Source organism: Xenopus laevis, chromosome 4L, assembly GCF_017654675.1.
Source record: "Xenopus laevis strain J_2021 chromosome 4L, Xenopus_laevis_v10.1, whole genome shotgun sequence".
In the NCBI taxonomy this organism is placed as follows: domain Eukaryota; kingdom Metazoa; phylum Chordata; class Amphibia; order Anura; family Pipidae; genus Xenopus; species Xenopus laevis.
In genome coordinates, this window is record NC_054377.1 from 77,951,114 (window position 1) to 78,095,292 (window position 144,179).

General features: G+C 38.5%; 5 protein-coding genes across 13 annotated transcripts; 4 read left to right on the forward strand and 1 right to left on the reverse strand.

The window, feature by feature from the left end:
* Positions 1-3,080: 3,080 nt before the first annotated feature.
* Positions 3,081-17,567, forward strand: depdc1.L (DEP domain containing 1 L homeolog). 3 transcript variants are annotated; one of them, NM_001091944.1, is given in 12 exon segments: positions 3,189-3,239; positions 6,642-6,907; positions 7,608-7,764; positions 7,941-8,050; positions 8,392-8,522; positions 8,644-8,691; positions 9,457-9,597; positions 9,782-10,639; positions 11,387-11,559; positions 12,504-12,680; positions 13,662-13,829; positions 14,911-15,247. In NM_001091944.1, coding segments are annotated over 12 exon segments (2,418 nt in total). In that variant the 5' UTR covers positions 3,189-3,191; the 3' UTR covers positions 15,052-15,247.
* Positions 17,568-22,717: 5,150 nt separating this feature from the next.
* rpe65.L (retinal pigment epithelium-specific protein 65kDa L homeolog) lies at positions 22,718-34,711 on the forward strand. 2 transcript variants are annotated; one of them, NM_001094320.1, is given in 15 exon segments: positions 22,973-23,018; positions 24,683-24,765; positions 26,407-26,557; positions 27,025-27,132; positions 27,319-27,460; positions 28,274-28,421; positions 28,604-28,685; positions 29,265-29,397; positions 29,613-29,752; positions 30,008-30,137; positions 32,152-32,266; positions 32,342-32,436; positions 32,902-33,013; positions 34,153-34,270; positions 34,273-34,707. In NM_001094320.1, coding segments are annotated over 15 exon segments (1,614 nt in total). In that variant the 5' UTR covers positions 22,973-23,007; the 3' UTR covers positions 34,319-34,707.
* A 4,224-nt stretch (positions 34,712-38,935) lies between these two features.
* LOC108714206 (methylcrotonoyl-CoA carboxylase beta chain, mitochondrial) lies at positions 38,936-51,604 on the reverse strand. 4 transcript variants are annotated; one of them, XM_018258201.2, is made up of 12 exons: positions 51,287-51,604; positions 48,835-49,031; positions 47,980-48,158; positions 47,809-47,889; positions 46,882-47,060; positions 46,156-46,348; positions 45,072-45,163; positions 41,224-41,380; positions 40,852-40,974; positions 40,376-40,521; positions 39,417-39,498; positions 38,936-39,088 (listed from the first exon to the last, which is right to left on the reverse strand). In XM_018258201.2, exons 1-12 carry the CDS (start codon positions 51,466-51,468, stop codon positions 39,005-39,007), a joined length of 1,695 nt encoding a protein of 564 aa, XP_018113690.1. In that variant the 5' UTR covers positions 51,469-51,604; the 3' UTR covers positions 38,936-39,004. The 4 variants fall into 4 exon arrangements, 3 of the variants coding, with proteins under 3 accessions (XP_018113690.1, XP_041446293.1, XP_041446294.1); XM_041590359.1 differs by having other exon boundaries at positions 39,417-39,522; XR_005967000.1 differs by having other exon boundaries at positions 39,029-39,088; positions 40,376-40,471.
* A 20,656-nt stretch (positions 51,605-72,260) lies between these two features.
* wls.L (wntless Wnt ligand secretion mediator L homeolog) lies at positions 72,261-100,260 on the forward strand. The gene is given in 12 exon segments (NM_001096484.1): positions 72,261-72,519; positions 84,133-84,405; positions 89,295-89,419; positions 89,751-89,912; positions 91,437-91,573; positions 91,878-92,046; positions 92,143-92,240; positions 93,385-93,448; positions 96,431-96,574; positions 97,896-97,979; positions 98,273-98,426; positions 99,477-100,260. Coding segments are annotated over 12 exon segments (1,626 nt in total). The 5' UTR covers positions 72,261-72,413; the 3' UTR covers positions 99,587-100,260.
* A 9,589-nt stretch (positions 100,261-109,849) lies between these two features.
* Positions 109,850-118,185, forward strand: diras3.L (DIRAS family GTP binding RAS like 3 L homeolog). 3 transcript variants are annotated; one of them, XM_018258203.2, is made up of 2 exons: positions 109,850-110,120; positions 116,909-118,185. In XM_018258203.2, exon 2 carries the CDS (start codon positions 117,004-117,006, stop codon positions 117,598-117,600), a length of 597 nt encoding a protein of 198 aa, XP_018113692.1. In that variant the 5' UTR covers positions 109,850-110,120; positions 116,909-117,003; the 3' UTR covers positions 117,601-118,185. The 3 variants fall into 3 exon arrangements, with proteins under 3 accessions (XP_018113692.1, XP_018113693.1, XP_041446296.1); XM_018258204.2 differs by lacking the exon at positions 109,850-110,120 and adding an exon at positions 116,483-116,734; XM_041590362.1 differs by lacking the exon at positions 109,850-110,120 and adding an exon at positions 116,483-116,679.
* The last annotated feature ends 25,994 nt before the right edge of the window (positions 118,186-144,179 follow it).

The window sequence follows — 144,179 nt, forward strand, 5'->3', positions numbered from 1 at the left end:
CAATGTATATTATTATGAAAATGGTTTGCAGGATTTTACATATGAGCTGTTTTATGCAATATCTTTTTATAGAGACCTACATTGTTTGGGGGTATAGTTTTCCTTGAACATAAACTTATGCCACGTTTCTTCTCAAATCAGGAAAAAGTACCAATTCAATTATTGATAACTCCCTAAAAGTCAGACCTTTGCTCTCCTGCCCAAGTTCACAGCCAAGGGCAGCAGAAAGGATCCAGGGACAGGAAACAAGACGGTTATTCTTTGAAAGTCTGCTCTGGGCTTTGATAATGTGTATATGAATTTAGATTTTCTTGAAATCCTGTGAGTATTCACTTGGCATAAAACAGGAATACAGGAAGTGATAACCATTACTTATGACATATGACGTGTTACTGTGAGCCATAATTAATGATGTTGGCACATCTCTCTCCTGATCACCAGCCTCAAGCCATATGGTTGTTATCACATGGTCAAATAATCCAATATCTAGAGGTCCGAGGTATTAACGTTCACATTTTTTTTCACGATTCACACTTTTTAGCCCTAAAAATCTTGCATGGGAAGAATATTTATTAACCATACAAATCACAAAAAACTTGAATGTGAATCTACATCATCTAAAAGCTGCCAAGGTCATATAGAAGTAAAATATTTCGTTTTAGGTTTCAGAGTTTTTGAAAGTTTTTTTTCAATTGCGAATGCACAGAAATCTTTATTCTGATTTGTTCTACATTTTCATGCTCTTCATCAGTGGCAGAACTACCGGGGGTGCAGGGGGTGCCAAACATAAAAAGCTGTATAATAAAAATGCATTTCAAATTAAATATGAAGCCCAAATCATTTTTTTTTTTAATTAAAGCATAAATACCTGTTAAAAACTTGTTTAAAAATCTCAGCTGTCAATCATATATTGCCTGCCCCTCCTCTATGCCTTAGCTCATAGAGGCAGGGCAGACAATTACTTTCACTTTCCATTCTGCACTTCCTAGATGTCACTGCTCTCCCCACATTCCCCCTCCCTCATCACCATCTAATTGTGTAGTGCATGGACATCCAGTCTCCCATTCTGGTACATAAACAATATTTTGGCATGATGCAAAGCTTGCCTTAATAACAATGCCCACAAAATGACACCTGTCTGCTTGCTGTGATTGTGAATTCCAAATAGGGATGTAGCGAACTGCAAAAAAATGCGAACGTTCGCGAACAGTTCGCGAACTTCGAACACCCGCTAAAATCGTTCGAATTGAACGATCGAAGGATTTTAATCGTTCGATCGAACGATTTTCATTCGAATCGAACGATCGAAGCATTCAATCGAATGCTTTTCATTCATTCGAATGCTTACAATCGTTCGAACGAATGGAAATCGTTCGATTTTTAGTGGTCGAAGGAATTCGAATGGTCGAACGATTTGTATTCGAATTGAACGCGAACTCAAAATGTGAACGTCGCGCGACGTTCGCGAACATTCGGCGGACGCGAACGGTCGAAGTTCGCGCGAACAAGTTCGCCGGCGAACAGTTCGCTACATCCCTAATTCCAAAACAAAACAATTTTTTTTAAAATCGTTTTTATAGTGCAAGTGAAGTTTATTTTGCTTGACTAACATCATAAAATATCATTTTGAATTATGTTCAGGGTGACAGGTCCCCTTTAAGTAGGCCTCTCTGGGGCAAATTGATCAAATTTGATTAAAGTCCACCAAAGAAAAACTCAACCCACTTTCTATTGATTCCTGTGAGATTTCAGAAGCATATTTATCAATGGTGAACTCTTTTACCCACCGATAAAAAAAACTTCTAAAAATCAATAGAAAGTGGGTCAGACTTTCTGTGCTGAGCTCTAATCCCGCAATTTGTTTAGTCTTCCCCTAAATGTCTGCAAACAATGTTTTTGCTTTATAATTTTCCCAATCTCTGGTTTTCTCATGTCTAAAGCTGGCCATAGATGCAACAATCCGATCATACGAATCGTGGAGATGAGAAAGTCCGATCGTACGTTGATTCGTACGATCGGATCTTTGCGTCTATGGCCAGCTTAAGGCTTATCGTTTTTTGTATTTTCCTATATAGGGTTTGACCCAGTCTTTTAATAATATGCCCTTTTGAGCCAACCTGCTTTCATATAATCTTGGGACAATGCTTTCTAAAACAATTCTTCATGTTTTACATCAACCTTCTTCTCTAGCAGTACATTAGCTTTTTCTTTTCACTCAGGTGGCCAATAAATGCAGCTTGGTTGCTATGGGTTACTAGATCTTGGCCAAATTTATTACATAACCGCAAAAGTATTATATACAAAATGACTTATTAAATCATGTGCTATATTAGGCAGCTGTTAGATTTGATACAATAGTTGCTAATATCTCACAGATGCTGCCGAGAAATGGATCAAGTAATGTAGCAAATAGTAACAGTTTAGAATCTGCACCTGAATTACCGAGTTGCCAGACTGAAACACCAGACACAGGAACATTACACGTTAGTTCTGGAATAACAGTCAAAAATAAAACATGTAAACATAAAAAATCTTCATTTTAGGTAAATTATCTGATAACTGAATTGAAAACTGTGTTGAAAGGTCAAAAACCTCTGTAAATGGCATTTTCTGCCACAAGAAAAAACGAGAATTGCTTTGTTACTGAAATATTGAATTGTTGCAGTGCAGCTAGTCTGTTTTCAAAAAAATCCTGCCCATTTCCACACACAGACCTTTCCTTCGAGCAGAATTTGTATTTGCGACTCATATAAACCAATAAATAGTATAGAGAACATATCGGATCGACCTGTTAGACACGTGCATTTTTCCCGAGCAGAACGCAAAATGTCTTTTTTTTTTTTTTCAGTTAAAACCATTTTTCACGCCTTTTCGAAATGAAGCCGCCATTTCACTACACATCTCGCACACAGCGCTACTAACCACAGACACAGCCCAGCCCTCCCCACTAAGCATTATCTACCTTGCTGTCTACACGTCTAACCACAGTTTCCCTTTTGCGTCACAACGACGACGCCTGTTGGTTGGTTTAGTACTTCACGTGACAAAAACTTTTTCACCAATCAGTGAGATGCATGCCACGGCTCGCTTTTCAAACAGATCACAAACGGTTGCGAGTTCTGTGTTCGGTGGTCACGTGGGCCAAGGGTTAAAGGGCCGCAGGCGGCTCGCTTGTCTTAGTTGGTCCAGTTATGGACAGTCGTATCATTACCCCGGGGCCGTACCGGGCTACTAAACTGGTGAGTGGCGAAGGAGCTGTCGCATTAGTTGTGGGGGCAGCGTATGATTTGTCCTATTGGTTTCCTACGTTCTTGCTTGCAGCTCGACTTGAGATGATGGGGATAGTAAGGAGGCATGGCTCTATAGAAACCAGTCCTGTGTGTTGTCATTTCTTCTCACTGAATAGGTCTCCTTCCAATAATAAGGCCTTTGGCATGTGGTTTTTAGTGTTTTAAGCTCCTGTAAATGATAATAGGACCTCTATCTCATTGCAATATATTAATATAAAAATAACAAATAGGTTTATGTACAGTAATGTGCGTATTCCTGTGTTTCTCCTCTGTTTGGTATTTAATACACCCGAAATTAATTTGTTTTATGTGTTATTGCCAAGTTTTCTTGTATTGGCTGACTCTAAACTAATCATTTTTGTTTTCTTTGGAGCAAACCTGCTGTAATAAACTGTCTGGACGTCTCTAAACTGCACAATAATTCTTTAAGCCAATGTATGTTGCAAGTATATGGAGACTTTCCTTTCCATACAACCAAACTCCAATAAATAAGGCTTATATTAGAAACGCTTTGTGTTTAAATCAAGTTTTGCTGCAATAAAACGTACACAATGTTACAATAACATTATTTCATTATTTTTATTTCACCCTAGGCCCCCCACTTCATTAGTTTAGTAGAATTGATTCTCCCTCCCAGTTAAACTGTCCCTATAATAATCACTAAGTATCTATGCAAGTGGCCCACAAACTGCAATTTGAACTTTAAAATAGTTCAAATACCTGTTTGTATAATAAATGCCTTCAGACATCCCATAACTTTATTCAGTTATTTTGTATCAAATACCTGTTCGTATGATCGGGCAGTAAGTCAAAGTTAGAATAAATTTCATATGTGGATCAATCAAAATTACTTCAGGTTATCTTTTATTAAAAATGTCAATGCTTTTGTATTGTTTTTTTAGACCTTACTTAGCAGAGCCATGAAAGGGCAATCTAACTTTGACAAACCAATACACATGATTTGAGAATTGCCAACAGGGCCACTTATGCTCAGATTCTTAGAAATAATATTCACTCTTTACTAAGGTTTCTGATTATGATCTATACCTTTGCAACTAATTTATAACGTTTTTCAAAAAAAACTAGTTGAACCTAGGGACAGCTTACTTGGCAAAGGGAAATTTCTTCTTTATCTTGACAGTGATTTAGAGAGGCTTTTTCTCCAGTGTAACAGTATTACAGTAACTGGACCGTTTAAAATAAATAAATAAAGCAGACCATAATTAGGGTCTGCTGTAGGTATGTATAGTTTTTGGGCAAACAAATCTCCTGCTGACATGGTGATGACTGATCCCTTTAGTTCTACAATAGGAGATATATTAAACTACAATGCCTGTAATACTGTCGCCTTGCTGGAATGTAAACTTTACAAGCACAATGAATAGAGTAAACATTAACTCTGAGGGAATGTAGGAATTTATTTTAGCTTTAAATTAAGTAATAGATTAAAGTATAGCTAAACCCTTTAAAGGAACTGTAAACCCTATACAGTTTAAACCCTCAAAACAAATGTAAAATTGCTGGGAGTATGCTCTCCTAAGCATTTTAATATTTTTCTCTTCAAGATTGTTTCAGCCAACTGGCTACATTTGAAACTATCTAAAAAAAAAAAATTAATATAAGTCATCTTACTGAAATTACTCTAAATATAATTTTTATTTTGCTTGACTGATCTATTCTTTGGGGGGGGCTCCCTTTCCTAGCAGATAAATTGAAGTAATGTCAAATCAATTCTAGCACAAACAAAAGCTAAAAAAACTGACTGTCAGACGTTTTGGTGATTTTTGAAACCATAAGATCTAATACATCTAAGCAAAAAGAGCCCCGTCCCCCAAGGCTCTACTAAACCTGTTGATTAAAGTCGAGACTCCTACATGTAAAGAGAATTAAGAAAAGGGAAATTATTAATATTATTATTTCAGAAACTGGTGAAGGATTTTGAATTGATTATATTTAGAAAGCTTCTCATTTCAGCATGATGCTTGTATTACATTTTTATTTTCACAATAGTTCCCAGTTAAGTTTGTAAGAGAAGGAACATCTTGTGAAGTTGCAAAATGAAATTAATAAGCAGAGGTGATGTGATGCTGCCTAGAACTGACCATGAAGAGTGGGGAAGATTATATTGAGGGGAGACTGTTCCTGACTTGTTTGGGGCCAAATTCAATATAGTTTTGATGCAAATAATGAAAAATGTAGGTTTAGTTTATTCTTGCATATTTCCCATTAGGGCATGATCAGACTGCAGCTAAAGTTGGCCAGTTCTTGAACTGATATTGATTCCAGTATCAATTGGCTTTAAGATGAGCGCTACTCTTGATTTCAGCATTACAATGCTCTCTCCAGAATATCTTTTTAGAATGCATCAATCCATAACATGAGTATTGCATCTGCAAGGATTGGTCTTGTCAAATATAAGCTACTGTGTGAGTGCCATATGCTATTAACTCCGGAAATGCAGCTGTATATATTCAGACATCTTACTTGCTTACTGCATGTATGTTGAATTACACATTAAGGCACTTTTCCTTCTGATTATGGTACAATCAGAATATTGAATACAAACTGTCATTTTCATTTACGATACAATTCTCCTACTCAACATTTACTTGGTCCATGCCTCCTCTTTATAAAATTTGCTTTGGTTCAATAGAATTTATCACATTTTTGCAAATATTGGATCCCATTTTGCCAATAATGCTCGTGTAGTTCGGATTAGAAACATTTTGTTGTAATTAAGACCGAAAATGTGTATGGAGGTAGAAAGGCATTACATTTCCCTATGAGGCTTAAGTGTAACTTTTATTAGCTGTTCTCTTGACAAAGTTGTAGAAGGCTCATTTGCCATCAGTGTTCTTCTGCTCTACATTTAATAGTTGGATACTGGGCCACGGTTTAAAAAATATCTGTGGGAATATGTTCTAGTGTTGAAACCTTAGACCATCTTGAGGAACCAATGTTTGCCTTCTAGGAAATACTTAGTTGCCTAAAGTAACTGTATTCTTGCCCATAATACTATGGAAGGAATTTGTCTTGAGAAACCAAAATTGACCAGGTCCACCTACCATTGGGAATAGGCTTTGTGGGGCGATGTTTAAAATTAAAGGTGTTTGTTTAAACCACACTTCACAGTTCTTTAACTATATGCTAATCCAGGTTATCCATCCAAGTCAATTAGAAGTATGTTGTCGACTTCAAAAGGACTGGTGCCATAGCACTTTCACTTTACCCAAGACTTTATTATTGGGCTTTAATTGGTAATTAACTGGCAGACCTATTACTTGCATTTGTGGTGGTGGGTGAGTTTTGTTTTACTGGTGTATTCATGTCTGTTTCCTAATGGTCTTCCAGTGGAATGAAGTAACAAAACATTTTCGGGCAGCGATGCCTTTGAGGAAACACAGGCAACACTTCAAAGCCTATGGAAATTGCTTTACAGCTTCTGAAGCAATAGATTGGCTCCATCAATTGCTAAAAACCAATAGCAATTTTGGTTCTGAGGTGACCCGGCAGCAGACCATCCAGCTATTGAGAAAGTTCTTGAAAAACCATGTCATAGAAGATCTAAAAGGCAGATGGGGAACAGAGGAACTGGAGGACAACAACAGCCTTTACAGGTATTTAGGACAGTGACACATGATGGTCCTATCACAGCAACAAAACGTGCAAAAATACATTGTCTAGTAGATTTTGGGGAATCTTCTCTGGTGACACACTTAAAGATTTATGAAGGTCTTTTTGTGCAATTTGAGCCAATACTCTTTGCAACAGGAAAGTATTGGGGGTTCAAGGGATCTTCTTTCGTGTTGGGAGTCCAATGCATTCAGCATATATCTAAATTTGTGGTTAGGCATGCAGTAGGAGGTTTTTATGTGAAATGTTTTGAATGTAATGGGAGTTGTAATGGTTTTTTTTTTTTTTTTTGCATGATGGGTCAGCCTTCTTTAAACGATATTTTATCATGCTGTGTAAAAAGTGGAGCGAAGCTTTACTGGAGATATTGCCCAAAGCAACCAATCGCCAATTCGATTTCAACAGTAAAGATCAAAGATCTGATTGGTTGCTATGAGCAACATCATCGGTAATTGTTCACATTTTAGACCACATAATAAATAAGACCCTTAAAATAGCTACATCATACTTTGATTGTATCAGAGACCGTTTGCATTTGGTGTTTTTCAGCTGCTCTCTGGTTTGGAATTATAGCAGCTATCTGGTTGCTACTGTATGTACCTTACTACTTCTCAGATTGTGGTCCATGCTTGCTGAATGCATAACAGATGTGTGGTGTATTAAAATCATTTAAATCTCCCACAGATTCCCTTCCACATCCCCAGTCAAGACCATTCCAAGTCGTCCTCCATTGTGGAAAAGAAGCAGCTTGGAAAATGTATTTAAAGAAAAAGAACACTTGTTCAAGATGCCTCAATTCTCTAAGAAAACGCCTAAAAGGCGTGCGTCCGTTGATTCTAAGGTGACTCATTTTAATTTTTGTTTCTATATTTTGTTTCTATATAATGTTTGAAAGAAAATCCAGGTAGTGCTGTGGGCCCCAAAATGACATCAGTGCTGATATTTAGAGTGACTGATCCAACCCAACATGGGAGTGTTTGAGGTAGCTCTTTAACCATTACCGATTTTTGTTTGTAGGAAGAGCAAGAAAATGAGGACCTGATGGAAGACCAAAGGAATGATGACTTTCCTAAGCAGCTGAGTAGCAAGGATATTGAGGACATATGGGGAAACATAACCATGATACAGTAAGACTTGGTTCATATCCTGCCCTCTCAAACTGGGGATGGTATGCAATTCATATAGTTTAATTTAGTGCTCCTTTACTATGGTAAGCTTTAAGTGCTCCTTGTAGTTGTATAAGTTGTGCCCAGCACCTTACTGTATGCCAGATTTTAAATCCTGCCAAAAAGCCCCTGTCTATTGTGACTTAGTGCTCCAGCACTTGCTCCAATATCATAGGTAAATTAGTCCCTATATCATAGGTAAATTAGTCCCTATAGTATTTGGTAACTATTATTGCCAATCTTGATCTAATGTACCTAGTGTTAATAAGCCTTTTTATATGATGGTTTTTTGGTTTTTTCAGCCTTCAAAAAATACTAGGTTTGCCATCCTTGGAAGAAGTCTTAAATCCTGCTCAGATAAAGCCTAATTATATAAGGTATAATATGACAAATACCAGTAAGCATGGAGTTGTTGTCCTTCAAGATAAAACAGGTAAAAATATTTTTGTAATTATAGACTTGTAGTACTACACCACTGCTTTTAGTTGGTGTTTAACTCCTCAACCTGGCAGTGGTGTATGTTATGTTTACTCTTCTCCCATTGCCTTCCACAGATGACCTTCCTCATTGGGTCCTGTCTGCTATGAAATGCCTTGCCAACTGTGAGTTGTAAAAAATGTGCCCTTTTTGCACAAAAATTTAATCTATATAATATAGCTTTTTTCCCCCCTCTTGTTGCCTATAGTAGTCCTATAGGCAGAAAGAAATGCTTTCTTGGCTAAATAAGCTACATAGCCCAAGATTTGAATACCTTTTTATTGTGGCATATTAACACAGGGGTTACACTATAAGAACCAAATTAGCCACGTATGCAGATGGGTTATTCTACTGTCCAATGTCCCAATTTTGTGGATGCCATTTTGGGGAGGTAAAACCTCCCTCCCCCCCCCCCCCCCCCCCAATATTCAATAAGTTTGCCCAAGTGAAGTAACTCATAGCAGCCAATAAGATGTTGCTTTTAAATTGGTGTATGTTCCCTGTTCCCTGTGGAATTGTGGTGGGGGTTGTGGGGTGTTTTTTTTTTTTTTTTTTTTGATTTAATGTTACACCAGCCTGGTGGTTTGAACTTGAAAAAGCTATGGGCTGGTGTGAACACTATTTGCAATTGTCTTTGTAATGGGCAAAAATGTGGTGCATAAATATAGTACAGGTATGGGACCTGTTTTCCAAAATGCTTGGGACCTGGGGTTTTCAGTTTTATTATTATTGAAATCATTTTTAATTTTGGATAAAATGAAGTCTATTGGATATGGCTTTTCCATAATTCTGAACTTTCTGGATAACTTTTTTCCGTATAACTGGTCACACCTGTAATGCATTGCAAAATTAAAATAAAATGTATTTATTTTTTTCCTTGTCTTTTGTAGGGCCTAAGAATAATGATATGAGTCAGGCAACCTATATTGGCTTTGAACGTGATGTTTTTAGGACCGTTGCGGACTATTTCTTAAATCTTCCAGAGCCTCTGCTCACATTTGAATTTTATGAGCTTTTTGTAAATATCTTGGGTATGTATATGCCTTAAGTTTCTGTATTTGAGAATGCACATGAATGCTTGTTTTTAATGCATGCTTACTTGCAACCTATAAGGCTCTGCTGCAGTTTTACTAAATGCAAACTAACCTTTATATATTTGCTTAATATTTTTTCAGCTCATATTTTTTTTTTAATCTTTATTTCATTTCCTGATAGTGGTCTGTGGCTACATAACGGTTCCCAACAGTCATAATGGAAAGCATAGATTTCATAATAAAACCCGTGATCCAGCACCAGCTAAAAAACAGCACTTAAATGATGAACAATTTTTCAAGTCAACAGAATGCCTTCTTTTAAGTTTGGTACGGAAGGTTCCTAATGAAGAGGAAGATGATGTTGAACATAGTTTTGGGGAGATTGCCAGAGACCACAAAGACCATATCCCTCGAGATGTATTTGCTAAAAAGAATCATTTGTATGGTTCCTTCAGTAGAAGAGCCAGTAGGGGAACTATTGGGGGGAGTTGTCAAAATCTTTCCACTTCCAGGAAGGAAACTGGTGTGACCCGCAAAGTAAGGGTACGTAGCTGCTCCCTGGAAGGAATAGCTGATAGTGTGTCCACAGACGTCAGAGACTGTCAGAGCAACATTTTGCAACCTTCTTCGCAGAAGCCAGAATTCAGTGTGGTGAAAGAAAGGCCAATAACATTTGGAAACCAAGCTGAATCTGTGACTGGCCTTAATGCTTCTGAACATAAACTACACTATAGGACTAGTGATGGGGGCTACTCCCAGACCAGTGAAAAGCTTGCTAGATCAGTGAGCGTGGGGGACTGTCTTGAGTCTCGTACAAGTAAAAATGCACCAGTTGCTGAGATCACTATTAAACCTTTAAAATCTAAACAAACGAGAATGCAAAAGCGGTTTTCTCCTACGGACAACGAACCTACAGATCTGGATTTCACCATAACAAAGAGATTATGTCAGAGTACCATGGAACTCTCACATTCTTCTTTTCCTTCAACTTCTTCTTTACTGCCACCTACTACTTCCCCCAACAGCACTGGCTCAGAAAGTAAGGTTCATGCTGTTCCTTGCATGTCTAAATGTACTGCTTGCACTCTTCACTCATTTACTCATTCCCTGCATGCTTTGCAATACACATGGCTGCTTATGCTTAATGCTGGAACGCTTGTCACATGTGCATCCTTTTTAAAGTAACTTGTTCATTGTGTTTAATTGTACCTGAAAACAGTGGGGCAAATTTGCCCATGGGCAGTTACCTATAGCAACCAATCAGTGATTAGCTTTTTGATGCAAGTAGGACAATGAATGCAGCAATCTGGTTGCCATGGGTTACTGCCCATGGGCAAATTTCCCCAGTGTTGATAAATGACCCTCTGTGTGTGTGTAATAGACTAGAGCAATATAGTTCCGCAAAAAATTCTCTCGATCCACTTTGAAAGTATATCAGGAATCCTATATTTTCATGCTGCCTGCTTTGTTTTTTGTTTTTTTACCTTTCCCATTTAAGCTATGCATTGCAAGCAAACTAAATTACATACCAATTGATTCAATCCAAAATAATATCTTTGGGCCATGTGGGTGATTAAATGGGAGTAGTCTTTCCTCTGGTCTTAATCTTTTGGCAATCTTTCTCAGTAGACTGCTTTTTCACTGGATTCTACAGTTTACTGTAATTTGACATCCGCAGTTTTGCCACCTTTTCATATTTGCTGCAAATTCTTTTAGAAATAACACTCTGGTACATCTTTTCTGGTTACCTAATTCACTAAACCTTTTTCTACATTCAATAATGCAGGTTTGTTGCAGCCACACTTGGAGAGAGTTGCAATTGAGGCGCTACAACTTTGCTGTCTGCTGCTTCCCCCTGCCAACAGACGAAAGCTCCAGCTGTTAATGCGCATGATCTCTCGCATGAGTCAGAATGTGGATATGCCACGGCTTCATGATGCCATGGGAACTAGATCCTTGGTAACTTCTTTTTCTGTGTTTATTTATTTTTTATTTTTTTTCCACCTGTGTAAATTCAAATGTGCTTTGCTATGAGTTATGATGGATAATCTTGATAAGAGCTAGGTCTCGGCCTTGTCTTTAAATGATTCTTGTTCGTCAGCCTTTGCTTGTGTCAGAATCTTCCTACCCAATATCTCCATAAACAAAGACTCTTAAAGGGGTTGTTCACCTTTGAGACCTTTTAGTATGATATAGAGAGTGATATTCTGAGACAATTTGCAATTGGTTTTCATTTTTATTATGGTTTTTGAGTTCTTTAGCTTTTTATTCTGTGACTCTCCAGTTTGCGTTTTAAGCATTCTGGTAGCTAGGGTCCAAATTACCCTAACAACCATACACTGATTTGCATAAGAGACTGTAATATGACGGAATGGGCTTGAATTGAAAGATCAGCAATAACTAAATATGTAGCCTTAAAGAGCATTTGCTTTTTAGTAGGGGTCAGACGCCCATTTAAAAGCCGCTTAGAATTGGCCGTTCTATAATATACTAAGTTACCTTAAGGGCTCTTACAGACGAGCGTTTTTTTTTACCTGCGTTCCAATTTTCTGCGTTCAGCCGCAGGGGAGCGCAGGGATAGACACATTACATTTTTTCCAATGGGGCTGTACTCACACAGGCACGTGTAGGCGCCGAACGCAGGAAAAATGCAGCATGTTGCATCTCAACCTGCGTTCGGCGCCTACACGCGCCTGTGTGAGTACAGCCCCATTGGGAAAAAATGTAATGTGTCTATCCCTGCGCTCCCCTGCGGCTGAACACAGAAAAACAGAGCGCAGGTAAAATTGTAGTCTGTAAGAGCCCTAAAGGTGAAACCCCCCCCCCCCCCCCGTTAAATGTAGTGTTTATAAGAAGCCTAAATGTTTTCCTTGTGTGGGGCACTGCACATTTGTATGTTACAGATGATTCAGACATTTTCCCGATGTGTTTTATGCTGCGCTGAAGAAGTGGATCTGGATGAATTGCTTGCTTCAAGACTAGTTTCCTTCCTCATGGATCATCACCAAGATATCCTACAAGTGCCTTGTTATTTGCAAACTGCTGTCCAGGATCATATACAGTACCTTCAAAGACCCCGTGTATGCTAAAAACGTTAAGCTGTGTGTTGTTGCTGCTTTGGTTTAAATATGTGTGATATATTTATGGAGGATGTACCTTGTAACTGTATGACTTCTCTGGGTATCTGGTTATTCACCGTCTCCTTTTTTCTGTATCCATTAAATAAAAGATAAATCCTAGTAGCCTAGCTGTGGCACTTGTGCAGATTGTTCATCTTGTACTGGGTATAGGGAAGACCTATGTCAATATAATATGCACATTTTCAAATGTCTCTTAATAGAGGGGACCTATAATTGACCACTTGCCTGCATAGTTTATATAGTCTATAGTACTGCTTTTGGACCTGACTGAAGAAACTGTTAGTGAAAATGGTGTGCCACGTACATCAAAGAACCCCTATGGGAAGAGGTTAAAGGGGAAACAATGCTAAACAGTTTTGCAGAAAATATTCCTAGGAGCACTTATGTTTAGTTTTTATACTGATTTTGAGAGGCTTTTAATCTCCATGATGATAAGTTTAGTATCTGTATGGTTTATTAGGCATTCTGTACAGAAATATTGTGCAGATTGAAACTGCAAACTTCTGAAATTACAACTTGCAGATTTAACGCATAGGACTGCTGAACCTGAGCATTGGTGCAACTGTTTCGATTCAACAGACTTCCATGATCTCAATGTAGTTTCTGGCCCACTAGGGGACTACATGCAGATTCCTTAATAGTGAATGTGCAGTGGGAATTTGCATCATGTGGCTGCTCAATTGGAAGGTAGTTTACACTAGGGCAGTGGAGCAGATGAGCAGATTGTGTCCATTAGCTGGACCTGGAAGCTACATACAGGGAGAGATCTGCAGAGAGCATATGCAAAACAAGGGCACAGCAATCTATGCATATTAAAGTACAGTTTTTGCAATGTTGTCCTGGGATTTATTTTGCTAGAATATTATAAGTTTGTTCAGTAAACATACACAGGTGGTAACATTTATTTATTTTTTTTCACAGGTGAAGCAAGGAACTGTGCCAGAATACTATTTTTGTAAGCAGATAAGTGCACAAGAGTTTGAAGAGCAGAGATTGGCCACCTCTCAGGCAGCTATAATGGAACTTTTAGAAAACATTGTAAGAGACAAAGCTTTAGCAGTTAAAGACAAGAAGAAGAAGCTAAAGCAGGTGAGACAAATTATCTAAATGTTTTAATGGTGTTTCCAGCTGCATTTAATTTGAGTTACTGCACTTTTATTAAGGTGTTGATGGCACTGCCTGCATTGTAAGATGCTAAATCGGCAAAGCTACCTTTTTTTTTTATATACTGTTTTATTATCTGTTATCTTCAAAAAGCACAATATCCTGAAGCAACCTGTCCTGTTAGTGTATATAGCTGAGGTTTAAGCGTGGACACTGCTGGAGGCCAGACAAATGAAAACCTCTGTAGCTTTTCCATCCCAGTATGTTTATCAGTAACTTAACAAAAATGTGTATCTTTCTAATAATGTAGTGCAGAGGAAAACCTGCTTGCTACTCCGTTGACTATATAAGGCAATCTTTTAAATAGATTTACAAATGACTTGTCATTCTGATTAGTGTGCTAGTTGCCAACCCACAGCTTCTGCGTGTGCTAATCCTTTTTGTAAAGATCCTTGTCCCCTACCTAATTACTGTAGCTGTTGCGGAGGGACCTCTAATTCTCTACACAGGAAAATGTATAATCCAATGAAATGTTCAGAAATAAAGATTAGCATAAACCCTCTTGTAAGCTTGCCTTGTTACACGTCTGTATACTTCCAAGATGGGTTAACATGGGAACTACAAAACCCAAGCCCGAGAGAGAGGCACTAGCTGTGTTATGCAGTTTTTATTCTACTTATCGTTACATTTTGATGAGCATTAAATTCATTCAAATAGTTCCCTCCCCTGCATGGCTTCTCTAACTTTATTATAGGTGTCCATGTTACATATACAAACATCCGACCAACATGCAGTCCACTTTCTCCTTACAGTTCTGCAAAGACTTAATTACTATTCAATAGCAGTAGTATAAAGGGTACATTTTTTTTTTTTTCCAAAATGAAATCCCAAAAGAAGGGGGGGGCAAACTGCTAATGTGGCAGTTTCCTTATATGTTTTAGGTCTGACCAATGTGGTTTTTTATTTTTTTTTTAATTTTATTTTTTTTTTTCTCTCTGCATAACTGTTGACCAATACAGCGGGATTGAAATGGGGAAGTGGTTCTAAATTAATTTTTTTTTTTCAGTTTCAGAAACAATACCCGGATATCTACCAAAGCCGATTTCCAACTACAGAAAGTGAAGCCAAATTGTTTGGCGATAAACCTACAATCAAACAACCAATGTTGATGCTGAAGAAGCCAAAATTCAAAAGCTTACGCTATTGATTAGAAAATACACACATTTAAAGAATAACTGCCTATGCAAATCCAGTACCTCCCTTTTCTGTACTATGAACTGTATATCTGTCCCACTGTAATCTTCCTCTATTGTAAATCATGGGTACATATGAGTTGCTGCTTGTAAATACCTGCCTATAGTAGTTATATGCCACTGCCTAGTGCCTTTGAACAGGTGATATCTTGCTGGACAATCATGGCCATGTGCTTATGTCAATTCAAACTAAGGCATTCGACTTACATCCAGCACTTATGCATAAAATATCTAAAAGGGATTCTGTCATGGTAGACTTTTTTTTTTTTTTTTTTTTTACACAAATTGCATCATTTAATAGCACTCCTCCTGCAGAGCTCTGAAATTCATTTTTCAACATGAGCAAATAGACTTTAATTTTAAAATTTGTGGCGGTAGATATGTTGTTAGGTTCCTGGGTACCCTCAGGTATGTGAATTGGGCACTGAGAAAAACTTCAGTCATTCTTTACTGCAAGCTGGAGTGTTCTAACTTCCCCCGACAGCCTTATCAGCAGAACAATGGAAAGGAACAAGATAACAGCTCACTGACCCATGCACTGATAAAAATGCTCCTAGTCTCCCCCCCACCTAATGTTAAATGAAAATAGAACAACACCCAAGCCTGACCATGATTCCTCCTGTAAGAGTAAAGCCCGGATTTGTGGTGAGACCACAAAGGCCCTGCGGAGGAGCACTGGGCACTCTCAGCTCCCCAGTGCTCTGGCTTGTGGGTAGGGTTGCCACCTTTTTCTGGAAAAAAATAAGTAAATACCAGCCTTCCTAAATCTTTTTTCCCTATTAATAACATTGAGATCAACCATCATTTTTACTGGGCACACTGGTAAATACTGGCCAGGTGGCAACCCTACGCGCAGGGGTGTGGGCGCTAGGATTGTGCAGCCTAGGGGCAGCTGCGATCCAAATCAAATCCAGCCCTGAAGAGAAATCATAATTTGAGTTTAGAGCTTACTAAATATAAACTCACCCACATTCTATCCATTTCCATGAGATTTTTAGAACCGTGTTTATTATATGGTGAGTTCTAACTTTGACCCACTGATAAATACAATTCTAAAAATCCCAGAGGAATGAATAGAACATGGGTGAGTATTTATTTATTAAGCTTTGAAATCACATTTTGATAAATCTGCCCCCAATCTTAAAGCAATTCCATTGTTAAAGGAGCAATAACACCAAAAACTGAAAGTGTTGTAAAGGAATGAAAATATAATACTGTTGCCCTGCACTGGTAAAACTGGTGTGTTTTTTTCAGAAATGCTACTATAGTTTATATAAAAAAAGCTGCTGTGTGGCCATGGGGTGAGCCATTCAAACACAGGATACTCTGTAGATAACTGATAAGTTATGAAAAATCCCAATAATACAGAGTTTAGCGATTATCCTTTGTGTATCCTGTGCCCCCCCTTTTTTTTTTTTTTCTCTCTCTCCATCTTTCAGCTTTGAAGGGCTGCCCCCATGGCTATGCAGGGCTTGTTTATATAACCTATAGTAGGAGTTTCCTCAATAAAACGCACACAACATTTACAAATGCTGCAAAACAGTACATTATATTTTCATTACTTTAATACACTTTAATTTTTTGGTGTTACTGTTCCTTTTAGTGCTGGCTGTTTCTGAAAGCATAGGATCGAGTGTAATAAGCCTGAGATGACTAGCTACACATCAACACCAGCATTATGTGCAGGATGATGGAGCAAATATGGTGCTCAACCAAAAAGTATGGTGTTTTGAGCAAGAGCCAAAATCTGATAGGGGCTAGGGTGGGCTGCTGTTTATCAGAGACTGAAGTTTTGGGTCTTTCCTTGTGCTTAAATGTAAACAAAAAAACAACTGCAATCCCACATGTTTTATTGTGCTAGCTTTCAATCCTTTAATAGAAGAATGTCCTATCCCTTTTGAATGTGCTTGTGCATTTAGGGCAGAGACGCACATGGGGAGATTTAGTCGCCTGCAGACAGATCGCCTCTCCTTCTGACGACTAATCTCCCCAAAAAGCCTTCCCGCCGGCTAGAATCTAAATCGGCGGTGGGATGGCACTCGAAGCGAATTTTCCGAAGTTTCCTCGTGAGGCAGTATCCAGTTTTGTGTAAAAGTGCACCAAAGAATGTCTCTGAAGGCCAGAAAGTAGATGGTGAAGCCTTTAGTTTATTAGAGCAAATGCCTGCAAGACATCTACGTTGCTATTCACTTGTATTGGACCTGAAACAGTGTGAAAGTTGCAAGGATACACTTGTCTGACTATTTCCATAGAGCAGACCCTCTATTTGCCATACCACAGCTGAAATCTGGGTTCTACAATTACCCCTGTAGTTTCTTTTTTTTCTTTCAGATTTGTGGAATGTGTTTAACAATTTTCTTAGAATCACATTCTAATATTTGGTAGATTATAGCTCCTATTTGTTACTTTAAAAAAAAAAAATCCAGTTTATGTAATGCCTTGTGGCTTGTGCTAATTCCTTCTTAAATAATTATGGCCTTTATTTTAGTTTTTTTTCTCCTTTTCTGTACCTCATACTAAATAAAGGAAACACAATTCTACTCAAAATAGTTTGCCAAAGATGGCCATTACAACAGGCTTTTGTTCGTCTGTAAATATTTAGCTTACTGTGATTTGCACATTTTGTTTGTAACCTGTTCAGTGCCTGAAGGTTTGAAACTGACATTCATTAAGACTGTGTAAGGTCTTTTCTACTGAGCTTTACACGTGTGTGTCTCTTACAGTGATTGCTCTACTTTGCACTCCATTTGTAAATGTTTTCCTGTCCTATTTATGTTTTACCATATTTTATTTTTGTATTCATTGCATGTCATTTTGTTGCAGTGAACCAAGATGAAGAAATTTGTAACTTTTTTTTTTTTTTCAATATATGCATGTACCATTCAGAAGCCATATTTGTGTCTGAAAAGTATGACAGCAAATAAAAAAAAGAATCTTAGTCAAGTGCCGGAAGACATTATTTTGCTAGTCTGTTTAAACACACCAACGTGTTTTAGTGTAGCTTAAGCTCTAAAACGCTTTCTACCCACCAAAACTGTAGTCTAGAATAATTGAGGAGAGCTATAAATGAGACTTAAAATCAATTACCCCGCTTGAAGCATGAAGTCTTGCAGCTTTACGGTATATTTGAAAGCCATATAATATATATACTCACATACTAAATGGTCACAAACTTTTAGATAACATTGCCGACATAATCTTATTACTGAATGTTCTAGGACAAGGGTCTTGGCTTGAAAAAAAAAACACTCGCATAACTGATCAAACTATTTAATCCAATTGCATAATGATTTGCACAATGACCTTAAAAATTAATGAAGCTTGCATTCCTAAAACCGAGCAGAGATAAATTTAGCTATGTTGTACTTTTTCTTATGTTTGAAACAAGATTCAGAAAGGAGGGTAACATTAAGGGGCAGATTTATAAAGGATTGAGTATTTTCTGCTCAAAAAAAATCAAGTTTTGGAGTTTAAAGAGATACTGGGTTTTTTTTCAAAATGAATCCGTTAATAGTTCTGCTCCAGCAGAATTCTGCACTGAAATCCATTTCTCAAAAGAGCAAACAGATTTTTTTATATTCAATTTTGAAATCTGACATGGGGCTAGACATATTGTCAATTTCCCAGCTGCCCCAAGTCATGTGACTTGTGCTCTGATAAACTTCAATCACTCTTTACTGCTGTACTGCAAGTTGGAGTGATATCACCCACTCCCTTTCCCCCCCCCCCCAGCAGCCAAACAAAAGAACAATGGGAAGGTAACCAGATAACAGCTCCCTAACACAAGATAACAGCTGCCTGGTAGATCTAAGAACAACACTCAATAGTAAAAACCCAGGTCTCACTGAGACACATTCAGTTACATTGAGAAGGAAAAACAGCAGCCTGCCAGAAAGCATTTTTCTCCTTAAGTGCAGGCACAAGTCACATGACCAAGGGCAGCTGGGAAATTGACAAAATGTCTAGCCCCATGTCAGATTTCAAAATTGAATATAAAAAAATCTGTTTGCTCTTTTGAGAAATGGATTTCAGTGCAGAATTCTGCTGGAGTAGTACTATTAACTGATGCGTTTTGAAAAAAACATGTTTTCCGATGACAGGATCCCTTTAAATTGTCAGAAAAACAAATGAAACAATTGGAAAAGGATTCTTCCAAATTAAATCTGCTCAGAGCTGTATTTTCATCCAGAGGTGCCCTAGGCACTGGACCTCTAATTTGCCAACTGCCCCCTTTGGCAATTGGTGCAAAGTGTACTGCACAAGTACTGATTGTGAAAGGAAATTTTATACCCCTCCCCAAAACAGCTCCACCACCAAATTTAACTGCAAATGTCATGTAGCTGGAGTTTTTAGGTGTCTTATATGTACAAACCTGAGGGGACCCTAATGCTGCTGCCATGCCCATGAGTGCCATATACAAATTAATACAGCCCTCAATCTGCCCCTAGGAGGACTGTTTATAAAGTGTAGCTATTCTTGATGGCGCATCGAATAAAAATATTTTCTTGCAGTACTGAGGTCGTAAGCTCAAACAAGAACTTTGTATATGTTCTCTGCTTCTGGTAATGCCACACGGGGGCTGATAGCCCGCAGGCCGGGAATCAGCCCCAAAGTTGACATTAGCTTTCTTTGCCTGTATCTGGAACACTGTGTGGGTTTCCTCTTGTGCCCTAAAAACACACAGGCAGTTAAAAAATCAAGTATATAAGCATAGGAGTCAGTTTGTTTTTGAAATACAATGCTTTCCTGTGTTAGGCTAATGGCACACATTGGGCCAGATTCAAGTACAGCAGAAAAACCTATGTCGTGGTTTATCACCTAAAAACTCTATTGAAGTGTATGGGAAAATCTGGATTTAAATTAGGAGATAATGCTTTTCTCTTCTAATTAAATCTGGCCCATTGTTTGTGTGTGCACACTGCATGCAGTAAGGCATTAGGCTATGGACACACATACGTTTAACCGTGGCAGTTCACACCACTGTTTTTAAAAAAGCCGACCGCTGTGTAAATATGCTAGCAAAAGTGCCATAGCCTTAACTTGAAACCAATACGCAGCAGTCGACTTTTTAAAAAAACGCAGCGCAGACTGCTGCGAAAACGCCATGGTTAAACGTATGCGTGTCCATAGCCTTAATGTTACACTACAAAGCAGCAATTGCAAAACACTTTGATGGGATCATACCTCTCAGCATTTTGTAAATAAAAAGAGGGTCAAAAAATTTGCAGCGCATAGCGCGACAACATTTTTTTGACCACGCCCATTTTTTTGCCCACACCCTAATTACCATGTCATTTTACAAAATTTGTCAGGTAATGAAAGTTTGAACATATTCCTGTGGCTTTTTTTTTTCAGTTATTACAGTTTTGCTAATGAAGGTGAATTGCCCTTTAAACTGTTAGTCTAACTTCTCCCAAGGGACTTATTGTTACAATTACTTATTTGCGTATCTCAAAATTCTTACAGAGTATCTTATCTGCACTTCGTGGCTGTTCTGGGCTCTCTGCCAAAAGCCAATTAAGTTAGAAATATTGTATTTTTTTCAGCTGTTCAGTGCAGAGAAAGTTGGGACTTTCCAGTACAAACCCGTGGGGGATTGTTTACTAAACCCTGATCGGGCTTTTTGGGGCAAAAGTTTTTTTTTATAAATAAGGAAACTTCGGGCGACTTCGGAAATCCGACCAATCTCCTCATCGGCCACCACCCTTAGGGGTATATTTATCAAAAAGTGAAGTTAGAGATCGCCACAGTCCTCTAGAGTGAAATTCCGCCACTCTCCATTCATTTCTATGGTATTTTTAAGAGAGTATTTATCAATGGGTGAAAGTTCATCCTTTGATAAATACGCCTTTCAAAATCCCATAGAAATGAATGGAGAGTGGTGGAATTTCACTCTAGAGGACTGTGGCGATCTCTAACTTCACTTTTTGATAAATATACCCCATAGTGTTTGCTTCAGAAAATCTATAGTAGCCTGCTGTGTAGCTGTGGTGGTGGTCATTTAAGTTGAATATGGGAAATAAGCAGATAACAGATAAACTGTGTAGAATACAATGTGTATTGTTCTACCCCCAATAAACAGAGGTCAAATGCCACTTCCATGGCAGTACAACAGATTGACAACCTTTCTCATATAAAACAGGACATTTGTTGCCAAGAAATAGTATATAGGTTTTGGAAGAACAGATATAAATGCTTGATTTTTTATAGGCTGAGGGCACATGAGGCACAGAACCTGCTTCTTTCTGCCAGCGTTTTCTCTTAGAGAGAAGCCAATGCACTCCCATCCTCTCAGCTGTTCCACCACACTGACAGTCACAGTGTTGGCCTGTGTGCATAGTTTTGTGTCTCCGCGTTATCTGCGCAGTGTGTCTGCAGAGCCCAATGCTGTACATGTCAGTGCAGAAAAACAACTTAGCGCATTGGCGACTAATACTCAGAACTGCCTCTGCTAAAACACATGTAGGGGGAATGTAATAAAAGTCGCAAACAATTTGCACCAATAAGAATAAAAATTCACATCTCGCAATGAAATATTCTTCCTTAAACTGTTATTGCATTGCAAATGTGAATTGCACATTGCGAATTTTAATTGCACACTCTTAAGAAGTGCTTGAAGGTGTAATCTTTTAGAGCAAACAAAACAACTTTTTCAGTAAGAAATTTTATTACATTTACTGCGCATTGGCGCAAACTATAAAATTCGCAAACTTTCTTCTTCTGTCGGTAGTGGTTGCTAAACACTTTCTGGGTTCGCAAAAGCTATATTAAGTTTGAGCAAAATTTGTTTGCGCAAAGGCATAACTTTTCGTATTGCAAATAGTTTTTCCGTTACCGACTTTTATTACATTCCCCCAGTAGTGTCTCAGCAAAGCCAATTATCACTATTGTCTATTTTGAAGCCATAACAAGTAGCTGCTGCTAGTAGCTCTGTGTGTCTTCACCCTTTTTTATGTGGGCGACAAAACTCCCAAAAATACCTCTCCATTGTCAATTGTTAAAATCATTGGCTGTATGCCCAACTTATCGCTAAATCTCCCAAGGTTTCCTCTTGAGGCAACTTTGGGCGATTAACTGATAACTTGGGCATACAGCCGGTGATTTCAATGATTGACAATGTAGAGGCATTTTCAGAAGATTTGTCGTCTGCGCCGTGCTATAAAAAAATTGCGGCCGACCAATCTTCCCCTGTGCCACTACCCTAAAACCTGTGTTAAGTAATTTACACCTAACTGGGGCTATCACACAATCCTACAATCCTGAATTTGCTACTGAAGCCCACTACAACAAAAACATGGAGCATGGAGGTAGGGTTGCCACCTTTTCTGGAAAAAAATACTGGCCTTCCTATATATTTAATTTTTCTCCCTATTAATAACTTTGGGATCAGCCATCATTTTTCCTGGCCACGCCGGTTGAAAACCAGTCAGGTGGCAACCCTACATGGAGGTGCACATGAAATGGAAAACTGAGCATTGAAACAGCAGTGAAGTTTGTTATAATTTGGAGAACACAATATTTTGGGTATAAAGGGTCTCCATTGTAAAATGAATTCAGTGTTTTACAAACAGTGGCCAATTAGTATGTCAAAAGCCTATTCATGCTATGACTGAATTCTTTCCCCCCCGATTCATTCTTTTAATCCAGTCGTGGTTTGAAAGGATTTGGAATTCAAAATCTTTCAAAGACGTTCCTTGTGCAGAATGCAAGCAGCAAAGTCTACAGAGGGACCAGCAGCAAGAGAATTCCAGCTCTGAAAGGCACTTCTGTCTTCACTCCTCGTGGGGATTGGCCAGTGCAGCTTGTTAATGCGATTATTCTCTTGAAGGAAATCAAAGTTCCTATAAATAGTGTGGGCTTCAGACTCACAAATTCACTCCTGGAGTGTTTGATTCGCCTTGAAAGACAGAATGACAAATCAGTAAGTATGACCTTGCCATTTAATATTCTGTTCTATTTATGTGGCTGACTTCTTTGAAATTTCTTAGTCTCCTGTTAGATGCCCTTTTTATGCTAAATATACGTTTTAAATATATATTGTTAAAAATATTATTCTTGCTCTCTTGCTGTGCTTATAAGAAATATGACAGAAGGCGAATATTTAAAGGGTATAAAATCGGAGAGTGCCAAATTCCTGTATAATTGGGTAGGGTTCTCTTTTGGCAAATTAGTGTCTGTACCTTTGATAGATATGCCCCAGGTTTTATTTAAGGGCCAGTAATATATATAGTCTCTCCAATATCTATAAAATATATCTTAGGAGAAGCACTTCTATTTTTGTATATCGCAGCTTACATGTGTGTTAGGAATGTTTAGCATTCTAAAACTAAATTCAAAATATATCAGTTATCTACTACACAAACGATTCCCTACAGCCCTTCATAGCTGCCTCTTCTGGGTGCAGAGAAATTTATGAATAAAATACTTTATACAATAAATAAAACATAATATATTCAAAAAGGGCACTAGTACTTTATAAATTAATGTATATGCATGCAGCCCCTTTCATCTTTTAATACATGGGTTTTCATTTGGATCACCATGCTTTACTGAAAAAAAATGTAAGCATCAAATTAACCCAATAGGAATTCTTGCCACCAATATGGATTTATGCAGCTTATTTGGCATTTTTTTTTCATTATTTACTTTTTTGTAGTTTTATAATTATTTGGCTTTTTCTTCTGACTTTTTGCAGCTTTCAAATGGGCGTCGCTGACCCCCTTAAAAAAAACAAATGCTCTGAAAGGCTACAAATGTATTGTTTTTGCTACTTTTTATTACTCATCTTTCTATTCAGGCTTCTCCTATTCATATTCCAGTCTCGTATTCAAATTCAAAATTCTAAATTGGACCCTAGCAACAAGACTGCTAAAAACTGCAAACTGGAGAGCTGCTGAATAAAAAGCTAAATAAATCAAAAACCTTAAATAAAAAAAAAGATAACCAACTGCAAATTGTCTTAACATATCACTCTCTACATCATACTAAAAGTTAATTCAAAGGTGAACAACCCCTTTAAGTCCCAGAAGTTGTGTTTACTGTACAGGAGATGCATTTCTGTGTTATGTCCCTTAGCAAACCCCGAGTCCAAGTATATAAAGCAGGGGTCCAAGTATATAGAGCATGGGTCACCAACTTTGTTTTACCTGTAAGCCAAATTAAAATGTAAAAAAAGCTGGAGAGCAACATAAGCATGCTAAATAAGGAAATAAGGACTGTGATTGGTTATTTGGTAGCCCCTATAAGAACTTGCAGCATACAGGAGGCTCTAATTGGCAAGACATGATTTTTATGCAACCAAAACTTGGCTGATAAAGTTGGGGTTTTCATCCGCTAATCTGAAAAAGTTCGAAAATTCGATAAAGTCAAGTTTTCGAGCAACAATCACACAATATGAAATGACTCTCGAATTTTGTCGCAGCATTTTGTTGCTCTGATTTTTCAAAAAATTTTTTTTGATAAATGAGTTCAATTTGTGGAAGGGAGTTTGATCAACTTTGTTTTCATAAAAAACTGAGATTAATTTGAGTTTTAGGAAATGACCACCTTAATATTTGAATATTAAAATATATCTCCTTTTTCGAGTGTGGAGCATCCTGCTGGGGGTTACAAGAAACTCTTTGAAACTGCAGAGGAGCTGGCAACCCCGATGGCCACCCATGTAACAGGTAATGACTACTTATTCTATAGCTCTCTTTTTCATGTGTTCATCAGTAATATATGCAGTTACTTTACTGGTGCTGGCCCATTATCATCAGTGTCATGAATCCACTATAATTACCCATCTTTGCAGCACATGATCACTCTTAGACTAGGGCCAGACAGGGCAGAAACAAGTGACAGAGAGACAATGGTCTATCAAGAGTCTAGACCAGTGATCCCCAACCAGTAGCTTGTGAGCAACATGTTGCTCTCCGATCCCTTGGGTGTTGCTCCCAGTGGCCTCAAAGCAGGAGCTTATTTTTGAATTCAAGGCTTGGAGGCAAGTTTTGGTTGCATAAAAACCAGATGTACTGCCAAACAGAGCTTCAATGTAGGTTGACAATCCACATAGGGGCTACAAAATGGTCAATCACAGCACTTATTTGGCACCCCAGGAACATTTTTCATGCTTGTGTTGCTCCCCAAATCCTTTTACTTCTGAATGTTGCTCACGGGTTCTAAAGGTTGGAGATCCCTGGTCTAGACAGAGAAAAATATTCTTATTAAGTACACTTTCCCTTTAATGCATACTCAGAAAAATTATTGTGTAAAGCAATTGTTGCTCAAAGGGCCATTGCTTTTCTGTTGCTTTGGTTCAATTTTGGCTTAAAACAGATTTATTAAAACGGATTAGAGTCCACGTGAAGCTTTAAACATTCCACTAGGACCAGGAATAATGGGATAGATTATTTATGAGGCTTAACACTTCCAAAATAAGATTTCCAAATTTACATTTCCTATTCATTTGCTAGCAATCTCATCCAGTCAAAGGGACACTGCATTTTGTAAGTATCTATATTCCACTTATCAGTGAAATATAACAACATCCAGAATAATTAGCTTTAAATTACTGCAGTTACTTTTAATGGAGTACTATGATATATTTACTAAAAAAAAGAAAGAAATATTGAATCTCAAATGAAATAAATTCTAGTTTTCAAGCTTTACTAGCCATGCTATTCAAAACCTGAAAATATGAGTTGCTAAATATATATGTAAATATGACCAAGGAGGAACTTTTATGCACGCAAAGGTAAGAAGAGACTAAAAATAAGACCATCAGGTTCAGCAAAACTTCTTTATATGGGAGCCAGTAAATTCTGCTTAATACTCAATGAAGGAATCCCCATCTTTAGGAATTTTTAAACAAAGTGTAAGAAATCTCCCAGCCCAACTCAAATCCAGGCAGGGGCCTCTTACAACTGCAGTATTTGTTTCTCTGCTACTTGTTTAAGTTATATAAACACCCCCCTCAATAAACTTCACTCCCCCAGATATTTTAGGCCCTCAGATATCATTGTAAATTAAATACAATGGGTAAAATAATTTATTTAACTACTGAAGGTGATATTTTAATACTATGGGTGCACTTTTACACTATCATACATCAATACTATCAATACTGCAAACCATATACTGAGGCCATAATCATCATAATCACACTGCAATGGTAGCATAACCAAAGGCCTGTCAGTGTTGTTGTATTCTTGGGAGACATTCTTGTTTTGGCTATTTTAACATTTATTTTTAGTAGTCTGTTATAGTAAAGAAGCACTATTTATTTTTGCACATCAAGCCTAATTCTCTTCTTTTTTTTTTACATTAAGGACGGGTACCCCTTTGGCTATCAGGAAGCCTCTTGCGATGTGGGCCTGGTTTATTTGAAGTTGGATCAGAACAATTTTATCACTTATTTGATGGCCAAGCTCTTCTCCATAAGTTTGATATTAGAGAGGGACATGTGTCATATCATCGGAGGTAAGTTTCATAACTTCAGTCCAGAAAAACGTTCATGAATTACATTTTACAATGACAGACTCAGACACCTTATAATCACAATATTTTTAGTTTGTCATCAAAAACTGGGCCTGTTGTTATTCAATTCAGTATAATTACTCAGAATTACAGTGATTTCAGGTTTTTCCCTCTCTCTTTGGATGGAAGACCAGAAGAGCTGTATGCATGAAAAGAACTGGCTTTTTGTCCATCTTAAAAAAAAAAAAAAAAGATACCTCGTTGTTTTAAAATTTAAGATATCCAGAGTAGTCTACACAGTAAAAAGTAAAAGTTCTACTCACAGTAAAAAGTAAAAGCTCTACTCACCAGAACAGAATCCATTTTTTTAAATGTATTGTCTAATGGAACTATTATTTGGCAGAAGTATAATAATTTTCACATATGCTTTGTAATACTTGTCCTACTATATATTTTATTTTCATTTATAGATTTATTCGTACAGATGCATATGTCAGAGCTATGACAGAAAAGAGAATAGTAATCACTGAATTTGGTACTTTTGCATATCCTGATCCATGCAAGAACATCTTTTCCAGGTAACATACAAGAGCAACATGATTTATAACTTTCTCATGCCAACTAAAGGATTTTTATCAGGAGATAAAGCCTAAAGGGGGTTGATTGTAGTCCAACTTCTACAGAGCCACCCGTTGCACCCCACTGATTTAGATTATGGCTTGGAGGCAATTCTTTTTATTCCTTATGCTCAATTTCTTTTGAAGGTTTTTCTCATACTTCAAGGGTTTGGAGGTCACTGACAATGCTCTGGTAAATGTGTATCCTGTGGGAGAAGATTATTATGCCTGCACAGAGACCAATTACATAACAAAAGTTAACCCAGAAACTTTGGAAACTATCAAAAAGGTATTTTTACTTTTAGGGGCCTATTTATGAAGCTCTATTTTTTCTGGTCGAATTTATCGAGGGGGAAAACGTGAATTGTTAGATGAAAAAAAACTTGCATTTTAAGAGACTTATTATGACACAAAGCTGCAAAAAATTAAAATCTGAAAATACACCAGCTAAAATCTGTCAAGGTTATGTAGAAGTCAAATATACAAAAACCAGCATAGATCACAGTGTCAAGAAACATCTTGACATTGTGATCTGTGCTGGTTTTCATATGATAATCTGAAATATTGCTCAGGTGACAACTGAAAAAAATCAAGCAATTCGGGCATCACCTTAGAAAAAAGTCATACAATTCTAATTTTTGTTTGGTTTTAGCTGGACTTTTCCTGTACTTTTTCGAGCTGATAATTTCATAAATTAGTTAACTTAATGGATGGGAGTTAGGTTGACTTTGTTTTAATTAAAAAAAGGGGATGCATTTAAGTTTTAGCAAATGTTTTCTTCAGTGTACTTTTATCCTAAACCACCATGTCTGTTTTATGGCTTTAGCATAATCTTTACACATAACAGTTAGTTACCATGCACAATAGAAAATGGGCAGCATAAGGATGGTTTTGCCTTCAGTGGATTTCTAGCTATGCTATATAATGACAAGGATTGCTTCCCACTGGCATAAATGAGAAGTGGGCCAGGCAATTAGTTTAATTTAATTAAAATTAAATTATTTAGTTGTGTTCATAAATTATTTGAATGGTGGGAAGGAGAAATTTCTTTCATGAAAGAACCATATCACCTGAGGAAACTGTCTGTCTCATTGTCCTTTAGGTTGATCTGTGTAATTACACATCCATTAATGGAGTTACTGCTCATCCACATATTGAACCTGATGGGACGGTTTATAATATTGGGAACTGCTTTGGAAAAAATTTCGCCATTGCCTACAATGTTATAAAGATACCCCCTCTGCAAGCAGGTGAGTTGTCCTTTGAATAAAGCATTATCACATTTATATACTGGATATGTAACCTCTTAACAGTTTGCCCTATTATCCTGCCTTTATGATACCCAGTAATACACTTCAGCAAGAGATTTGAAGTTTAGCCATCCTCAAGTGTACCTTGATGGCTCATGAATTGTATATGGATTCTGTTACAGACAAAGAAGATCCAATAACAAAGTCCAAGGTTGTTGTTCAGTTCCCCTGCAGTGACAGATTTAAGCCTTCCTATGTTCACAGGTAACTTTTGTTGTTCTGTGCATGTGTTGGTGATGACCTAGAAGCCAACGCAGAAGGTTCATGGGTTCTTAACCCAGGTTTTCAATACACTTTGTTGGAAATCTCTGCATTACTATTTACTCAATTTATAGGAAATACAAAATCCCAATGACCTATGCATAGATGAAACTTTTCCTGAAAAAGGGATTTAAAAAAATAATGCTGTATAGCAGAGATCCCCAACCTTTTTTTTTATCCGCGAGCCACATTAAAATATAAAAAAGTTGGGGAGCAACACAAGCATGAAAAAGTTTCTAGGGGATGCCCAATAAGGGCTGTGATTGGCTAATTGGTAGCCCCTAGGTGGACTGGCAGCCTACAGGAGGGTCTGTTTGTCAGTACATCTGGATTTTATGCAAATAATACTTGTCTCTAAGTCTGGAATTCAAAAATAAGCTGCTTTGAGGCCACTGGGAGCAACTTCCAAGGGGTTGGTGAGCAACATGTTGCTCCCGAGTCACTGGTTGGGGGATCACTTTTGTATAGTATTCATTAGAATTGCTTATTGCACGCTAAAGTTTTTTTTTTCTCCATTTTCAGCTTTGGAATGACTCCAAACTATTTAGTTTTTGTAGAACAACCTGTAAAAATAAACCTTTTAAAGTTCTTGTCTTCATGGACTATTTGGGGAGCCAACTACATGGATTGCTTTGAGTCAAATGAGACCATGGGGGTGAGTGTCTGGTATTAAGAGCTATAGAACATATAAGAAGATACATGTGTGTGGTGTATGTGGAATATAAAATTAAAATTTAAGAAAACAATTTGTAATGTGTATAGTTTTGCACACAATCCCTTTGCTTTAAATAAATTAAATGGGTAGATTAACACCAGTCCAAACAGTAGACGAACAACTCACATTATTTCATACTATTTTTGACTATTCAGGTATGGATGCATGTGGCAGAAAAGCATACAGGTGAATACCTCAATATAAAATACAGGACATCTGCATTCAACATTTTCCATCATATTAATACTTACGAAGACAACGGGTTCTTGATTGTGGACGTCTGTTGCTGGAAAGGGTATTACAGCTTATGCTTTGAATCATTTATTGTAACTGTATTTTTGGCTCTTACTTATTTTTATTAAGATTATAGTCAATACAGGATGAGAGAATGCAACTACTTGTTCCCCATTGCACTGGAAAAGATATTCAGACATTAATTACTGCCCATTTATTTCCTTAATAGTAACTCCCTCTTACTGGACTCATTTATTCTACCAGAGAGCTTTTCAGTATATATCCAAGAAATGTTTGTTTGTCTTCCTACATGCAGATTTGAGTTTATATATAATTATTTGTACTTGGCCAACCTACGTGAAAACTGGGAGGAGGTGAAAAAACATGCAGAAAAAGCTCCTCAGCCTGAAGCACGCAGATATGTCTTGCCTCTTGACATTAACAAGGTATATATTCTTACATGCCTGAATAAAAAAACACACATATTGCAATATTTGCCGTTATGTCAGTATGCTGTAAAACATATTGAAAGTCTTGTTTTTTTATTTATATACCTGTTTAATGAACAGATCTAGGGAGGCTATATAGAGCATTGGGATGCATTTTGCTTGGGTGTAGTTTCTTCGTTCCTGAATCATGTATAAATTACAGAAGAAAATACAAGTAACTTCTGAAATACTTAAATAAATGAAGGATACAAACTATATTGAAAGCAGGTGATTCCTGGGTTAAATAAATATAATTCTATCATCTATCATAAAAATGCAGCCCAATATTATGGATTTAAAGGGGTGATTCACTTTTAGATAACTTTTAGTATGTTGTAGAATTGCCAATTCTAAGCAACTTTTCAACTAGTCCTTATTATTATTTTTTTTATAGTCTTAATTATTCGCCTTCTTCTTCTGACTCTTTCGAGCTTTCAAATGGCGGTCACTGACCCCATCTAAAAACAAATGCGCTGTAAGCTTACAAATGTATTGTTATTGCTACTTTTTATTAGCCATCTTTCTTTTCAAACCCTCTCCTATTTATATTCCAGTATCTAATTCAAATCTATGCAATGGTTGCTAGGGTAATTTGGACCATAGCAACCAGATTGCTGAAACTGAAAAACTTTGGAATAAAAAGCTAAATAAATCACTAATAATAAAAAATAAACATCAGTCTCTATACCATGCTAAAAGTTAAATTGAAAATGAACAACCTCTTAAAGGAAGCAATCTCAGTGAAATTTAGAGGGGTAAATAGTTGGAGTATTTATTTGATATAGGTCCCTAAGGCAACAATTTTATTGTCTAAGGACAGCTGTAGATTAGGGTGCATGCTCCTCAACAGTGAAGTCTAGGTTTAATACCCACAGCAATTGCAATGGTAAAATATAATTTGTTTAGGAATAGCTGCTATTATAAATGTATTTAATCAGATAGCATGGCATTGTGAAAACTGAACTGATGAGTGCTATTGCCAGCCAGGGAGTCAGTGTTGGACAAGAATGTAAGAATGCCACAGAAGTTGCAAGGGAGGTATGTTTTTCTGTCAACTCCTGTGTGGGAAGCATTCTGATTAAAAATAAAAGTAGGCAAAGTTCTTTAAAAACAACACAAATCTCATGGCAGAAATATATATATATATATATATATATATACACATATATATATATATACACATATATATATATACACATATATATACACATATATATATATATATATATATATATATATATATATATATATATATATATATATATATATATATATATATATATATATACACATATATATATATATATATACACAGTCGGTTCAGTGAACGCACTCCTTCCGGATATAATTCAGTTGATGGTGGTGCGTTGGTCAAAGTTTGATTATGCAATCCAGTAAATGGACCCGCACTCGTTCATATTAAGTGAAATAATTGTGTCTTTATTCACAGGTTCATTTCCAAAGTTTCGGTCCTTGAAAAAGGTCCCAGAGAGGACCAAAACGTTGGAAATGAACCTGTGAATAAAGACACATTTATTTCACTTAATATGAACGAGTGCGGGTCCATTTACTGGATTATATATATATATATATATATATATATATATATATATATATATATATATATATATATATATATATATATATATATATATATATATATATATATATATATATATATATATATACAGACGAGAAAAAACACATATCCAGTTATGTTAAATACCTGGTTTGGCGCGAACCTCCGGTGACATCACTAGCGTGAGTGACGTTGTATCCCCGTGAAACTCCCCTTTGTGAGGTGACCTAACAAACAGCAATCCAAATGTGTAGACCCATCCCTTAACCCATTGTAAAGGCATCTTTTTATGATTAACATGTGCAAATGTTAATAAACGAGCCCCAAAATGCACTCTATTTGTTTTCTATTCTAACAACTGAATTAGCATATTTACATGACAATCCATTCCAGAATGACACTGGGAAGAACCTAGTAAGCCTGAATTACACAACAGCCACAGCCACCCTACACAGTGACGGCACAATCTGGCTTGAACCTGAGGTCCTGTTTTCTGGCCCTCGCCAAGGTAACTATTGAGATTTTTTTGAGGTGTGTAAGCAACAAGTGAAAATATACTCACCGCTTTTATCTACTCCAACAGCCTTTGAATTTCCACATATCAATTATAAGAAACATGCGGGGAAAGATTACTCGTATGCTTATGCGCTAGGACTGAATCATTTTGTTCCAGATAGGGTATGTATATTCTACATTGTAAATTGTTGTACATATTTATATGTATATTACTACACAGGGGTGGGACCTGTTATCCAGAATGCTCAGGACCTGGGGTTTTCTGGATAAGGGATCTCTGTAGATCCATATTTTAAATCTACTAAAATCACAAACACTAAATAAACCCATTCTGAGGCCAGGATCCTGGGTAAATATTCTCCTTTCCTCCGTTTGTAACCAAAGTCTATACTATGCTGTAGAAAATATAACAAAACACTATTTAGCATTTCGTTTTTCTTTAGAAAGGCCTCTTTATATTGTACATGCATGTATAAAAAGCAGTTCTTGGAGAAGCTACCAAGCCCAGAAATAAGCTATTTGTAACACAACTATGAACATTATTTCATATATTGTATAATATAAAAGCCTTGTTTACATAAAACAGACAATATAGAATTTCTTAATTGTTTTGTTTTCTTGTTCAAGCTTACCAAGCTCAATGTTAAAACAAAAGAAACCTGGGTATGGCAGGAACCAAACTCATTCCCTTCAGAGCCTATTTTTGTCCAGGCACCAGATGCCATTGAAGAAGATGATGGTAATTCGTCTGTTTGAATTTCTTTATTAGAAATCTGACATAATGTAACTATAGGACATTTAACATATATCTGTATTTTACATAGAAATGAGAATATCCGTCATTTACATTGGAGTGAGATACCTTATAGAGCAACTGTATCTTATCTAAGAGTAAGACCCCTTTTAACGTAATCGTATCTTAAGGTGGCCATACACGGGCAGATTCGGCAGTTTATCTGCCCATGTAGGGGGCGTTCTGATGGTTCTCCCTGATCGATATCAGGCCAAAAATCGGGCAGATATCGACCAGGCAGGTTCGATTTTTTTTTTGGCAATTGAGGGCCACATCATCTAGTTGATGTGGTCTTCGTCCCGTTGGCGCCCAATTCCTTCATTTTAATCCGATCTTTTGGCCCTAGGGATTAACCCAATATCGCTCTGCCTTTGGTGGGCATATCTGGTTAAGACCTTGCCAAACAAGCGGATCTTATCATGTATGGCCATATGCAATCCCTTATAGAGCATTTGTATCTTGCAAAGGAGTAAGATCCCTATTAGAACAATTAATAGGTCTGAGATCCCTTAGTGAGCAATTGTATCTTAGATAGGTGTGAGATTCCTTGAGATCTGCATGAGATCCTTTGTAAATCAACTGTTTATACATATAATTGAAATGCCTTATAGAGCAACTGTATAATGCATATGATTAAGATCCCTCCTAGAGTAACTGTATCTTACCTAGGAGTGAGAGCAGAATACATACTCCATCTGTAGCAATGCTACTGGAATGGTCTTGCTTTAGAGTTCCTACAATTTTTATGTATAATTCTCAGGGGTTATTTACTAAAAAAGATTTCAGGGTCTTTGCCCAAAACCCCCAAAATTTTCATATTATCTGGTTAAACCCAGCGCAAACCATGATATTGTCAAGATGGGATAGGGGCGTCTCGCATTGATTTATACATGACCTTGACAGGTCTGAGATGGGGGATTTTCAATTAGGGCTTTTTGCAGCATTGGGGTATAATAAATCTTGAAAAAGTAGTATTTTTTTTTTGAGTTTTTGCACGAAAAAACCCTGACCAGAAAAAAAAAATCGAGTTTAGTAAATAACCGCCTCAAACTGGTGCTAAATAATCACCTTCTTCTGTATCTTAGGGGTATTGCTAAGTGCAGTGGTTAGCCCTGCAGTGGGACATAAGCCATCTTTCCTGCTTATCCTGGATGCCAAGGACATGAGCGAAATTGCCAGAGCCGAGGTTGACACCATTATTCCAGTCACATTCCACGGAATGTTCAAAAGTGCCTGACCACAAAAACCTGAACAGAATTCTCAATGTTGCTTCTAAATCTTTAACATGAAGATGGATGACAAGATGCATTTACACTGTCCAAACCAGCGGTTTATCCTGCCAACATATGATTTATTCTCCAGGAAAGCACAGCTGCCATCCAAGTCAGAGATTAAAGTGCTCAGAGATATGTACTCTGTAGGTTTAGATTGGTGTCACAGCGGTAGACATGTGAAAGACTGATGATCTGACAGTGAGTCACTTGAAACAAAAGAAGTGACCCGAAGCTTCGGAACTGTTAGATGTTATATCAATAAAAACAATCCTTTAGGCTTAAATGCTCCATCTGCATAAGCACATCCTGCATGCAAAATGTAGTCATTTCACTATTTTCACAGAGAATTAAAAAAAATATTATAACTAAATCCATGCCGAGTCATTTGTTATATTTTTCAGTAAAAAAGAAAACATTTCCTTTATGTAGAACTACAGTTGTCTATCATTGCCTTAGGCAACCCTATTACACTTATTCATAAACATCCTTACTAATGACTTACATGAAGATTTATGAATAACAGATTAGTCCTTTTCCACAGCTTTATTAGGACACCCGTGTCACAATTAGATATAGACTGCCCTCTAGGGGCATTTTAAAGATAAAAATAAAATGACGGTTTTAGAAAAAAAAAATTTTAAATCCTGTGTCTGAGGATAAGGCTCTTCTCCAAGGTGTAGCAGCCATGAAGCATGTGTGTATTTGCTCACTTGGCAGAACATTCTACAAAGGGGACACATTACCCTTTTTATCCACAGGTTCAAAGCCGAATCCTAAATGAAGAAAATATGTCAACCGTGTGTTTCTGTCCTCACCAGTGATCTCCATGATGAGTACAGCACTACAGAGCTGATATTCATTTGCATGCAATTAGAATAACAGAGATCTTGTGAGAAAGGTTGTACATAGTTCTGATATTAGGTTTAAAATTATACAACATTTATCTGCAATATAATGTAATGCAGAGGTATGCACATTATAATAAATGGCTGCAGTATAGCATTAATAAGTAACTAGAAAGCACATAACATCACTATACTAAGCATTTCAGTAGTGTGTACTACTTTCATTGTAACCTACTCTTAGGGGCAGATGTATTAAGGGTCCAATATCAAAGGTTAATTAACCCTCGATATTCGACTGGGGAATTAAAATCCTTCGACTTCGAATATCAAAGTCAAAGGATTTTGCGCAATTCGTTAGATCGTTCGATCGAAGGAATAATCGTTCGAAGGATTTTAATCCATCGATCGAAGGATTATCCTTCGACCAAAAAAAGATAGCCAAGCCTATGGGGACCTTCCCCATAGGCTAACATTGACTTCGGTAGCTTTTAGGTGGCGAACTAGGGGGTCAAAGTTTTTTCTTAAAGAGACAGTACTTAGCCTATTGAATGGTTGAACGATTTTTAGTTCGAATCGTTCGATTCGAAGTCGAAGGTCGAAGTAGCCCATTCGATGGTCGAAGTAGCCAAAAAAACACTTCGAAATTTGAAATATTTTTTCTTCTATTGCTTCACTCGAACTTAATGAATGGGCCCCTTAATGATTACTGAGGTGCATACAAAAATTACATGAATTAAATACAGGAGTGCAAGTGTATCAATATACTGAATAGATAAAACATAATTGCACGTTTGTCTCAGAGTGATATTCTGAGACAATTTGCAGTTGGTTTTCATGTTTTATAATTTGTAGTTTTTGAGATATTTAGTTTTTTATTCAGCAGCTCTCCAGTTTGCAATTTCAGCAATCTGGTTGCTGGGATGTAAAATACCCTAGCACCCATGCATACATTTGAATAAGAAACTGTAGCATGAATAGGAGAGGGTCTGAATAGAAAGAGGGGTAATAAAAAGTAACAATAAATATAAATGTGTAGCCTTACAGATCATTTGTTTTTTTAGATTGGGTCAGTGACCCCCATTTGAAAGCTGGAAAGATTCAGAATAAAAGGTCAAATAAAAAAATAACGAAGACCAGTTTAAAGGTTTCTTAGAATCAGCCATTCTATTACAAACTTAACTTAAAGGTGAACCATCCTCACTGCACCATCCTACATGGATATGAAGAGTATTACACAGTATCCATATACTCAGAAGCTGCAACACTAATGAACTATAAACAGCAATGTGTGCAGATAATAACTTATTTCCGTCGCATGTGATTTGTCGCAGGAGTTTTGTCACAGCGCCGACGGATCGCTCCGAAAACGTCTGTGTAGTCCTACTCTAAAGCAACAGGAGTCCTGCATTCATTACCTTGCATACAGCAAACATTTTAGTCACAGAACAAGCTGCAGCTGAATTCAGTCTTAATAGGATGCTAATTAGGCTGCACTAGGCTATTCTTATGTTTGAAGGCATTTTCTTATGGGCAAAATGCAGGAAGAGAGCTTACATGATTTAAAAGTCTTGCCGAAGACTTACCGAAAGATTTGGCAGCTTCCTTTGAGTTGCTGTTTCAAGGATCTAGTCAAATTTTCAGAAATTAGCCATGTGTGCAGATGTACAAATATACATGCATACAGCACATTCCAATTCTGCCTCAAAGGGCATTAGCAAGTAGCCATTGCCATATAGTTTAAGAAAAAAAGAAACCCCACCAACTATATTAAACTATATTAATATTTTTTCATCTGACCCGGTCAGACCTCCACTTATAGTTTGGGTTAAACAAGGATCTAATATATCTACATATACACACAGGGATACCAATCCGTGTTGTTTCTCAAGTAGCCATTGCCAACAAGAGGCATGATATAATGTTAAAGGTGGATCATGAATTTGCCACCACATTACTTCTAGAATTCAGAGGCACAATCATCAGAATGACACCCTGTAGCCTCCGGAGCAGCCTCATCAGAAGATGCAGACCAGTGAAATCCAGGATGGGAAAAAACAGAGGGGAGCTTGCAGTCGCTGGATATTATTTATAGCATGCTCCACAAGTTCGAATTTGCTCCATGGTGGAGGACACAACTTCCAAGGTGTGAACCTCTACTCAGTTCTGCAGTGGCACAGGAGGAAATACATCCACAACCTGGCAGCTAAAACAACAAACTGGGCAATGTACAACTGACCTGCAGGTAGGAAAAACACTGCTAGTTTCCAGGTAGAGGAGGGTTTTATTGGGTGTGGTTCAAGTCTAGGGGCGGTGTTTTTTTACTACCTACAGGAAGGGGACGTCTCTCATGAGTAGCTGTTGCCTCTAGGGACATGAGGGGAAAAGCTATTGTTTCCTCTACTCAATGTAACTGGGGGAGTCGCAGTGGGACTTGAATTTACATCTAGTCAGGAAGCTTTTATTTTGCTACCTTGCCTTTGTTCTGTTGATAGGCTGCTGGGGAGGGGGGTACTTATGCACAAGTACCTAACTGAGAGCACCTGGGAAACTTTCAACATGTCTAGCCCCATGTCAGATTTTAAAATTAAATGTAAAAAAGTCTGTTTGCTCTTTTGAAAAACAGATTTCAGGGCAGAATTCTGCTTGAACAGTGATATTAACTAAAACTGCTATTTGAAAATCTTGTGGTAGAATCCCTTTAATAACATAAATTCATGGAACGCCAACATATTCTGCAGCGCTGTACAATAGATGTTTGTTTATGATCACCATACCAGCACTTTTTATAGCAAACTATATATAAAAAATCTACCATATACTACTACATACTTCAACACTACTTACCGATAATTGCACACTGTTTAATGCTTGCATGCTTTGCAGAGGCACTGTAGCTGCCATATGCATACTGTTACTGCTAAGTGTGCTGCAGGTACATAAGTGCATGTTGCACGAGGCAAGGGTATGTACAGCAATTAAGACATTCTTAAGGTTATCTATTTCCTGGCCCCTTCCAACATATTCCCTATTGCTTTGCAGGGTTATTTACAAGCGTAGAGACTGCTTCTGTTAGAAATCTGGACATTCAGCTCTTAAAGGAACAGTAAGCATTTAAAAGTAATTAAAATATAATGTATTGTTGCCAGACAACAATTTAAGCTGAAGTTAAACGAGAAAATGCACAGGCTACATAGCAGATAACATATAACTTCTATAATAGAATACAATGGAATGCTACATGTGTATCTGTTATCTGCTATGCAACCTAAGCCTTGAATTTCTGCCTCCACGGCTACACAGCAGGTTGTTTATATAAACTATAGCAGTGTTTCTAAAACAAACACATAACTTTTACCAATGCAAAGAAACAGAACATTATATTTTAATTATTTGAAAACACTTTTCTCGTTACTGTTCCTTTAAAGTGATTTGCACACCAAGAGTGCACAGAGAACACCCTGCTGGTGTTTTGCTGCTGCTGGGACACTACCTGAGGAAGGTTGTCAACTTATGGCAGAAGACGAAAGCTTGCAATGTATATTTTCAATTAGCCATAAAAGGTATTATTTTTCCGTATATAGGAAAGTATATGAGTATAATATAGCTGCCAGTAAATGCATTGCATAGCAACTACTGTATTGAGAACTTTTAACAGCTAATCCCACCAACTCTCTATTTAGATAAAACAAGCAAAGAGGCTTTACATGTTTGAAAATAATGGTTAAAAACAGAGGGGAAAAAACCCGAAACACAATATTAATAATCTTTATTGTTAATATATTTACATATTTAAAAATAGCTTATCAAAAACATAAAATTTACATTCTGAATACAGGGGAGGTTTGATAAGTGAAATCCTTATATTTTTGCTGTTTGATGATTCTTAGACACTTGCCAATTACCTAGGCAAAAAAAAAAAAACAGATAAGATATTTACATTAGAGTAATTACTTTTCATCACTTTTCTCTTATTTGAAAAATGTGCTTCAAATTGGGTGAATTGACGTGCCATGCAGTGATATATTACTATTATTAGTAACGGAATGGGAGCCATTATCTGGGCACCTGTTAACCAGAAAGCTTTGAATTATGGGGGCATCTCCCACAGACTCAATTTTAAAACAGTAAAAACAATACTTTGTAGCCTAAGATATAATTAATCCTTATTGAAGGCAAAACAATCTTGTTGATTTTATTTATAGGAAAAAATCCCTAGCAAACAACACTTACATTTCTTGAATCTTGAGGTAATATTATGCCATCATCCCACAGTCTTGCTGTTGAGTAGAACGCTGTGCTCTCTTTCTTCAACCTGAATACAGAAGGACAAGACCCCCTATTTACAAAGCATAATTTTATATAAATAAGCATTCCTAAAATAATAATACACATAATGTAGTATTAAGAATGCCCACAATTTGCCTATGTTGGAGTAAGTATTAGGTTATAGCGTGGGAGCTTGTTAAAGTGGACCCGTCACCCAAACAAAATTATTCCATATCCTATTTTATCATGTTAGTCAAGCAAAATGAACTTTAATTACACTGTGTAAATTATTTGAATATTGTTTCCATCAGTCTGGGAATTCAAAATTATAGCAACCAGGAAGGAGCCATTTTGTGGACACTTTTATTAAGGCAATCCTTACATAATCTCAGAATCTTGTTTGTGCACCAGGGGACAGGGACCCAATGCCCATCAACATGCACTGGTTACACAATTAAATCGTTAAGAGAGCTGGGGGAATGTGGGGAGAGCGGTGACATCTAGGAAGTGCTGAATGGAAAGTGAAAGTAATTGCTTGCCCCACCTCTATGCCTAGGCATAGAGGCGGGGTAGGCAATATTTGATTGACAGCTGATATTTTTAAATGAGTTTACAACAGCTATGAATGCTTTATTAAAAAAAAGAAATTGGATTTCATGTTTAATTTAAAAAGGGCTTTTATTATACAGATTTTCATGCATGGGTGACGGGTCCACTTTAAGACAACCATAAAGGGTTGACCAGTTTGCTGCTCATTCATTGCCTCCTTAAACTCAGCAGCAGCTTACAGCCATGCCAGGTAATCAGCACTGAGTGGATAAAGTAGATTAGAAATTAGCAAATTCTAACAATAAATCACTTTGTGCGGTCATACAATGCTATTTATTACAGAATAGCATAACCCAGCACAATAATCTTCTTACTTCTCCAGTCTGGTCTTTTCTTCTGCATCACGTGCATGGTATTGCTCCCTCCACTGGGGGTATTCTGAGGCACGGTGAGGATCCACCAGAGAGACCCTTGCGTTAGGCCAAAGAAACAAAAAATTTGGATCAAATGATCTGCCACACTACAGCAACAGAAAAAAAGAATAAAATGTCAGTGAATAACATTCTTTGCATGTGTAAATAAAGCTCTCTTTAGTTGATAAAATAAACGCATTGGAAGATTATGTATTCTATTTTATTCTATAAAAAGCTTTATTCTCCAAAATCTAATAAAAATAATAACATAGTAATATTATGCACAAGAGATTATTGCTTTACATACTTTGCCCAACCTCTTCATTTTACATTTGCACATTATAGAATTATAACGATTAGGCTTAAATATTTGGTTGCAGCAAACTCCACACATAAAGCAATATCACGGAGGCCTGTGGAAATAGCATGATCCATACCATGGCAAAGCTTTCTCCCCCATGACAGCCACCGATAACAAGGGTAATCTTAGGGACAGAGGCACAAGCAACAGCAGCAATCATAGCAGCTTGTGCTTTCAGTCGGTTGGTTTGCTCTTCTGCCTGAAATAAATGCACACAGTAAGCAGTTTACTATGCTATATTATGAACCATGTTTGGTCACAATGCTTGATATTATATTTTGGTTTGGTCATTCTGTTGTTAAACATAACTAAGCAACTAATTTAGTGAAAGGGAAAGTAACTACATCTCAACAGAGAGATTAAATTAATGTGGTTTCCTTACTAATCACCAATCAAGTGCCCTGAAGAGCCTTTCTAGCAAGTATACAGATACTGTATGATGCTGTACCTTTACAACATTTGTTGGCACAGATTCTTGAGATGCTGTATTTTGAAGAAAAAGAAGAGGAATTCCACGCTGGTTACATAACTGCACAAAATGGCTTCCTTTCAGTGAGGCATCATGTGTTAACTCTCCATTATTGGCCACAACACCAACCAAGTTCCTGGGAAAATATAAAAATCACATTCTACAATCGTTTTCAGGTTTCTGTAAAACTATTCTACTAATATTTAATGTATTGCTTCCTTGTATTGCTTTCCTGCCCAAGCAAAATGATGCTACTGTATAATGAGACAGTAAACACTTGTGGCACGAACATACAGTATTTGTTATAGCTTGCTCTGGTGTCGAGCTGCAGGCCCAGACTGACAATCTGTGGATTCTGGCATTTGCCAAATGGGCTGTGTTAACGTGCCCCTATTTAGTGGGCTAGTGGGAAGGTGTTTGGACTTATGTGAATTTGAAATGCCAGGGCCTGTTTTGAATCCCAATCTGCTCTAGAGGAATAAGTTACACTGTGTTGCAGCTAAAACAGGTGAGCCCTATGAGTAAGATTAAGGGAACATTTGAGGACTTAAACCATTTTTATGCATCAGTATGGAATTAATATTATTGATTTTTCATTTATTGTAATTTATAGGGGTCTGATCTGTTTTTTAATATAAGCAAATCAGGTATTTTTATATTTTAATTCTTGCTCTTAAAGGACCAGTAACATCAAAAATTTTTACACAAAAATTCGTTAGAATACAACGAAATAAAACACCAAGACAAATTAAAATTTTCAATTGGAAAAGCCTTTATTAAGAAATAACTTACAGAAACTCCACTTCCTGTCCTCAACAGAAAAGGCGACACGGCGACCATCCATCCTGCTGGGCTCGATTTCTCCTTCCTGGATATTCACTGACAGCGTGTAGATCTCCTCTTCTTCATCCCTCTCCCAGGATCAGCAGTAGGCGATGTTCGGCGGTCTCCCCCTCCCTCAGTGTGGGGAAGAAGCTTTCAGCAACCTCTTATTCTAGTACCGTCACCAGCACTGCTGCCTTTCAATCATCAATCGCTTCAGTTCTTGTTTGGCAAGGGGAGATCAGATGCGCAGAAACACTTGGCTGCACAATCCCTCTCATATCTTCGCTTGTGTAACGTCCTGCCGTGGGTCCCGTGTGCCAACCCCCAGACAGTCACGCTCCCCGCACGTAATGCATTTGCGTTATAGCGCAAGTGACTGCGCACTCTGAAACATATTCATAGATCTCTGCAGCCTTTTCCGTCTCCCCTTCTGCTCCATAACTTTGTTTGGAAAGTTAGAATGCCCCTATAATTTGACCGATGCTGGCCAGTTGTCAATCACAGGGACCTATTCACCCCGCCCCCAGCAGAGCCGTCCCTCCCTCCCTCCGCTACCTACTAGGCTGCCTGCAGTGGGGCCCTAACAAAGGGGCCTGGGGATGGGGCAACCATGGGATGTTTCCTGCTATCTTACAGTGGGGACACGGAGGGGGAGACCGCCGAACATCGCCTACTGCTGATCCTGGGAGAGGGACGAAGAAGAGGAGATCTACACGCTGTCAGTGAATATCCAGGAAGGAGAAATCGAGCCCAGCAGGATGGATGGTCGCCGTGTTGCCTTTTCTGTAGAGGACAGGAAGTGGAGTTTCTGTAAGTTATTTCTTAATAAAGGCTTTTCTATTTGAAATTTTAATTTGTCTTGGTGTTTTATTTCGTTGTATTCTAACGAATTTTTGTGTAAAAATTTTTGATGTTACTGGTCCTTTAAGACAATTCTATGTACTTTAATTTGAGTAATGTGGATATAATGTCTGTGGGGTTTCAGTTAACTCAATGCACTTTGATTGTTTTGGAGGTATATGCAATTTATTAGGATATTATTGAATAGTACAGGTATGGGACCTTATCCAGAATGCTCGGGACCTGGGGTTTACCAGATAACAGATCTTTCCATAATTCAGATCTTCATATCTTAAGTCTTCTGGGAAATTGTGTAAACATTAAATAAATTCAATACGCTGGCTTTGCTTCTAGTGAGGATTAATTATATCTCAGTTTGGATCAAGCACAAGGTACGGTATTATTATTACAGAGAAAACAGAAATAATTTTTAAATATATACATAAGAGTCCACGGGAGACAGTCTTTCCGTAATTCTGAGCTTTCTGGATAATGGGTTTCCAGATAACATATCCCATACCTGTATAATGTAGTAGAATCCCCATTTTACATTTACAGGGAACCAGAAAAATTGCTGTAGAATCTGGGAAAATGCAATCGGGGAATGCATTTTACACTGACAGGAGAACAACAATGTTGTCAAATGAGAGAAAACCTTCTCTTCAGAGAAGGCATTGCAAGTATTACATGCATTTCTCTATAGTAAAAGAGTCAGGGTGTTAGACTGTGTCCGGACCTGTCACCCAAGAACATGCCACTGAAATTCTATATCAGGCAAAAATGGGACAGCATTTCTCTTTCAAAACTACAGCAATTGGTCTTGTCAGTTGCCAAACGCTTGTGGGCAGATTTATCAAAGGTCGAATTTTGAATTTGTGTGAATTTATTTTTTACTGTAAAAAATTCGAATATACTCACAACTTGAATGGGAGGTTATTTAAAGGGATCCTGTCATCGGAAAACATGTTTTTTCAAAACGCATCAGTTAATAGTGCTACTCCAGCAGAATTCTGCACTGAAATCCATTTCTCAAAAGAGCAAACAGATTTTTTTATATTCAATTTTGAAATCTGACATGGGGCTAGACATTTTGTCAATTTCCCAGCTGCCCCTGGTCATGTGACTTGTGCCTGCACTTTAGGAGAGAAATGCTTTCTGGCAGGCTGCTGTTTTTCCTTCTCAATGTAACTGAATGTGTCTCAGTGAGACATGGGTTTTTACTATTGAGTCTTGTTCTAAAATCTACCAGGCAGCTGTTATCTTGTGTTAGGGAGCTGCTATCTGGTTACCTTCCCATTGTTCTTTTGTTTGGCTGCTGGGGGGGGAAAGGGAGAGGGGTGATATCACTCCAACTTGCAGTACAGCAGTAAAGAGTGATTGAAGTTTATCAGAGCACAAGTCACATGACTTGTGGCAGCTGGGAAATTGACAATATGTCTAGCCCCATGTCAGATTTCAAAATTGAATATAAAAAAATCTGTTTGCTCTTTTGAGAAATGAATGACCGTATCCCTTTAAGAAAAAATTTGAATGTCTAATATTTAATCAAATAGTCCAGACCCGAAAATCGAATCAAGATTTCCCTCTGAAAAAAACTTGAATGTCAGGAAGGCAATTAACATATTCAAATGGTTCAAGGGACCTCTGTGATTGAATTGTAAATGAAGTTGGCAGGTTTAAGGTGGAGAATATTCGAATTAGCACTGTTTTCATGGTCGAGTTGTGATACATCTCACATTTCACTTTACATTCAAATTGGGGAATTTAAATTCAAATGTGTGAATTTTGACACCAAAAAAAATTGAAAATTCTAAATTGAATTTACTATTTGACCCTTAATAAATCTGCTCCTAAGAGTGTTGTTAATAGTAGAGATGATGCCCCTGTCCCAATTTTTTTTAAACATGTTGCTGGCATCAAAATCAAAATGAGCAAATATCTTTTCATAAAACAATATCTCAGTTTCATCATTTGAAATGTTGTCATTATACTATTTTCAATTAAATTAAACAATTTGCACATCATACCATTCTCTTATTTTTCCATTTTACCCAGTGTCTCAACTTTTTTGGAAATGGGTTTGTACAATTACATAATGAATGTTTTTTTTGTGTGGGGCATGTTCCTTTTGGTCCGGTAAAAATGTTATATTGTCAACCTACCCTTCAACAGATGCAAAGCCTGCAACCAAAGTTGTCCCATAATCAGCTTTAAATTCCAGAAACCTACTGCCATCCAGAAGTCGGCCAAGGATCTGCAAAAATATAACCAGTGAACAGCATGATGGAGGTGTAGGCTTTTCAAGGCTAACTATTCATCTTCCAATCAAATTTCCATACTGCTGCCTGGTTAGAATACAGCAGCCTTGCGACTGGACTGGAAACAAAACACGTATAACAAAGTTAAAAACCACAATAAATAGAAAATGAAGGCTAATTTTAAATGTCTCAGAATACTACTTTTTACACCACACTAAAAGTTCATTTTGAGGCAGATCGCATCATGGAAATTCACTATAACTACCCAAGCTGACGAATAAACCAAAAGATACTGTTTTGAATGCATTTGAACATGAATCACTATTTATAAAATGAAAAGATACTTTTAAAAATATAACATTCCATATGTTGACACTTCCCTACATGCAAATCTAGACATGTGGCAGACTGGCACGGCTTAAGCCTATCTGAATGTTCATAAGCATTGCTCTATTATGCCACAGTGTGTGAAACTCACTGGAATGCCAAGAATGAATGCCTGTATTTGTGCTACATAATAGTTCCACTACTGGTACACAGAGCTAAGCCATGTAAAATTATATTGCACTAAGCCAAGGCAATAATGAGCAGCAGGATTAACTTTAGCTGTCGCAGTACTTTTTCTTATGCAGATGCATAAAGCCACATAACCAAGCAAAGTTTAGCAGAATTATTTCCCAGCAATGTTTCTCAAGAGATTCTCCCAACTATGGGCATTAACTAATTAACATTTATGGTGAATAAGTAGCCAAACTCTTAGGAAAGCAAAGCCTTGGTTTTCCTATGCCTTTCTCTCACCCACAACCAATTGTGCATAAGATGCATCTTTCTGTATTTTTCAGAAACCTCTTATTTGTAACCTTTATACTACTTCACCAAGAATAGTGTTTAATTAGTTTTCAGTATTTGTGTGTACTCAAAGGCCCAAGTCGAACATACACAGCATGGTATTCAGAACAGTAAAAATGATCAAACTGTAACCTTTTACCAGTTTAATGTTGAGAGTGCTTCTGTAATCCCGAGGGGCTAGTCCTGTAAATTCATTTGTATCATATAAAGGGTTCTCGTAGTCTGATGAATCCTCAGCAACTGGATCAAAATTTAGGGATGAAATAATATTTCGAGCACAAGTGTAGGCCTCTGCTTCTGTTGATCCAAAATGATCGACACACCCACTGACACTATAAAAAAAAGATAATTCCGCATGGTGTGTATGGAGTAATACATTCAATTTGCATTAACATCATAAGAATCTTAAAAGGCAACTGTGCCGTAATTATTGTCTTGCTAAATTGTTTTTTTATATAGGAATACACCTAGGGGGGGTGCTCCTGCTGAGTCTAGGCTTGTATTCTATTACATGGTTTCTTAAAAACCCAACAACATTAGACATAGTACGTAATATAGTAGAGAGATGGGAAAAGATAAAGCAGGTTTTGACTATACATGCCGAGAGTAATACATGTTTAAAAGCTTTAAACCTTGTTTAAAAGCTTTTTCAGAAGCACCTTCTAGTTAAGATACATTATTATATATTTATCTTTTAATATTTTCATTAGAGAGATGTAAAATTAACAGTGTGTCCTGTACAACAGGGCTAAAATGAAAAAAATGTGACAGAGGGTTAGCTGCCATTTAAAAGCAAAAAGAATGCAAGATTCTTGCACAGAGCACCTAAAGGAAAGTTACATATATAGACTGATAGTTATATAACCTAGAATGTAGCTTTGCTCCTCCCAGATTCTCAGCAGAGACGTCTTCTCCAGTTGCAGCTTTAACCAACGGTGGGCCAGCCAAAAATATAGTTCCAATCTTGTCAACTATTACAGTTTCTTCTGCCATAGTTGGAATATATGCACCTCCAGCTGTACAAGAGCCACACACCACAGCCACCTGATCCACATAGAAAATACAGTTTATTTACAGGTGAAAGTTTCTCTAAGATTTACTAAGGATCGAATTTCGAAGTGAAAAAACTTCGAAATTCGACAATCGAATTGCAGTAGTACGATATTCAAAGTCAACGTTTTTTTGATCGAATATGGCCATATGCGATCGAAGTAAAATCGTTTGTTCGATCTAGTAAATACTTCCATACGAACGATTTAATCGATCAATCGAACGATTTTTCAAAAAAAAAACTTTGACTTCTAAAAACGTAGCCAAATGTTGGCTATAGGTTCTAGAAGGTCCCCATAGGCTAACATAGTAATTCGGCAGGTTTAAGGTGGCGAAGTCAAAGTTTTTTTAAAGAGACAGTACTTCAATTTTGGAATGGTCAAATATTCAAAGTGTACCCAATTCGAATCAAAGTAGAATTTGGCCTATTCCATGGTCGAAGTACCCAAAAATTACTTCGAAATTCAAAGTTTTTGAATTCGAAAATTCACTTTGAATACACTTCGACCCTTAGAAAATGTGCCTAGTGTTGGAAAATTGGGGGCCACTGTTGGCAATAAATCATGATAAAAGTAAAAAAAAAAATATACATACATACAATAAAGGGTAACTACATTGCTAATGTGTTTAGCCAACTGCAAAAAAGGGCTATTTAAAAAAACTTTTCATTTAAATATACAGAAAGCATCAGTACAAAGAGTCATTATCCGTATGAGGTAATGACAAAAATGACTTGCAATACCTGGGGGATTCTCATAGCTGACATTATAGCTTCATTATAGAAAGTCCTTCCGCCATGTTGCTTGTCAGGAAACAGCTCTGCCTGTTAATTCAATAGATCAATTTAATGCTATAGTATTACAAGAACCCTACTGAATATTGAAGACACAGAGCTCTTTCACAGTGACCTTACCTGGAGCGGTAGAAAAGCACCACCACTGTCCACCAAATAAACAGTAGGAAGTCTGTTCTGTATAGCGATTTCCTGCGCCCTCAGCTGTTTCTTTACAGAAATTGGATAAGCTGTGCCACCCTTAACTGTGGCATCATTAGCTATAAACACACACCACACTCCACAAATTTTCCCAACACCTGAAAATACAAAATTGCTGTTCACTAACTGCAGAACACTACCGTTACAAAGTAGTTTGCACATCTCTTTTTATTTGCAAGGCTACGGTTTTGCATGTTCATTTCTTGTTCTACTCCCCCCAGGAGCGCTCCCTATGATGCTTTTCCCAATCTCTCCTAATCTCTATCCACTGCCCCGTTCTGATCACCATTTTATTTTTAATACCCCCTACACCTCTTTGCTCTTTCCTATCTTCTTTACTCCGCTTTTGTTACCATGACTTTGATAGTGTCTTATTCTTTGCCTTGTCCTTGTCTTGTGCTTTCTTTCACTATTGCATTTAAAGTTATAATTGCTAACCTTGGACCCCAGGCTGGTGCTCCACTTTTCTGAAAAACACAGCAGCCCAGGGTACCATCTATATGGGAGCCATCCCTGATCAATTTCCCAATTGTACCATGCAATGGTTCAGGACTGGTGCATGTGCAGAGTGAAGTCAGATATTTTACAATAGCTCACATGCAGCAGTCTGGTGCCACCAAAAGGGATACTGGGCAAGAAGTATGCATGCACAGCACAAGAGACAATTGGGAAACTGAAAGAAAAAATCACATTACATATAAAAGAAAGACCAAATTTATGATAAACATGATGTTCTCTAACATAGTCCATGGTTAAACAAGCTTGAGCACTCACCAGTGAGACACCCCGCAGAAGGAACATCTCCATAAGTTAGACCAAGGCCAGCCATTGGGGATAGCTCTAAGAATGATTCATTATCCAGAAGCATTCTCAGTCTCTCACGCACAAGCAGTTTTTTATTCCTCTGTGTATGTCTCATTATTGCATTCTCTCCTCCTCCTAGTTTAATTTGCTCTAATAATTCTACATACCTGGAGGGAAAAAAAGCCGACACATGTATTACAATGTAACAATTCATTGTACAGCAAACTCAAAGAGACACTGAAATATATTATATTATGCATATTACAATTAAATATTAATACAGTTATGGGATCTATGATCCACAAACCTGTTATCTAGAAAGCTGTGAAATAAATGAAGGCCATCTCCCATAGACTCCACTTTAATCCGATGATACTGTACATTGTACTTGATCCAAACTAAGATATAATCCTTATTGTTGGCAAAACAATCCTGTTGGCTTTAAGTAATATTTTAATTACTTTTTAGTAGAGTTCAGGCATGGAGATCCAAATTACAGAAAGACCCCTTATCTGAAAGACCCCAGGTCCCAATCATTCTGGATAACATGTCCCAAATAACCTGTAAACAGATTTTACACACACACACACACATTTATACAGGGGTGTTGTGACAATGAGGCGAGCTCCTGGTAACTTTAAGAGCCAAATTTCAGTTTTTCAAACCTGGAATTCGGCTCGCCTAGCACAGAGAGTGAAACGGTGCTTTTCTACTAGCACCCTGGATGCCCCGGACCTCCCGGGAACCCCTCCGGATTCAAAAATATGAGCTTGGAGGGAAAGGAGGGGGGGAGTAGCTGCTGCAAGTTGCCTCAGGTGGCAGGATGCCCGCGTGTGTGTGTGTGTGTGTATATATATATATAATATTTAATTGAATAGTGTAGAAGGCAAACCCCATTATATTCTGAAACTTTAATGTAAAGGGGAATTTCATCTTTCCAGTAGCTGTTATAACAAAATGACATCTGTGCAGCTTTTTAGTTGGTCTTCATTATTTACTTTAAAGGGGTGGTTCAACTTTAAGTTAACGTTCAGTATGTTATAGAATTGCCAATTCTTACCTACTTTTCAATTGGTCTTCATTATTTATTTTTTATAGTTTTTTAATCATTTGCCTTTTTCTGCTGACTCCTTGCAGCTTTCAAATGGGGGTCACTAGCCCCACCTAAAAAAATAAATACTCTGTAAAGCTACAAATGTATTGTTATTGCTACTTTTTATTACTTGTCTTTCTATTCAAGCTCTCTCCTATTCATATTCCAGTCTCTTATTCAACTTAATGCATGGTTGCTAGGGTAACTTGGACCCTAGCAACCAGATTGCTAAAATTTCAAACTGGAGAGCTGTTGAATAAAAAGATAAATAACTTAAAAACTACAACTAATAAAAAATGAAAACCAATCTCAGAATATCACTCTCTATATCATACTAAACGTTAACCCTAATATGCATAACCCCCTTTAAAGAATTATTCAGTATAAAAACAAAAACTGAGTAAATAGATAGGCTGTGTGAGGGGGGTGTCACATGGGTCATATCTGTTGCTTTTGAATCTGAGCTGAATGCTGAGGATCAATTGCAAACCCACTGAACAGTTATGTCCAATGTGCCCCCCTTCCCCTTGAAGGGCATCTATTGGGCAAAAAAACATTATCCCCAACAAAAGGTGTGGGCTAACAGAGCCTGCACTCTGGTTGGGGGTAACAGTAGTTTTTTTTAAATGCCCCCCTGCCAGCGCTACTCGCACCAGGAACGAGTTGTATATAGAACATGCGCATAATGCGCTTCTGACATTACGTGCATGTGCTTAATAAGCAATGTGTCTTCTTGAGATCCGACACGCTTAGAGGAAGCGCATGCAGTGAATACAAAGTAAGTAATAGAAATGTCGGACCTTGTTGCTGCGTGCACCAGACACGACTGTCAGACAGTCGTGTCGTGTGTACGCAGCATCAAGGTCCGACATTTCTATTACTTACCTTATATTCGCCAAATCCGTCTCCTTGCATACACTTCCTCTAGGCGCTTTGGATCTCAAGAAGACGCATCATGTAGTTCCAGCCTTACACCTTCATTCACTCCAGCCTTTATACATTATCCATCCAATGAAGGATAAGGTCATAGTCTGTAAACATCACACACGGCTTATCTGCATTTATTTTTGTCTCTGAGAAGTTGCCTTATTGCTTGCCTTTGCCCCCACACAATCGATATACTTGATTATAAATGATGTATAGCCATCTTGCTATAGAGTACCCCTCCAATGCAATATTGCTGCTCCAAATGCATAAATTCAGCATACAAATAATGAATAGACTGTATATAACTACATGCACTACTGTGTATTCTTTTCACAAGGATTATAAACACCAGCTATAACCAGGGGAGATTTGTCCTTTAAAAATCTGAGTTCCTTTACTCACCTCTGCCCACAGATCTGGCTGTTTCTGGTGTTTGCTTCATACACATGTCTGAAAACAGGAGGGATCTCTCCACTGATAACAGGGTAGCACTTTGCACCTCTCTTCTGACCTGCAGCTGCCATACTGCTGAATTTCACATATGTAGCCTGCAACAAGTGTTTCTGCCGAGCCCATGCTGCCATCTATCTTATCAGCCCTCCAAAACTTCTGCGCTTTGGGCATAAACTCAAGACCAAAGTCCTATAATCTTTCCTCCCTGCTAAAGTGAAGGGCGAATACCCAGCAAGTCTTTCCCAGCTACACTTTCGTTTTGCAACCCACAGGCAGCCTATCAGAGCCCGCAGATTCGACACAAGAAAGTTCAAAGTTCATACTTGTAATTCTTCTTCATACCCACTAGATGGCGGCAAATTGAATTCTGGCGCAAATTAAAAAAAACACGGTTGTTTTTCGCTCCTAAGGTAGGACTAGTAACATTAAAAAGAGGTTTGTTTATTTTTTGTATTTAAAGTTCGTGTGTTATTATCCAGCATCTACACAAATTATTTATTTTCAACCAATGTTCTGTTTTATATGGGAAAGCCATAAATGGATTTGGCCCTTTTTTTATTTTCCTGTGTATAAACTAAAACCATTGTATTATTATATAAATGGCATATATGTTATCTACTTTGTAATCACGAGTCTGTCTACTCTATTTACCTAGAATGGCTGTCCCCATGGCCAAAAGTAGCTTAATTATATAAGCTTTAATAATGTTTCTCTCCCAAACACACCCTTTTGGTTTACTTTTAGTTCCCTTAAAATGTATATCAGTGTTCAGAGCAAAGGAAAGAAGTCTATCGATACAGTTGCAAATCTGCAGGTCATACAATTACATACAAGCTACTATTAGGAAATTGCAACAATCCAGAGTGAAATGTATATTAGATACACTTCCTCATGTTGCTGCCAGTAGACCAGCTCAGATAGCAATTGATATGTTGTTGCTAAAATGTAACCTTTAATCCATGTTACTTTAAAACATGTAGTCCATTAACACCTAGACACACTGCTCTTTAAATGCAAGGCAGTGCAGGACCTTGTCCTTAAAATCACACACAATTAAAAACTGCACAAGGTGGACCGGTGGATATAAAGTCAAATGTATGGCACTATTAACCTAATATCAAAATTAAATTGCATGTAGCCAAAAGGTGTTTAGCCCAAAAATACCAAAGTCCTCTCTTCAAAAGTTCCCACACGTGCAAATACCTGCCTATCTACGTGTGGAGCGAGTGGGAGCTACTCTCACCACCGTCCACCTATGTCACCCTATGCGTTTGGCTGACTGCTCAGCTTCTTCAGGGGCATAAGCCACCTGCAGTTTTTAATTGTGTGTGAGTGTGTGGGACAGACATTATTTGTTGGTTGTGTTGGCCTGTGATTTGTTGGCTGCATAGTATATACTGTATACTGTGATATATATTGTGGTATATCATATATTTGTTTAAAATAACTTTAAAATGTTTTTTGACAAAGTACATATAAAGGTGATGGAAAGAATACTGAATTTGAATTTCTTGTACAACCCACAAGGTGGCAGCAAGCACAAGCACAGCAGCATTTCATTTTGGTGTATGCCACAAAAATTAGCTGATTGATGTATGTGAAGTCTTTCTATCCTGGTGGTCAGTCTACTTCTATTTGACTATATACTAATATGCCTTTCAATCTTAGGATGTAAGGATTGCATACATGAGCACATCAATGGATTATTCCTGGTTGGTTCTCCCTCTTTTGAGATGGCATTTAATATGAAAATACAGATAGGATTGCCATCTTTTCTGTAAAAAAAAAATACCGGCCATCCTATATTTTTAGGGTTTTTCCCTATTAATAACATTGTCCCCAAGCAACATTTTTACCAGCCGGGCCGGTAAAATACCGGCCAGATAGCAATCCTAGTTGCATATTGCATACACAAGCACGTCAATGCATTAATCCTGGTTGGTTCTCCCTCTTTTGAGTTGGCACTTAATATGAAAACACAGTTGCATATTGCATACACAAGCACATCAATGCATTATTCCTGGTTGGTTCTCCCTCTTTTGAGATGGCACTTAATAAGAAAATACAGTTGCAATAAAGGTGATAAAGGAGGCAGTAAATATATAATCATTAATCCTATGCTGTTAATTTACTAAATGTTTAATATCATGCCTTTGGTAAAAATGAATGCAGATCTGCTTCTGTGGAAACAGCACTTTTTCATTTCCCGGGGTCTACTCTGTGCTGCATCATGAATAGCAATAAACAACCACAAGCAATTTTTTGTCTGCGTTTTTTCTTGAATCAAATACTAAAACTTGACTTTTGATTAACTGGCCCATTAATATGTATTTATTTACAGAACCTCCACAACTTATTTACTCCTTCTATTTTACCACATCTGCGCTGTTAGGTACCATATTCCTATTATCACTTGCTGCCTTAAAGATTCCAGGATAAGTGACTGCTGATGTATTTTAGAGCAATTACATGAAACCAGCTGTGCATTCAATGATTAGCAATTGTAGTATTTTTGGCAGTCTGTAGTCAATGTGTTAATGTATTACAGAGAAAAAAGGAAAGCATTAAAATGATAATTATTTGCTTACAGTGGACACTATGGGGCAGATTCACTAAAAGACGAATTGTCGCCAGCGACAGCTTCGCACACATCACACCACTTCGCCAGTGCAAATTTGCTACCACTATACCAATTCACTAATATGCGGTTGCGCCCTGGGTGCCGAACGATGGCGACTTTTCATTAGCGTTACTTTGGCAGTGCGAGCATTTCATAGTGAAGATTGTACGTCTATACTGCATAAGATCCAATCAGATAACCTGCATAAGAAATCAGTTGTGTCCTTCAACCATTCTGGTATATTCATTACGATATCTTGTAAAAAAAAAAGGCATCAACAAACTGAGAGAGGGGTTGAATAATGGATCCCATTCCAGATACAATGGGTCTACCTGGGGGGTTGTCAAGACATTAATGAATTTTAGGAAGTAAGTACAAGACCGAAATATGTGGGTACTTAGTAATAAGGAAATCCCTATTATATTAGTGATGATTTCAGATTCAAATGTACTCTGTACAATATTATCAATATATTTCTTCATTTCCCAAGTGGAAAAATCTGTTATAGGCACTGGACATCATTATACCTGGTCATAAATCTTTGGATCTACTTCATACCCTCAATGTGCCCTCAGCACATTGTGGTTGCTCTAATAGCATTCTGCATCTATGCTCCTAAGTGATATTACAGATACTGCTTAACTTACCATCTTTATAATCTTTCACTTAGTATTCTTTCTAAACTGCAACAGAGGGCTGAGATGACATTGTAAATTACCCATTGTTATGTCAATTGCTTTCTATGATACAACGCACACAAGTAACCCTTGCTTTTTAATTCAGTCAGTAATTTCTAATGGAGCAGTTTGTCTCGTACAAAACACACAACATAACTCTTTGCACTCTATGGGCTACCAAGATAAAGCATCAGCTGCAACACTGGTTCCTGCTAGACTAAACTCAACTACCCTTATTAAAAATGGGCAACTGATTGTTTAGTTCTCTAACACCATCCTGAGTGATTAGTTTGTTTTCCCTAAAATCCATGTAATATTCAAGACAGATACTAACTTGCTACATTAAAGTGGAAAAGAGGAGATCATTGAAGGCGGAATCTTGCTAATTATGTCCCAGCAGACTCAGTGTAGTTTTTTATTTATTCACCATTAGAAAGGCAGTTAACTCGTTGATGAGTAACATTATTCATTAATGTACTGACTTGGATTGATGCTAAAATGTTAATCATGAACCTTGGAAGGATATTTGATGGTATCCCCAAAATCTGTAGAATAAGTGGGTGTCTCAGCTGGCACTCAAACTTGTATGTTGCTATATTCGGAGCAATTCGTCAGATACTGAGATTTCAATTAAAAATGTCCAAACATTTGGACCAGCAATAACCAACTGTTCAGCTAACTGTTTTAGCCATAATTAGCCATCTTTATAACTACTTTCCATTAAGCATGGTTGTCCTTGTTATATTAGTTGTGTGGAAGATGCTGGTTTAAGAAATATTTAGATGGAAAGACTCTGGAAAGACATTTACATTGTACATTGCACATCGTTGCTCTTGTTTTTAAGCCTGGCACTTTTAGGGGGTTATTTACTAAAATTTATATAATTCTTTTATTAAAACAAACTCGACCAAACTCCCATCCACCATTTTAACTTATTTATCAATAAAATAGCTTGAAAAATTCAGTGTGGGAAAAGACTCAATAAAACGTATCAATCATATGAATTTTCCAGATTTGATGCCTGAAAACCATGCATTTTACTGATTATTGTACAAAACCCAGCGCAAATCATGACATCTTGTAAAAGGGACATCTGCCATTGACTTCAACAGTGACCTCAACAGTCTTTTTGGATTTGGACTTTTAGCAGCTTCGGGGTATAATAAATCTCGAACAATTTAAGGGTTATTTTCCATTAAAAAATTTGCATTTTCCCCTTTAAAACCACAACCAGAAAAATTCTAGTTTTAATAAATAACCCTCTAAGTGTATGCCTGCATGCTGATAACTACTGTACTTGCCTGTATCAATAAACCCTATTATGCAGCATGATAGTTAAAAATTGACATCTATGCCAAACAGAAGAAGTGGTTAAGCAGGTGAATGTCTCTGTTTCCTAATTCATTCTATCATTTTAAAATTGTGTGATGGGGACATGCTGTATCCCATTGCTGTAGGCGGTTAAAAGAAATCAGAATATATTTTACATGAAAGCCATGAGTACCTAGCTCAACGTATTCACTCACAGCAGGACGTCTGGGGATTAATCAGGGTGAATGCTGTGAATTCCAGAGAAGGCTCCTTCTTTCTGCCTCACAGCTGGTGGCTAGGGATATTGCAACATGAAAGCAGCTCTGTCAGTTCCTATCATCATTACTTGTACTGCTACATTCCAGAGAATGAATAACCATCATTTGATATCTCTCCCAATAACCTCAGCTTCTCTCTCTCTCTCTCTCTCTCTCTCTCTCTCTCTCTCTCTCTCTTTGACTCTGAAAATGTCAGCAGTTATCTTGTTTTGGGTGGGACAGACAGGTGAGGAAAATCAAAACATGGACATTGGAGTAATAAAACATCTGCAATATTCATTCTTTATGGCCCCAAAGCATTCATTGACTTTTCCTTTGTAGAAAACAAATATTAAGAGTTAAATATAGAAAATTTTCCCTCTTGCTATGTTTCCCCCTCCTTTTGTGGTAGAGTTAATGATTCAGAAGGAAGTTTCAGTCTTGTACAAACTGCCTTTGTCTTAAGCTGGCGTGGTCGCCAAACGAGCAGATCTCTCCCTGATATGCCCACCTTGAGGTGGGCGAAATTGGGCTGATCCGATCGTGGGCCCTCCGAGGAGAATACGAGCAGTCGGGTCGAGGATTGCATTAATGAACAAATGTAGAGCTTGATCCCACAGGATTTTTAAACCTGCCCGATCAACATCTGGCTGACTTTCCATTGTAGAGTTTTTTTTACACTGTAGGTCCTTTAATTGAGAGCAGGACAAAAATATTTGCTCTAATCACAGACGTTGAGCTATGTAAGGATAAGACAAACATTTTTCATATTTGGGCACAAGTGCATAACTCTTGTATAAAAACTCAAACTATTTGTGCAAGGTTAGACTTCCTACTAACAATCACTAACAACTAGGGTTGCCACCTGGCCGGTATTTTACTGGCCTGGCTGGTAAAAATTATGGCTGATCCCAATGTTATTAATATGGAAAAAAGATAAATATATAGAAAGGCCTGGTATTTTTTTCCGGAAAAGGTGGCAACCCTACTAACAACAAGGCCCTCTAAACCATTTCTGATGTATTATTGATATAGCTATAGAAATTGTATATGCATCAAGGTGTGAAAAGGTGGTGTTTGCTAATAATCCCTTTACCATGCTGATTTAGAATGGAAACAATGTGGCTATAGGGGCCCATGCACAGCCCCACATACAAACTGTAGTAGGGTTATAAAAATTATGCATAAGAAGTTAAAGAAGGTGGTCCTTTTTCACTAAGGCCCATTGGCCTCTAACATGTTGAAATGCTCCTTTGGAAAAGCTTATCTGGGCAAAAAAAAAAATGAAAATCAGGTCTAGAATGGGAGGGAATTGATATTGGCATTGGCATTGATTGTGATGTATGTAACTTGGATTTAAGATTTTAGTTTAACATTGCTCACTATTTTTTTATTACAGCCACATTTGGAGCAACATGGATGATTTATATATTATGAATGGACTCTTAAGCAGCACTATTCTGCTTTCTTTATGATTGTCACTGACAGGTATTTCACTGTTTCTATTTGTACTATTATAATATTATTATTGTATTTGAATTATGATTGCCGCTAATAGGGTGTGCACTTATTGACTTAATTAATGGGTGGAGTTTTTCTCCTTATATACCTGATTCTTGTTAAACCAGTGTAGGATCACTTGAGAAAGGGGTAGGATACCCTGAAACGTTGTGTATTTAGATCTCCATAAAATGTAACATTTATTAGCACATTTGCTGGATCTGAGTGCCATCTGTTGCACATTTTCTACATGACCCATTGGCCTCTAATCCTGAACTAGAGGAGTGCTAATATATGATAAGACTAGGAAGCATACTGAGGTGGACTTGTTCTTTCTGCATTATGCATGCACTTACAATTTCTAGCCTAAACTGTGCACTGTTGTATGCTGTTGTGATACTAAGCTTTGAAAGAGCCAATGCTTTGTCCTACTATACCGAACTGCCACTTACAAAGATTTTTTTCTGAGTTTAGATTTTCATCAATTCAATAATGTAATTTGAACTGCTACTTAAAAATACACTACAATATAGAAAGGTTATGAGCTTGGATGCTCAGGTGCAAAGTAACAAGCTGCATTTTCTGGCATGCCGAGTTCACTGCAAAATTGAGAGGAATAAAAATTCTTACAGCCAGCAAATTAAAACATATAGGAGTAGTACAAGGCTGAGACCCCCTCAAGGAAACAAAAGTGTGTGAAATTATTGCTATAGACATGGTCCCTAACAGGGCTCCCACCTGTCCCCCCTGATGGCAGTCCTGCTTGAATGAGGGGGTACATACAACCCAAAGGTATTTGGCAAGTATTTTGCCTTACATATTTTCTCCACATAAAATACTCTATAGGGTGTGAGCAGTATTAATGATTCTTCACTTTCTTTCATGTATAGCTTTTATGGCTCCCATTTTTGAAATACTGTAAAATATGGGACACATCAGTCTTGCTGAGAAGCACAGGAGCACAAATGTGCATTAAATATGTCTGAATATGGCATTATAGAAGTACCAATTTCTGTGGGAAGGAAGCACTCTTTCTGTAACCCTGATAGCATAATTATAAATAACATCAATATGTCATGAGTATGGGAACAGGCAAGGAATGTAGCAGCCCTTAATATTTAGTGTTATTGATTTATTATTGTTCTCCTGACTGTTTGACAACATTGCAGTTTGGATGATAAATATGATGGTTGTTTAAACTTCAATTTAATCACAAATTCACATCTTCAACTTCAATCACATTCTAGAAGTGACATCCAAAGCTGATTGGCCTAATAGCCTAGTAGAAAAGTGATACTGGATTTGTCCAATATTGTTAAAATTGACTCCTGCATGATCAGCTTAAAGCTCACATATTAGTGTCAGAAGATACTGAACATACCTGAATACATCTATACGAATTTTGAGATTTTGGGTAGTGACGAGTGAATTTGTCTCGTTTTGCGTCGTCGAAAAATTTGCGAAACGCATTGAAGTCAACGGGCATCATAATTATTTTGATGCACGTCAATTCCGATGGCGGCGACAATATTTATGTGCACACCTATTTTGTCCAAATGTTTTAAAGTAAATAATTTTGAAATTTTATGCGACTATTCAGCTGCGCAGTCAAATTTTTTTGACGGTGGGTATTTTTCACCAACGAATTTTCGCAGCAGTTTCGTGAATTTATTCGCCGGTGGCGAAACACGGACATTTGCCATATATTGTATATGTCATTGAGTGTAAAGATACTGCTCACCTACATGACTAGGAAGTCTTGTTGACCTGCTCACTTTCTGCCTTCTCAATCAGCAGGACCCTTTTGCTCCTAATAGTAGCTAATTGGTGCCAATGTCATAACCCCCACCAGGCAAATTATTTTTCCATGGTAAGAATTTAGAAAAGATGTGATATGGTTGCATTCATGAAGATGAGCACTCTTCTTAAAATATAGTATTACTAAAATACCAAAAATTGCACATCTGGCCAAGAAAATATGGATGTAATTTAATGTAGCCTTTAACAAGGTCATCAGGTTACCTTTCTTCCTCTGATATCAAAAACATTTCATGTAGTTTAAGTCTCTTCTTATTGTTAAGTAAGTTCTTTAATAATCAGTCAGATGTAGACTTGATTATATTGGGTAACTGATCTGCAAGTCATGCTACACTTATTCCAGCCTTAGCAGCCTGGCTTCTAATTCATTTAAGATGATGTCATCAGAATGAAACCATTTTTCTAAAATCATATTCGTCCCAGGTCCTATGCTAATTCCAAGCTGCATTTAGCCTGAACGTAAATAACTCTCTCTTTAGCTGGCACTATAGAAAATGGTCACTGCCTGATGCTTTTCCGTTGTTTTTCTTTTTATGGATTTAGAGCTCTGATTGTATTAAATGAGCTAATTTATATCTCGGTTCTTTTCCCTGGAGAATCCAAGTGGCAAGTACTTTTTTCTGACTATACTCAGAATACACATTCAATTGTTGTTATGCGGCAACTCTTAAATTTAGAAAAAATAGGTTTATGTTTTGGTAAAAAAAATGATCTGACAGTTACAGACTAGAAAAATGATTTCTAATGGCACATGGAGTATTCTGACCTCCATTACAAGAATTATTTACGTACAATAATATTCTGTCGTGTTGATATTAAGATCCCTTACAGTTTTGCAGTTCTCAGAGGAGGTAAGAATTAACTTCATCTTCAGGGGTTTTCTCAAGCCAATTCCTTGACAATATTCATGAGTTAATTAAAACTGGGCAGGAATGAAACCGATGCATAACAAAGATACTTCGACTAATTGGCTTTACTGTTTTCAGCAGCCTGTACAAGCCTGAAACTGCCAACCTTTGCTCATTAGAAAAAAAAAGAAATGAACATTTTCTGCTTTGTTAGATTTAAACTCTGTCTACCCCTGTGCTTTCCAGTGGTGGGGAGCTAAAGCTGGTGTGCCGAGCCTAACAAAAGACTCTTTTGCTAGATGGCAAGTGTTGGCATGAACATACACCATGTCACATTGATGCCTTGGATGTGATCCAGCACTGAATTCTCTCATTCTCTGCAAAGTCAAGTCAGGAATACTAAATCAGGCATTTGGCTTCTAATTGGCTACTGCTAGCGGCCACTTCATAAGTATCATCAAGCCTAGCAAACTTTGCTGAAATAGCTACATTGTATAGAAAAAGGAGAAAATTTAAATTAAAGAATATTAACCTTCATAAGTAAATCGAAATAGCCAATAAGTACACACTGATATTCAAAAGCTAATCTAATGTCGCCGTATCCTGTATTATTTTATTATCTTCTTTCAATTATATGGATGGAATGAGAGGTAGGAGCTTATCAATAAATGAAAGGTATGGGCTTTGTGGTACTCCGTTAAGAATACCTTGTATCTTCCAGAAATAGTGATTTATTTAACATAAAACTATTTTAGAAATGTCAGTTGGTTTAACAACCAAGTTAATGAGGGTCTTCTGTAATAGTTGTTTCTTAAATGGTTTGTAATTAATTGTAAAGTGCTGCATACCTTGCTGGCGCTATATAAATAAATAATAATATGCCATGACACACATCACACATATCTGTCAAAACCAAATGCTTTAGTCTGACTCTATAATGGTTTCAGGCAAAATGGATTAATGAATGTGTTATTTATGAAAGGGATATTTAAAGGAGCACAGCTAATTACTTTTTATCTTGACTGTTTTATAAAATGTCCCCATTTGGTTCCTTTAAAACATATATAATTGCACTATTATGACTGCAATGATAGGTGGAATTACTGTGTAACCTACTTCACATTACTTATGAAGACAGATTGTACAGATTGTACAGAAACTGCAGAAAGTCCTGGCTTTTCAAGGCTACATAAGAGCAAAAGAAATTGGTGCATGTACATTACATAATATGCTTTCTATTTTTGCCAGTTGTTGCCTTGGCTTCAGATGTTATAATAAAATATATATAACAACAAAGACTAGCAACACCAAGATATATTGTGAATCAAAGTTGGAAGAATAGCCGACGTGACATTTTGGTTCCTCAAGGCAACCATATATATATATATATATATATATATATATATATATATATATATATATATATATATATATATATATATATATATATATATATATATATATATATATATATATATATATATATATATACTTCTCTGCAGCAGTGTGTAAGGGCCCCTTGTGTGTACCAGAGAGCATTTCAATATTTCGGAGCCTGTTTACTAAAATTCTGATTTCCTTTTTTTCACAAATCGTATTTTTTCTCTAAAAATTCAAGTTTTTTGAAAAAAATTCTGACTTTTTTTTCAGCCATTCAGATTACAGGTTTTAGAGATATTAGTATTTTTTCTGCTCTTTTTTCCATTCGTACTTTTACTTTTTATATTCGGATCTATTAATAACTTTCATGGCATTAGTGATTCCAGAGAAATACAGTTTAATTGTGGTTTCAAAAAGCTCTAATAGCACTAAAATTTGACCTTTAATAAATGGCCTTCCCTGCCTGCATATGATCATGGGCAGATCTACACTCCCAGCAGAAGTATAGGCATGGCGTGAGTGGTAACTGATTGTCACAACCCCACATAATGCATGAAAGCACCTTGTAAACATATAGTTCTCCTTTAATACATCTCTTAACTTGTGTTCACAGTGAGGTAGATAGATGTCTGCTATTAGTGGCAGTTTTTTCCTGTTCTTGACTAGTGACATTCTCTGTGGTTCCATGGTTACTATAACTTTACATCTATGACCCTGTTCCCCGTACGGCTTCATACTAGCCTCCCCTCTACAGATCCTAAAATACTGAAGGATGTCCAGTACAAAATCTCTCACTCATATGGAACAAATGCAGCATTTGTAAGTGAAAAATCCAACATGGAACTTAGTGTAAAGTTTTTTTTATAAATAAACAAAATTGTGATTTAAAATTGGGTTTGTTTTGAATATATAGGTAAAGGAAGTCTTAAGGTGGCCATAGAAATAGCAATGTTGCCAAACGAGCGGATCTCTCCCCGATATAACCACATTGAAGTGGCGATATCGGGCGGATCCAATCGATCGCATCATAATGGATCCGATATGGGCACTCGGATCGCGGGACCGCATAGACATATTGATGCAGCCGCAATCTGACGGGATTTTTTAACCTGCCCGATCGAGATCTGCCCGACTTTCGACAGATATTAATCAGGGAAGCCGTTGGATGGCCCCACACACGGGCCAATAAGCTGCCGACTCAGTCTGTAGGCAGCTTTTATCAGCCTGTGTATGGGGGCCTTTACATTCTTGTTGGTTCTGAAACAGTTACAGTTTCTTACATATGCTTCTATTTCTGGTTTACTCAACATATTCAGTTTTATACAATTTCCTATTTAGAACGGTGTTTGAGTTGATTCTATGCCAAGCTTTCTCATCTCAGTCTTTCAGCTATAATTGCACCGTCCAGAGTGGACAGGAATTGGGAACAAGTAAGCATGAGGGGCTTAAGGTGCTAGAGAGCCCTGCACTTACCTATGCAAGCACAAACCTCAATTCTTAAAGTATAGTATAACTAAATTCCTAAATTGTTTTAAAAAACTTAATAAAACATTTTATGACCATATAATTGCAAAGGGTAGCAGTCTCTAACTTGTTCCATACATCCTTCCTAGTGACACCTCATTCAAATATGCATTGTCCTACTCTGCTTCCAGAAGAAGCAAATTCTGCAGCTGTGCAAATCATAGTCTAAAGGTAAAAGGTGCTATTATATTATTATATTATAATATCTGTTGTCTTTTATGGCTGCTCAGTGCTGCACTACTTTGTTTACCCTGTACCCTGTACAATTACAGCTTTCACCCCGTAGCTGAGCAAAGCGGAAGCTGTACATCAGTGCAGTTTTAACGAGGAGCATAAAGAAGCAAATCCGATTCTCTCAGCCTGAAAAAAAAAAATTCTGCAGCACTAGCCAGTAACCTGGTAGTTTAAACTTCCCAACCTTCTTTAAATGCCATTGACTTTTTTTGCAGTCAATGTCAGTCTTTCATAATACATGCATGAGGCTAATTTTATTATTCTGCTTGGGTTACTACATTCAGACAGACCTCTAATGAGAGGCTTAAGCATACATACTGTCAAACAACCTTCTATAGTTCTGTAGTTCTGAGACATTATCTCATTGCAGCATTCCTGATACTTGCAAAAGAACATTCATCAGTTGTGTCCTTTTGTATCCTGAATCAACCTTGCAACAATAACAGGCATTCATTTAGTCCTGAAGATAGAACGAAAAAGTGTTCATGAAACCACTACCTGTTCAAAGGAAACTCCTGGATGTTTTTATGTTCTTCAGTTATCTCTCATGTTGTCATGGACCTAATTCCCTTTAGGCAGAGAGCACATGGAGCATTGACTCCATTTCTCTCTGCCTGCATTTTTTGAGAGAATCGGATGTGCTTCTTTATGCTCCTCATTAAAAATGCACTGATATACAGCTTCCGCTTTGCTCAGCTAAGGGGCGAAAGCTGTACTTGTCAGTGCAGTTGTAGTGAGGAGCATAAGGTACTGGATACACTTCTCTCACCCCCACAAAAACAAAATCACAGGTGCAGAGCAGCTCTCAGCCTAATCAGGGGGCAAATTTACTAAAGGGCGAAGTGACTAACGCTGGCGAAAATTCACCAGTGTGACATCATTTTGTAACTTCGCCAATTTACTAATGGTTCGCCGGCGTAACTTCACTAGCGAAGGAGATAGACGCTAGCGGTACTTTGCTCCCATAGGCAAGGCGAATTTGCACTCTGGCGAAATGGAAGTAACTACGCAAATTCACTAAGATGCGGATTTTACTGAACGTTACCTCTTGTGCCAGACTTGCCTTCTCCACCTCAGACCAGGCGAAGTGCAATAGAGTAGATAGGACTTCCTCAAAAAATAGTTAAAAATTTTTCTAAGTCCCAAAAAACGCTAGCATCTTTTCCTTTTTTCAGGGTGATAGGCTGCAAAAGAGCGTACTTTTTTGGGGGGGTAACCGGCTTCCCCCCTACATTTCATTTCATGTGTAGGGTAATATAACAACTTTATTTTATCAAGGTTTCCCGGGCTTGTGTAGTGTAATGTATTTGCTGCAACATATACGTCCATTGAACTTTAACTTCCCGCCATATACAAATTAGGCAACACTAACGCAACTTCGATTCGCTTTGCGCAGTAACGCTTGTGCAATTTCAACAGTATTTGGTTCCCTGGATGCAACTTTGGATTTTAGTGAATTAGCGTTGTCCTGACGAATCTACGTCTGGCCAAGTGTTGCGATGTGAGAGAAGCCATCACTGGCGAATTTTCGGAGATTAGTGAATTTGCCTGCAGGTCTTTGTTTTCATTTTCCAACTTTTCTCATTGGTTGAAAACTATTTGCTGTTCTGTCTGTTCAGAATTTAACTAAACCCTAAAAATTAATGCGATAAGCAATGCCATATTTTAGTATCTCTATAGTAGTATTGATTGGAGCTCCCTATCTTGGTATTTGTTAGGAGTGTCAGTAACTCGCACATCCTCGGCGTGATCTGAGCAGCTGTTAAGCAGTTAAATTTAGCGGTCATGGGAAATCATCAAGCAGCAAATGAGGTTTGTCTGTCATATAAGATGATGTTTCATAATCTTTACTTATTGTGATGGTAATTGCACTAGCTTCAGCTGTGCCATGTAATAAGAATAAGAATTATTCACCAAACAGTACATTGTGAGTTGGTCAGAGACACACACTGCTATTTTGGGAGATTAGTCGTCCAGCAACAAACTGCTTCTTCTTTGGGCAACTAATCTCCCCGAACTGCCTCCCTGCCGGCTAAAATCGAAATTGTTGGCGAGATGGCACTCGGAAAGCTTCGTTTTCCAAAGTCGTCCGAAGTTGCCTAACAAGGAAACTACGGGCGACTTCGGAAAGTCAAAGCGATCCGAGTGCCATCCCACTGTCGATTTACATTCTAGCCGACGGGAAGGCAGTTCGGGGAGATTAGTTGCCCGAAGAAGAAGTGAAATAGCAGCTTGTGTCTCTGCCCTAAACGTAGGTAAGTGACAGCAGCACAGAGTATGTGCAGTGAATCAGCAGAAAAGAAAATGGGGAACTACTGGGACATATTTGGAGGCTCAGATCTTCCCTGCTAAAGGGTTGTGGTTTCTTTGGATTAGGACAGAACCCCAAAACATAATCTACAATATTATTTCTTATTCGGTACTGATCATTTTTGGACATCAAAGTTCACCAAAAAAGTGAGGAAAACCTTTTGCAAGGACAGATGTCTGCTTATTCATGGCTACAGAGAAAAGCAAAAAGAAAAGGCCCATATGTTTTGCATTGGTTTTCCATTTTGCATTCACAGTTTTGTTTTCTAGCAAATTTGATATAGCCTTTTCCTGCTTTCGTGGCCCCAAATTAAGAAGGAAAGTTTAGAATCTCAGACTCTAACAGGAGTGGCAGGATATTGATATTGTTTTTGAAATGGTAATAAATGGTCAAATCTGGGTGAAGCTGGGCATTCACCAGCCAATATTTTAGATGTTAGGTAAATATGACAAGGGTGGATTCAAATGCACTGTGACATGAAAAAGATATTTTATTACATTTGGGAAGTTTAATTTTGAGATCTGAAAACAATACAACATTTTGGGCCCTATTCATAAAGCACAGCAGTAGGAAAATTGCTTAAAATTTGCAGTTGTTTTTCAATTTGTAAAACTTGCTGACATTTTTATTATGTACAGGGAGGCCATTAGAGCAACAAAAGCAATTAGTCAAGCAAAAATAATATATATGTTAGAGAAGTAAAACTGGATGAATGTTTTTATATATATATATATATATATATATATATATATATATATATATATATATATATATATATATATATATATATATTGAACACAGCATCTTACAAGCTAGAACATTTAAATGGATATAGTGAAGTCATGGGGGAATGAAGTGAAATTTGAAAAATCAGCATAATGCAAATAATTTATCCTTTGTGCGAACAATTTTTAATTTGAGCAAATTTACTATAGCTTTTGTCTATTTAGCCACCCATCTACCACATTAAAAAATATGACACATTTTATCATTCACATCAGTGCTCAGTTTATATAATAAAGTTTTTTAGTTGACTTAAGGTTGCAGGATAGATAGTTTGATTTTATTTTTGTAGGCCAAGACTTACAAAATATAGAGTATATTTCTGCCAGCTGTTTTTTTAAGAGATTCTCTTTTGATGCTTCAGGGTCATTGACTAATGGTTTTGCAATTCAATTACATTCGTTTGTATGTCTGGACAAAAGATCGAATCTGTTAACGCCTCTCATTGGTTACTGGATGAGGTACTCCCAGAAATAGCAGAAGTTGAACTTCCTCCTACATCCACCATGACTTTCTGGTATTTTTTTTTTGGTCATGTGGTGTATAGTCAAGTTGGACTACATGACTTAGGGTCACAGGGCTCATTTAAATTAAGTTTTGAGTACATATGTAACTGTTGGTGTGCAAACGGGTGCAAAATTCCTCTCTTACGGCTAATACTCGTAGTGCATGTATGCAGGTTAAAAGTCTAGCACAGCTCACACAAGACCAAAGAGTAAATGACCCTGCAGTTTGCCATTGGGTCAGCTAGGCAAATAATATCAACACGGGTACATGTAGTAGCAAGAACACTGATATGGAACATAACATTATAGTAAATGCCATAAAACCTTAAGCGTTAAGGTTCGGGTCAAGGTCGAGATGGTTTCATCCAAGGCCAATTCTCAAAACAGGTTAAATGGTATTGTGGTAAGTGTTGTATAGACATAGCAGAAATAAGAAGAGACTAATGGGAATTGTCCTTGGTTGGGGCCCAGTGGGAGTCCTGTTGTACTATGTTAAGTTGGTGTTATGTTGGTGATTTACAGAATATATAGAAGATAACTATACAGTGTAGGTGTAGGTTGTATGTTTTTCAATATAAATATATTATTTTTTCAGTATTTTTTGGATCCTTTAATATCTTGCACAATATTTGCAGTTGCCCTGGTAAGATCATAACAATTTGCTGCTCTTTTCGTGATTAGATCCTGGATCAGTGCATAACCTTATCTATCCATGCAAGGGGAATTACACCTATAAAAGAGATTGGTGCTGAAAAGAGAGAATCTATTCCACTGCCACACTGCCCAACTCAGCAAAAGCTGGCACAGAGAGCAATTAATGCAGCTTCTAATTAGGGAAACCTTTAGCAGAGAGAATTAACATCTCTCTTGACGGCATACATCCCAACTTGAGATTGTTGTAGGAGACCAGAGGGAAAGGAAAGGAAAATTTAGTGTCCCCAATAGCAGCTGATCAGGCTGCACAACACAATTCCAAGAAGGCTGAATGTAAATCGTAACAATTTATACGAAAGGATGACAGTAGCCTTATTATTCATATAGATATAAGAAAACATATATATATATATATATATATATATATATATATATATATATATATATATATATATATTTATTTAGTAATGCTACAAAATCTTCTTTCATGTATGAGTCATGTCCACTTTGTCCAGGTTAAAAATGGATGCATATACTGCAGCTACGCCTTCCATCGAGAACCATACAATTAAAAGTTCAGGCCATTCTTTGACCCATACAGCACAACAGAAGCCCGAATATTGCTTTGGCTACCGAGAGAAAGAGGGGTTGAATTAAACCTGCCAATAGATAATTTAAACTATTATCATTTTCATCCTCAGCCTATTACTCCAAGCCTGGTTGGGACAACATGAATTTTAGTTCCCATTAATATAACTGTTGACATGTTGTTTTCTGATACATGCCTTTTAATTATATGAAAATAGATTTGAGCAGGGCCCTTCTTCCACACATTGCATTATTTTATCTGTCTGTATAATGATTCATGCAGTTCACACTGGTCTGGACGATATGTTTGAGCATCCCAACATCTATTGATAATAAAAGTATCTGCCTATAAAGAACAAAGTAATAAAATAGGTAACTGGATACTTGATATGTCTTTCATGTTCAGTGCATAATGTAATAAATATCTTTACTTTTTTATCTTAGTGGAAAATTAGATGTTCCGGTACAGGCGGCACTATTATAGTCTCATGTAGAATAACACAATGCACATACCGAGATTCTAGGAAACCAGAGATTAACGTAAGAGACCTTTATTTTTAGCCATGCTGTAATAAGAAGAAACATATCTCTGGCTGTCTGGTTGCACCCTTGGGATAGAAAAATATCTGTCAGAAAATAATAAAGGGTTTTATATATATATATATATATATATATATATATATATATATATATATATATATATATATATATATATATATATATATATATATATATATAAGTTTTACCTTACTCCCCACAAAATGATTCCAAAACTCTCAGGTCTGTTTCTAGATGACAGGAATGTAAATAAAACTAAACTGTTAAAATAAGGAAAGTAAAGACCAAAAGTATGTGCCACTCTGAAAACAAACAGGACTATCTCTTATAACAATCTTATGATAGACATACTGTAGATTTCATTTGTAGAGAGAAAATCCACATACTCCAAAGTGGCATTCTGGAAAAACAATTTAAGTCCAAAGGGTACAAAGCTGCTATACTGTATTTATGAAACCGATTAAAGATTTTATGAATCTGTTGATTCATTTTTCAGCTGTTTCAACTGTTCAAGCAACATCAAGCAACAAAGTCATACATTACATTAAAAGATCAATTCAACTTTATCATATTATTGATTTTAAAATGTAATCACTGCTGACTTTTCTCAGAAATATGCCTTATCATGTTGTCAAGGTCTTTATGATAAAGTCCTAACAAACTTCCTGTGATAGACAGGGTTGTTGGCTTGCGTGATTCATTTAACTTCAGCAATATGAAAAATATAAAACCTATGGGGGCAAATTTACTTACCTTTGAAGTTGCGCCAGCGTTGAACTCGCCACACTTCGACAGGGCTGCGCAAATTCACGAAGATCCGAAGTTGCGCACAAGTTACCGATCGTTTGCGAAGTTGCGCTAGCGATGTTACAATCAGCGGTTCGAAGTTACGCTAGCAATCGGAAATTTGCATACAGTGCGAAATAGAAGTTTGAATGGACGTGTATGCTGCAGCAAATGAATAACACTACATAAGCCCACTAGCCCAGGGAAACTTAATAAAATTAGATAGAGGTGTTCTAATGCCCTACACATGCCCACAGTATAGTTTAGGTGCCATATGTTAAGAAAAGTAGGGGAGAAGGAGGGTACCCTAAAAAAAAAAAAAAATTTGATCTTTTTCAGCCTATCACCCTATAATAAGTAAAATACGACAGCTTTTTTGGGACTCCTATCTACTCTATTGCACTTCGCCTGGTCTGACCTGGCGAAGTAAAACTCTAGTGAAAGAGGTAACGTTCAGAAAAAAAAAACCTTAGTAAATTTGCATAGGTTCGCCCGTTCGACAGAGTGCAACTTCGTCTGGCGTTAGGCTGCGAAGTTGCTCTAGTTTATCTACTTCGCTAGTGAATTTTCACTAGGGACTCTTTTAGTAAATTGGCGAAGTGGCAAAATGACGTAACGCTGGCGAATTTTTGCTAGCGTTAGCCACTTCGCCGGTTAGTGAATTTGCCCCATAGACTTAAACTTGTTCAACTATATGGTTGCTGGAATGGCCTGAGAGAAAGAAGGGGCAAGCAGATTGCAAAATTGCTATAAGAAGTATTTAATTTATATTCCCTGTGGCTATTGAGCAGTTTTCCCTCAATACTGTACATTCGGGTATGCAGACAAGTTATGGCACTAACACAAACCAAAACATTTTGGAGCACACAGAAAATGTTATATCCACATTCTTAATTCAGTATATGGACACGGACAAACCCACCACAGAACTTTGAAACCTATATCCAGGGCTGTTTGATACAGAGCAACAGAGGCACCAGAGAGCCCGTGTCTAGGGTGGCAGCTATAGGGGAGGTGTATATATATATTTTTTTTTAAAAATTAAACATCTCCCAGTCGCCTCCAGAGACTTGCTGGGTAAATCTGGCGATGGGGTGAGGGGTCACCAGGGGTGCAGTTAGGTCTAGGGTGCCACTTAACATAAATACAGTGCTGCCTGCGGCAATGGAGGTAAACCCCCCCCAGGTTCACACCACGTCATTCATTTGCTTTTATACATTTTATACATAAACAAACGAAATTCCACAGATTGGGAAAAAACCCATTATAGTGTGAGTATTGTCAAAAGGACCATTATAATAGTACTTTAAGCTCACACAGAGTGATCCAACCCTCTCTCACCTCAGTCCTTTGCAAAGTTATGGATTCAAGGACTTGATGTCCCTCGGGCAGGTTTTAAAATCCTGTTGAGCTAGAGACTGCATCACTCCATTTAAGTGCATGAACAGGTCAGGGCCATATTTTCTATACAGGCACGTCTTTGGAGGATATATATAGAAAATAGGACCCTGAATAGTGTTGCAACCTTTTTTTCTGGCCTTACCAGCCGATGATATAAGGAACGGGGGTGGGGCAGAGAGGGGGTTAGTGTTGAGCCGTTTCATGGGCAGAGTCATGAAGTTTTGACGTTGTGATACTGGCCATGAAGAGACTGAAGCACTTCAGATTTAATGAGTAGGCAGGGTTTGGGGAAGTGGAAAGAAGAGTTTGGGCAGATCAGAGGCAGAACAACTAGGGATTAGAAATTTACTGGCAATGTATTAAAACACTCGGCCTTCGGCCTTGTGCTATTATATGGCCATGGAACTCTTCTGTAACTTATAATATCCTTATATTTTACAAGAGGGGGTACTTTATTCACTATATTATATAGCTTTAAGTTATTTACACTTGAAAATCTGCCTGCTTTTCTGTCCAACAATGGTAATGAACATTGTCCATACAGAACTGGGTTTAGTAATCTGGGGGAAGCAGACCCTGCGGCTGCAGGGGGCCCAGTAGGAATAGGGGCCCCATGAGGCCCTAATTCATATAGAATTCCAATAAATATTAATAAAACTGCTCAACCTCTAGACGTTTTGGGGGCCTTAAAAATGATTTGCTGTGGGCCCAGTCATATCTAGTTAAGCCATTGTGTTAGATGTACAAGCGGCAGACATCCAGTGTGACCCGTAGAAATATTATAGACAATACACACAATAGAACCACCTGGGCAGGAAGCTAAAAGTACAAGGGACAGTTGCTTTGATAGAACCTGCTGCTACACACACACACACCGTGAGGTAAAGGAATATCGGTTCAGCCTTAGATACGTGAGCTGCAACATTCATTTGTGTTACTGACAAAAATGAGCATTCGTTTTCCATTAAAATCTGTCTAGATGAAAGGCATAAGTAAAAAAAAAAGAACTTTATTCGAAGATGAAATGGTTAGAGTTGCACTTCAATGTATTTATATTTATTCACGTCCCAGGGAAACATGCAAGGGGCAGTGAATGTGCTACACAGGCCGAGATTTCGCCCCACTCAGCCAGCAGGGGAGGCGCGGGGAAGAGCAGCGGTGTCACGTGACGGCGAGGTTGCGGCAGCTTCTCCTATAAACCTGTAGGGAACTGATCGGTGCGTGTGAGTTGGGGCTCAGGATAGAAGTCTCTCTCCGGGCGCAGCTCGGGAACCTTTTTTTTTTGTCTTGTGGATTTGGGATTGTACTGACACATACAGTATGGCTGGGGCTATCATTGAGAACATGAGCACCAAGAAGCTGTGCATGGTAGGAGTCGCGCTACTACTCTTACAAGTGCTGGCATTCCTCGTCGGGGGGCTGATTGGTAAGTGTTCTCAAGCAAAACTTTTTCTCCCCGCGCACTTGTTTTCCTTGGCTACTTTTACTTTATTCCTTCCCAGACTCAGTAGTACTTATTGCAGCCTCCCTGCTGCTGGTGTGATCTAATATCTCGGCTAGTGACGTCCAGGGATTCGAGCCCACGACAGTTTATTGCTTGGAAGGTGGGAAAGGAAGTTCGGATTCCCTTTGTGTGTGGCCTGGCCTGTTCATAGTAACCTGGGCATTATAGTTTGGGTGCACTGTGTAGTGTCCCAGCAGCTGGGCTTCGGGGGGAACAAAGAAAGTCGCCAAATAATGCGGAACTTTTTTTCAAGAAGCTTCAGCGATAGTGTCGGCCCGTGATTGCATTCAGGCTGGATACCCCTCCTCCCTGATCTGGCCCTATGGAATGTCGACATCAAAGGGGGGGGGGGGGTGTGAATGCATTGCTTCGGTTTTGCAGGGGGTCCAGCCATTGGCCCTCCAATACTTGCAAACTGCAACTGATGTGCATGTACTTCTGCAACAACCAGGGCCACTGTTTGCACATAGAGACTATAACTCTGCTGTTTAAGGCGAAATATATACTCATTTTATAACCAGAGTTTACTTTACATTATCTTAAATATACAATTACATTTGTGTGCATGGTTTTGTTGTGTGTTCATAACATTCTTTTACTCCATATTTACATTTAAACAGATTTTATTCTTAGTGCAATGAATGATCCTTCAGTCTAGCGATCTACAATAAGGGTTGCAACCTGGCCAGTATCCTACTGGCCTGGTCGGTAAAAATGATGGTTGATCCCAATGTTATTAATAGGGAAAAAATATAACTATATAGGGAGGCCTGTATTTTTTTCCAGAAAAGGTGGCAACCCTATCTACAATTAACCATTCAGATTAAATAAGAAGGAAAAAGATACGCCAGATATCGATCGGGAAGACCCATCGGAAGTCCCCATACACGGGCAGATAAGCTGTCAAATTGGTCCAAACGACCGATATCGGCAGCTTTATCTGCCCGTGTATGGCCACCTTTACATAAATCTTTTAACCTGTCTGATCAACTAAATGACGGATCACCACAGTACAAAAAATGTCGGGAGACTCCACACGGTCACACGCAAGCAAATTTAATTTCATATGACTATATCTTTGTATCCATGGGCAGCTTTGCTCTCGACTTGATTGCTATTATTGGAGAATCAGAAAGTACATAGGGGAAAATCCCTAACCTTCGAAAATTCGCTGGGTTCGCAGCCATCACAACACTTCACCAGGCGTAAATTTACTAATACAACGCCAATTCACTAAAGTGTGAAGTTGCATCCAGGGCGCCGACCGCTGGTGAATTTTTGCTATCGTTACTTCGGCAATCAAAGCAAAGATACGCTAGCGTTGCCTAATTTGCATACGGCGGCAAATTATAAAGTTACATGGACGTATATGTTGCAGCAAATACATTACATTACACAAGTGCAGGGAACCTTTATAAATAAAATAGAGTTGTTATAATGCCCTACACATGAGCCAAGTGTATAGTTTATGTTTCATATGTTAGAAAATGGAGGGGGGAACCCGGTTACTCAAAAAAAAAAAATTACAGACCTTTGCAGGCTATCAATCAGAAAAAAGGAAAAGATGCCAGCTTTTTTTTTTTTTGGACCAAAAATTGAGGAAGTCCTATACACTCCATTGCACTTTTCATGGTCTGAGGTGGCGAAGGCAAGTCTGGCAAATGAGGTAACGTTCAGTAAAATCCGCATCTTAGTGAATTTGCGGAGTTACGTCCATTCGCCAGAGCGGAAATTGGCTTTGCATTAGAATGTGAAACATCGCTAGCGAAGTGATGCCTGCGCCCGTTAGTAAATCGCCAAAGTTTCCGGAATGACGTCACGCTGTCGAATTTTCGTTGCCGTTAGTCACTTTGCTCTTTAGGGAATCTGCCCCACAGTATCTTCTCTCAGATATTTGATGTCTATACAGAATGGCTCTGCTGAGGTATGGAGTATGGCAGCTCCCATTCATGTATAAACACAAATATGCAGATAATTGCACTCAGTTATCACTTTAACACTCTTTCACCATCACAATAAAGTGTGTCAATTAATTCATGGGCACATATTAGTCATTTTCTAATATACATTCATCAGCAAAAATGAAAGGTTACAGAGTTAACTAACCCGAAATAGGCGACTACCACAGTAAAATCTGCCTGTGTCTTTCATAAGGGTTCGGCGACACCGCTCCTCGGTCCTCCCCCCCTCCCTTCAGTGCTCATTGCGTCATTGGCACTGTGTGCTAGGGCTGCTTCAAGTGCTTTGTGCTCACACTCCTGCGCCTTCTAAACGAATTTAACAAACAGCTGTTCATTGGCTTTGCTAACCAGCCAGTCCAGCTACGAGTAGTTAGCGTAGCAGGTTCGTTGGACTGGTACAGATGACGCAATGAACACTGAAGGGAGGGGGGAGGAGCGGTGTAGCCGAACACAGCCTGAGCAGATTTTACTGTGGTAGAGTCGCCTATTTCGGGTTAGTTAAATTTGTAACCTTTAATTTTTGCTGATGAATGTATTTTAGAAAAATTATTAATTTGCTCATGAATTAATTGACAAACTTAATTGTGAAGATTAACCACCCCTTTAAGGGAAATCATTACAAGGCAAACACTACTAATAATGCGTTTGTAATGTGATTTAATATCCTGATATATTAACCTTCAACAGGTCTGGACTGCGAATCAAAATAGGCCCTGGCATTTCAGGAACACAAACCACCCCCATCAGCTCAATAATTTAAATGTCTATGGCATCTAACAGCAACCCCTCTAGCATTTGCCAGAACCCACAGATTGCCAGTCTGGGCTTGCCTTTCAAATGCTGTTAACACTCAGTGCTTCCAAATAAAAGTGGACTTTTTTTTAAGGAGATGCTCCCTGTTGGTGGTTTTTTTTATTAAAATAAACTCATTGTCTAGTCAACTATATATTCTTTACTTATAAACAGTGTATAATACTAATTATAAATACATGTATTTAAAGGGATACTGTCATGGGAAAAAAAATTTTTTTCAAAATGAATCAGTTAATAGTGCTGCTCCAGCAGAATTCTGCACTGAAATCCATTTCTCAAAAGAGCAAACAGATTTTTTTATATTCAATTTAGAAATCTGACAGGGGGCTAGACATATTGCCAATTTCCCAGCTGCCCCTGGTCATGTGACTTGTGCCTGCACTTTAGGAGAGAAATGCTTTCTGGCAGGCTGTTGTTTTTCCTTCTCAATGTAACTGAATGTGTCTCAGTGAGACATGGGTTTTTACTATTGCGTGTTGTTCTTAGATCTACCAGGCAGCTGTTATCTTGTGTTAGGGAGCTGTTATCTTGTACCTTCCCATTGTTCTTTTGTTTGGCTGCTGGGGGGGGGAGGGAGGGGGTGATATCACTCCAACTTGCAGTACAGCAGTAAAGAGTGATTGAAGTTTATCAGAGCACAAGTCACATGACTTGGGGCAGCTGGGAAATTGACAATATGTCTAGCCCCATGTCAGATTTCAAAATTGAATATAAAAAAATCTGTTTGCCCTTTTGAGAAATGTATTTCAGTGCAGAATTCTGCTGGAGCAGCACTATTAACTGATTCATTTTGAAATTTTTTTTTTTCCCATGACAGTATCCCTTTAACAAACTGTACATTGGGCATGTAAAGATCTGCCCAACTTTGAAAGGAATTGAGAGTCAAACTCAATATATTAAGGGGTTGTTCATCTTCCAAACACGTTTTTCAAATCAGTTGTTTTTTAGATTGTTCCCCAGAAACAAAGACTTTTTTCAATTACTTTACATTATTTATTTTTTTACTGTTTTTCCAAAATCTAAGCTTAAAGTTGAATGTCGCTGGTGTTTCAGTCTGGCAGCTCAGTAATTCAGACGCAAACTCTCAAACTGTTAAAATTTTGCAACATTTAGTTGATACATTTTTCAGCAGCATCTCTGGAGTATTGGCAACAATTGTATCAATTCTAACAGCTGCCTGTAATGAAACCCAGAGATTCTGCTCAGCAGGGACAAAGATAAGCAATGTATCAAATAAATGTATCCATTTAGAACAGTTTACAGGGTCGGCGACCCCCCCCACCAGAGCTGCTTCAGAAAGTGAAGAATGACACTATACATTAAAATATTAGAAAAACGGTGACACATAGAAAATAGTAAGTCATTGGAAAAAGTCGTTATTTCTGGTGATTTATCTGAAACCAACTAGTTTTTTTTGAAGGTGAACCACCCCTTTAATATATATGAGGGTTTTCCCAATAAAAGGATTTGTCAGAGTGCCACTTGTACTGATGGGAGTGGTCTTTTTTTTTTTTAGATTGTAAACTCTTTTGGGCAGGACCATCTATCACTTATCGTTGTATTTTTGGATGTAATCTGTATGTTAGTTGTATACACCCATTTATTGTCAAGCGTTGCCGAATATGTTGGTACTTTGGCTGAACTTGAACAGCACTCTGTTATGTTAGATGCTGCACTCTGTGCTTCTCGTCCAAGTGTTAATCTGTTATAAAACATGGGCCAACTGTTTACTGGATCACTTCTTCCAGTTCTTTGAGTGTCCCATGTGCTCATACAATACGTATAGGGCAAGAAACTTTTGTTTCCTATAATGCATTTTACTATTTGTATTTTCCTATTTGTGACACAAGCCACCCCAGAATGCAAAGTTTCCATGTAATGGCTGAATCCTTCACGAAAGATTTGGTCGAATACCGAACCGAATCTAAATCTTAATTTGCATATGCAAATTAGTATTCAGATTCCGTTCGGCCGAATCCAAATCTTGCTGAAAGGCCGAATCCTGGATTTGGTGCATCCCTACATGTTGTATAACTGGCATTGCCAACATAGGGCTCCTCTTCTAATGCTGATCAGCAAATCTCCACATTTCTTCAACAGCTGAAAGTTGACAATTCGATTCTGTGATTTCTGTGGAGTGCAAGGTTGACTATCAGTGCGGTTCAATCCAATTTGTTTTTTTTTGTTTTTGTTTTTTTTTATTGTCATTGGTGCATTTCATAGGGATGAGTGTGCCAGCACTTAAAAGAGGAAACACTTCTGCTTTGGGAGGCCACTTTTTTAATATGCTAAGTAAGAAATGATTTACACAAAGCCTCAAGCAATCTGACCCTCTACAAAATTAAGCAAATAAATATGGCTTTCTCGGCAGTGTGTTTAGCAATAGTCAGAAATCTTGTTTCTTTTATTATATAGGGTTTATCTTTTTTCTTTTTATATACAACATTAAAAAAATTAAAACTAATTTACCCCTCTTTCTCTCCATCTCATTTCATGTAAAGAAAGACAGGCCCATGGGGAGTGCTGAAGAAGCAGAGTTGATAACTGTACACATGTATAGACAGACTCATTTAAAACTATTTTATGTCATTCTATGTACATAGGAAGACAAAGGTGCACTCGGGAGCCTTATTAAACAAGAAATGTGCAAATTTATTAGTTTGATGTTTCGCGCATCCCTGACTCCTTTTTTTGAGACCATAAGTTTGTGTAAAACTTCTATAGAAGAAAATATATTTATAGAACTGAATTGTGTTTCTCTGCTTTCTAGTTCCTTTTCATCTCTATAAAACATATCACCAGTTTGCTTTTTTTGAGAGGAGAGGAGGGTGGTCATGACAAGACCGCAACAGAGGCGCCAGCTGGTTAAATCCGAGTCTTGTGTCTGTCCAACTGTGGTGAATGGGATACTGATGTTAAATATTATGGGAATCTCCAGCACATCCAAAACCTCTTGAAAAGAATTAAACGTGGCGCTTGGTTTGGAGGGTTGGCCATCTTGCATCATGCTGGACACTGCATTTCACAAAATAAAACAATTCAGGGTTTATCCAGCATGCTGTGTTATGCTGATGTTTTCCTGATATTGTTAATATATGTTGGCGTTTAAAGCTGGCCATACACTTTCAGGGTTGTTTTTTTGTTATACGGCGTTAGAATATCGATCTTATGTTTTAATACCATGAACTATAACTAACATTCAGAATTAAGCTGTGGCATTAAAGTTGGGAAAAATAACAAATGAGATGATGCACTGGGCATTCAGGGCCGGATTTACATAGTGGGCGCCCCTAGGCCCACTGCCGTTTGTCGCCCCTGTCCCCTCCCCTTTATTCGTGCAAATTTTCATAATCTGAACCAGAGCAATGAGGATTTAAAAAATTATTGTATCTCCAGCGCATCCCCAGTGTTTTTGAACCAATGTGGGGGTGTGGTTGGGTAGCATGCCGCCCCCCTAAAATCCTGCTGCCCTAGGCCCGGGCCTAGGTGGCCTTTCCACAAATCCGGGCCTGTGGGCATTAATTGACGGACAACAATTGTATGAAATGGCACACGGCTTGTTTTGTCGTATGCGATAAATCTGAGCTACCAGTTACATTGAAATGTCTATAGTTTTCTAACCACCAATAATTGTGGTTATATAATAGCAGGTGGAAAAAACATACTGCTTTCACTTTCTGAAGCAGGTATGGCACCTATTATGCAGAATGCTTAGGACCTGGGGTTTTCAGGAAATGGGATCTTTCTGTAATTTGGATCTCCATACATTAAGTCTACTTAAAATTTATTTAAATATTAAATGAACCCAGTAGGATTGTTTTGCCTCTAATCAGGATTAATTATATTTTAGTTGGGATGAAGTACAAAGTACTGTTTTATTATTACAGAGCTAAAGATTATCAATTATAAAACTCTGAATTAATTGATTAAAATGGCATCTATGCATGTGCCTAACTTGGTTGCCAACAATGCAAGAAGGTCAGGTGTGTAAGCATGTAAGGCTCAGGAATTGGAGTGCTCACAACCAGTTTCATAGCGACCTCTATTGGGATTTTTCTACCAACCTCAGATGAGCCAGTATCCCAGCTCTTTCATTTCTATTGAAAGAGCTGGATTTAGTTGACCAGTACAGAACATACTTGGGTATGTTTTTCATTTTGTTTTCTGCTTTCTTTCATTAAGTTTAGGCTGAATGGATTTTCCGCATGTGTAGCTGTGGCCTACGCTTGACATTTGCCATATAGCACAAGCAAGATAGCCATGAGAGTTTCTTAGAAAGGAACTAGTCACCGTGGAGCTGTAATGTGTTCAGTATGTCGGTTTTTTTTATGGGTAAAATGCATTACTTTATTGTTTAGCGTCATGCTTCATCACTAACCACCCTGATTCATTCTTTTGTAATTGTCTACGTCAAGTGAAGCTTTCTGCATCACTGACTGTAAAACCTAATTCTAGCTCACTTTTATAATCTGATTTTAGCTTAGTGCATTTGTCATGCCATGTAGTGTTGATGCACTGGTGGGACCTTCATTTGCACCACTAGTGTGCATATGTAACATATATATATATAATATGTATATACAATACACATGCTTTGAGTTCCATTCCTAGAACAATTCAATAGCTTCTAATAGCTGTTGTACAGTATTGACCTTTTTTTCAGAAGGGTACTGATTTTCTGTTGCAATATTGCAATTAAACACGGTAGCACATGGAACATTTTCAGGCATAATGAGTTCCTGATCTATTCTTTATAATCTGCTTTTGTTACAGCAAACTTTGTGTTTCTGACCTTTTAATGCAACAGAAGTGACCCTGACCTCCCTGTGACAGTAATCCAGGCCATCCTGAATTAGATCTCCACATTGCAAGGAACACCCTAGTCTAGCTTTGCCGTATGTATTGGGAGATTTGGTCTTTTTAAAGAAAATTGCAATTACTAAAAATTGTCAGAAGATCTATTTGGGTGTAATCCCCCTTTATTAGGGTTTTGTCAAGAAAGAAATCTGTTTTGTATACATGTAAGAAGTCACGGCTGCAGAAACGGAACTAGAGGGGGGTGGGCCCTGGCGCAGGACGCGCAGCCGGGCCCCCGCCCCCCTCCATACATCCGGAACTGGCCCGGGAATATGCACCACGAAGCGGCGCGCGGACTGCCGGGGGGCCCTGAGGGGGTGCGAGCCCTGGCCCACTCTCACCCTCTGCCCCCCCGGTAGTTCCGCCCCTGCACGGCTGCACGGAACATGGAAATTAAATACATGGCCTCGTTCGTGGTCTTATGGAGGAAATGTTTACATTCATTATGGGGCAGATTTACTAAGCTTGAGTGAATAATTCAAATAAAAAAAAAATTGAATTTCGAAGTAATTTTTTGGGTACTTCGACCATCGAATTGGTCAAATTCAATCGAATGATTCGAAGTAAAAATCATTCGACTATTTGACCATTCGATAATCGAAGTACTGTCTCTTTAAAAAAAACTTCGACTTCATACTTCGAAGTCCAATGTTAGCCTATGAGGACCTTCCCCAGCACTTTTCTAAGCTTTTTATTTTTTGGTTGAATAAAAATCATTTTGGTCGCTTAAAATCGTTCGATTCGAACGATTTTATGGTTCGAGCGAACGATTTTTATTCGATCGTTCGAAGCTTTTACGGTAAAATCCTTCGAATTCGAAGGATTTTACTTCAAGGGTCGAATTCGAGGGTTTATTAACCCTCAAAATTCGACCCTTGATAAATCTGCCCCTAAATGTATTTACTATACCAGTATCCTGTAATTTATTACTTGTCCTCACGTCTCCCTGATGTAATTCATACATTGCCGTGCAAGTTGGCAATATCTCTGATGCACACAGGGTAGATGGTGGACTTAAGTAAAGACGTGTTTTTCTTTTGATTTCAGTGTGTGATCACACCAAGACGAGGGCAGCTGTCGCCCAAGCGGTCCCTTGTGATACAGCCAATAATATATTGTTTTTAACTAAAGGCATATTTTCCTTTTACCTATGATGCATCCGCCTATTATAGCCTACTACCTGCTTGGCCACTGGTTTTAGTTTCCTGGTCTGGTCAGCATTTTTGACCGGAATAGAATCTGAGGTCTTTGCATACCCATCCTTGGAATGCTTCTAACATAGAGAGATGTCCGGAATACCTGGCTTTGTTACACTTTCTGCTAGTTAAGGCATGTAGCCCATACTTTAGAAGTGTTACTACCCAACCAAACTATGCTTTTAATAAACCCTGACGTTCTCCAATGTGTGTTTTGTTTCATGTAGGACTATAGCCACTGCTATAGCATTGTGTAAACCCATTACAGAAAAGGAAGTTTAATTGAACTTTATATCATTTTCATGTAGTCTGTTATGAAGTTGTGTAACTTAATCTGTTTTTAAGAAAATTGTTATAAAGGGCCATGCTTTCCTTCCTCTGTATAAATAACATACTGGTAGGTTAGTAAGTCTCCTAAGGAAATTTACTCTACTGCATGTGTGTTGTCTGAACGTTTTAGGGAATTATAGATGGGGGATCAGTTATCCGGAAGATCATTATCCAGAAAGTTATGAAATAAGGGAAGGCCATCTACCATAGTGTCCTGTGTGTTTTTACAGTTTTCCTATGTATTATAATAGACCACACTACTAGAATTTATAATATAATATTACTTCACCTTGTAAATCTGTGCGTGGGTCTATAAATCTGGGGGGAAGGCTGGTGTGGGTTCAGGCAGGTCGAGCTTTTGGTACATTCCTACTAATGACAGAAGGGATACCAGTTTTGTTCTGCCTTATTCTAAAGTTTTCCATACATGTTGGGATACAATTAGGTACATGTACAGAGGATCCTGAGTGATATCTCTGAATATCAGTCATTATACCAGTGCTGCATGTGCTGGAAAATTTCCTCGATGTACAATATTGATCAGCGTATGGGGTGATTCCATTGCAAAAGTACCTGAGACTACCCCATGCTACATCCTAGTTCCTTGACCTAGGGACACCTGATGTTCCAGTTCTGAGGCATTTTCAGGGTGAGAAATGCTCACTGCCAGATTAATTGAGCCTGAAGAGATGCTTCTATGTGTGTATGCTATAATTTTACTAACTAAGCAGGCTTCTCCACGTAAATATGTCAGTGTTACAAAGCCTTATAATGTAAAAATTGGTGATAGAAAATGGTATTTATATTCAACCGCTATATACAAATACGCTATATAACTAGGGTTACAGCTTGGCCTGTAAAAATTATGGTTAATCCCAATGTTATTAATAGGGAAAAAAGATAAATATGTAGGAGGGCCGGTATTTTTTACCAGAAAAGGCAACCCTATGTATAACATTCACATTGTCTGTAACCATTCACTTTGTAAAATTCTGTATTATTCTTAGAAAGCACGATTATTATTTAGGGTACCTAAAACCCCTTCCCTTGACTCTCTGAGAGCATTAATAGTCTATTATAATTATCTGTTTTCTTTATCCATTTTTATTTATCTTGATATTGATTATCTTCTTGAGGATGCTAAGCCAGCTACATGGGGGTAAATGAAAATAACTAGGCAGCATGGCCATTAGACTGTACTTTTATACTCTTGGTAAGTTCAGGAAAAGTGCTTTTCCTGAGCACTTATTGCAGCATAAAACTTATTTTTCATATGAATCCATAATAAGGTTTTGCAGTGGCTGGTACTGTGTATATTAAAAGTTATAGATATGGTGTACCCCCTACCTGGTAAATTGGCTTGTTTATTTCTGTCCCACTGCTGGTTAGAGTAATGAAGCAAATCCCTATTGTGCGTGTGCACTGGCCAGTGCTGAATCCTCGCAAGAGGAGGTCATCTGAGCACAAAGGCAGAATGATCTCTCTGTGTCTGGGTTGCAGCATGAAGATAGTGAGAGGCAGGCTTTAATCGGTGTAGTCATTGAGATTTCACAAACCCTTTATTTTGGTACAAGACCAGGGTCATTGGCCAATTAAAACTGTCTGTGTTTCTTTGTAAAGGTAAAATGCATTTCTCTTCTAATGTATACTGTACATGCAAATCTGCACATTTTATAAATAAACTTTTATACTTCTTTGCTGTAAAAAGGCATTGAATGTTACTTTTTATCTGTTATGCATTTTATGAGTTTTGTGTGAAGCTCAGTTTAAAAGTCTCAAGTCTTAAATTTTGGCTTTGATCCTGTTGGTATGTAGTGAGTCATGAATGGCATTTGACCTTTGGATTGCACTTAAAGGTGCACTATGGAAGGTATGATGTATAATGTTTTTGCTAAAATCTCTCACCTGATGTGTTGACTAGAAGGGTCATTTACAGATGCAGAGCAAAGTGCCAATCTCCATCATTTTCTTGCCCAAAATGCATTGCTTTTGCACACAATTCCAGAGCCATTGTGGCTCCACACTAATTTGTGCAGATGTATTTTAACAGATACAATTGTGGATGCTTGTTTTTATAAATCGGATACTGTGTTGGTCCTTAATGTATGGAGTATCTATGTATGCAAGTAACTTTGAATGAATGCCGTCAATGCATGAAATATTTGCATCCATTTTAGTTGCACTTAAAAGGTGGCCATACACAGTGAGATCCTCACAACCTACATTTCAAACCAAACAAGATGACTTTTGTGTGTGTGTTTAGGTTCAAAACCTTCATGCTGTAGAACTTAAAGTCCATGCAAGGTCAGTCTTAGAGTGCACTGCCATCCTGAAGACCTTTTTAATGTATTGCTAATTTATTTCTGTTTCTGTTGCAGCTCCAAAGCCAACGACGTACGTAAATCCTGTTGCAATGAAATGTATTGATGTACGGAAAAGTCATCGCAGCTCCAAGTGGCTTATGCCCTGGGGGACAGAACCATGCAAAAGTATTCAAAGTTTTGATGAGGCTGCAAACCGTCTGATTGAAGCCAATGATATAGTGTTTGCTGCCCATATTCCCAACAGCCAGTTTGAGATGAGCCCCTGGTTCCAGTTTATGCTAGTCGTCCTACAGTTGGACATTGCCTTTAAGTTGAACAATTACATAGGTAAGTCTCACTTTACAGTATAACCCTGTACAGGTATGGCATCTATTATCGAAAATGCTTGGTACCTGGGGCTTTCTGGTCAAGCGCTTTTTCCATATTTTGGGTCACTGTACCTTTAAAATATTTTAAAAGAGAAGAAAATCTAAAATCACAGAGGCTCCTCATCCTTAAAAAAAAAAACCATACCAAACAGTTTATTGAGCACCACGTCGCCATCTTGTTTCGTTCATTAGCCCCCCTGCCTGTTCTAAGAGGGTGCTTGTACATTACAGAATTCTCAAAAAAATGTGTGGTGTACATGTGCTTATGGAAGTCTGAGGGAGAGGTGGCTGGAAGGCTGCTCAGCAAGCTCAACCATTGTCCGTGAGTAGAATGTAAGCAACTTGAACCACTGGAAGATGCCCAACAACTTGGTAACTAGTGATGTATGTGTCGAGAAAAGCTTGAATGGACCCGAACCCACACCCGGCTTCCCTTTTATCAACCCGCCCTGCCAATGATGTCCCAAAAGGGACGGGCAGACATGCTCCTAGAAAACTGGAAGTCTGAAGCTGGCAGTTTAAGGTCACAGCCAGGGAGAGCAAGCAGACCTGCAAGCGGCTTCACAAGGTCTGCCCAAACCCACCCGCAGGTATTTGGCCGGACCGCACATTACTATTGGTAACCCAAATTGATTTTAACTTTACTGCACATTTAACCATTAAAGGGGTTGTTCACTTTTGAGTTAACTTTTAATATAATGTAGGGAGTGATATTCTGAGACAATCTGCAATTGTTCTTCATGTTTTCTTATATGTGGAGTTATTTAGATTTTTATTTAGCAGATCTCCAGTTTGCGATTTCAGCTGATTGCTAGGGTCTACATTACCCTAGCAACCATGCATTTATTTGAATAAAAGACTGAAATATTAATAGGAGAGAACCTGAATAGAAAAATTTGTAATAAAAAGTTGCAATAACAATATTTGTAGTAGACTTAAGGTAGTAGGATCCAAATTGCAGAAACATCAATTATTTGGAAAACACCAGGTCTTGAGCATTCTTGATAAATGGTCCCATACCTGAATATGATATTTGCCAGCTTGCTAGGGTCCAGTTTACTGTGGTAACCAGGCAGTGGTTTGAATTAGATACTTGAAGATTAATTTGAAAGAGCTTGAAAAAAAATGTAACTTAAAATGGTTGCCTCATAGAACAATCCTTTATTCGCTGGTTGGGTTAGCGACCCCTATTTAAAAACAGAAGAGGAAGAAATTTTTCTTTAAAAAAAAAAAAACAAACTAACTATAAAAGAATAAAAAAATTGGAGACTATCTGGAAAGTTGCTTAAGGGAGGAACTCCACAATGCGGCTGGAGCCGACACGTCGCCATGCTACGAAACACATGCAAAGTGTCGGATGTTCTGAAGATAACAGGAAGTTAAGGAGAAATCTCAGGTAAGATCTACATTTATCCGACTGTCTGATGAAAACGCAGGGTGAGTGTCAGCTCCAGCCGCATCGTGGAGTTCCTCCCAAAAACAGCATATTCTGTAACAACCTAAAGGTAGACTGCCCATTTATAGTACACACGAGTTTGTGCAGCCCGGCAATCACCCCCAACCCTGGCATTAACTTTCTTCCTTGCCTGCACTCGGAACCAATGAATCGGCCAGGGGACAGGCACATGTGGGGGATTTAGGTGCGAAGATGCAAATCCTCACATTTCGTGACAAAATCCACCATGTGTGCCTGCACCCCAGCCATGCAGTGGTTCAGAGGGGAGGACAAATGAAATTTGATGCCAGTTTTGCTGCTGATTCTAGGCCTGCTTTTTTCCTAGTGTGGCATTAGCCTTAAGGTGAGTCCTCTGTTCTTTAAACACAACAGAATTATAAAATGCCAGTATAGAGTTGTTGGTATAATGATTGCCATTGTTTCCTTGTGGGCTTTTGTGTTTTTTATTTTATGGCTGGGATCCTAATTTCAGTTCTTATCTGGGCACTATCTGCATGGAGTTTGTAGGTTTTCCCTACATGGGTTTGCCCACACAATCCAAAACCAGACAAAGTAGCTAGTAGCTTGTAATAAAATTGGTGCTAGTTGGGTGTGTTTAGTGTGCATGTGATAGGGAACTTAATAAGCATCACTGGGGGCAATACAAAAATAAAGGACAAATCTCTGAAAAGCACAGTGTAGCTATCTGCACCATATACAATTAATACAAAAATCTATGTAAATATCTGTCCTAATACGTCCATGATATTGTATAGTTCTATTTCTTGTCTTGTATTTGGCTGACATGATGAAAGTAGCCGCCTCCTTAAATAGAAAATTGCGTCATCTGCACATAAGCCTTGTTCATTAGTTGAACTCGATAAGCGCTTACTGTGTTAAATGATATTGAATTACCGCCAATAAAAACACAGCTGCTCGACTCTGGAATGTTTAGGAGCTGAGGAGCTGCAGCCTGATAAGGACATTTTTATCACTCAGTTTCAAAGATCTGATAAAGGAAAATATATTGACAAAACACGTGCATCACATATGCACAAAAAAAGCAAACTGCATTGAAACAACGCATCACAGTTGCCTATTTACACTTACAGAAATGCATAATGGAAAATCTCCGGTACATTTCCCTCACTCTCCCTTTTCACACTCTTCCTGCTTTTCACTGCTAGATATTGTTCTTTCCTGTGCCATTCCTAATAGCAAGTGCACACAAACAGGAAGTGCACCTGTCCTTTCTGTATCTCATATACTCAACTGTCTGATATTTAGTATGGGGAGAAAGTCTCAAGTTTAAAGAAGAAGGAAGGGGTTCTTCACCTTCCAAACACTTTAATCTGTTCACCAGAAATAAATATTTTTTCAAATTATTTTTAACGGTTTTTCCAAAATTTAAGTTTAAAGTTTAATGTTCATGGAGTTTCAGTCTGGCAACTGAGTGATCCAGGAACATCTGAACTATTACAATTTGCTACATTTAGTTGAAACAATTAGTTGAGACATTTCTCAGCAGTATCTCTGGAATATTAGCAACTATTGTATCAATTCTAACAGCTGCTTTTAATGAAAGTCATGGATTCTGCTCAACAGGGACAAAGATAACAAATGTATCAATTAAGAACAGTTTACAGGGTCGGCGACCCCCCTCCCAGAGCTGCTTTAGAAGGTAAAAAACAACAATTTACACATCAATATTAGAAAAACAGTCACAAATAGAACATAGAAAGTAATTGGAAAAAGTCTTTATTGTTGGTGAACAATCTGAAACCAACTGAACTGAAAATAGTGTTGGAAGTTGAACACACACTAAGAATCTGGGGAGATTAGTCGCCTGCTATAATGTAAATCGCCGGCAGGATGGCAGTAGGGAGTGCTTCGTTTTCCGAAGTCGACCGAAGATTCCTTGTGAGGCGACTTTGGAAAACGAAGCGCTACAAGTGCCTTCCCACCGGCTATTTACATTCTAGCGGCAGGAAGGCATTTAGGGGATAAACTAAATGTATCAATTTAGAACAGTTACAGAGTCGGTGCCCCCCCTCCCCAGAGCTGCTTCAGAAAGACATAAAGAAGGTAAATGAAACTTTAGACTTCAATATAGAAAAACTTTCACAAATAGAAAGTAATTGGAAAAGTCTTAATATTAATACAAAAAACAGGGATACACTACTACTTCTCCCACCTATTTGAAGGGATTTTTTTCTTAGCACAGCATTTTTATAAAAGTAAGTACAATCGAGCAATTGTGCCTGAAGATACTTTCTCACCATGTCATGGAAATTCACTTGCTGGAGACCACTTGAGTAAAAGTTTATTTGACACAAGCTCTGTGGATTCTGAATTTACTAAGGGGCCGATTCACTAACTTCGAGTGAAGGATTCGAAGTAAAAAAAACTTAGAATTTCGAAGGTTTTTTTGGGCTACTTCGACCATCGAATGGGCTACTTCGACTACGACTTCGAATCGAAGGATTCGTAGTAAAAATCGTTCGACTATTCGACCATTCGATAGTACTGTCTCTTTAAAAAAAACTTCAACCCCCCTAGTTCGCCATCTAAAAGCTACCGAAGTCAATGTTAGCCTATGGGGAAGGTCCCCATAGGCTTGCCTAACTTTTTTTGATCGAAGGATATTCCTTTGATCGTTGGATTAAAATCCTTCGAATCGAACGAATTATCCTTGGATCGTTCGATCGAACTATCTGCGCTAAATCCTTCTACTTCTATATTCGAAGTCGAAGTATTTTAATTCCTAGTCGAATATCGAGGGTTAATTAACCCTCAATATTCGACCCTTAGTGAATCGGCCCCTAAGAGTCTGAATTCTGGACAAAAGAAGTTAGTCTTTTCATGGTTGCAAAAAACAATTCTTACTCAGCTGCTGCAGTCTATAAAGGCCTGTCAAGAAAGGGCCAAAAGATGCTGGAATATAGCCCCCAACTCAAAAGGGCACCCAAGTCAAAAATCCAAAGATATATTCCAAATCAATTCTCTCAAAGTTAAAAAGTCACTCTTTATTCAGCATAAATATTAAAAAGTAGGCATACCGACCAATTGATACTCCACCTTAAGCGTTTGGCACCCACAGGCACTTATTCATAGGCATATGGTCGCAGCACACAAAGACTTACTTATAAAACACTGCTCTCATGATGTTTTTTTTGTAGTTCTAAACTCAAGGACATGCTTAGCTATGAAAGTTTTTTTTTCATTGCCAGGATAAATCTAAATTGCGATAATAAAACATATAGTAATCATGCAAATTTTCCTTCCAAGGCAACTTCACTCTATTACATTATTGCGTTTTACCAGGTGGATTTGACATCTTGATCAACCTATCAATAAAACGCCCTCATGTGCCATCTACTGTATAATATACTTGATATCTCTATTTATTTTAGAAGATCATTCTATGGTAACTCTTGATGTGGCTGTGGCATACCGTGATGACCTAAAGGAAGAGTGGAAAGAATTGGCCCGTTCAGTGGAACAGAGGAAATTAAACTGTATACTTCCTGTCGACAAGGTGAGTGAGTATCACAGCAGATATGCCCTACACGTGGAAAATACCATTTAATTTTTGTGTCTGAATGTGTCTGTACTTATTAGGTTTAAGTGGCTAACTTGTAATTAAAACTTGTTGTTGTGCTCAATTGTGAATTGATTACCTATTGTATGTATGTGTATAATGAGCAGACCTATGTAAACAAGATGGATTAGAACTTTCACAACGTCGACCACCATCTCTTGAATTAAGTTTTTGTTTTTGGCAAACCATAGCGCTTGTCTATTGATTTTTCTTTCAGAATGTTTTGAGAAATGATCCAGTCCATATTGTCTTGTCCTTTTCATTACAGACTGTAGCAAATGAAGGCCGCCATTATGACTGTGACGTGATTCCCCTCATGGAACTTGGAAGCGTGTCACATAAATATTACCTTTTTAATATTCGACTCCCTGTCAATGAACGGCAGAAAATGAATATAGGAATTGGAGAAATAAGAGATATGCATGTTGTGGTATGTAAAAGCAGTTATTGACCAATGGTTTATAAACACCCTCATGTTAGCAGAACCAACCATTCTTCGAATTCGTGAGAGGCTTTTTTGTCTCTTACTGGGGGAAAAAATTGCGGAATATAAATTAATAATTAATGTGTAATAGTCTTCTTTACACAGTTATTGCATTGCAAATTTTAATTGCGCACATGCCACATTAAAGGCTTGCCTGAAGGTTGCATACTTTCTCAGTAAGAAGTTTCATTACAGTTTCCATGCTAATGTTTTGAATTCCAGGCTTGGCACGTTTTTGAGGCATAAAGACCATGTGCCCTACCAAACAGAGCCTCAGGAAGGCTGCCAGTCCACATGCTGCTACCAAATAGCTAATCACAGCCCTTATATGGTGCTCCCTGTCAGTTTTTTTTTCATGCCTGTATTGCTCCCCAACTCTTAAATTCAAAATAAATTTGAATGTGGGTCATGCCTTTATAAAAAGTTTGTGGACCCCCAGTCTAGACTATTGAGACCTAGAGAGACATAGACCTACATAATGCCACAGATAGACCCCCGTTCCTGCTCAGGCTGACATTTATCCAATCCCTCCCTCCACTTTTGTTCCATTTTGAAGTGGTGTAGAATATGTAATCATAGAGTTCTTTTGTGTATTAGTGTTTCTATTTGTTGGCAATGGCCAAAACAAAAACAATCTGTCTGTATTAGTGATGTGCAGGTCGGGATTTCCCCGACCCTGACCCGCCCGTATGCGACTTCCAGGTTGCTTTTATAGACCTGTGCCGACGAGCAGGCGCAGCGTCTATTAAAGATGCAGCCGGCATTTGATGGCTTAACCCGCACCCGCAAAGAAAAGTGCAAGGTCGGCCCGAACCTGCAGGTATCGAGCCGGCCCGAACATCACTAGTCTGTATGATAGTTACAGATGAGGGCAGCATTGGGAATGCCACCTTGTAGAGCTGGGGTACTTAGGTTGATTCTAACCTGGGCACAATCTGCAAGGAGTTTGTATGTTCATCCTGTGTCTGTATAAGTTTCCTCCCACACGACAAAAACATATAGACAGGTACATTTTCTACTCATGAATCGGACCCTATTGTGATGGTAATAGGGAAATGGGATTGTAAACTCCACAGGAGAGGGACAGATGTGAATGCTGAACAATCTCTATAAACCACTGTGCAAGTGATTTTATATAGATTATACAATAAAGATAAAGGATAATAAATAATAGATATGAATGAGCATAAGCACTGAGAGTATAAATAAAACCTCATTTGGTGAATATTTGGAAAGTATTAATAACTTGCAGGGTGATCCTGGATATTGAAAATACCGGAATTTTGACTGTTAGAAAGCCACTGTGATTACAAACTGAATGCAGAATAAAAGACTTGTATATACATTCAGTGAAACTGAAATACTATTTGGTACATCTTTGCCTAATCTGGAATATCTACTAAATGTAACATTAGTAAATGGTTTTTAATTATACACATGGCTTAATATGTTCCCTTTCTAATTTTTTAGAGTATCTTCCAGAATGGAGGCTTTACAATGGTTTGGTTTGCTATGAAAACATTCCTCACGCCATGTATAATTATTATTATGATTTGGTATTGGAGAAGAATTACTATGATGACTCGATCACCTGTTCTCCTGGAGAAGTAAGTGACATAAAACTGCTAACATTTCTTTAAGATACCCCTGGACACGTAGCAATATTTAGCCTCTTTCCCCTATTTGAGAGGCAGTTTAGTACACCTACAAGGTCAAACAAATTGTTGTTTATGGTTTCTACTTGTGACATCCTAAAAGGAAAAGTAGAGTGCAAAATTATTTCTTTGTGTCCTTGGATACATGTGCCACATCCTCAGCACCCTCTGTGTTAAAGCAATGTGTATTTTGCAGCCAACTTACTTCAAAGTCCAAACAGCGTAGTGACCACTGACTTAAATTTTTTGTTCCCAGAGTCATTTTTGCTTTAGGCTTTTCAATGACTTTCATTAACATTCCTGTTGAGTGGTTCTCCATCGGATATGACTGGACCTGGATGCTGCTATTTGGAGATATTCGTCAAGGGATTTTCTATGCGATGCTGCTGTCCTTCTGGATTATCTTTTGTGGCGAGCACATGATGGTTGGTTTCATACATGAGACTAAATAACAATGGTAGAAACTTAATAAGTGTAGTAAAATATATAACTTGTATTTTTTTTTTTTTTTCTTGTGTCAGGATCAGGCTGAAAGAAATCGAATCTCTATCTACTGGAAACAAGTTGGGCCAATTGCTTTTGGATCTTGCTGTCTCTTTATATTTGATATGTGTGAAAGGTAACACATTTCTTCCACCTGCCTCTTTCTGTTCCCCTAAAACAGAAATATCTGTAACACAGTAACTTCTCCACACTCACTGCCTTCCAATGAATATATTCACCTTCACAAAATGTGTATTTTAATACAGCATGCCATCAATTACTTTTTTCAGTTGCTTTCAGTCTTCTGTTTATTACCGTTTTTCTAATACTTAAGATTTCCTCACACATATAGCGCTTTCGAAACTGATAAAATTAGAGACTATTGTTGATGTAGATGCATCAAATGCCAAGAAATTAACAAAAAAGGATTTTGTACAAAAGAATAAAAGACTGCCCGTATTAAATACCACCAGCAGATGGGATAGCATTGAAAGGGGAACTTTTAGAAAATTGGTTTACCTTTAAGTTAACTTTTAGTATGTTATAGAATGGCTAATTCTAAGCAACTTTTCATTTTTTTTTTTTTTCATTTTTTGCTTTTGAATGGGGTCACTGACCCAATCTAAAAATAAACTGTCTGTGAGGCTACACATTTATTGTTATTGCAACATTGTATTACTCTTCTTTCTATTCAGACCCTCTCATATGAATATCCCAGTTTCTCATTCAAATCAATGTATGGTTGCTAGGGTAATTAGGACCCTAGCAAAATAGCAAAATGGAAAGCTGCTGAATTAATCACTAAATTACTCAAAAACCACAAATTATAAAAAATGAAAATTGTAAATTGTCTCAGAATTTCACACTCTACATTATACTAAAAGTTAACTCAAAAGTGAACAACCCCTTTAACAAAAAAAAAAAATTAATTGGTGTAAACGTACTCCGAGTACACCTCTGACAAAATTAACAGATCACTTTCAAAAAAAATTCAGGCACACCTTTAATAAAAGCATGTTGCAATTCCAATACATATGGCCCTGTATTTTCTACACGTGTCGTTAATATTCAGATGATCTGGTTGCCCTGTTCTCTGAGCACTTTTGAAATTTACATTCATTTTCAATTTGTATTTTTTAGTCGCTCTTAGAGTCTGAGTTGCTCTTAGACAACTGACCAATTATGTCATGTTAAAATATAAAGTTAACTTATACTGAGATTTGTTTGGTTTTGTGTTTCTGTAATTGAATATATTTATTTGCTTCCTCTCCCTTACCCAGAGGAGTACAGTTGAAGAACCCATTCTACAGCATTTGGACAACAGATGTAGGAGCAGAAATTGCTGTATCCTTCTTAAACTGTTTCTATGCTGGCATGTTCATTCTGGCTTTTATTCGTCTGAATGCAAGGGAACATCATATATTGACAAGTCTGAGTCTATTGTCATAAACTTATATTCTATGTTGAAGAACATGTGTATAAATTATACTCCTAAATTATACTCCTATTGAATTGGGGGGGGGTGCTGGGTTCCTGTTAAACATTCTGTCCATGCTTCCCTTAAAATAGGTGTATCATAATTCAGTTTAACCAGCTTTGTGTTGTGTTGGAGAGTGAATAGAAAGTTTCTGGGGCTTATTATTAATGGAGCTTCTGCATGGATACAAAATATATAGAAATATATTGTCCATATAAGTCATCGGCTTTATTTCCTTTTTAATTTTTCAGATAATTGTCCTGTAAAGAATTGTTGACCATGCTTATGAAAATTCCATTTGATTCTTTGTACATATAGGAGATATAAAGCATGTGATTATTCTTATTGGTCAGATCTCATACTGATATCCTGGGTGTTTTTATACAGTTGCATTTATAACCATTATTTTCTTGATTCTGGGGCAACTATATACACAAATCACATATTATTCTGGGCATATACAGTATAGAACTGTTCCTTTTCTTAAACACACCAATATGTTGCCCCCCCCCCCCCATTCAGGGTTTTCACACCAGCAGAGCAAAATTGACAACTCTTGTCTTGAATCATGCAAGTGTGCTTAATGTATTTAATATTTCATCCTTTTACATGGCATCTCCAGTAACACTTCTTTACGTAAGTTAAGTGCTTTGCAACAGCTAGATATTGCTGCCAAGGGGAAGAACTGACACACTTCACTTTCTTGTATAATAAAATGTTTAACCTTTGCTCTGCCTGTTCCAGTTATATGAATTCCCTTTTTTTGATGGATGACATCAACTTTTTAAGAACTTTTTTTTTTTTTAATTAATTTGGGTGCCTTGTAGATCTGTACTTAAAGGAATAAGTAATGCTTTTCTAGTGAGTTAGGAGCATGTCCAATATCAGAAGGTTACGCTGCCCTGACTCTTCCTCATGTGGTCTTCAGTGAGAGTGCTTCTTTTGAAAGGCGCACTTTTTATTAAATTATCTCTATTGCCAAAATACTTATTTTGGCAATAATAGAGACAGCATTTTTTAACACTTTAAGTGGCACAGAAAGGAGAATCTAATTTCTTTGGATAAAAGTACCGAAGTGCCACACTATGTTGTGTTGCGCTTTTGGGTCTGTGAGGGGAGAAGCTGCTCCCTCATGACCTGCTCGTTCCCCTGCCCCTAGACAATGAGCAGAGCGGGGTAACGAGTGGTCCCTGGGGCACGATTGCCCAGGGTCCCCTAGGCTGCAGCAAGCATGTGGAAACTACGTGTCTGCTGCGGCCTCTACTTCCTGGACCCCCCCTCAGCACGGCCCCTGACCCTCCTGCAGTATGGTGCACTTTTTTTTTATCCTGGCTGTCTACTTTGTCCTACAGTCAGATTTCCAGCCTGCACACCCCTGGTTAGTGTCATACACACAAACACACACTTTTTCCCCCACTAATACACACTTGCATTTACACTTGTACATACACACATACATTTTTGGAGGATTGGGAGGTTCCCACAAATTCCCAGCACTCGTACATACTTGCAGATGTGCATGCACACTTACACAATTTTCTGGATTTTTTTTGTTCTGCATCATGCAATACTTTTGTATGTTATTTCGGTAATTATATTACAATTTTTGCTGATTTGAAAGCTTTTTCAGCCATTGTATTGCATTTTTAGTCATTTTATTGCATATTTGGCTCTGTGTAGGTGTTCACTTGTCTTATATCACATAATGCACATACTGGGTGCTTATATTACAGCAGACACAGTGTCAGACATAAAAAAATATTATATGTGCTATTTTCATTTGTTGGACTCTGTACGCCACATAGTTTGGGAATTATATGCATTAAACTGTTCAGTGGACCTCTGGCATGCTTATTTAGGGTGTTGTATGCTGGTACCTTACCGAATCTGGATGTATAATTGAGTAAATTGCAAGCTTTGTGATAATTTTCAAAAATCTCATAAAAAACACGATGCTTGTCATAGTCTTGCAGTTTGGTTGTTTGCTGTAGAAAGGCGTATTTACCAACTTTGGATTTGTCATAATGTGAAGTTTTGGAAAATATATGGTTTTCTGGGGTTGACTTACTAATTTACTGCTTATACCCCAAATAAATCAGGCAATATTTATTTTGGTAGTAGAACTATATGCCATGAAATATGTATGCACTAAGTTCATTTTGGGGTCTCTAAGAGTCAGATGATTTGGTAATCTTACGCACAATGGGCATCAAACTGTTCAGTGGAACCCTGGCATTCATATTTAGGATGTTTTTTCTTGGTGCTTAATGCTTTGTGGAGATATGAACTTGCAAAGTGAAAGTTCTGAGGTGATTTTTCAAAATTTTCATGCATTTTTATAAAAACAACTATGTTCAGAACAGCTTTGATGTTTGGTAATTAGGTGCAGAAAGACATGGTTACACAATTTGGATTTTACAGAATGTGTACTTTTCAGAAATATTTGGTTTCCTAGGGTAAACCCACTGTTCCAGGGGTTTTGGCTTTGGAATCTTACGTATACCGTATTCTGCTGTAGTGTTTTGAAAATTTGGTAATCTGCTGCCGGCAAATCGGAAATCTCTAAAACTATACATATCTGGTATTGGCATGTTCGTGAGACATGAGACTTTTTGGAAAAACTCTTGCAGATTTAGAAAGCTCAGGTTCTCCTGAAAAAAAACAATGTATAATTTTCCTACATAAACTAAAAATCCCCCCCCCATTCTGCTGGCACTTAAAGGGTTAAACTACCCCTTAAAGTTGCACGTGTTGGTCATTTGAATTCCAGTTAGTAGTCCTCAGTACATCTCTGCTGTTTTCTAAGGTCTAATCCAGTCGTGTATTTATGCTTTAACTCGTATAATCAGATGGCATTCATTATTGTAGCAGGAATTTGTGCGTGCCTTTATTTCTTGTTTTTGTGCTTCATGGTATATCAAGTCTTCAGAAACATTAGTGGAAAACGGTCAAATTTACCAGCAATGAGCAAAGCCCGGAGACTGCACTATGAGGTCAGTAAAGTTATGCGTGTGCCCCTTTTCATATTTATTTATACATGTATGGAAAGTATAACATTGCTTGTAATGGCTATTATATTATCTCAAGGCCCCAGTTGTATTGTTGTGGTGTTTTGTAAAAAGTAAAAACTTGGTTAATTGGCTGTGCAAAATTAAAAATGTTTCTAATATAGTTAGCCAAAAATGTAATGTATAAAGGCTGGAGTGACTGGATATGTAACATAATAACCAGAACACAGCTTTCTGCTTTTCAGCTCTCTAATTCTGAGTTAGTCAGCGACTTTAATGGGGGCCACATGGAAATAACTGTTTTTTTGAGTTTGCCATTAATCCTCAATATTCCGGTCAGATTCAAAAGCAACAGTTATGACCCTTGTGGCTGATTGGCTCCCTTTGCCTGGTAACCAATCAGTGGAAACCAAGAGAGCCGCAAAGCAGGAAGTAGTGTTCTGGCTATTATGTTAGACATTCAGTCACTCCAGCCTTTATACATTACATTTTTACCTAACTAAATATATTAGAAACATTTTTAATTTTGCGCAGCCCATCTTTTTACACAGTTTGTATTTTCACACTGAACTGTTCCTTTAAAGTCCAGAACCGGATGGTATTCAAATGTGCTTATCTCTGTGATTGCCAAACCTCTTTACTCTGCTTAGACTTTGCCAAAGCATTTGATACAGTATTTGGATAGAGTATCAACTGAGTACTAACAAATGTTACTGATTTTATGAAATATCTTGTAGGATAGCTGGTGTTTGAAAAGCGCATACACAAAATGCAAAGGTTATTCTAACATTGTAAAATACCATGGCACAGTGAATGGAAGAACCCTGGAGGGAAGGTATATTTCTCCCAGAGTCTCCTGAGACACAGTAGATATGGAAAATAAAAGGGGCTTTGAGTGAGCCCTCTGTAGAAAGTATGAGGCGTAATTGACTGTATGCAGTTTTGGAAGAGCAAATAAAAAAAAAAAATCCCTCCAAAGACTGTAAAGTATTCGTAAATTTTCCGGATAACGTTAACTAATAGTGGCTGAGGCACTGTCAAAAACAGATTTCTGAGGTATGCAGGCCAGTTTGTGCTGGGGTTCTGAATGAACATTTCTTTTCCTATATTGTGTGAATTAAAACACTAACTATATGCGGGGGAAATCCTACTCTGAAACACAGGCGAACACCTACTTGAAGTAACACTGGGTGTTATTGTCTCTTTCTTTGAAAAAGGTATAGCCACTTCTGCCATTTGACACGCCGTACCACATGCAGAATTTAATTTTTTTAAATTTGATTCTGTTTTTTGTACTTTGATTCAGGGTTTGATATTCCGCTTCAAATTCCTGATGATCATCACATTGGCTTGTGCTGCTTTAACGGTAGTCTTTTTCATTACTACTCAGGTAAGTGCATGTTTATAAGAGAGCTCTTGACCCTGCCTCAATATATGCTTTGCTTTTCCCTTTTTCTTCTAAATGTGTTTTGAATTTTAAGTGATTTTAAAAACAATATATTCCATATGTGGAAATATTCCTTATTGTCTGTGCCATACATACACAGTATCTAGCCCTTTAGTTAAAATTGAAATACCTTCTGTACCAGTAAAGCTTATAATGGATATTATAGTTGTTGTATTTTGTTTTTGACGGCAAGTCTGTTCTGTTTGTTGTTCATAACTTTACTTGCATTATTACAGATTACTGAAGGCAACTGGAAATTGGGTGACTTGAGCATTGAGCTGAATAGTGCCTTCTTTACTGGGATCTATGGCATGTGGAATCTTTATGTCTTTGCTCTCATGTTCCTTTATGCTCCTTCACACAAGCACTATGGAGATGGCCAGTCTAATGGTAACGTGTTTTATATTCCTAAAATACAGTATATTGAGTAATTTGCAACAGTGAGTACCTTACTAGGTAGCAAAGTCTGCTTCCATGTCCAAGCTGTACAGGTGAAAGCAGTCTATAGTCATGTTCCTACAGTATAATCTGGTAGAATGGAGGACATGTAATTGTTTGCATGCAGGCAATTACCTCTGTATGTGGCCAGCGATATATTGGCTGCTTGAAAAAATTGTCCCGTAAACCACCGATTATAAAAATCAAAAGGTTTTTATTAAGTTAGCATAATAAAAATTGGTACTTACTGACCCTCAGATGATCCATCTTACGCATTTTTATACCCTCCGGTACTTGGTGATAGGTGTCTTTTTAGACTGGAAAGGTATGAATTTGATTATTATTTGATTTTTATTTGATAAAAACTTTATTATTTTTATAATCGGTGGTTTACGGGACAATTTTTTTCAAGCAACTTTTGAGAGTGCCTTGGGAACCCGGGCAAAATCCTGGAACCTATATTGCCCTGTGTGGACTGGCAAACCGGACTCCCACACCGAGGTATTTTTCCCGTTTATCACAGCAGTATATTGGCACCTTGCACATGCTAAGGATTGTCAAGAAGGCAGTGGTGTGATTTTTAGGACTGAAACTTATTCTGATACCCAGCACCATAGCGTCTATAAACAGAGCATGACAGATGGTTATGTGAGGCCTCATTTGTTTTGTGACATTATTATTGTTCATTCTATAGCGATTTGCAGTTGGTCTTCAAGCTGTTTAGCAGCTCTTCAGTCTGGAATTTTAGCAGATACCTGACTAGCAGCTAGACATGAGTTTGAACAACAGATTGAAAGAGAAATAGGAGAGAACATAAATAGAAAGACAAGAAATGCAAAAAGTATTTTAGTTACCGGGTTCACTGTTAAATCCATGAAAATGAAATGAAAAGGAAGAAAAACAGAAAAGACAGTATAGGATAGATTTTGGTTTTGGAGGCCTGAATGTTGGTTCTGCCCCTTTTTGGTGAGCCCAGTGATAATCATGTTGCTTGTATTGCAGATGGTGCTGGAATGAGCAGTGGAGAGGAACTTCAGCTGACAACCACAATCACCCATATCGATGGACCTACTGAGTTGTATCGGCTGGCTGGCAAGGAGGCCCAGGAGTAACCCCCAGTCATAGAGTGGGATTAATATGTAGACATTCTAGTTTATATATCCCACTATTACCTGTTACAGAATAGCCTTCTATACAAATACCATATTTATAGCTCAATTTCTCTTTTGTTAGAGGAGTGGCATGGCATTTATTTGTACTGTAGCTTTGTTTTTTTTTATACATATATAAATATATAAAGTTGGTGGAAGAGTGCTTTTTCACACTTAGGAATCTACGACTTTTTCACTGCTGCTCAATGGAAACTGTGGGTCACATTTTATCAAAACAAACTTGCCAATATCAAGAGTTCATTTTATCAGGCAAACAAAACAAACTTTAATGTCTCGCCTGCCCAAAAAAAACTTTAATGCGTTGCTTGCAACTACAGTATATATTCTTTTTATATTCCTTTTTGAGATAAATAAAAGTTCTGGTCATTAATTTCCCTTGAAAAACAAACAAAAAAATCACTTTTTGTTGATATATTTGGAGCTATGTTATTGGCTGCATATTGGTGAGATGTTTTGTTAAGAAATATGGATCATTGTGTCCCCCCCCCCCCCCGCGTCTAAGAATTTCTGTATGTAGAACTTATTTCATTGGGAACACTATATACTAACATGCAAACATGCTGCCTTTTTCAGATGCAATATCTAATAAGCAATAAAATTGTTTTGTTTTTGTATATAAGGTCTCCTTTCATTGGTTAAAAAAAATTTAAATGTCTTGGAGTATGTTGCTTTGCGGTTGTGTAGTGATGTTCAACTGGCTAGAACAGTTTAATAGGAAGCTGGTTCGGTGAGAGAGTGATGTCTTCTATCTCTAACCAGAGTTTCTGCTAATACTGATAACTTGGTTCACTAATAACTTAACAAAATAAACTGAGCACCTCCCCGATTTTGCACTAGCCATTGTTGTACCCAAAAAGTACAACAAAGTTCAGGGTTTAAGTCCCTAATGGAACAAACAATCTTTTGACACAAGAAAAAAATAGAGAGTGGGTTGTAATTAGCAGTAACTGAAGTGTGACTCTATCATAATGGCTCAAACTTTTTTATCATTTCTAATGTCTTAATGTATATTCCATATTCTTATACTGTAATATAACATATATACTTTGTCACTTTTGATTTTGCTGCCATCTGCTGGTAAAGTCGTGTCCTTTCTGTTGTAATGAAAAGCATTTTTATATGTAAATCACCTACTGCAACGTTTGTAATGTGTGAATACTGAAGGGTAAATTTACTCCTTATGTCAGTCATTCAGTTAAGGTGTGGCCAGCAATAGAAGTGTCATGAATAACCTTTTTGAGTTATTTAAATAAGTTAAATCATTAACCTGTTTCACGGGTCTATAAACTGGGGTCATGATGTTAAGATAAGCTGTTAACTGAACTAATATTAAGCACATTTGCTGGTTATTTAGAGATATATAGGTTATGACTGCTTTAACATACTTCATAAAGTGTATGAAAGATAAAAGTATTAACCCTGTGTGGACAGCAGCAGTCTTGAATGATGAATCATTTAAATTTTTTTTTTTTTCTGTGATGTATAATATAATAGAAATGTCCTGCATTAGTGGTGCTGATTTATTTCATATTGGCCTTTCATTTGTTTTATATTTGACACATTCTATATACAGACATAACCTGCCCTTGTATTAAATGGGGAAAATACCATATATTTCTGAATTTCAAAGAGGGGGAACATTCACAATTAAAGAAAGCAGCATATGTTATGATGACTGAAACTGCTGTATTTTGGAGAATTGCATATCGATATTAACATATTGAGCTTTACTATCTCAAGATCTATGTCAAAGGACAATTAAACGTTAAATTTAACTGGTGGTCCAGGCTTTTTTTTCCCCCCACAAAACAGGGAACAATTAAATAAAATGTCAGTGCCGTGCTCCCGATCCCAGTACTCTTAACCCATTAAATATTTTATTTATATATATATATAAACAGTTCGTGCTTATGCTCACTTTATTTGTATAACTTGCATTAACAAATAACTTTAAAATTATTGAAAAATCGCAAGAAGTTTTTTTTTTTATTCTGTTCCTTCTCAGTTTTCATTTTTATTGCGAGAAAATGCTGTTAAATCCGCTGATACAGTTCAAGATTCTGTCATGTCTCTCATTTGTCTGTAAGATGAATTATATCATGGAGGAACCTGTTGTCCTCAAAATCTAAAAGATTTATTTTTCAGCTGCTTCTACGCCTCCTTCTTATTCACCTTTTGTATTTCACCTCTTCTCTGTCCTTCTCTCCCTAAGCTTTATATCCCACTCCAAAATGCCCCTTTTTTAAGGTTTACTTGCAATCATATCATGTTTTCAGTTACCCATCTATGATTTATAGCTTTACAAATGATTACATACACTCTTGGCTTAAAAATATACACTGATCCTATATGTGTGCTATTTTCTAAATTCTGGATGCAGATTTCAGGATTTGCAGAAATAGAAGTCCCAAATGGCTGTGTGCTGCAAATGAAGCTTTTTGTGAGATATTCTAGGGGCTTCTTAACTGGTTCTTCTAAAATTCCAGCTAATTGCTGTCTATAATTAGTGACCTCAAATGTTCTCTTCTGATCAGATCAAAGATTCACTTAAGTATTCACAAGCTATGCCCATAGCATGTAACTAGCTAGGGATACCGATCAAAGAATCAAATGTTATGGACTATATAAATATTTGTGGTAGCTTTATATTCGGCAGCTCAACATTCTGCATTTTCAACAATCTGGTTGCTGGGGTCCAAAATGACCCTAGCAACCAGGCATTGATTAAGTGAGGGTCTGATTAAAAAGATGAGTAATAAAAAGTAACAATAACAACAATACATTTATAGCCTTACAGAGCATTCTTATTTAGGTGGGGCCAGTGGCCCTCATTTGAAAGCTGGAAAGTGAAGATGAAGGCAAATCATTTCAAAACTATAAAAAAGAAAGAAAGAATTATGCCCAACTGAGGTTGTTTAGAGTTGTCAATTCTGTAGCATGCAAGTGAACCATCCCTTAAAGATTTACTAAACCTATTAGTTCAAGTACTACTGAAGCTCCGATTATACACAAATCTCTTCAGGTGGCCATACACAGGGAGCTAAACAAGCAGAACTTTCCCTGATATGCCCACATTGAGGTGGGCAATATCGGGCTGATCCAAAGGATCGTAATGGAGGCAATACTGGCAGTCGGATCACGGGACCACATCAACGAACAAATGCGCCATAATCCGACGAGATTTTCGACAGATGTAGATTGGGGAAGCCCGTCAGAGGGCCCCACAGACGGGCCAATAAGCTGCCGACTCGGTCTGTCGGCAGCGTTTATCGGCGCGGTATGGGGGCCTTTACTGTTCAAGTATAAAATTGCTACTTCTTTTTAGAAAGAGAAGATTTGGGTGCAACTGGTCATAAACCATAACCATTACAACTTCTTTTTAGAAAGAGAAGATTTGTGTACAACTGGTCATAAACCATAACGAAGCACCCACTGAAGGATCCCCTAAGAGGCGATTATCAATGACAGATAAGCCTACTACTGAACAGCAATACATGTTAAATCATTCAAGATTTTATATATTTATTATATATAATAAATATATAAAATCTTAAATGATGTAACGTATCATTGCTGATCAGTAGTAGGCTTATCTGTCCGTGATAATCACCTCTTAGGGGATCCTTCAGTGGGTGCTTCGTTATTCAGCGCAATACAGTACACACCCAAAAATACCATCATGCTTGTCCAGGCCCAGACTGGCAATCTTTGGATTCTGGCAAATGCCATAGGGGCTACTGTATGGTGCCATAGACACTGACTAATGTGCCTGTTGGGGTCTAAATGTACTTGAAATGCCAAAGCCTGTTTTGATTTCCAGTCCAGACCTGTGATTGTCGGCTTTATGATAAGACATTCAATTCTATGAGTAAAACTCAAAATGAGCACTGCCATCTACTGTTCAACTGCAAAAGTGCGCCACATTACTGAATCCCTTCCATTATTGCGTAACCAGCATTTGTACATATTTGTAAATACATTGTAAATAGTTGGTAACAAAGTAACATCTGTTAGAGACATTGTAATGGTAAACACAGGTGGAGAAATGGCCTACCCACATATTTACAAAATCCATAAATCATGTAAAGCTCCATTTAACTGTAGAAAAAGACCCAGAGTAATTAAATGAAAGGAAACAATTAAACCACGGAGCATGAATGATGCTTTAAGCCTTAAGTCTATTAAATCAATCTATCTATCCATTTTGCTTTACACTGCCCCCCACGCAGGAGAAGAATAATGTCCTGCAGCACCAGCCACCTTAGAATTGCAGCATTATGTCTATGCGCCAAAAAATAGCTTGACAACTGGTGCCTCTGCTTCTCTGTATTCTCTAACTTTCCTTGAGGCCTAACCAAAACACATATTCCTACAGCTCATAAACAACTGATTCTGAATTACATGTACTAAAAAAGTTCAGTAGCGATTCTAAGTTAATGAATTCCCTTTTATTGTGGAGTTACAGCTTCCATAATCTTAGAGGTGTGAGTGCGTAGCAGTCTGCACCTTTAGGGTCTGTAATGTAGTTCCTACCGCTGGCAGTCAAAGGGTTAATGCATTCGGATTCAAATCAGTGCAGCTCTGCCACCTGAATTTATTAGACTCCGTTCTATGGGGAGAATTCACAAAAGTGGTGATACTAAGAAAGTGGTGAAAATAAGAATGGAGGTAGATTTGTCAAACACTGCATTGAATGTTGTCTGATCAATTGAAATTGCATGTTTTAGCAGCTTATACCATACTTTTTTATAGTCGCTGGTTGGTTAAGGGAAAGGCTAAAGGTGGCCATAGACGCACAGATAATATCGTACAAAACAAATTTTCGTCCGATATTCGTTGCGTGTATGGTGGAAAAAGAGCCGACCAATATTGGCAGAAGACTTGGATAAAGGTCGGCTCATCGATCGGGCTGGACGGAAAATTTTGATCGGGTGCCTTTGAAGGGACCCAAACATCGCCCATTGTTAGTGCTGAATCAGTGCTGAATACAGGTAGAATTCTATTGTTTCTTCCCGTATATTTACCTGTATATCTGACGATTCAGCTCTACACGTGTGTATTGAAACAAACAATCTTTCTTGGAAAGATCTTTTCCAAGAAAGATCGTAATTGTTACGTATATGGCCACCTTAAGGCTCTTTAGATGGGCACTTTTGTACTTGCACTTGATGGCATCTGCAAGAATGCAAACTGAGGGTCTGGGATGATAGCCAGAGTTCTGAAGAGGCTACACAAGAGCACTACAAATGGCAAAAGATGCAGGTATACAGTGCACAGGTCACACATGCTCTTTTCATGGAGGCAGTTGTGAGCTATAGGTATATCTATATATTAAAGGGATACTGTCATGGGAAAAAAATTTTTTTCAAAATGAATGAGTTAATAGTGCTGTTCCAGCAGAATTCTGCACTGAAATCCATTTCTCAAAAGAGCAAACAGATTTTTTTATATTCAATTTTAAAATCTGACATGGGGCTAGACATTTTGTCAATTTCCCAGCTGCCCCAAGTCATGTGACTTGTGCCTGTACTTTAGGAGAGAAATGCTTTCTGGCAGGCTGCTGTTTTTCCTTCTCAATGTAACTGAATGTGTCTCAGTGGGACATGGGTTTTTACTATTGAGTGTTGTTCTTAGATCTACCAGGCAGCTGTTATCTTGTGTAAAGGTGGCCATACACGGATAGATCCGCTCGTTTGGCGATGTCGCCAAACGAGCGGATCTCCCTCCGATATGCCCACCTTGAGGTGGGCAATATCGGGCTGATCCGATCGTGGGCCCTAGGGCCCAACGATCGGATCCTAGCGTTCGCCAAACGGGCGGTCGGATCGCGGGACCGCATCAACTAACAGATGCGGCCGCGATCCGACGGGATTTTTAATCCCATCCGATCGAGATCTGGCCGACTTTCGGCCAGATCTCGATCGGGGAAGCCCGTCGGGGGCCCCCATACACGGGCCAATAAGCTGCCGACACGGTCTGTCGGCAGCTTTTATCGGCCCGTGTATGGCCACCTTTAGGGAGCTGTTATCTGGTTACCTTCCCATTGTTCTTTTGTTTGGCTGCTGGGGGGGAAAAAGGGAGGGGGGTGATATCACTCCAACTTGCAGTACAGCAGTAAAGAGTGATTGAAGTTTATCAGAGCAAAAGTCACATGACCTGGGGCAGCTGGGAAATTGACAATATGTCTAGCCCCATGTCAGATTTCAAAATTGAATATAAAAAAATCTGTTTGCTCTTTTGAGAAATGGATTTCAGTGCAGAATTCTGCTGGAGCAGCACTATTAACTGATTCATTTTGAAAAATTTTTTTTTTCCCATGACATTTTTTAACATTATGCACATATCTAGTTCCATGCTGCCGTCTGCCTGTAATCTGCATCAGTTGTCAACTCTGCACTCCTACCTCTGTGGTCAGTGCTCCTCCATGCTTTTTCTTTCATGGTCCTTCCTTTTCCTATATCGGGTCTCCTGCATCATCCACCCTAGTTGCCCGAAGTTCACGAGGAAAATTCGGGCGACTTCGGAAAACGAAGCACCACGAGTGGCATGCGTTTTTTCATTGTAGCAGGCGGAAGACAGGGGGAAGCAGTTTGGGGAGATTAGTCGCCCGAAAGAAGAGGCAATTAATTGCCAGGCGACTAAATCTCCCCGAATCTCCAGGTGTGACATACAAATAATCACAGTGGAAGAATGGCCCATGTTTCAGCCATAGGATAAAACAGCCTTCAGCTTTACAGGGGTAGTTCACTTTCCCAAAACTTTTTTTCTGCTCAGTTCTCAAATTCTTCACAATATCCCTAAGGATATAAGGGTTATAAGAGGCAATATAATGGAGATACTGTAGTACTATTTTAAAATGATAGTCAACTGTGTAAAATGTACTATATATTAAATATGTGGTCATATACTGGTAGAGTCACCAGAGGCTAGAAGCACTAAGCTCTGTTCACATGTTTAGTTGCCAAATCTCCCTACACCACTTTGAGGGTGTCTGAGTTGGGCTAGTTATTAAAAATAATAATAATTATAATAATATGTATGGTTGATGTTGTGTTAGAAGCTTTTTAAAAAGCAATTAGGCAGTTATTTCAATCTCGGACATCCACACTATAGAAAAGGATTAATGGATGGTATGTTTTATGATTGGAGTTATTTTTCTGTTGCATTGTTTCAGTTAGTAAGTCTGCCCTGACACAAATATTTAAAGGGGAACTAATATTAGCTTCATCAAGCTAAGAAACATATAAAACGTTCTAAATACAATCAATTAAATATTCTGCATTGTTTCTGAAATAATCAAGTTTATCTTCACGATCCCTCTCTGAGCATCTTCTTTCTTTTCATTCTTTCTTCTTGCAGGAGTTGGGTGTCAGATATTCATTGACAGTTAGATCCAAGTCTTAATCTTAAAAAAGGGGACATACTTCACTTTTCAGGGAAGATAAGTGTTCTGTTTATTTACTGGAGCAAACTAGCTGGGCTGGAATCAGGTTTCAGAAAATGTTTCCTGTATTTAAAGAGGAATAGACTATAGCATTTGACCTTTTGACTTCAAGGCTTTCTGTGATGTTACTGGGTTCATACAAATGGCTACACACAGAGTGACAATTTGGGGGCATCTGGTTCTATTTAGGGACCAGAGTAAATGATGGACACATATAGGGTCTCATAAAAAATAATTTATAGGACCTAATTTACAAAATAGAGCAAGGTTCACATTGCAAAGAACAGGTGTAAAGTGCCCTGCTTGTTGCTCACTGAGATAAGGCATAATTCATTGTTTATGCAGCTCTACATACAAGAGGGCAGGAAACTGAAGTTTAAATGAGTGTCCCTAGAAAGTGAATATAGTGTACACTGTTCTGCTTCAGTAACACGTTCCTGTCAGATGCTGGCTAGTTTATCCAGGTTGTATAGAAAATCACACAAATGTAAGTAATGTCACCCTGTTCTGTTGGTGGAACATATTCCTGTTTCAATTAAGACTCTAGGCCTTTTTTTATCCATGACAGGATATTTGTGGAATAAACTGACTATGTCAGCCACCTCCTATTTGAGAATACTAAAGATAACACACAGATGTGTTTGGGCTATTTATAGAATTGCTATCGTGCATGATGACCTCATGAAAATGAGTCGGAAATGTTCTTCCCTCCTGAGGTTTCTGCAAATTCTACCACCCCCCTATTCTCCAGATTTGCAGATACCCAGTGTAATGTGACTGTATCTGGCTAGGACAGGTTTATAACACAGTACAGGGGAGGATTTGGCCTTTATAACTAAATGCCTTCAATATACTCACATTAAAGAGTTATCAGGCAAGATGTTGCCTCCCTGAATAAAAGAGTGCATTACTGATTTGAGGGGATGTTTTTTGTTTTTTTTAAATTGCAACTAGGGGTAATTTGGACAGGGCACAATGGATATATTCCAAGGGCCTCCAGCATCAGAGTGGTGCCCGGATGACAAAATGGTAGGTAGGAGAGTGCAGCACAAAGGTATATGACATATAGGGGCACATTTACCTAGGGTCGAATATCGAGGGTTAATTAACCCTCGATATTCGACCATTGAAGTAAAATCCTTCGACTTCGAATATCGAAGTTGAAGGATTTACCGATATTGCTACAATCGAAGGATTTTAATCCATCTAACGATTCGAAGGATATTCCTTCGATCAGGAAACTGTTAGTAAATGGGCCCCATAACGTTGTGTACCTGTTGTGAGATGTTTTCAGCGAAGGGGGGGTGCTGGAGCTGGATTTATCAAAGGCGGCAGGGCAGGGGAAGATTTTGGTGCATGCGACAGGGAGTGCGCTGGCGCTCAATGCCAGGGGGTGGATAGTTACGCTACTGCCTGTGTTTAGGGCCTGTTTTGAATCCTAGTGCAGACCTGTGCAGGGGGAACTGGGAACTGGGAACTGTAGTATTACACTCGGCTCACTAACACTATATTTAGGAGCTGCACAATGTTCCTGCATGTGTGCAAGCACAAGGTCTGCAAATCGACCATTACTGGAAACTAGAGATGTAGCTGCTTGGGAAACAATGCATTTTATAGCTGTGCTGTTTAAACTGTTTACAAATACACATTTAAAACTGATTACAAATAGCGTAGAACCCCCATTTTACGTTTTTCTGGGGACCAGAGAGAGAATACAAAATCAGGGAAATACGATAAAAACAATAAAAACAATTATGGAAAATATAATATAAAACCAGTTCACTGTAGGGGTGGCAGAGCCTCCTAGGGAACACAGCTGTCAATCTAAGGTCCAGGGGTTTGGTCAGCAGATTTAGGGGGAGCAGCTGTTGTAAGCCTGAAGCAGGTCCGGACTGAGAATTAAAATAGGCCCTGGCATTTCAGGTACACAGAGGCCCAATCAGCCCACATAGAGGCCCATACAGCCCCCACCAGCCCACTAAATACTGATTTTAAATGGGACCTTATAGCAAGCCCTCTGGCATTTGCCAGAACCCACAGATATGTCTATGTGGCCGCTGCCGCCTGATGCCACGCTTTCCCCCCCATTCCACACTTTCAACTCTTAGCATCAGTGCGGGTCCAAGGGGGAGCATATCGCTAGTGCAGTGAGCGCTTTTGCACTCGCTGCACTAGTAGAGCTGAATTTCCGTGTTAAAAAACGAAAATTCAGCTCTTAAAGTTACCAGAGGCGTTTTTTTGCAGAGGAAGCAGACCCTGCAGCTGTAGGTGGGCCCAGGAGGTATATTCATATACATTTATAATATACATACAATATATATTCATATACAATTCCAAAAAATATATAAATAGACATTTTGGGGGCCTGGAAAGCAATTTGCTGTGGGGCCCAGTAATATCTAGTTAACCACTTTCTGCACCTACTATAAAGCTAAACCATATCTACAGTATTAAAGGATTATCTTGAAAGCTTGTTTCCTTTATTGCTAACGCTTTTCGGTCCATCTTGACTTGCCTGAAAGCACTGCAGTCTGCAGCATGTAATTGTGTTTGCAGAATAATGAATTGTGTGCCGCATAGGTCCTGCGCGTCCTGTCATTGCACTCAGTCATTAACCCTTGTGCTTGAGACGCCATTGGCTGAGATAAACTACTATCTCCCATCGCTCCTGTTCTTCCACCTCCTCCAGCGCCGAACGGGTTAGCGCCTCCTCACACTGCAGGAGCATGAATGGCCTGTTCCACTTGCTTAAAACATGAATGAAAAACGAGGGGATACGAGTTTTAACTCTAATACCAGATCTCAGTCCTTGGTGGCTTCTGCAGTGAAGATGGCAGTTAGTTGTCGCCCAGCGCTACAAATGACTCTCCGCAGTCAGAGGGACAAGTCAATGGACCATTGTAGCCTGTGGGTTATTGGTTTCTGTCAGTCTCCCCCTACACTCGAGCTGTACAATGGTACGGACCTGGCTTTGTAGTTGTGAATGTACCACCCTGCAGTTTTATTTCCATTGCGCCCGGCCGCTAGTAGGTAAGTGTGTCGCAGCCTTTATTCATAGGGAGGTGCGAGCAGATAGCGGGGACATCGGGGTCGTATATTGTACAGGCAGGGACCAGCGCAAATCTTATTGGGCAAGTCACATTCAGCTGCACTCGTTCATAATACAGAAAGGCAAATATGTCACACAACTCATGCACATGTTATGTATAATAGGGGTGTGTTCCAAAACGACATCTCCTTCACCTCTTCAACAATAGATGGAACTTTGTAGGCTAGATGTTGTCAGTCTAAAGAGTGTAGCAAATGGACCAGATCAGTCTTCCCTGTATTGGCTTGGTGGGAACATCTGGAACATACAGTTCCTCCTAGAGAGCACAACAGCTACAATATATATGTGTGTGTATTACATCACTAAACACTGATTATAGATGATGACATCACTAAGCACTGTTTATAAACAGTACCTCACCAATACGTGAACGAGCGGAATGAGGCTGCCATGGCATGTGCCGGCGGGAGAAATGACCTACAAGTGGGCAGGGTCAGACTGGAGCATTAGGGGCCTGCCAGGGCTGCAACTCCATGGATCTCCTGGCAGTCACTGGGGCACAAACACTGTTGCGTCAGACGCATGCGTTAACGCCGTCGGCACATCATCTTTTGTTTAAGGGGTGGGCGATCTGGGTCGGCTGAGTTTTTTTCTGGTGTTCCACCGGCCCAGTCCGACCCTGCTAGTTGGGGGGGAGAAAGGTTTGGACTAGGGGTAAGTGATAGAAGGGGTACATGTCTAGCGCCCTCCCACCGCTGTCTCAGAGGTACATTCCTCTTCTGCCTACCCCTAATTCTGGCCCTGTTTATATAGTGAATAAAGTACCCCATATTGCAAAATATAAGGAGGAGGAGTTTCATGATCATATATGCTTTTATAAAGGTAATGGAACTCTGAGGTGCCTTCTGATCAGCGCCGGATTTCAATGTGCGGTGCCCCTAGGCCGCGCGGTCCGACCAGGCGGCCGCGCGGTCCTAGCGCCCACCTCACCTCCCCTTCCCAGCGCGCCGGCGTTTTTTCGCCGGCGCAGCTGCTGTAATTGAATGGGGACACACGCGTCCCCATAGTGCGGCTGAGCGGCATGCCGCCCCTATTTTTTTGCCGCCCTAGGCCCGGGCCTATGCGGCCTTGCCGCAAATCCGGGCCTGCTTCTGATATCCTTATATTATTTACAGGATATTCATGACTTTTGTGTATTATACATATCTAAATAGCCAAAAAGCTTAGTGGACAATACAAATATCCTGGATGGGCAAGTAGGGGCAAGTCTGCCTCAAACAATTGTTAACATTTGCAAGGTGGCATGTTTTTTCTCCCACAAGGTAACCCAAAATTTACATGAGGGGATACCAAGTTGTTGTACATAGTTAAGTTGGGTTGAAAAAAGACCAAAGTCAATCAAGTTCAACCCCTCTACTACAATATTACAAAACAGTTCACTGGAACTGATGATACCTAACTAAGGCAAAACTAGTTTGAAGATGGGCCTTTACCCTTAGATCATAACACATAAGGTGCTTTGATGCCGCATTTTTAAAAAAGAGCAATATGGCAACAACACGCCACTACAGCTTCTACTAGTGATGTCTTCTAACATTTTGCAAAACCTTGTGCCCAGAATACAGGAAGTGATGATGCACAAGTCCCTGCAGTTCCTAAGCATCTCATATAATGGTTTGCCCACCATTACATTAAACTGTGTGGGGTGGCTATTTAGGGAGATTGTAATCACTTGTGTTATCCATGATAACTGTAGCTGAGCTGTTACCTTCCAGGAATTGAATTACTATTCCTACCAGCTGAGGGATGCTGAGAGTTCTGGTAGTTAAACAGTAGCAGATGTCCCTGCTGCTGTAAATAGTAATTCTGTACTCAAAAGGCAGCTGAATATTATCTCCCCAAGCCACCTTTATTCTTCTTACACAGGCATATACAGTACCTCTTTTTATATGAATTCCATTGGCTTCTCTTAACACCACCAAGGTTCTGTACTGAATGTGACTGACAAGCCAGCTCACGTGTCACATGCTGCCACCATTATTTACACATAACAAGCAGAGGGCAGATATCTGAATCCATCTTGTATTTATTAAAAAGGAAAATATACATGGCACACACCATGGGAGGGAGAATATCTCCTCCTGTATGCAAAATGAATACACCATATTTTTTTTGATCCAGTATTTTGTCATCTTAGTAAATTCCTGGTACTCAGTGTGCAGAGATAATATCAATAGCTGCCACATCTATTGTGCCCTACATCCCCTAGTCTGCTGTGTATGTTCTCTTGGGAATATGACCCTGCTCTGAATATACCGACATATCAGCAAAATGATCTGACTTTTACTGTAACCTAAATGGAATGAAACTGGATCTCTCAGGAGCAGAAAAACCATTTACAGATTGCTGTTCTCTTCAGTTCTCTTACAGAAAGCAGAGAAACCGCCCACCCCCTTTTCATTTGTCTTTATATAAAGAAGTCTTAGAAGATATCAGTTGTAAAGCACTTAATCGTTTACAGACAAAGAAGGGATGTAGCCTTGTGACACACAGAATACTGACAGTACAGGAACTAGTATTGATTATACAGTCACACAAACAGGGGGAACCAGTCAGAGCAACCAATACATTTACTATTTCTGACAGGAGGGAGCCATTTCAGTCTATAGACCACCAGCTCAAGCTGTGAGGTTACATAAAATATAAACTGGTGCAAACAATTACAATTAACATTTTTATTTTTGTATTGCTGACATTTTACTTAGCTGTGAATTGGGAATCTAAAATAATAGCATACTGTAGATCTGTAATGGTTTACAAGGCTGCCAGAGAATGTGCAGCTTGTCTGTTGTAACTGGAGCAACAAGAAGCTGAAGTTTGCTGTGGGTCCACAGCAGGTAGGGAAGCTAGCTTCTGTGAAATCTGCTTTGAGTTGTAGCAATGGCGGCGTCTCTGCCGGATAGGTTGTAGGTTATAATTTCGCAACAGTTCCGCAACAGTTCAGAATCTGTCTTTTTCCGTTCCGGCAAATAGATTGGGAGACTGCCAGATTCTGAACTGTTGCGGAACTATAACCCACAACCTATCCTGCAGAGACGCCGCCATTGCTACAACTCAAAGCGATTTCACAGAAGCTAGCTTCCCTACCTGCTGTGGACCCACAGCGTACTTCAGCTTCTTGTTGCTCCAGGTACAACAGACAAGCGGCGCATTCAGGAGAAAAGATCCGCATCTGTTCTGACTGCTTTTATCCACCACTGCTCGGTAAGTGCAGGGCCTTTCCCTGCAGTTCTGGCAAAACTTCACTATTTGAAGCATTCTCTTTGTAGAACCGCACCTAAACCGGTATTGTAGATGCCTGCCTAACGTGCACTAACACACACCGCTCCTCAATGATCCATTTTGACATTGATCGTAGAGAGAATTCCTATACGCTTACAATTCTGGGACTACAATGTGAGTGGTTCTAATTATCTATACAACTATCTATCTATACAATATATCGATTAAGGAGATAACAGCGCACTGAACCCTGTCTAAACCAAATACCTAAAGTGGACGTGTGGATCCACATTCCCTCGGTGCAGCTCTTTTTTAATAAACAGCGCAGAACTCACGAAACCAAGTTTATTGTTATATTGGAGATAGGTTTCTTTTTCATTAAAGTAAATTATGTTTTATGCTTTCTCTGAAAAAAACAATAGTTCTAATAGTTGTTATCTTTCTTCATTAGTTTTACCAGCAGCGACTTTTTGTCCTGTAATTGTGAAAAAGAATCTCTTCAATCTTTTTGAAATTTCTGCCTAAAGTTCTGGTTAGTTTTATAATGGAAAGTCAGTGAGAATGTGACCGCTCAAGACTCACCTCACCCCACTGTATCAGTCTCCCCAATCAGCTCTATGAGCTCAGTGTGCTCAGCCACCAGCATCAAGCCATGCCTATGACTAAGGGAATGCTTTCCTGAAATGATGTTACCCACTATGATACAATAAAGACACCTCTTTATACTTATCCGGAGTGCCGCCTGGAACATTTTTATTTTGGATTAGTTTTATAATGTCCCAACATACTGTATTCTTTGCCAGTAATAGGCTGTTAACCACTTACACTGGCTAGAAGAGCAAATCCTCCAGTAGCAGTTCAATTGTTTTCATTGAAAAAAACTGAATAATCATGCAAAATATCTGCACAAATTTAACACATCTTAGTGAACTGGCTTTATTTTTGATCAAATGAAATTTGTACTGTTCCCTATAAGAGAGATTTGTCTCAAATATATATCGGTATTACTTGTGCAACAGAAAGTGTATATATATTAAAGTGAATATCTCAAGTTATTGTGTAATACTGCCTTGTGTATGTTTTCTGTTATTGGCAGTAATGCTTGAAAACTTCAAGGTCTGCACCTTCAATAGCCAATTTTTTTTTTTTCTCACACTATTTTCAGTACCCTTATGACTAAGCTGTCTAATTTCAACAAGACAGACCTCCCTTATTTTTGCATTTATATGACCCAAGTGTATTTACTACATGGACTGCTTAATTAATTAATTTACTGATGCATTCCATACATGACTCCTGGTACTGGCTAGAAATAAGTAAATTCTGTTTGTGGATTAACCAGGAACCGCCTCCTTTTAAACTCATACATAATAGAAGAGAAGGGACTTGTTTATCTCTTCATGGCTGATGTATGCAGTGCACATACTGTATGTCCTTGCAGTGGCCAGCATACTAATGCTGTGGATGATCTGACACTGGTAACTGATAATTGAAATTTCTAGTATCTATGGGGAGCTAAACGTTTTGAACAAAAACTTAACTGATGATTTATTTCCTTATAAATGACCTATTAATGTACCCGACTGTCCATTCTCAATCAGTTTCTACTGCTGCACAAATATGGCAGCCCCCTCATAGAGCAACAAATAGGTAATGTAACATAATTTCAGGTAATTATAAACAGTTTGCAAAGACAATGTCATACTTCCCAACTGTCCCATTTTTCACTGCACAATCCCGATTTTAACAGTTCAGCCAGCAGATTGTTATTGAAATGTCCCAACTTTCTCTTTGATCTCCTGCACTGCAGAGCCAGAAGAAGATACAGAGTGTCTGAAATTTAATTAGAGGGTCTTGGCAGAGAGCCCAAAACACACAGCACCTGCACTTTGATACCTTTGTAATAATTTAAGATAAGCAAAGATACAATTGTAACTATTTAAGATAAGCAAGTCTCTCGGGAGAACTGAGACTCACAGCTTTAAAGGGCAATTCACCTTCATTAGCAAAACTGTTATAACACATAAAACATTGCCCTCAAACTCTCAGAAATGTGTTTAAACTTTCCATAACCTGGCAAATTTGGTCAAATGGACATGGTATTTAGAGGGTGTGGCTATAAAATGGGTGTGGTCAAGAATGTTCATCTCGCTCTGCGCAACAGATCTTTTTGTCCCTCTTTCTGTTTTTGAAATGTTGGGAGGTATGCAATGTTATGATTTATTTAAAAAAAGGTTTCATTTCTGGTGTCAGTAATAGTATCCCTTTAAAACTTAAAATGTCAGTGTTGCAATATGAGATTATTAAATGGCACATACTATTAGAATACGTATATATTTTCATGGAAATGTTTCAGTTATATAAATATGTGTTATACTATGTCATCTGTTTTAAAGACCTGCATTCCTGTTCACGGTTATAGTTTTCCTTTAAATACTATGGTCCCACATTGCAAAGATTAATTTTGTTTTAAATGTGAAATAACAAAAATATGAGGATTTTGAATGTTGAATTAGCTAATTTAAGTAGCTATACAGGTATTTTTTTTTCAGCTAAGATCCTTTCTGCTACATGTTTAATATCTGGGATTAATTGGAGAAAGTCTGACTACTATAGCAGCTATAAATATGTTTCCTTGGGTAAAACGTTAGTTTAAACACTGCCCACCTCAATAGTTAAAAAAAAAATGTGAATAGCCTTGAATGTCCTAATCAATGCCATAAAACATATATATGGTGATAAATTAAATTGATATCTTAATCAATCCTGTAAAGAATTATGAGGGTAGAGTTTTGATATCCCAATCAATCCCATAAACTATTATCCCATAAATTATGGGGATTATATATGGAATGCTCCTGGAGCAAAAAACAAGCCTGCTTGTTCTCTTAGTACTTGAGTTGTGTCCCCTATCTGTGCATTGACTAGAGATCCCACAACTCCTCACAAATAATAAATAATGTGAAATCCATTTTATATAATAATTAGGATTCAGAATGGATCAAGTTCAAGAAAATGGTACAGATGGTGTGGATGTTTGCAAAGTTTATCCACTAGATGGCACAAATAATCTAATATTATTGGCGCTATTCAAACCAAGTAAATGAAGTCAGGCAAAGCGAGCAAAGGGAGGGAGCTAGTTGCTGTCTTCATCCAGAGCAGTATGCTTGTGTGATGCTGTAATCAAACCCCCCTCCGGCAGGCAGAAAGGAAAACTCACAGGCTGGGAGAATATAAAAGCAGAGGTGATCTAGCAAGGTGCGTTCTTGATCTTGCTGTGTAGAGCATGTTCAGGCACAGCTTCCTCTGACAGGTTTGTTAACTCTTTAACCAGCACATTATCTACGATAATCCAGTTTACTTTTACTTAGTTAATTTGATATAATGGGGGTTTGTTATAGCATTGCTGATTAATCCACAGGCTAGAAATATGATAGAGAATTTTTTTCCTGTGATGTAAAATATTGACATTTTTTTCCCTTTGCAGGTTCCTATTTCACATCGCTATGCTACCTCTCTTAGTGACTGCATTTGTACCACATTGCTTCTAAACTTTTGAAGGAGGCGGATTTTTAAAGCAACATGCCAGAGCCAAGCAACGATTACAGGGTGGTTGTGTTCGGAGCTGCTGGAGTTGGAAAAAGTTCCCTAGTTCTGCGTTTTGTTCGAGGGACATTTAGGGAAACGTATATTCCTACCATTGAAGATACTTACAGGCAAGTCATCAGCTGTGATAAAAACATCTGCACATTACAGATCACAGACACTACAGGCAGCCACCAGTTTCCTGCTATGCAAAGGCTATCAATATCTAAGGGCCATGCCTTCATCTTGGTCTATTCAGTGACAAGTAAACAGTCAATGGAGGAACTTAAGACAATATATGAGCAGATCTGCCAAATTAAGGGAGACACCCAGAAAATTCCCATTATGTTAGTTGGTAACAAGAGTGATGAAATGCTGAGGGAGGTACAGGCCAGCGAGGGAGAAAGCTTGTCCAACAAGTGGAAGTGCTCTTTCATGGAAACATCTGCAAAGCTCAACTACAATGTGCAGGAACTGTTTCAGGAACTTTTAAACTTAGAAAAGAGAAGAACTGTCAGCCTGCAAGTGGATGGAAAGAAATCCAAACAGAAGAAGAAGAAAGATAAGATGAAAGGCAAATGCTTAATAATGTAATTTGTGCCTTACCAGACCTTATTTCCAAAACAAGGCATCAGTACTCACACTAAAGGTACTGGCAAAAAAATGTAAAACGACAATATACTTTTGATACAAAATATCAGTAAATAAATGGCCAGTTTATGCCATTGTTGGTAATTAGAACTGACTGCATGCATATGCCTATGTGGATTCCTCCAAGAAAAAATACAAGTGTTGGAGCCAGTGTTGTGCTAGTGGCTAATAATGTTTGCATCGGACAGTAGAATACAGGGCTGTGTTTTGTAAACTCATTATTTCCAATATCGCTGTGTATCATTAATGTATTATAATTTGTCTCAAGCTGGATCTGCTTGTATTCTTCTGTCATTAGTGGTGATGGAGTTGCACACCTGTTAAATATAAACAGCTCAAGTTTGTAATGTTTGCATGCTGGGATTTGCTGGTGGTGCAGATATGACTACTGTAAATGAAATAGCTCCAGGTAAATATTGTGCTAGTAAAAATGTTCTTTAGTCTTGCTTTTCTTAATGCTCAGGCACACATTTGTGGGCATATGCTGCTCTTTTGTTTTTTTTTTCTAGTAAACAATGCTTGTTTCAACTTCTTCTGCACTGACTAGGCTTATGTTTCAACGGAAAAAAAAAAACAACTCAGAATTCATCAACATGTTCCAAAGCAATCGCTTCAGTTATTGCAACAGCATCTCCTTCACTGGGGAATATTTGCAAATGGTACAAAGGGAGGAGTTGCCTAGCACCTAGGTTAGAGTGTTGCAAATTATAAACTAGTTCCCTGGCTTTTAAACAGAGTCCTTAGTGTCAGTGGAACCACTGTGTAGTACAGGAAGATCAGTAAGCTGACAAGGTGTTCTGCCAGGTCCACCTGTGCTTTGTGTATAGTGAAAACTTGTGCACTGTTAAGGACAGGTATGAAAGGCTGCATACAAGATCATTTCTGATACCAAACCCTCAGAGGATTTGTCTCAATTATATGCACCATTGCTTTGCTCTCCAGTCATCTATAAATAATAAGGGAGCAGATATGGCAGGATGCAGTTTTAGTTAAGAATATTTGTAAACTTAACACATGAAGCATGGAAGTTGATCTTGGCCTAAATTTTAGGACATTGCACTTTGGGAAAGATTTAGTTCAGTGAGAAAAACATTTATCACGTGAAAACTCATGGGCCAGATTCAATTTGAGCTGCAATTCAATTCAGAGAAACTTATTTCACGGTTTTATCACGTGAAAACTCTATTGAAGTCTATGGGAAAAAAACTGGAACTGAATTAGGAAAATATTTTTTTCGCCTCAAATTGAACATAATCTGATATATGAGTTATAAGGAAAATGTAATCAAATCTGATTTTATGGGGGGAATGTAAAGTCGCAAAGAGAAAAACAATTCGCACCAATAAGAATAAAAATCCACATCTTGCAATGTAATATTGTTACTTAAACTGTTATTGCATTGCGAATTTTAATTGCGCTTTGCAATTTTTAATTGCACACTCTTAGGGCTCTTACAGACGAGCGTTTGAAGCTGCGCTCCCCTGCGTTCCGTTTTTATGCGTTCAGCCGCAGGGGAGCGCAGGAGTAGACGCATTCAATTTTTTTCAGTGGGGCTGTACTCACACAGGCGCATGTAGGCACCGAACACAGGAAAAATGCAGCATGTTGCGTCTCAACCTGCGTTCGGCGCCTACATGCGCCTGTGTGAGTACAGCCCCATTGAAAAAAACTGAATGCGTCTACTCCTGCGCTCCCCTGCGGCTGAACGCATAAAAACAGAATGCAGGGGAGCACAGCTTCAAATGCTCAGCTGTAAGAGCCCTAAAGAAGTGCTTGAAGGTGTCGTAATCTTTTTGAGCAAACATAACGACTATTTCATTTAGAAGTTTTATTACATTGACTGCACATTGGCAAACTATAAAATTCGCGAATGGTCTTCCACTGTCGGAAGTGGTCGCTAAACAGTTTCCGGGTTCACAAAAGCTATATTAAATTTGCGCTTTTCGCACTTTTCGCAAAGAGAATCGTTTTTCCATTACCGACTTTTATTACATTCCACCGTATGAGTGCTGTCTGGTAAACCTTGAAGGCCTGCAATGCTTTTAACCCTAACAGTAGAAATAGGCATGTAGAATGTCTCTCACATAAAGGGCCAGATTCAGTTCAGTGAGAAAAAGTTATCTCATAGTTTATCATGTGAAAAATCATGGACGAGATTCAATTCAAGGAGAAAAAACTTTTCTCCAAATTCAGTTCCATTTTTTTCCCATTGACTTCAACAGAGTTTTCACGTGATAAACCATGAGATAACTTTTTCTGAATCGCATCTCATATTGAAATCTCATCCAGGAGTTTCTCATGATAAACCTTTTTCTCACTAAATTGATTCTGGGAATTGAACTTGGGAATCGGCAATAAAATAGGCACTAAAAGCTAAAAAACTAGCATGAGTGTAACAGTAGAAACATCAAACCCAGAGGTTACTGAGGGGAATACAGAGGGTCCTATGGGGTCAGTATTAATACAAACTGATTATTTGTACTTGAGTACTCTATAAATAGTATTGTGGGGCCTAGTAGTTTCTTAGTACATTCCATTATACAAGTGTAACCAATGTATACTTAGCAAGCATTTGCATTGGTAATACAGTGTTTTAGAAACCCTTTTTCATGCAGAACCTTAAGGCATTATAAATAGTTTGTTAAGGGAAGCTATCAAGGTACAACTGCTAAGGTAATATTTTGCACTCTAATTAACACATGGATTTGCAACTGTCCTATTTCTACAGAGCCCTGGAAGAGGCATGTGGTTTTCATATAATTTGAAGAATTCCCAATTTCTGTATAGAAACTTTTTTTTATTGTTTCATGGCCAAAGCTCTAATTTTTTTAAGTTTATATCCCAATTATAATCCCATCAAAATGTACAGCTAATCCCAAACTGATAGTAAAGGTGACTTTACCCCAAATGTTTTTTACCTGTAAATGTAAAAAGGGTTGGGGAGCAACAAAAGCATGAAAAGTCCACGGGGTGCCAAATAAAGGCTATGATTGACTATTTAGTAGCCCTTTGTGGACCGGCAGCCTACAGGGGGCTCAGTTTGGCAGTACACCTGGTTTTATGCAAAAAAAACTTTCAAGACTGAAATTCAAAACTAAGCATCTGCTTTGAGGCCACTGGGAGCAACATCCAAAGGGTTGGTAAGCATCATGTAGTTTGCAAGCCACTAGTTGGGGATCACTGTGACTGTGAGACCCATCATTGTGAGTCTCAAACTGCACCAGTCAGATTCAGCTCAACCTTTGACCTTTGACATACATGCACTAATTGGGGTCATCTACCAGATCTAAAGCAGTGGTGATTCAGTTCCTGGATTATAATATGTGTGTCATGTCTGGCCACAGGTGATTGACCACCGGACTGGAGCCTATTTTCAGAGTAATACCCCTGAATGGATGGACAATTAATAGAAGCCATAGTAAGGCAAAAAGAAAAGATTTATTAACAAAATGAGAAAATAATCAAACACACAGAAGGAGAGAAATAAAGGCCTGTAATGAGGCTGGCAATGGAGAGAGTGGGGCAAGTCCAGAAACAGGAAAAATGGTCAGGGTTGGGGGCAGGCAGGCGAAGTCCAAAAGGCAGGCTGAGGTCAAATGGCAGGCAGCCGACATTGCAAAGCTGAGAAACAGGCCGGAGGTCAGAACCAAGGGAATCCACAGCAGTAGGAGTTGGGCACCAGGTGGGAACAGGAAGGTAGGACTAAGGAACACAAGAAGGCGAACACGGAGCAAGGCAGGGAACACAGGAACCAGGAATCAGTCAGGAATCAGCATAAAACAAGATAGAATGGGCTCAGGAGATGACAAGCAACAGGAAGTTGGCCTGGCACAGGCTTATAAAGGGCCTTGACTGTTTGACTGACTACAAATGTTGTTAATGAGGCAAGATAAGGTAAGTGTGTTGCAAGAAAAATTATAGTAAGTCTGTTCAGGGCAGTGTCCAGTATAGGCACTAAGATTCCCCAGACTCACCAGTATAGTGCAGGACTGTCCAAACACAAAGGCCAGGGTGTGATTTCTGACAATGTGTCTCAAAGGTGTTTACACTTGGTTGAGGCAATGTAATGAATGTGCTGCCTCATGAAGCAACGTGTTCACAACCACTAAACAAAAGTAGGAAGACCTACTTACGATTATCATCTGAAAACATGTATGATGTGACGATTGGCCCAGGGACCAAAAAAGAGCCAATTTTTTTCCCAAGGACTGGAGGAGGGGTCAGGAAGGGGGGTTCTTGAAAGGGTCAGGATGGGTCGGGAGGGGTCGGCATCCAATTTAGGCGCACCAGTGTCCAATTCGAATTCCATTGAGGCAATGGAGTATGACAGGTTGCTAACTCAGCCACTAACCAAGTCAGCAGCTTATTGATGCATGAAATGACCCTTATTTGGTTATGGAGTTGGCCAGAATTGGATTGGGTTCAATGAAATATCCAAGTGGGCAAGAATTACACCTGGTTGTGGATGCAGTCCTCTTAAACTCTTATCTGGTTTCTATGGTTCCTGATTCTTGCAGCCAGGCAGACTGTATAGAGGACTGGAATACAAATAGGAAATTGTCTGAATAGTGATACAGAATGTATAATACATGTATGGGGCCCATTATCTGGAAACTCATTATCCAGAAAGCTCTGAATAAAGGAAAGGCCTTCTGCCATAGACTCCATTTTATCGAAATACTTATGATTTCTTAAAACGATTTCCTTTTTCTCTGAAATAATAAAACAGTACTTTGTGCTTGGTCCAATCTGAGATATAATTATTCCTTATTGGAAGCAAAACCAGCCTATTGGGTTTATTTAATGTTTCCATGATTTTCTAGTAGACTTAAGGTATGATGATCCAAATTACAGAAAGATATATTATCCGGAAAACCCCAGGTCCCGAGCATTCTGGATAACAGGTCCCATACCTGTAGTAATAATGCTTCCAAATGTCCCATTTACATTGCATAATAACTGCTGCCCAAGTTTTACCATAGAGTAGGATGAATATTCATTATAATACATTTTTGGGTGTAGAATATATTATAATGATGATGATGTTGTCCAAAGAGGACAGTGGATTCTTTAGCAGTCTAGGACCTTAAATATAACTTGTAGGGTCTGGCCGTGGGTCACCAGTTGGACAGCCCAGCATTACATAGTGATACATAGAGGTAAACTATTTATAAGGTAATTACATTCACATTTGTTAAGGAGACTTACAACTCCCAGCATCCAATGAACAGGAAATGCAGTGGGATTCTGGAGCTTGCCCTTGAGACAATATTTAGAAAGCTAAATGATGCCGATAACTGTAATGACATGAAAGGTGACATTTAAATCTGAGGAAAATTCTGAAATAAATGAAGCCATAAAAACGCATATTGGAAAGATCAGTTGTTGGAAGAGACAATTTTGTGTAAGGAAGGAAAAAAAAACATTCATTGTGCAGTTAATTTTTCCAGTCCAATTGAATCTGTATATTCCAGCAACCTTCCACCTCCCTGGCTTCTCTCTGAATATCTCCCACGTAAGCCTTTTCAGTATGCTGCTGAATCATTGCCGCTCACATTTTCCTTAGTAAAACCCCTCATCCTTGTCTCCCACATCCTAATGAATGGAACACAAATTTCTCATCTTTCCATTACCAGCTCTAGCGTGACTCACTCCCTCCCTGTGCTGGTGGCAGTTACACAGGTTACTACCTGCATGTCCTTTTCACTGTATTCAGTTGTGCTTGGTCTGCCATCAGTCACCCACATTTTCCTATTATTTAACTCTTGCCATGTGCTAGAAGGAGAATAGTAAAAGGGTGTTTCCTGGTCTGACATAAAAGGTTAAACAATATCATAAATGAAAGGGATGATATAAAAAGAGTCCAAAGGCTTTTAATATGTACATTGCAATGTATATGGCAGCTGCTGCTTGAAGCTATTTTCTTTATCTCCTAATGAATAAGTAGATAATCATGCCTCAAAGGCAATAAAAATGTACTTATTTTCCCCATTGGAAAAAAAAAAAGAAAAGGGAAAAAATGTGCAGTAACTGATAGCAGTCATTAAAATGTTTGCTTTTAAACCGGTGACCTGTAAATACTTCTAATGTGATTAGGAATGCACAGGAACACACCTCATGGAAACCATATATAGAAATGCTTGTGGGTAATCTTTTGTACTATTGCCAGCATTGTGTAGTCCTCATTGTAATTATTATAGAAAAGTCACATGGAACATCTTCTTGATTCTTCAGAGTCTGAGCATTGTTGGTGTACATTGAAACTATATATTTTCTTTACGTCCTACAGGCAGCACAGACAAAATGAGTAATACTCCTTTTCACCCTGGTAGGACAGAAAAAAAGATCACACCCATTAAAAGACCATATATCCGGCAGAAAACCACTCCCCCTATGTTCTTTTTTCTGTCCATCCTGGGTAGGAAGATGGAGCGTCAGAAGAACCATGCTCTGAGGAGCTTGAAGGCCGTAGGGTTAACCACGCTAGCGTGGGTTAACCCGGGGGGTGAAGAGGATGGAAAGGCCCCCTTAGGCATGCAGGCAGAATCAATCGGCGATAACTGCAGAGGGTTACCTTTGGCAGGGGATCGCAAGGTGAAAGCGATGATTCTGCGGACTGAACGGTGTGCGCCGCATGCTGATGACATCACTGCCGCCTCAGGGCTCGAGGTTCAGGAGCCAGCGAAAACACGCCAGCGAAAAAATGCTCAGGGCTCGAGGTTCAGGAGCCAGCGAAAAAACGCCAGCGAAAAAACGCTCAGGGGTGAGGTTTTTTATTACCTAAAAAGAGGTGGGAACTCCTTTATTTCCTATTTAATCGGATGGGCGGACTGAGGACTTGCCCATGCCATTTTTTTCTTGCTCAGTTCCTGCTGTGCTGTGCTGCCAGGCTGCTAAGCTTTGTGTGGGCTGCTTAAGGTACTTATGTAGCCTTACTCCCAAATGGAGATAGATATATTTTTATATATAAAAAATCATATACACATGATATATGTTAGTCATTGATATATGTTTTTTTCCTACAGATGTCTCAAGTGAAAAAGAAAGAGAAAATCAAAGCATACGGTTTGTGCAGGATGTGATCAGCCTCTGCCTCAAGATTGCAATGACTCTCTATGTGTGAACTGTTCGCGGGCTGGGCCTGATTCAAATAATCCGGAAGGGTTTATTTCTTGGTTTAAAGGCATGCTTTCAAAAGCTTTTGACGAGGTGAAGGCTGGAAGTTCTACACCCATGTCTAATACTACAAATAGAACAGCAGACATTTTGGATAGTTCAGACTCTGATGAGTTTTCAGAGTCTTCGTCATCTTCATCTTTGGTTCAGAGGAGATCAAAAGATGAATTCTTCCTTTTTCCTGTGGAAAAAATACCTAAATTAATTAAGGAAGTAAGGAAGGTGATTGGAGAAAAGACTGCTGATCCTTCTGAGAAGGAGAAGCAGGATTTACTTTATTTTTCTGGAAAAAAGTCTGCAGAATTTCCTTTACATCCATCTATAAAACAATTGATGGAGTCGGAGTGGCAGAATCCGGGGAAAAAACCTGAGACTTCAAGGAGATTTAAAGCAATGTTTCCGGTTGATTCAAAAGAGCTTCAACATTGGGAGGAGCCTCCAAAGGTGGATGTTCCGGTGGCTAGGCTGGCAAAACGGAAACGAAACCATTCCGGTAGAGGAGTCAGCGATAAAAGATCCTTTTGATCGTAGGGCTGAATGCGCACTAAGAAGGTCTTACTGTGCAGGGGCCAGTGTCTGTAAGCCATCATTGGCTGCTGTGTCAGTCTCAAGGTCTTTAAAATTCTGGATAAATTCTTTAGAAGAGGAAATTGATGCTGGAACATCTAGGGATGATATATTGGATATGTTGAATCCTATAAAATTGGCTACAGATTTTCTCTGTGATGTTGCTATTGACACAGTAAAACTGGGAGCTAGAACAATGGCTCTTTCAACAGTGGGCAGAAGAGCTCTCTGGTTAAAGGCATGGTCAGCTGATCTGGCATCTAAGAATTCTCTGATTGCTATGCCTTTTGAACCTAGTCGACTATTTGGTTCGTCTTTGGATAAACTGCTTGAAAATCTGACTACAGGGAAAGGGAAGACGCTTCCCCAAGATAGACCAAAAAGTCAAAGAAGGCAGTTTTTTCGGGGGTCTTCGAGAAAGTCTCCTTCTCGATCCACTTCATATAGAAAATCCTTTGGAGATAGAGAGAGAAATAGAGACTTCAGGAGCAGAGGAAAGCCTTTTGGAGGAAGGAATCCTCCCAGAGAGATGGGACAAAAGAAAGACCCCTCCACTTCAAAACCAGGTTGTTTCTGACGCCAGAAGTCAGGAAGAAGTAGGCGGCAGATTGGCTTTCTTTCTTCCTGTGTGGGAAAGGACAACAAAAGACTCTTGGGTACTAAGTATCATAAAAGAAGGATATTACATTCCTTTCAAGAGTTCTCCAATAGAAAAATTTTGTTTCAATCGAAAAACAGACAGTCTTGTAATGTGCAATTTTAGATTTTCTCAACAAGAAAGTGGTGGAACCAGTTCCAGAAAGGGAACAAGGGAGGGGAGTGTACTCCCGAGTATTCCTGGTTCCAAAGGCGGACGGTCGTTTTCGTCTGGTGGTAGACCTAAAATTTCTCAATCAGTTTATAGTGAAAGAGAAATTCAGAATGGAATCCATAAGATCTGCAATCAATATCTTGCAGGAAGGGGACTTAATGATGACGTTGGATTTAAAAGATGCATATTTACACATTCCCATACATCCAGCCAGCAGAAAATTTCTCAGGATGGCGGTGTTTTTGGGTCCAACTCTACATCATCTTCAATTCAAGGCACTTCCCTTTGGGATTACTTTGGCTCCTAGAGTCTTTACAAAAGTCATTGTTGTAATAGCTGCTCTTTTAAGACAAGAAGGAGTTTTTGTCGTTCCCTATTTAGACGACTGGTTTCTCAAAGCTTCCTCTCTAGTGATGGGCGAATTTGCCGCCGTTTCGTTTCGCCGAAAAATTATCGAAATTCACGAAACGGCGCAGCGTCTCGTTTTTGACGCCAGCGCCGAATTTTTGCTGCGAATTTTCACGGGCGTTTCGCGAATTTATTTGCTGGCGGCGAATCGCGCAAATTCGCGCCTGGCGAATAAATTCGCCCATCACTATTCCTCTCCTCTTTCAGATGAGTCTTCATCAAGAGTTGACAATTTCAGTTCTGACCTCTCATGGTTGGCTTTTAAACAAAGAAAAGTCCAACTTGCAGCCTTCTACTTGCGTGAGGTTCTTGGATCTGTTGTTGGATTCAGAACAGATGAGAGTTTTTCTTCCTCAAACGAAGAAATTAACACTTGCTGCAGCAGTGAGGAATCTCAGACGAAGTCGAGTAGTGTCCATCCGAGAAGCTATGCGAGTTCTAGGATTAATGACTTCAGCGATAGAAGCAGTACCTTGGGCGAAAACTCATATTCGTCCTCTTCAGCGGGAAGTACTTCGCCATTGGAACAGGGACATAGATTCCTTGGACGACAGATTCAGAGCATCAGTCAGTCTGAAGACTAAGTTGAAGTGGTGGTTGCTCACACATGTTCTGTCACAGGGGAGGTCCATCAGGCCTCCGCAGTTTGTACTCATAACCACGGATGCATCTGCATGGGGTTGGGGTGCTCATCTGGCGGATCATGTAACACAGGGCAGATGGTCAGATTGGGAGAAGAGTCAATCTTCGAATTTCAGAGAACTCAGAGCAGTAAGACTAGCTCTGTGGAGATTCAGACGCCTGATAGTGAATCAAGAAGTTCTGGTCCAGTCAGACAATGTGGTGACAGTATCTTACCTGAACCGCCAAGGGGGGACCAGGTCTCCTCTATTGATAAAAGAATGTCGACGGATTATGTTATGGGCAGAGATGAATCTATGTCTATTGAGAGCAGTTCACATAAAAGGGATGAACAATACATTGGCGGATGCGCTGAGCTGGAATTGTCTTGGATCAGGGAGAATGGGAACTGCATCCACAGGTTTTCAATCAAGTGGTAGAGAGATGGGGTCTTCCTCAGATAGACTTAATGGCCTCACGAGCGAACAAGAAAGTTCGAAAATTCTGCTCTTTGAGGAGAGCAGACAATCCCACTTACCTGGATGCCATGACGATTCCTTGGTCCTTCAGTCTAGCATACATATTTCCTCCTCTGCCAATGATCCAGAGGGTCCTTCAGAAGATCAGACAGGAAGGATCTTCAGTGATTATGATTGCACCTTTTTGGCCGAGGAGAGCTTGGTTCTCCGACCTCTTAGTTCTGTCCAGGGGTCAGTTTTGGAGACTTCCCCTCAGAGAGGATATGTTATTACAGGGCTGGTGGAAACATCAGAATCCATCTTGGTGGAACCTTACTGCATGGAACCTGACAGAGAGATGTTATTAGACCAAGGTTTATCGGAAGAAGTGGTTCAAACACTTCTTTCTTCAAGGAATACATCGAATTCAAAAATTTACAATAGAGTATGGAAGATTTTTCAGGGCTGGTGTGCTGGAAAAGGTTTTCTAACAAAACAATGTTCCACAGCTGAAATTTTGCAGTTCCTGCAAGAAGGTTTTCAGAAAGGGTTAAGTCCGAATACTCTAAAAGTGCATATTTCAGCCCTGTCTGCTATGCTACACAAGAGTTTTTCTTCTTTTCCTTTGATAAAGCGTTTTTTTAAAGCTACACTGAAGTTGAGACCCAGATTATCAATGGTAGTTCCTCCTTGGGATTTAAATACGGTGTTGACTGCACTCTGTGAAGCTCCCTTTGAACCTCTGGATTCAATATCCATGAAGCATCTTTCTTGGAAAACAGCTTTTCTGGTAGCAATAACCTCAGCGAGAAGGATTAGTGAGCTACAGGCTCTGTCGGCATATTCTCCATATACGATATTTTTTTCCTGAGAAAGTTTTGCTAAAAACCTTGCCAGGGTTCTCTCGAAGTCTTTTGAAGTTTTATAAGTTGGATGTAGCAGCCACACAGGACACAGTCTTTGGCAGCAGATTTCTGGAGTCGGCTCTCCGGGCATCCCCCCACCTTTATAGCTCTTAGCTTGCTAAATCTCATTTTGTCTGTGCTGCGTGTAGGACGTAAAGAAAAACAAAAATTTAGTCTTACCTGAAATTTTCATTTTCTTTAGTCCAAAGGCAGCACCAAAATTCCCACCCTAAATAAAATATTGAACCATACATGTTGTGGTTTCCCCTTTTTTTCGGAGTGGGCTTGAAAATGAACAAAGGGGGAGTGGTTTTCTGCCGGATATATGGTCTTTTAATGGGTGTGATCTTTTTTTCTGTCCTACCAGGGTGAACAGGAGTATTACTCATTTTGTCTGTGCTGCCTTTGGACTAAAGAAAATGAAAATTTCAGGTAAGACTAAATTTTTGTTATATATATATTACACAAGGAGCCAGATTCAATTCAGTGAGAAAACGTTATCTCATGGTTTATCACGTGAAAACTCAAGGACGAGATTTAATTTGAGAAGAAAAAACTTTTTCTCCAAATTCAGTTCCACGTTTCCATGTGATAAAAAATGAGATAAGTTCTGAATTGAATTGCAACTCGAATTGAATCTCGTCCATAAGTTTTCCTGTTGAATCAGGCTCAAGGTTGAAAAAAAAAGACACATGTCCATCAGGTACAGCCTTTTTCCCAACTGTAACCTGCATAGTTTTGTCAAATATAATGTATTTAATTAATAGTAACATTTCTCAAGCGTGGTATAGATACTGATCTATCATAGTAATAATAATATTGGACTAAATGGATTGTGGTGTCCACAAGCAGACCAATTGAAATTATGTATACAAAAAATTGGGACTCAACCCCCAGTCCATGGGCCCAAATACTGTAGAAATAAAGATAATTACATGAAAAAATCAACAGATAAAAAGGCAATATTTATTTAACACCATGCCATAGCACCCAAATTAAAACAAATTAAAAACAAGCAGCGCTGCATGTGTCAAGGAGGGATCCCTCTATTCAAATCATGGCTTCCCACTGATTTAAGGAATCAGATGTGTGGGAATTAGTATATGTGCACTTAATAAATATCCCTGCGTGTGGGCAGAGCAATGGTTAAGCCTGCATAATAATGAAATATATTCGAATGCTAAAATAGCAAAATATGAGCAGGCAACCTAAGCCGGAATTGTAAGGTCTTTGAAGATCATAGTTAAAGAACAGCCCCAAAGTCTGTGGTACAAAAAATCCCAAATAACGTTTGAGGCCAAATTTTTAATATTGGATAATGACAATCCCAGTGTTGCCGTGTCTGTGTGAAATTAACATGGCCGGTTCACATATGGTTATGTAGTAAATCAGTGGGAAGCCCCAAACCTGATATGAGTCTGCCCCTGCAGTGAATAAAAGATATTACCGACCATATGTCTGATGCGGTCACCGCTGCGGCTCCATATCATCACTGAGTCACCCACAAGTCTGTACCCATGGCCCTGCTAATTACTAGAGAGCATTTTTTCCTGATATGCCTACATAGAGCTGGGTTATATATCCCTAATGATAAGAATGCATGTCTTTGGGGCAAGGACTGCATGAACCAATAGTCATCACCATGACAGAATTTTTAAATCTGCTTGATTGATATCTGCCCGTTTTGTGGCCAAATATCAGTTGGCTAGCGGAAGCTTAAATTTACTGTTTATGGCCCAGATCCGCACCCTGTATCTACATCTGCACTCTTTTCTCATCCTGCTGGCTGCGGCAAAAACGCTGTGCGTATGCACACACACACGGCAGAGGGGCTGCAGCAGGGGGCCCTGAGGAAGCAGTCCTGAGGAAGCAGTCCTGAGGAAGCAGTACCGATGGGCCCCGCCCAGTCTGACCCTGTGTATGGCATTTTGGCAAATTGCTTGATTTGTTCGGTTATCATCTGAAAACTCCGAATTTTTCAGATTATCAGACAATACCCATCGCAGATCACAATATCTGCTATTGACCTCAACAGGTTTGTGATGGTGGATTTCTGGATTAGGACTTTTTGCAGCTTTGGGGTATATTAAATCTCAAAAAATTTGAGTTTTTGCCCAAAAAACCTGGACCAGAAAAAAATTTAGTTTAGTAAATAACCCCCTAAATCTTGTTCCTAATAACAAGGCTCCATTAAAAAGGCGTATAAGTTTGATAAATATTGTTTTTTCTTTGATAGCTGCTCTTGTGTTTCGAAAAATGAACTTACTAGCTACGATGACAAATATTTGCTTTTCTAATAATGAGCCAGAGATGTTGAAGAGGAGTAGAACAAACATAGTGGCGGCAGAACAAACAGAACCATAATATTCTGCCCAGTAAGCCAGCCCCCTTGGTCAGAACAGTGAGAGTAATTTAATGAATGCTTGCACAGCTTGCATATATCTTAATTTGTATACAACTTAATACTGTGCAGACATGCAAAGGTCTCTTCCATCTACCACTTAGTCCAATGCAGTATAGTTGGTTGTCAACAAGAAGTAACAACTCCTAGGGTGAGTTTTTTGGTGGGGGAAGTTAAAATTCACAATACACACAGGCTAACTTAAAGCTGTAATTCAGTAATTCTGCACTGGTATAATAAGACTTCCATTACCCCCCAGCAGCAATTAACTTCAGTGGGACCCATGCAAGAGTTTTGGTAGGATTGCTATTCCTCTGTAGATTGCTCTGGATGAAATTCTGACCTTCCTTATTTTATAGTTTTTATTTAGTTCTCCCTCTATTTGGGGTTTCTCAGGCCCCACCATCTCCACAACACCCCTGATTAGGGAGCCCTGTTTTTGCCTATGTATGAAGAACCCGATTTTTACAGCTCAACCCCCAGTGCCGGATTGTTACTGAAATGTCCTGATGTCTTTGATCTCCTGCACTGAACAGCCAGAATAAGATACAATGTTTCTAAAATTCAATTGGTTTTTTGGCAGAGAGCCCAGAATATTTGGCAGGTGCACTTACTTAGATGCATTTGTAAAAATTTAAGATAAGCAAAGAAAGAATTGTAACATTTTAAAATAAGAGGGTCTCTTGGGGAAACTGTGACTTGCAGCTTAAAGAGAAATTCCCCTTCATTAGTAAAACTAGTTCAAACTTTCATAACTTGCCAAATTTTGTAAAATGAATATGGTAATCATGGGGTGTGGCCATAAAATTGGGCATGGTCACAAAATTTTCACCGGCTACGCACAGCAAATCTTTTTGCCCCTCTTTCTATTTCCAAAATGTTGGGAGATATGCCCTGTTTTTTTTATCTCCCTTTCCATATCCCCCATTGCACCTCCTCCCAGGAAGGAACCAGGAATGTAAGGTAGCCCAGATTTTTTTTTTTTTAAAAAAAAAAAATTCCCCTTTATTATTATTTTAAGTATCATGGTGGTTTTGGCAGGCTTAGCCTCTCCAAGCCTTAACGGAGCAGTAACACCAAAAAATGAAAGTGCATTAAAGTAATTAAAATATAATGTACTGTTGCCCTACAATGGTATACTGGTGTTTTCACTTCAGAAACACTACTATAATTTATATAAACAAACTGATGTGTAGCCATGGGGGCAGCCATTCAAGGCTCAGGTTACATAGCAGATAACACATACACACATTGTATTATATTACCATGCTTATCTATTATCTGCTAAGTATCCTGTGCCTTTTCTCCCTTTTCAGCTTATATGGCTGCCCCCATGGCTACACAGCAGCTTGTTTCTATAAAGTATTGTAGGGCAATAGTACGTTATATATGAATTAATCTACAACGGTTTTCTTTGTTTTTCTTTAATGAAAATCCATCCATGAACCCCTTTAATACTGGCTAGTCTTAAAGGAGAAGGAAACCCAGTGGGTGCAAAAACCCTCCCCCCTCCCCTGTGTTGCTTCCCCTACCTCCTCCCCCCTGGCCTACCTGTCCCGCTGGGCAAATGCCCCTAACTTGTTACTTACCCTTCTGCGCAGGTTGAGTCTACGGAGTTCACAGATGCCATCTTCTTCCAAGCGATCTTCTTCCTGCTTTGACCGCGCATGCGCAGTAGGAGCATTTCGCCGGTACGGATACTGCGCATGCGCCAAAAGTCACGACTTTGTGACTTTTGCCGCATGCGCAGTAGATCCGTTCCGGCGAAATGCTCCTACTGTGCATGCCCCAAAACGCCGGTCAAAGCAGGAAGAAGATCGCGTGGAAGAAGATGGCATCTGTGAACTCCGTGGACTGGATCTGCGGTCAGCATTTGCTGAACTGGGGCGAGTCCCTTGTGCCTGGCTGATTAATGATATGGACTCCCGATTTTGAATTACAACATTTGCTCAGCGGGACAGGTAGGCCAGGGGGGAGGAGGGAGGTTGGACAACACGGGGGAGGGGGGAGGGGTATTGCGCCCAGGGGGCTTCCTTCTCCTTTAATGAGACTCAGAAGCCTGTGGACAATTCACATTATCATGTAGCTCTTTGGAGTTGCTTTTATGTTGTGCTACTGTTTTTTGGTTGGTAGCCCCTGTAAAGATTGGTTTTCACCTTATTCCTCAGCTATCCTCGTGCACTGCTGAAAATTTGCATAAGCTATGCCCACTTGTAAAAATGATGCCCACATACATTTTGTCCGTCAGCAACTTTTATTGGCTCATGTATGGCCACCTTTACAGTCCGGACACATTTATAAACACTGGGCAAATTTTCACCTAAGCAGTATCCCATATCAAGCAGTTAGTAACTGGCTTTTTTTAGCCAGCTGCAGGTTGAACAATTAAAGCAAACATTTAAAATAATGAGGATATATGAAGTATTTTGCAGTATTAATAAACAAGCAAGTATCACAGGTGTGTCGTGTCACTGCTGCAGTTTTTGTCATCAAAGGATGCAGAACGCCCAGGTCAAAAATGTTAGTGGCATGAAGAACATTGAGAAATGTGTCATATATAATGTATATAGTATACTCCCCCCTTTTTCAACATTAGTTCAATGAATAGGGCCTGTATTTCACATACTTTTTCTCTTTTGTTTTAATTAGGAAATATCTGTTTTTTTTATCTTGCAAAATCTGAAATTAAAACTAAAGTCACATTCTACTTCCTGTTCCCTGCGAGCAGAATTAAAACAAATCAGCAAGGGAAGGAAGGAGATTCCTTCACCTCTAAGGAACTAAGCATTTTACTAAACCCACATTAGTGGGTAGATTTATCAAAGGTCGAATGTCGAATTGATGTGAATTTCTTTTCTAATAAATATCACTCTCTACATCAGGGATCTCCAACCTTTAGAACCCGTGAGCAACATTCAGAAGTAAAAGAAGTTGGGGAGCAACACAAGCATGAAAAATGTCCTGGGGTGCCAAATAAGGGCTGTGATTGGCCATTTTGTAGCCCCTATGTGGATTGTCAACCTACATTGAGACTCTGTTTGGCACTGCACCTGGTTTTTATGCACCAAAACTTGCCTCCAAGCCTTGAATTCAAAAATAAGCTCCTGCTTTGAGGCCACTGGGAGCAACATCCAAGGGGTCGGAGAGCAACATGTTGCTCACGAGCTACTGGTTGGGGATCACTGCTCTACATCATACTAAAAGTTAACCCAAAGGTGAACAACCCCTGCCCCTAGATGTCAGTGGAGTGCTCCAGGCCCTCCGCTAAAAAAATCTTTAGAGGAGCCCACGAGCATAGTTGCCCCCACTGACAACCTCCCTTGCCCGCTGCATGCTCCTGTAGGCGCGAGTGCATCAATTTAAAGAACAAAAACAGTCCAGTCCCCCCTGTTCCCCAAGCCCTGGTTGCAAGACTTCCTCTAAAGATACTCACTGTCCATCAAACATTGACCTCGCTGTAAAAGCAATACATAAGGAAAACAATAAAATAGGGTATTCCCCCATTAGGAGTAGGACCCACCTTGTGTTGCATACAGAATACAATGTTTGTAAGCTAATGTTAGATAGTGAGGTTTGACTGCAGAAAACAGGTATGCCTGTCACTACTATGTGTGCTTCGGGCAAAGCATTTCCCTTCGATTATTATGGAAAGTGGTGACAGGTATTATGACTGCTGCTGTTTTCCACCTAATGACAGCAAGGTTAAAATCCACGCCATTTCACATACTCCTTTGTGCTTAAGTGCTGATAAACAAGGGCCAAATGCCATTCATCTCTAAATGATAAAATATAAATGATAAAACCTTTTTTGAACAAAAAATGGGGTTTTACTCCAGAGAAATATTTTATTTACAGATACAGGGCAGACATATATAAATGTATTTAAAGTATTTTCACTTGTATCTCTTTAAACTGTTAAGTTGTCCTTAACATGACTCCTGATGATATTTTACTAATGAATGAGCTTCACAACAGATATTCAGAGAAAAATCCAACCTTTTCAGCAGGTTACCTTGGAAACTCTCCCCCCCCCCACCCAAGGCTGACATTACCCTCTATCGCTTTGTGATCTGTAACCCCAGTATCCCACAAAAGCCTCCTCTTTAGTTTACATCTGTAGAGTTGCAAAGTGGAATTATCAGCATTTTGACGTACCCTCTATAAAAGTATTCATGAGAATGATGGCACCAGACCTTAAGGATGGGTGTAAATAAACAAAAGAACATGGAATGTAATCTCTTTTAAGCACCTGTTGGAGATAAACTGGGACTGGGGAGGAAAAAAGTTATGACAGGTAAATAAGGGATGTGTTCCCTGCAAACTTTGATAGTGATATAGAACTTTCATGGTCACGCCAACCAGAGTCTCTTTTAAAACAGTAGTAGCAGTAAGAACTATGAAAGAAAATGACTGCATTTTTTTCATTTCAGCTGCAAAATCAGTCTTTGTGGTCTGTTTCTTGTATTGTAATTGTAATATATTATATGTTAATTAGTTAAAAACACTTTCATTATAGTTTTATTATATCCTGCTGCACAAAGTTCTTCCATGCTGTCAGTCTCAGGCTCATACTACAAACAGTTTTTTGGTGGAGTGTAAAAGTGGCAGTCAATGAACTGGTGTTTGGAACAAACTACAGTACGGTCCTTGTGTAATGTTGCTGGGCAACAGGGTGGGTAACATAAATTTTTTGGGGGGTTTTTTGCTCTTTCAGCTTCCCCGGACAAAGGGATTTTTTTTGTTATGGTTGCATAAAACACAGGTGAAAATTAGAGAAATGTAGACCACACGTCAATTAAAAATGTTTCTTCTTTATTGTTAGCTATTAGAAAAAGTTACATAAAAACATGTAGACCCATCACTGCCTGACGCGTTTCGGACTCAACTAGTCCTTAATCATTGGCTAAAAACCAGGTGTACCCTTATTTGGCACCCCTTGCTTGTGTTGCTCCCCAACTCTTTTTACATTTGCATGTGGCTCACAGGTAAAAAAAAAAAAAAGGTTGGGGACCCCTACACTAGAGCATCTGAGTAAAGGTTTTAAGGTGGCCAAACACATTAAGATCAACTCATTTGGTGAGGTCGCCAAATAAGCAGATCTTTGCCAAATTTGGCCATCTACATCTACTATCCAAGCCCTAATAGGTGCAATGTGGTCTCTGCCTTACAGCATTTTCAAACCTGCCTAATAAAACCTGGTCTTTAGAGAGAAATAAAATCAGACAGGTCCTAATGTTGACCACATCAAAGTAAATGGTGCCCCTCCTTCAAACAATATAACCATCAGGGTCCCTGAAGATTTCAAATACCCTGTTCAGAAATAAATTGGGTGAAATTGTGTTTTGTTTTCTTGTTTTGTTTTCTTTGTTTTCTATTGCTACAGCCATTTTGATGTTTTGTACTGGGTCGGTGAAGTTGCCTCTGGAATGTCCCTTTCTGCTAGAGGAAGACAGAGTTTACCAAAGTGAATTAAGAAGAGAAGATTTACTTGCCAGAAATTTAGACATCTCTCACAAAGCCTTCCCTTCAAACATATTTTCATGTTGGTCGCAAAATTCCCTCATTCTGCAAATAAAATAAATAAACCATAACTTGTATTTCTCAGAATTGCCCGACATGTATGTATGTATATTTTTATTATTAAAATGCTCCTTGAGGGCAAAGCACTGTACAGCAGAACAATAAATTAGTAGATCAAACAGGGGGTCATTGCAATAATAAATACAAATAAGTACAAAAATACAATACACATAAATATAAAGTATAGTCACAATACAGATTAAGTGTTTAGTATCAAGGAGACTAAAGGATTGAGGTCCTGCCCCATAGAGCTTACAGTCTAAATACATTAACTGTGTTGATTAAATAAACAATTTTCAGATTCTTAACTACATTTTATACTAGCAGCCTGTTTCATCAGCACAACAGGACATTTTCCTAGCAGACTGTAATTCAGTACAATTATATGTACATTTAGGATTAATGTATACATTATAAACAGACCAAGAAGAGCATAATAAGATAAATATTAATATAACAATCTGGCAGTGTAGCCATTTCCCACATGCATCTGCACAACTATTGCAACATCTTATTAGTGTAAGCCAGCTCTTCATATCAACCCATGTTCAATGTTTGTAGCTAAATAAATGTATTTGTGTTAATCTTATTATTATTCTAATTGTGTTAAAATATATTTTATGATTTCGCAAAATTGTGGGGACATTTACTGTTCATAATTAGATTTTAAAAGAAAGTTATATATTTCCTAGACACAGAAGCTCCTTTGTCTAACAGAAAAAAGAATAAAATATAGATGGGGTCGGAATATCAACATTGGAAAGACGGAATGGTCTTTAGTCCACTACAATACTAATCTTTTTTTGCTAATGCCTATATGCAGGGATAATCTTCTGCCAGTTTTGGGGTTCAAAGGTCATTTTTGGCACCAAAATTGCTTTCCTATCATTCAGGCTATTTTGAAGGTTTAACTTAATTTTTAAAAGTTTAACTTATAATGGCAAATCAGGATTTTTGATTTTTTATAAATCTTTTTAAAACGTTTGCTGATCTTAGAAATAGCGAAATAGACTTAAAATATTGCGGACTGAAAGATGTAATGTAATATGCATCCTAATCTCAAGGATAAAAAAACTGTTTCTATTTCTGTAGTGGTTTAACAATAGCTGAATCATTAACATACGCAAGCACACCTTTCCCTACTGAGAAACAATCATTTACTGACTGTCACGAGAGTATAGTAATTGCTACACTAGTCCCACTGTGCTGACTAGTTTCCTTGGATTACAGTACTTTGTCAATGGCACATAATAACCCACCTTTCATATTTGATGTTTGGGTTGTTCCGCTTGGAGTTCTCACGCAGTTACTGGACTACTGTAAGAGTTTTCTAAAGGGAAGGGAGCGAGTCCTTCAGGCAAGGAGCTGCTACTGCGCCCACAGACACACAAAGGAGATAAAAGGACAGGATCAGGGTGACAAGGGTGTAGAGTCAGGGTAAGGCCAGACGGAGTCGGAGAAGAGAACTGTAACAGAGCAGATGGAGGACTGGAGTGGGACGCTGAATGCAAAGAGGCAGAATTTGGAACAGAATTAAACAGGACAGAGTGGATGTTGAACAGGACGGAGTAAACGTAGAGACAGGATAGGAGTAGGGTGGCTACCTGGCTGGTATTTTACTGGCCTGGCCGGTAAAAATTATGGTTGATCCCAATGTTATTAATAGGGAAAAAAGATGAATATATAGGAAGGCCGGTACTTTTTTCCAGAAAAGGTGGCAACCCTAGATAGGAGTGGGACGATACGGGCGAAAAGGACAGGACTGGATGAGAGAAAGGATTAGGACTAGATCAGAGACAGGACTGGATCAGGATGCAGGGAACAGGAACAGAACAAGAACAGGTCAGGGCCCAGGACTAGAGCTAGAGCAAGAGGAGTCAGGAACAGGAGCAGGAGTCGTGAAAAGGAGAAGCAGCCGGAATAGAGCCAGAGCAGCACAAAGCAGAAGAGCTAGTGTTACACCACAGTGCTCAGAACAAGGCCGGTGCTTAAGCACCAGCTGTTAGGAGGACTGGGCTTTTATAGGGCAGAGTCAGCCCTGATTGGCTGACCCCACCCAACCAATAAGGTTGCTGGGGTGATGTAGACCCAGGCCAACAGGTGTTGTTGAAATGAGCAAACGTGGGCTGCTCTCCAGGCCAAGTGGATAGGGAGAGCTGGGGTTCAAGCCTCAGCAGAGCCTTACACCTACAAATCCAGCAGAAGGGACAAAGGCTCCACACATCTGTAGTTTAAGGCTACCAGCAGACCTACAAGTGTCTGATCTAAATCTCAAATATGTGGACAAATATTCAATTCCAAATACAAGGGGCGTTACTATAAAGTTGGCTCCCTCTTTGCTTCTAAAAGAGTCTTTACTCTCTACTCTACTGAGAATTATTTTTCACATGTTGGAACATTGCTGGTGGGATTCCAGTTCATCCTGCAGGCGTTCAATTGAGTTGTCGGGTCTCTGTGTGGGTCAGTCAAGTTCTTTCGCTCCCATCTCTGTAATCCAGTTCTGTATGGACTTTTATTTATCCAAAACTGGCTATTCTCTGCCTTCTGGTTAATTAGCAAAACTGCAGATTTTAATAAAATCATTAGCACTGCAATCAGATCTTTTTTCAAAAGTACAGACCTTTTTTTCAACAATAGGAAGGCTGCATGGTATTTGGTTTTGAGTGAAATTCTCTGTTCCTTTTTTCTTGAAGCTAACTATTGCCTTATGCATACAATATTCAGGAGACGCCGGCAATTTGCAAAAGCCTCCAGGGATGCAGCTTATTTAACTTTGTAATTACACATAGCTGTTGCTTATGTCTCTACTGTCCAAAAATATATATTTTTTTAATCTGGTAAAACATTTTATGGCAACATATATACAAAGAGTAACATTAACATATAACATATATTTTCCAAAACCTTTGAGTCATACAGTTGCACCTGGACCTCAGAGAGCTCAGTTTCCTGTGATGCAGTCCTAAAGTATAACCGGTTGCCAGGTGATGTCTTATCCCCGAATACAATGCAATTAACAACCTCCCTGGAGCCATAGATAAAGAGGCAGACTATAAACATTGATCACTAATGGAATAATCCAAAACTTTAAAACACACAACTTAAGGTCTATGTAAAGTCAGGACATTTATGTGATGCCAACAAATGTAAACAGAGATATGTAAACATGAGATAATTACGTATTAATATAGTGAGTGCATGGTAAAACATATCACAAAAAGCAAGTTCAGCCACCCAAATAAATAAATAATTAAAGATGCATCAACAAATCTTGAAAAAACAAATGTCAATTCTAGTGATGGGACATTTATGGTACTTGGTAGATCTACACTTTTTCATAATCACAGTGACCAATGATGGCCCACAACTCGGAAGTATTAGCAATATAAGCAACTGTGTGTGACAGTCAGAGAAACTCACCTCAGGCGGCAGCAGCCCACAAGTTATCAGGGGCAGCAAAAAATATGCTGTTGGTAACTGTAGGAGGTAGATTCTGATTTTTAAAGCACCCGCTCTGGCACTGGAAATTGTATGCACCGGGTGCAGGGTGGTGGGGTGCGTTTGTAACTCCTGGATTGTCACAGCCAGCCAACTATTTTCATTAATATTTGACACAGTATGGCTCATTTATTATTAGGTAGGCCCAAGTGCAGCAGTGCTAAGGGTTGCAAAATAGTGAGCCCCTTGCACATATCAAAGCATTTTCTCGTAGCCTTCTGAAAAGTGCAATCTTTGCACTGCAACTGGCACTGACTGGATCAAAGGATTTTTGCCACCTCCCATAGCAGGTTGTAAGTGCATGGCTGCCTAGTAGTGATGTGTAGGCCGGCCCAATACCCAATACCAGGATTCAGAAAGCTAGTTAATTGTGATGTGTGGGTCGAGAAAAACTCGCTACGTGCATGACCAGACCAGCAATCGCCCGCATCCGCATCCTACCCACTATATATTAACCCATGCTGACTCTGCCCCTTTTATGACATCATTGTGGAGCAGGTCAACGCAAGTCTATATATAGAGAGGAGGAATTATAATTAATACTTATGGAAGCAAAACCAGTCTACTGGGTTCATTTAATGCTTATATGATTTTCTAGTAGACGTAAGGTATGAAGATCCAAAATACATTCTGAATAACAGATCCTAAACCTACATTTCATTCTTGGGTACTAGCAGTACATACCCCAAGTAAAAAATGCTAAAAGCGTGGTGCTTTGCACCCGTTGCTTGCACTTTGCACCTTCTTTCAGCTCTGTAAATGAGTCTGATTATCTGTAGCTGGCATACAGAATCATTTTGTTAGGTATCTTCCCAGTGAATAAATTGTCTGTGGAAAAGTCTCCCTAGCATGAATGTCACTGGGGAATCTGAGAAATTCTACATAGCAACTTGATGTCACATGAGAATCAGTGGAATTCTACTTAGCAACTGGAGAGTATCACAAGGGAATGATATCAAGCTACTGTCAGTAATAAACACCTCCCAATTATAAACCTAACCACTGAAAACTTAAACATTGTCTTTAAAGTCCTTTGCCACTTAATTGGAAGATGAATCAGTGGGCATCCATGAAGGGTTTAGGCATAAAGGTACAAAATCTGTTGGAAAGTAAAACAAAGTATCACTTTTTCCAAATGTCGCCTACAAACCTACTTACATTGGGCAGAGGGGAACCGGAATTTTTTTTTTTGGAGTAAAGTTACTCTCCTGCATTCAAGTTTTAGTTAAATACTCATCAGGTTTTTCCTAACATTTTACTGGGCTATTTTTGTGTATTTTACCAACCAAATTTTTCGATATAATACCGGCACACTCTCTTGTAATCAGGACATTACATTATCCCCGAATACAATGCAATTAACAACCTCCCTGGAGCCATAGATAAAGAGGCAGACTATAAACATTGATCACTAATGGAATAATCCAAAACTTTAAAACACACAACTTAAGGTCTATGTAAAGTCAGGACATTTATGTGATGCCAACAAATGTAAACAGAGATATGTAAACATGAGATAATTACGTATTAATATAGTGAGTGCATGGTAAAACATATCACAAAAAGCAAGTTCAGCCACCCAAATAAATAAATAATTAAAGATGCATCAACAAATCTTGAAAAAACAAATGTCAATTCTAGTGATGGGACATTTATGGTACTTGGTAGATCTACACTTTTTCATAATCACAGTGACCAATGATGGCCCACAACTCGGAAGTATTAGCAATATAAGCAACTGTGTGTGACAGTCAGAGAAACTCACCTCAGGCGGCAGCAGCCCACAAGTTATCAGGGGCAGCAAAAAATATGCTGTTGGTAACTGTAGGAGGTAGATTCTGATTTTTAAAGCACCCGCTCTGGCACTGGAAATTGTATGCACCGGGTGCAGGGTGGTGGGGTGCGTTTGTAACTCCTGGATTGTCACAGCCAGCCAACTATTTTCATTAATATTTGACACAGTATGGCTCATTTATTATTAGGTAGGCCCAAGTGCAGCAGTGCTAAGGGTTGCATACAGAATCATTTTGTTAGGTATCTTCCCAGTGAATAAATTGTCTGTGGAAAAGTCTCCCTAGCATGAATGTCACTGGGGAATCTGAGAAATTCTACATAGCAACTTGATGTCACATGAGAATCAGTGGAATTCTACTTAGCAACTGGAGAGTATCACAAGGGAATGATATCAAGCTACTGTCAGTAATAAACACCTCCCAATTATAAACCTAACCACTGAAAACTTAAACATTGTCTTTAAAGTCCTTTGCCACTTAATTGGAAGATGAATCAGTGGGCATCCATGAAGGGTTTAGGCATAAAGGTACAAAATCTGTTGGAAAGTAAAACAAAGTATCACTTTTTCCAAATGTCGCCTACAAACCTACTTACATTGGGCAGAGGGGAACCGGAATTTTTTTTTTTGGAGTAAAGTTACTCTCCTGCATTCAAGTTTTAGTTAAATACTCATCAGGTTTTTCCTAACATTTTACTGGGCTATTTTTGTGTATTTTACCAACCAAATTTTTCGATATAATACCGGCACACTCTCTTGTAATCAGGACCTGCCAATTTTTCGATTTAGCTGCACCAACAAGTAGATGAAGGTTTGCAGTTCCCATGTGGTGCAGTTTGAGAGTGGGAAGGAAAGCTTTTGCATGGTGCCTGTGGTTGTGGGTAGGCTTTCATTCTCCTTTAAGGGATATAATTAATCTATTTTATAATCGTGCTTCATTTTTAAATTTACAATTTTGTATCTGAATTTGTTTTAAAACACTCATAGATAATTTAGATATCCTTTTCTTAACACATTGTCAGTTTGGAGATACAGAATTACTTTTATTTTGGCAACAGCGTGCCTTCAAACACTTCAAACACTTCAAAATGTTAAAAGGATGGTAACTGTATTAAAAATTAAATAAAATTCTCAAACACACATATACATCTAAAATGTCCTCTTTTGCATTCTATGGGGCAAATTTACTAAAGGGCGAAGTGACTGGCGAAGTGCAATAGAGTAGATAGGAGTTCCTAAAAAAATCGTTGAAAAATTTCCTAACTCCCAAAAAACGCTAGCGTCTTTTCCTTTTTCAGGGTGGTAGGCTGAAAAAAGGGTAATTTTTGGGGTAACTGGCTTCCCCCTACATTTCCTAACATATGGCACATAAACTATGCACTGGGCACATGTGTATGGAAATATAACAACTCTATTTTATTTTATTAAGGTTCCCCGGGCTTGTGTAATGTAATGTATTTGTTGCAACATATACGTCCATTGTACTATAACTTCCCGCCGTATGTAAATTAGCCAACGCTAGTGCAACTTCTCTTTGCGCAGTAACGCTAGCGCAAATTCACCAGAGTTCCGTGCCCTGGACGCAACTTTGGATTTTAGTGAATTAGCGTTGTCCTATCGAAATAAATATAGAATTGTAGGTGAGGTGATCATGCATATAGAGGCTATATGTCCTAGCCAAGAGATTGGTAATTTGACCTTATCGGACATTTTATTTTGTAAATGTTTAAGCATTGAGGGGGTATTAGCTTTATATAGTGTGGTATAGGATTTTGTCATTTTCACTCCTAAATACGCGACTGTATAATGTTTCCACTGAAAAGGAAAGTTGAGTGCGAAGGCCGAACAGAGGAGGGGGCTTGCGACACCACTTGTGATTAATGTACAATGCCGCTTTCCTCTGCGGCTTCACAACAATTACTCTTCCAGTCATGTACATTGAAATATTAACACCTGCCTCAATGAAAATAATGGTACCATTGTGATTAGATCACACTTTCACATATCTGTGAGTTTAAACCAACACTTTGCTGAAGTTCAATGGAACCATTGTGATTGGATATCTATGACTTTACTACCCTCAAGGGTTTAAATGTTGGGGAATTCTCTACCACTTCAGATGAACTGAAGAAGCCACTTGGATGATGAAAAACTGTAAATGTCCAGTTGCCTTTGACTTAATTCTACTAGATACTGTGTATCATGACATGGATAAATGAGAATCTTGCAATACATCTGGCACAAAATGTGTCCAGGTGCAGCAACTCACAGCAACCAATAAGATGTTTGCTTTTAAACAGGATGA

What these genes read in the sequence shown, in the direction of transcription:
- depdc1.L (XM_041589261.1), top strand. Translation starts at nt 3,192, where the DNA reads ATGGACAGTCGTATCATTACCCCGGGGCCGTACCGGGCTACTAAACTG. An exon ending in GACAACAACAGCCTTTACAG is followed by an intron (nt 6,908 to 7,607) that starts GTATTTAGGACA and finishes AATCTCCCACAG; the next exon opens with ATTCCCTTCCACATCCCCAG. An exon ending in TGTCCTTCAAGATAAAACAG is followed by an intron (nt 8,523 to 9,456) that starts GTAAAAATATTT and finishes TGTCTTTTGTAG; the next exon opens with GGCCTAAGAATAATGATATG.
- rpe65.L (XM_018256839.2), top strand. An exon ending in GACGTCTGTTGCTGGAAAGG is followed by an intron (nt 29,753 to 30,007) that starts GTATTACAGCTT and finishes TCCTACATGCAG; the next exon opens with ATTTGAGTTTATATATAATT. An exon ending in ATCATTTTGTTCCAGATAGG is followed by an intron (nt 32,437 to 32,901) that starts GTATGTATATTC and finishes TTCTTGTTCAAG; the next exon opens with CTTACCAAGCTCAATGTTAA.
- LOC108714206 (XM_041590359.1), bottom strand. Translation starts at nt 51,468, where the DNA reads ATGGCAGCATGGGCTCGGCAGAAACACTTGTTGCAGGCTACATATGTG. An exon ending in AGCCAGATCTGTGGGCAGAG is followed by an intron (nt 49,032 to 51,286) that starts GTGAGTAAAGGA and finishes TTTTCCCTCCAG; the next exon opens with GTATGTAGAATTATTAGAGC. An exon ending in GGAGCAAAGCTACATTCTAG is followed by an intron (nt 46,349 to 46,881) that starts GTTATATAACTA and finishes TTTTTTTTATAG; the next exon opens with TGTCAGTGGGTGTGTCGATC.
- diras3.L (XM_018258203.2), top strand. Translation starts at nt 117,004, where the DNA reads ATGCCAGAGCCAAGCAACGATTACAGGGTGGTTGTGTTCGGAGCTGCT.